The 127,528-nt window shown below is 51.9% G+C and overlaps 5 protein-coding genes, 1 non-coding gene and 1 pseudogene across 7 annotated transcripts; 6 read left to right on the top strand and 1 right to left on the bottom strand.

Annotated features, from left to right (window-relative positions):
• The first annotated feature begins 11,819 nt into the window (after positions 1-11,819).
• PRG2 (proteoglycan 2, pro eosinophil major basic protein) lies at positions 11,820-14,112 on the top strand. Its single transcript, XM_057727102.1, is given in 6 exon segments — positions 11,820-11,877; positions 12,508-12,571; positions 12,573-12,807; positions 13,120-13,500; positions 13,774-13,885; positions 14,054-14,112. Coding segments are annotated over 6 exon segments (909 nt in total).
• Positions 14,113-21,362: 7,250 nt separating this feature from the next.
• Positions 21,363-25,692, top strand: LOC130849473 (proteoglycan 3-like). The gene is made up of 5 exons (XM_057728390.1): positions 21,363-21,423; positions 21,880-22,193; positions 23,298-23,429; positions 24,608-24,719; positions 25,555-25,692. Exons 1-5 carry the CDS (start codon positions 21,363-21,365, stop codon positions 25,611-25,613), a joined length of 678 nt encoding a protein of 225 aa, XP_057584373.1. The 3' UTR covers positions 25,614-25,692.
• On the top strand, positions 22,735-23,094 carry LOC130849474 (60S ribosomal protein L34-like; annotated as a pseudogene).
• Positions 25,693-30,558: 4,866 nt separating the features above from the next.
• Positions 30,559-59,501, bottom strand: P2RX3 (purinergic receptor P2X 3). The gene is made up of 12 exons (XM_057728873.1): positions 59,383-59,501; positions 51,573-51,708; positions 51,038-51,109; positions 50,796-50,859; positions 49,997-50,090; positions 49,611-49,688; positions 48,833-48,974; positions 48,140-48,276; positions 32,058-32,151; positions 31,726-31,791; positions 31,077-31,154; positions 30,559-30,672 (listed from the first exon to the last, which is right to left on the bottom strand). Exons 1-12 carry the CDS (start codon positions 59,499-59,501, stop codon positions 30,559-30,561), a joined length of 1,194 nt encoding a protein of 397 aa, XP_057584856.1.
• Positions 59,502-61,459: 1,958 nt separating this feature from the next.
• On the top strand, positions 61,460-70,682 carry SSRP1 (structure specific recognition protein 1). The gene is made up of 17 exons (XM_057729797.1): positions 61,460-61,610; positions 62,111-62,246; positions 62,660-62,845; positions 63,462-63,567; positions 63,853-64,043; positions 64,148-64,378; positions 64,520-64,623; positions 64,707-64,835; positions 65,058-65,279; positions 66,037-66,109; positions 66,523-66,661; positions 66,779-66,824; positions 68,266-68,395; positions 68,797-68,967; positions 69,127-69,215; positions 69,757-69,943; positions 70,189-70,682. Exons 2-17 carry the CDS (start codon positions 62,193-62,195, stop codon positions 70,258-70,260), a joined length of 2,130 nt encoding a protein of 709 aa, XP_057585780.1. The 5' UTR covers positions 61,460-61,610; positions 62,111-62,192; the 3' UTR covers positions 70,261-70,682.
• A 414-nt stretch (positions 70,683-71,096) lies between these two features.
• Positions 71,097-96,592, top strand: TNKS1BP1 (tankyrase 1 binding protein 1). Of its 2 annotated transcripts, none has more exons than XM_057729795.1 (12): positions 71,097-71,831; positions 75,046-75,153; positions 76,211-76,844; positions 78,367-78,436; positions 82,436-83,803; positions 85,761-87,883; positions 93,626-93,992; positions 94,189-94,339; positions 94,450-94,568; positions 95,236-95,393; positions 95,628-95,700; positions 96,161-96,592. In XM_057729795.1, exons 1-11 carry the CDS (start codon positions 71,654-71,656, stop codon positions 95,686-95,688), a joined length of 5,337 nt encoding a protein of 1,778 aa, XP_057585778.1. In that variant the 5' UTR covers positions 71,097-71,653; the 3' UTR covers positions 95,689-95,700; positions 96,161-96,592. The 2 variants fall into 2 exon arrangements, with proteins under 2 accessions (XP_057585778.1, XP_057585779.1); XM_057729796.1 differs by lacking the exon at positions 71,097-71,831 and adding an exon at positions 74,563-74,713.
• Positions 88,723-88,795, top strand: TRNAE-UUC (transfer RNA glutamic acid (anticodon UUC)). The gene has a single exon. It is a non-coding gene; the product is annotated as a tRNA-Glu (tRNA).
• Positions 96,593-127,528: the final 30,936 nt, after the last annotated feature.

The raw sequence follows: 127,528 nt of genomic DNA, 5'->3' as shown, positions 1-127,528 counted from the left end.
ATTCCTTAGGAGATAACTTTCCATCTTATTCTTTTTTTTTTTTTCTTATTCTTGTCAGGGGTCACAATGACCCCTGACTCACTACTCACTGTGCATGTAGATCTGGATTGTGTAAACTGTCAGTAATACATCATTTGACATATAACCTTTTGTCTCAAAAACTGATGTCATTGCTTTGACCCCTAACAGGTGGAACAGCCCTCAGAACTTTCTGAAAGACTCTCTCCTGGGCTATAATCCTCAGGTTGGCTTGAAAAAAATTTTCTATTTCTGGGACTTCTCTGCTGGTCCGGTGGCTAAGACTCTGTGCTACCAGTGCAAGGGGCCTGGGTTCCATCCCTGGTCAGGGAACTAGATCCCACATGCCGCAACTAAGAGTTCACGTGCCGCAACTAAAACAAAAGATCCCGCATGCCACAACTAAAAAGATCCCCCATGCTGAAACTAAGACCTAATGCAGCCAAATAAATAAATAAATACATATTTAAAAAAATAATAAAAATTTCCATTTCTTTCTCAGATTGACTATTGATTAATTTCTTTTTGTCAACAAGGGGATGGGAAGGATGCATCCATCCTTAGCATCAGAATGCTGTCCTTTCACAGCTGGTCAAGAGAGGACGCCTATCTGGGCAGGGAAGACCCTGAGGTATGCAGGCCCCCTCCCATCTCAGGACAACTTAGTCATCTCCTGGAGTCTTTCTGGAGGCCTAACAGAAGCTGCTGCTGGGTTGTTATGTGTATTCAGCCTGGTGCTAGACCAGCAAAACTGAAAGCCTAATACACCAATTGCCACGATCAGCTGCCTTTCCCACTTGTTACCAAATCAGGGAGTCAGCTTACGTCCATAGGCCTTCACTGCTCAGGCACACACCTCCCCTGCTGTGTCTGGGAGACCCTGGTCCTGGACTCTTCCCACCGACTGAACCTCCCCTCATAGCTCTGAGCTTCCAGCTAGGAGAGCAGAGCTATAATTCTAGCTGCTCAGGACCTGGCTCCTCTTGGTGGGGGCTGTGACTGGTCCCATCCAGTGAGGAGGACATAGAAGATGCTCAGAAAAATCTCTGCTCAGTGGAGTTCTTTTTCAAGTTCCACCATTTGCTAGTGTGTGAAATTTGGATCACCACTTAACCTTTCTGAGACTCGCTTTCTCTGTCCCTAAAATGGGGAGAATATCTAGGATTGTTTGTTAAGGACTTACCATGTGTCAGGTTAGATGATTGTACCACCAGCTTCTCAGTGAGTCCTCCCCAAACCCCACGAAGTTCTCATCCTTAACTTGCAGGTGGGCAGACGGAGACTGGGAGATGAGGCAACTGCCAAGATGAACCAGCGCATAAATGACAGAGCCAGGAATGGTCCCAGGATCCTTTGAATCCCAAGGAACACATTCTTCATATTTCCTATATCATCACCTGCTTCAGTAACTTACAGGGTTGCTTGAGCGCCACTCATATTTCTTTGCACTAATTATTTGCCACCTCGGGGGAATGAGGTGTGGAGGGTAAGAACTCGGGCTCTCCATTCAAACCTTGGGTTTGATGTATACCTGGCAAACAACTTTGCTATCCTGAGCCTCAGTCTTTTTGTCTATAATTTACAGATGACAGTGGTACTTGTCCCAGAGAGTTGTTTAGAAGATTAAATGATATGGAGCATTTAAAACACTCAACACATAGAAAGTGCTTCCTAAATGTTAGATGCTGCTCTTGTTATTGTTATGAAAATTCCTGCTTAAGATTTCATTTCAGGGAGCATCTGCGCAATGCAGCTTAAACAAAATTTCTTTTCATCATTCATTCACGTATTCAACAAACATGAATTGAGCCCCTGGCATGTTTCCAGGATTGTGCAGGCACCAGAGATACAGAGGTGAGAAAGGCGAGGCTGACAGTCTGGGGAGAGAGCAAGAAGACAGATGCAATGCAGTGGCATGGGATGGGGCTAGAGTTAAGTCCCATGAAGTCCCTTTTTATTTCTCTCTGGGAGAATCAGGGCATGCTTTCTGGAAGAGTTGATCTTTGGCCAAGACTTAGAGGAAGAAGAGGGTAAGCACAGTGGTTAGAGAGGAAAGGGCATTTGGGGCAGATGACATGGTATCTGAGAGCTCACAGCACATTAGGGGAATAACAGGGTGTTCAGTATGATTGGAGCAGCGTGTGTGTGTGTGTGTGTGTGTGTGTGTGTGTGTGTGTGTTTGGGGAGTTGAGGTTGTAGACCAGTGGCTCTCAACTAGGGGGTGATTCTGCCCCTGAAGGGACCTTTGGCACTGTCTGGAGACATTTTTGATTGTCACAACTTGGGAGGAAGGTTCTACTGGCCTCTAGAGGGTAAGGACATTGCTGCTAAACACCCAACACTGAGCAGGACAGCCCCCCACAACAAAGAAGTATCCAGTCCTAAATGTCAATAGTGTCAAAAGGAGGGGCCAGATCATGAAGAGAGCATTTGCCCAAGAGCAAGGAGTAATTGAAAAGCGTCTGTGTGATGAGCTCCGGGCTTTAGGAGCTCATTTTGGCAGCATACAATGTATCAGAGATGAGGGGAGCTTACAGTAAGAGGAGCAAGGGAAAGTGATTTGAAGGCCATTGAAGAGATCCAGGTGAAACATGGTCAGCGGTTGGTTAGGAGAGCAACAGAGGAAATGGAGTGGGCAGACTAGATGTGAAGAAGGAGCACTATGACTGTGGATGTGTGGGTGATGGAGAGGATGGTGGAGGACGGCCCCAGAGTCCTGGCTTGGGGGTTTGGGTGCAAGGTGATGATTCCTCCTGAGAAAGGGACCACAAGAAGAGGAACAGGTTTGTGTAGGTGTGTGCGTATGTGTGTGAGATGTCAATCTGACATGTGTTAAATTCATAATGTGCATGGGACATCCAAGTTGGGAAGCTTATGGGGTGGCCATAAATATGAGTCTGCAGTTGTGGACCAAACCTGGTGAGAAGCAGGTCTGGGGCTGGAGATGAAGATTTGGGAGTGATCAGTGTATATTTCATAGCTTGAGACATCGGGCTGGATGAGATAACCCATGGAACGTGTGCAGAGCCTGGAAAGGGTACCAAGAAACCAGTTTGATGGCCAATATTTAACATTCTGGAAGAGGAAGAGGAGCCCACCAGCAGAAACTGGGAAGGAATGGCTACAAAGGTTGTTAAGAAAAGAGGCTGTTTTTAAGAAGGAGGAAGTAAAGAGGTATCAGGCACTACAGAGGTCAAGTAAGACAAAAACTGAAGAGTGTCTGTTAGGTTTGGCAATTAGGTGGTCAGTGGGAACCTTGACAAGAGTAGTTTCCATGAAGCAAAGCCGGGTGGGCAGAAACCAGATGACTATGATGTAAGGAGTCAGAGGAGGTTGAGGAACTGGCCAGAAAGTCTACACTGCTCATTGGAGGAGCTTGGCTTCGGTGCAAAGAAGAGAAGCTGCCTCATTCTTTGACTTAACCTCCAGGAAACACCAAATCATCCATATTCCAGTTCAATTTCCAGCAGTTCTGGGCCATGGTTTGGCTCCTAGAAGTTCCTCCTACTTCTCTTCTGCCTCTGCTAGCCTGTCTGTCAATCATTCAGAGTCCAGAGCCTTTTCAAGGAAGCTCTCTCTGTCTGCCCTTGCCCTTAATGTGACTTTGGTAGCACAGAAAATTGGTAACTTCCCGCATGTGCAAGCTTTATCCTTCTATGTGTCCACTCAATACAGTGCCTTGTTTTACTAAGAGGTTCACTTTGTTTGTCTTGCTTTATCAGCTACACTACACCTCCCTGAGATTAGAGACTATCTCTGAGTATCTCCTGAATGAATGAATGTATGATTCAGTCCACAGAGCCTGGCCCACCATTGTGTCCATGGCAGGTGGGGCTTAGAAAGACACCGTAGGATTGAAATGAATGGGCTTATACTCTAACATTAACTCAGCTAGCCTTCCTCCAGGAAGTAAATTTCAAGTTGATTGATCAACTAATTGAAAAACTCCTTCTATGACCTGGGTAGAGTTCTAGACAGTGAGCAAGAAAGATGAGGTCCCTGTTTTCTTGGAGCTTGCTTCCTACTGGGAGAGACAGACAATAAAAAAGAAACCAGTAAAGGAGCAAGACTTTGGCAAATGTTCCGATGGAAATAAATGAATGATGTGTGTCAGAGAAACTAGATATGAGAATGGGTGGGTGGGCTTCTTTAGAAAGAGTTCTCAGAGAAGACTTCTCTGAGGAGGTGACCTGTGAGCTGAGACCCACTAGATGAGAAGGAGCCAGTACCAAAGATTTAGCTTGGCCAATGGAACAGAAACCAGTATGACAAGGGTCTTAGACCAGTGAGATTGGATAAGTAGACAAGAGCCAGACCATGGAGGGCCTTGCAGGGAGTGGTAATGAGTTTGGGTTAATTGCTAGTGCAGAGGGAAGACATTGAATGGAAAGCATAGGGATGCTGGGCTCAGATGTGCATTTTCAAACATGGTGACTTGGGCTAAAGAGGTGGCAGCAGAAATGGAAAGATATAGATGGCCTGGGGGGTTGGGTGTGGGGTGGTGGTGTTGAAGGTGGAAGGTAGGGTAGGGGCGTGGGCCCTGGCTGCAAAGACATATTTCTTCTAACCTTGTTGTGTGTACACAGTCCCTGGGAGAGGAGATGCCTGGAGGGGAAGGGGGGTTATCTCACTAAGGGAGCAGAAAGAGCACTGAACTGGGAATCAGGACATCTGAGTCCAGTCCAGGATACTTTCCATATCTTAGGAGTAGAGACTGGACTGGGTCATCTCTAAAGGCCCTTCCAACCCTAACATTCTTGGTCTATGTCTCTATTGGGGCATCCAAATGGGGAAGTGTCAAAGGAGCTGTGAATCAAGGTTGATTTCACAGAGCAACGGCCCAGGTCCCCATCTCCTGGGCTGTTCACCCCTGGGATGATGTTAGTCCTTTCACCACCTCTTATCTGCCCCAGGGGGATGTTGGCTAAGCCCAGGCAGCAGGCAGTTGACCAGCCCTGAAGTTCTGGCTCCTACAGTTCATTGCTTCTCAGAGGGCAGAACTTGAAGCTAGAAGGGGCTAACCAGCCTCTTATGGTCTGGTGGTGGGAACTCTGGCCAGAATCAAACCTCTCTTTCTCCCTGTCCATATTTCCTGACCTTCTGTCCTTGGGTTCTTTAGAAGGTCCTCCAGCCCATTCCTTTGGGACACTCCCCCGTGCTGATCAATCCTCCACCATCAATTGCACCAACAGTAAATTTCATCCTGGAAAGGAAATGGGCCTCGAGGGTTGGATTCATCTTCTATGTCACATAAATTGGCACAGGTTTAGTGATTTCAAACAACACACATTTATTCGCTCACAGTTCTGTAGGTCAGAAGTGTGGGCATGGCATGGCTGGATTTTCTGCTCAGGGTCTCCCGAGGGTAAAATCAAGGTGTTGGCTGAGCTGTGCTCTCATCTAGAGTTCAGGGTCCTCTTCCAAGATCATGTGGTTGTGGCAAAATTCTGTTCCTTCTGCTGTTGCTGGCTGGCTGTCAGATGGGGGCCGCTCCACATTCCTTGCCCTCCGTCCTCAAAGCCAGCAATGGAGGCCCTCCCTTGGGTCCACGTTCATGTCTGTAATCTCTGACTTCAGAAAGAACCCAGTCCCTTTAAAGGGCTTGCCTGATTAGATCAGACTCATCCAGGATATTCTCCCTTCGCTAAGGTCGGCTGTGGCATATAATAAAACACAACCATAGGAGTAAAGTCCCTTATGTGTACAGTTCCAGGGATTAAGCAGCATGTGTGCATGGGGGTGGGAGAAGGATCTTGGGGGACGTTTTAGAATTCCACTGATCACAACAGCCAAGAAGGACATTTTTGGTGGAGAAGGTTGGAGATCATTCCTGGCAAGTTGAGAACAAATCATCCAATACAGTTAGAAGTTCCTTTGCCTCTTGGGAGGACATAAAACAATCTCATGGATGGTTTGGATCCTCACCCTAGGAACATCACACCATATGTTGTCAATGATGGCAGAGTTCACGGCCCCTTGAATCCATTCATTGTTTCTAGGTTGATACACCCTCGGCAGGGTGTGGGCAGGGTGCAGGTAGAGATGAGGGCTGAACAGTGTGGGCTGGGTATTTGGAGCTGCAGAGCCTTCTGCCTTCAAGCTGCTCTGTGTGGGTCATGGGAGGGACGTAAAGCAGTGCTGCCCTTGGTATTGGCCATCAAGGCCAAGGTGACCTCTGCTTGGTGCCCTGTAGACACATGTGCACATTTGTGGCAAGGCAGACCCCTCAGTGCCGGGTTTGCCCCTGGACTGGCTGTACCGGGGCTACAACAAGCTTCCCCATGAGCCTAGAGTTGGGGTGAGTCCCTGAGAATGAGATCAGGAAAGATGAAATGCAGGGGTGGGATCCCCTACGGGAGTGCTGATAGGGAAATGGATGACTGAGTTTGTTTAGGGTCATCCAAGCTCTGTGGAAACTTTGAGGCGAAAGAGGGGGATTCCTAAGACTCAGAATCTTGCAATGTTGATCCAGAACTTCTTGGGGGAAGAAGGAAGCCCTGAGGCTCAAAGGCACTGGGTCCCAAGACCTCTGCCTCTCTGCTTCCATTCAAAATCAAGGTATACTGAGCACACTGTAGCTTGGGATGCAGGGAGAGAACATACTGATCAAAGGGCCCTAAGGGGGCTCCTTGTGGATGTAGGTCAACCTAAATTATGTCATTGGTACCAAATGTAGACATCGGTCTCTTGAGTACTTGGTTAATGTGGGTCAGCCCCAAAGACCTCAGTCACTTGTATGAGTAGCTGTCATTTGTTGAGCAATAACTGAACACGTTTCTGTGCTCACTGCTGTATCGGTCAGGACTCTCAGCGTCAGGCCAAAGAAACTCTCCCTGGCTGATCTGAGAGAAAAATGAATTCGTTAAAAGGAAATGGGGTAGATCATACATTTGCAGGAAGGGCTTAAAGGAGCAGACATGGGGCCAAAATCAGGCCACGGAGACGGTCTGGGGAAGACCCCACTGCTGCTGCTGAGATTCAGACCCTGTGGCTGGCACCCAGGATGCTATAGGGCTTGGACCGTAGGGCCATCCTCTAGCCCTATGGCCACTGCAGCCCCAGAAACTCAATCTCATCATTATTACCACCGGAGAGAGGGCTTCGTGGCCCCCACGTTTTGGGGGTCTAGCTCTATTCGAAGTCTTGAATGGATGCTTCTATTTGATGGAAACTAGTCTCATGCCTTAGCTATGAAGGAGGCTGGGAATCTATTTGTCACATTTGTCTTCAATAATAAGATGCCTGCCCTCAACCAAGATCCGTAGGAAGTGGAATCCCAGAAACCAGAAGGCAGGGAAGGGACGGGGCAGCTTACCGTGTGTCTGCTACACGTGCACAATCTCATTTATTTCCAGCGAGGCAGATGTTCTTATCCCCATTTTCTGAACAACGATAATGAGGTACAGAGAGTTTAGGAAACTTCTCCAGGATCACACAGCTATTAAGTGGTAGAGTCTCACTTCAAACTTGGACTGTCTGACTCCAGAACCGACACTCAGCCACTGCTCTTTACCTCCACTGGATGTTGAGGAAATAGAATTTCCATGGTCACTAAGCTATGGATTTCAGACTGTGGGTTGTGTGACCTAAAGGAGAACTTCCTGGCACTTCCCTGGTGGTCTAGTGGTTAAGAATCTGTGCTTCCACTGCAGGGGGTGTGGGTTTGATCCCTGGTTGGGGAACTAAGATCCTGCAAGCCACGTGATGCGGCCAGAAAAAGCGGGTGCCAAGCCACCAACTGGGCTCTACAAGTCAGCTCCATCCTGTTCTTGTTTGACTGTAATAGCTCTCTCCATATGCATGCAAAGTGGCCTGGCCAGAAGGGAAGGGACATAGCTCAGAACTCCTCTCTTGGCTCTGGTTGAGTCATCCCGTTATTCCTACGTCTGTCTTCTTAAGTCAGTGGGTACAGGAGAAGGATATCTCCATCCTTGGCTCAAGATGGGACGTCTTGGTCCCTGTTTTTCCCACCCTCTTCCAATGTGTGCAATATTGACTTTTTGAAGGAAAGGGCCCTGTCCTGCACATGTGCCAAGGTGACCCCACCTGCACACCTTGTTCATGCCCTTCTTTCTACCTGGACCACCTGTTTCCTTCCCTTCTACCTGCCACCAATCCATCCAGATGAGACTCACCTCCTTGTTTTCCTGGAGACTTCCCCACCCTCTTCCACTGTGGAATTTCTTCTGAATCAGCAGACAATGCCTCTTAGCTTGGGTCTTAACCCATCTGCTCTTGCTTTACCAGAATATATCTTCTGTTACCAGTTAGGTTGTAAGCAAATTGAGGGCAAGGATTATTACTTTGCTCTGATTTTGTCTCCACCTAGACGGCCTAGTTTTTGACACACAACAGGCAGGTGGAAGGGAGGAGAAATTTGGTGCCAGAGAGAATTGGATTTGAATCCCAACCCTGTTGTTTACCTGAGAAGTTTGCTTAACCACTCATTGAACAATGTTTATTGAGGACCTACTATGTGCAGGCACTGTACGGGGCACCAAAGCTGCAAAGGTGAGTAAACGGACATGGTCTCTGCTATCCTGGAGCTTGTAGTCTAGGGAGGGAGATAGATGCTGACCCATTAATAAGATAATCTCATAAAAAAGAGAAAATGACTGACTCCAGCAAGCACTCTGAAGGACAAACCTTCATGGAGTTACAAGAGGGTGTATAGGGGAAGTTGATCCACTGTGGGGAGGGGGTACAGGTGGTGGGTCAGGAGCCACACCGAGCCTTGGTTGCCTCACCTGGACAACGGAGATGTCACCCACCGAGCACACTAAGTTGTTGTACATGAGGTAATAGATGCGATGCACAGCTGTTTAAAATGTGCAGTAAATGTCACCGTAATGAAGGCTCGTACACTGGCCAACTGAGTGGTTAAGTTTTGAAGGAAAGTGGGGTTAGGCAGATGTGAGCTTTTCCTGTGCTCAGACATCTGCAGGACAATGATTCTCAGATACATTTTCCATCAGAGTCAGCTGGGAAGCTTTTTAAAGAGGCATACATCTGCCCTCTAGATCTATTAGCCAATCAAAATTTGCTAAGGTGGGGTTTGTATATTTTTACTTTTTATTTATTTGGTCGCGCCAGGTCTTAGTTGCAGCAGGCGGGCTCCTTACTTGCAGGAGGCAGGCTTCTCAGCTAGGCTCACCAGCTCCCTAGTTGTGGCATGTGAACTCTTAGTTGCAGCATGCATGTGGGATCTAGTTCCCTGACCAGGGATCGAAACTGGGCCCCCTGCATTGGGAGTGCGGAGTCTCAACCACTGCACCAACAGGGAAGTCTTAGGGGTTTGTGTATTTTTAAAATCTTTAATAAGCCCTATTGCAAAATTTCAGAGTGAATACACACTTATCATAACCACTGAAGCATGCACAGCTATAAAAAGAAGGAAAACAACCATCTCCCTTCCCTTTCTTCCCTCTCTTCCCTCTGCTTTTGGAGGTCACCAAGTTCAACAGGCTGATGTGAATCCTGTTTAACACACCAGCTCTACGGTCTGTGGTTGCATAAAGGAAACTCACAGATAGGTACTTGCGTACGGTTTTTTTCGTTGTAAAAGTATTCTCAAACTACATGTTTTTCTCTGCATTTTTCTTTTCTTTTCTCTTTTCACTTCACAATACAGCATACACATCTCTTCAGGTTTACAAATAGAGGTCCAAATCTTCTTTTAAGAGTCACATGATATTCTGGGGGATTCCCTGGAGGTTCAGTGGTTAGGACTCGGTGTTTCCACTGCTGGGGTCTGGGTTCGATCCCTGGTCAGGAAACTAAGATCCTGCAAGCTGCGCAGCATGGCCAAAAAACAAACAAACAAGGACTTCCCTGGTGGCACAGTGGTTAAGAATCTGCCTTCCAATGCAGGGGACACAGGTTCGATCCCTGGTCCGGGAAGATCCCACATGTTGCAGAGCAATGAAGCCCGTGTGCCACAACTACTGAGCCCACGTGCCGCAACTACTGAAGCTTGTGCACTCTAGGGCCTGTGCTCCACAACAAGAGAAGCCACTTCACTGAGAAGCCCGCGCACTTCAACGAAGAGTGGCCCCCACTGGCCACAACTAGAGAAAGCCCATGCACAGCAATGAAGACCCAATGTAGCCAATAAATAAATAAATACATGTAAAAAAATACAAAAATAAATTTAAACAAACAAATAAGTCACATTATATTCTGTAGAATCGATGAGACACATTTTACTCAATGCTCCATTGGTGGATATGGGTTGCTTTGATTTCTGTAAACGGTAAAGCAATACACAGCTTTGTAAAAGTGTTCTTTTTTTGTGTGTGGCTGTGTTGGGTTTTTGTTACTGCACATAGGCTTTCTCTAGTTGTGTCAAGTGGGGGCTACTTTTCATTGCAGTGTATGGGCTTTTCAGTGCAGCGGCTTCTCTTGTTGTGGAGCATAAGCTCTAGGCATGTGGGCTTCAGTAGTTGCAGTGTGCAGGCTCAGTAGTTGTGACGCATGGGCTTAGTTGCTCCATGGCATGTGGGATCTTCCCAGACCAGGGCTCATACATGTGTGCCCTGCATTGGCAGGCAGATTCTTAACCACTGCACCATCAGGGAAGTCCTGTAAAAGTGTTCTTATCTATAGGTGCTTTTACTTCCAAAGGGTAATGTCCAAAAACGCAAATGGATCAAATGATCTGTGTACTTTTTTTTTTTTTTTGGCTGCACCCTGCGGCATGTGGACTCTTAGTTCCCCAAACAGGGATGGAGCCCTCACCCCCTGCAGTGGAAGCCTGGAGTCTTAACCACTGGACTGCCAGGGAAGTCCTGATCTGTGCACTTTTAATTTTAATTGATATTGACAGATGTGTTTCCAAAATATCTGTGGTGGTCACATCCCCACCAGTAAAGCAGGAGAGCTATGTATTTTGGAAAAGCTCCCTAGAAGATTCTGAAGTGCAGCCCAGGATGAGAAACACTGGCCCAGAACAAGCCCAGAGTGGCCCCTAGATCACTGAAAGGGGTGTCAGGAGAGAATGAGTGGGCTCCTCAGGGATGAAGAAAGTGTTCTTATCAGACCTCCCATCTCCCTCAGGCTGGGGGTCCAACACTCCTTCCTCTGGGGAACTTTCTCCAAGGCTTGTATATAAAACACTGTGAAACGGAGTGAAGGAGGAAGAAGCTTGGTGTGTGCCTCAGGACCCAGGAAGACCTCTGGGCTGGTGAGTGCCTTCCCTGTTGCAGTGGAGCTGGTCCCAAGTAAATGTTCAGTCTCCTGGGAGGTGCCTGACTCAGGCTGAGAGGTTCTGGAGGGCTAGCTGGAACTCTGTGTGGCTCTCAGTTGTCAGCAGGGGCAGGACTTCTCAACCTCAGCCTGTCCCATTCCTTTTGAGGTCTGTGAAAGCTCTCCTTGGCTGGGGAAAACAGAGGGTGGAGGATGTGAGTGTGTGTGTGGCTTTTTGAGCTGTGAAGAGGGGACATGCTTTCCAAGGGCTGAGTGTTTCTAAGAAGGCCAACAAGCACTTTGTCTTGATCCTCTTTTGTTTCATAGGCTCTAAGGAGCCCATTAAGTACAAAGAAGAAAAAGTAATCCTCCCTTCTTCCCGTCCAAGCCCACAGGAAAGTCAGCTTTGGCTACCCATCAGGGTCTGCTTCACTCTGTCCAGAAAGAGGTCCTAGTGTCCTGGGGCATCAGGGGTTGGGCTGGGCACTAGCTTTTCTGTCCCATCTTGACTTCTATTCATGCTTTCACTTTCTCCACCTTCCTCTCAAGTTCCCCTCATTGTGTGGCTCGTGTGTGTGTGTTTCCAAATGTGTTCTCCATTGCAGGACAAAGCCAAGATGAAATTTCCCCTACTTCTGGCTCTTCTATTTGGGATGGTTTCAGCTTTTCATCTGAGTAAGTCTCCTTGGCCTTCAGCCTTTCTTTCTCTACTTGACTCCTTTCTATAATTTGTGGAATCAGAGTCACATAGCCACCTTCCTCCGCGGCCATCCCCTCTTTCAGGGCCTCTGCATGTAAAGGAGCAGCGACTCTAGAGCTGGAGTTGAAGGGACTCCTCAGAGCATCTGCATGTCTGCAGTCTTGGTTCTACTGGGCCATTCTCAATGTTGTCTTTCTGCAAGATGCAGATGATGGTCACAATGGTCACTTCCTTTACTTTGAGCTCACTGAGTGAGCCGTGCTAAGCGTTTTCTATGCATTCTCTCTTTTAATCCTCATAACATCCCCATGAGGAATGTGCTGTGATATACCCATATCGCAAACGAAGAAGTAAAGCTGGTAGATGATGGAACCGGTACAAACCCACAAGTGCCTGACTCTAAGTTCATGCCCTTAACCACCAGGACCTCATCTGGGAGATTGGGTTCTTGAGTCTGGGGGTGGGGTGGGTGGACTCCTTTCCAGGTTCCTCTGTTTCCCTGGCTCAGCTCCCGAATGCCTGGGGCCAGGTGGGAATTGTCCGTGGTGCTGGGGAGGAACAGGGGAAGATGTGAAGGAGGGGCATTTGGCCTTTCTTCTTGCCAGGGACTGAAATGGCCAACACTGAGAGCCCCTTGGGAGCTGACACCCTGCCTCAGGTTGGCGTGATGTCAGAAAGTGGAGGAGCAGGTGCTGCTAGAGAAAGAGGAAAAGGGGGGCTGTGAAAGTGAAGATGCCCCCAGGGAAGAGGGGGCTGTTGAGTCCATCTCCACCTTGCATGAGGTGGACAAGGAGAACCTTCAGTGTCCTAAGGATGAGGACACAGTAAAACTGGAGGGCATCCCTGGATGCAAGACCTGCCGCTTCCTCCTGGTGAGGAGCCTCACGACTTTCATTCATGCTCAGGTGAGTGGCCAGTGGCTGAGGCTGAGGCCCGGGGTGGGGATGGGGAGCAGGTGTCTCCAGCCTCAGGGTCACTGATCATTTTCCTTACTGAGGACCCTGGGGGTGTTAGCAGAGGCTGAGGCCCACAGAGATGTTGGGGGTAAGAGGTGAGGGTCGTGCAGACACAGAATTTGCATCTTAATCTCCAGCCTTCAAGTGTCTGTGGGGGTGGAGGGTGGGGGGTGAGTTTGGAGACTTAGACAGCCAGGACTAAGGGGATGTGAGTTCTGTAGGATGGGCACTCCATTCTTCCTCTTTCATTCTGCTCTGCAGTATACTTGCCAGGTGTGCTACCGGGGCAGATTCATCTCCATCCACAACTTTGGCCTGAATTACCAGATCCCGTGCTTAGTCAGAGGGATCAACCAGGGCCAAGTCTGGATCAGAGGCCAGGTCACCGGCTGGCTAAGAGGGGTCCCAGCTCTCGGTGGGGAGTGCCTCCTGATCCCAGCCCGTGCTCAACCTGCTACAGATTTGTCTGTGTTTCTCCTCTACAATCCCCTGAAGAATTGGGGACAGATGGACACCTGGGCAAGACACCAAGGGGGCTGCCTCAGCATCGGGAACAGCCAAGCATTTAGAACCAGGATGTTTGGGTACAAGTTCCGCTCAGTCCGTGGCTGTCTATGTGACTCGGACAAGACCATGATGCAGGTTTCTCATCTGTAGGATGGGGTTGCAGCTCCATTCCTACCACTTGTTAGAGCCAGAAGGATGAGTGTGTCCCTGGGATGCATAGAATGCAATGGTTACAATCACTGTGGGTCTACATTTCGGGTGACCAGGGCAGTGTTCATCCTGGCCCAGCAGTCCTTTAAGGGCCAATGCCTGGCAGGCAGCAGGAGGCAGGGATGAACCCAGGTGTGCCTAGCTGCCTTCTCTTTGTCCCATGGCCCAGCCCACCTCTTTCCCTCCAGCGTCCTCTAGGGTCACTGCACATGCTTTCACTGGCTTGACCACACTCCCTGGAATTTTGCCTACTGGGCTGCCAGCCAGCCCTGGTGCAGAGCTGGTGGATGTGTGACTCTGTGCACTCGAGGTGAGGTGGTGGGCGTGGGGGTGAATGATGGCAAGGCCTGGGAGGGAGGAGGGGCTAGGAGGAGCCAGACCTTCCAAAGGAGGTGTGTGGTGGGGAGAGGGGAAGGCCCTCCTGGGGCTGAGTCAGGGGAACGAAAGGCTGAGACCCCAATGGGTTGTGTCTTCACAGGAGGCCACTGGCGTTGAGCTCACTGGGGCCTGAGCCTCCCGTTCGTCTGTTCCTACTGAGCTGGATCCTCCTGGGCAGCCCCCTCCCCTCAGGCCCCCAGCAATAAAATGGTTTTCCTCAAACTGATCTCTTTTTCCTCCAATCATTCATCTACTCTGCTTAGCCCCACCATGAGCTTTCTGCTGTATAAGAACCACCCCTCCCCACCCTACTGTCTTTCGTAAACAGAGCCAGAAGTTATCACTCTCAGGGAGGATGGAGCATGGGGTGGGGTCTGTGGGGCCTTGTGGGAGAAGCAACGGGCTCAGGTGGCTCTTTTTATAGGACATCCAATTACTGGGCTCATGAATTGCAGTGCTGCCAGGACACCAGCCATCTCTCTCCAGTCTTTCAAGGTGGGCTGTCGATGTACCGTATTTGCACCTCCATGTCTGAGGGCCTTTTCTCCCCCTCCCAGAAACTGTGGTTGCCTTAATGTGCCAGGATATTAACATGTCCCTGGGAAGAGTCCACAACTCTCAGGAGTGGGCGTATGAGGACCCCAGGTGTTTGCTCCTCAAGTGGAATCATTCTGGGGCAGGTATTGGGCACTGCTGCCCAGGGTTTCCTAGTGGGATCAGCTTCCATTTATTCACCCAGGTAGCTGGCTTTATAATACCCATTGTATTGTCTGCCTTCTCTTCCCCCGTATGAACTCTCCTCTTCCCTACTAGTGTCCTAGGACCACCCAAATAAACTACTTGTCCTGCAATGCTTGTCTCAGGGTCTGTTTCTGGGGAATCTCAATATAAGACAGAATGCGATATGTCCAACTCTATGTAAGGTCTGGGAATACGACAAGACACAGCTCCCTACTGTTTGGGAGCACACAGATGTTTGTAATGTAAGCACAAAAGCACCCCCTAATTGTTACTGCTTATTGAGCACCCACGACACCCCCCCCCCCCCGCTGTGGCAGGCCCCTCACAAAGATGGCCTTGTGTGATCAGCAGTTATTATGGCATTGTACAGAACCAGGTTCAGAGAAGTTATGACCTGCTTTTGGTCCAAGGCTGAACATCTACAGGTGACCCGTGCTGTGATGCAAGGGTTGCCGCAGCATGTTCTGTCAACCATGAGGATTTTGTGGCTGGAAGTGCTGGCTGCTTCCAGGACGTGATCGTAAGGGGACAGAGACTAGGGGGGAGGCAGGAGAGATTCCTCTACCCTTGGGTTCATCTTGGGGCATAGGACCCCAACCCAGCTGCAGACGAGGGAGTCCCCATCGGAGGCGGGAAGGGAGGCATTCTGAACCCTCTCTCTGCAAGGAGGCCAGCAGAAAGTAAGGTGCCAATGCTCTGAAGCCCCTTTCCTCCCAGACATCTGAAAGTCATGAAAGTACAGATGGCCTCAGTGTCTTAGAGGCATATGAAGAACCTTGACTTTTTGAATGTGGCCCAGATAGGAAAGCCTACTTGCTCAAGGTTGCAGAGTGAGTTGAAAGAAGATAGAAATCAAACTGAGGTCCGTTGTAAGTGCTGTTCTCTTGATTTCAATGATGGTGGAACTCTGACCCCCTCTTATGGGCTCAGTCCTGTGCTGGGTGCTGTGGAGAGCACAGCTGGAGGAGAACTTTCACTTCTTGCCCTCATGGGCTTTGTATTCTCGGCAGGGAGGCATTGCTTCTCTTTATTCCAGTATTAATAATAAAGAGAAACAAACCTATTATTTATTATTTATTTATTTATCTATTTGTCTTAGAGTATAGTTGCTTTACAGTGTTGCGTTAGTTGTTGCTGTACAGCAAAGTAAGTCACTATACGTACACCTGTATCCCCTCTTTTGAAAAATCACTCATTTACTAAGCATTGAATAGGTGCCAGGCTGTGTCTCAAGAGACTTCGTGCTTGTTCCTCAAAAATCTCTTCTATTGGTGATGCGTTTCTGGCAATAGTGTGACTTCCAGTCCACAAGCTGAGGGATCCCCTCTGAGGGATGAATGTCTAGAAGGAGGCATGGAGGAAGAGTTTGGGGTCCTGGTAACATTCTGCATCTTGACCTTGGGCTTGGTTATGTGGCTGCATTCCTTCTGTGACAATTCCCTGAGCAATCCACGCTACAGTGCATGTTACAAGATGCACATTAAATATTCTCAAGAAAAACTTCAAATAAAATAAGAGGATTGGCCTTATATCACAAAATATGGGCTTGAGTGTAATTTTTCCTGTCCAATATGATGCTAATTAAGCTCTGGAAAATGCCGCTCATGTCTTTACAATGGAACCCCTACAGTTCCTTATGTCATCGTGCATTACAGAGCGAGGGAGATCAACCCACTCTCAGTTCTTATGTGCTGAGGAGGGTCACAGTTCAGTCCCAGGTTCCTGACAAGGGCTACCCCCAACCCCACGAGCCAGTACTGTTCTGAGAGCTTTACTGGAGCTGGTCGCATTAGAGGTAGGTCCTGTCATTAGCCTCAGTTTACAGATGGGAAAACTGAGACCCAGAGGGGCTGATGCTGGAGTAGTGATTCCATTCTGTCAATGCACCACACTACACTGCCCTCTGCACAACGTGGGGCTGCAGGGAAACTTGAGACAAGAGGCAGACTTTGAAACCCCTGTGAATATAGATGCAAACAGTCAGCCCGAGAGCTGGAGATTCATGGCTGCTGAAAAGGTGGGCACCACTGGCGAGGCAAGGAGGAACACATTTAGATGAATCACAGAAAGCAAGACTGTGGGAGTCAGACAGACTAGGGTCCCACATGCCGCTTCTAACTAGCTGTATGAAGCTGGGCAAGTGATTTCGCCTCTCTGAGCTTTTGTGGTACACCTGCAGACTAGGGTGGCAGTGTCTAATTTGTCGGATGATTGTAAAGATTAAGTAAGAGGATGATGGATGTCAAAGCCTTGATGAAGCCGTGTTTGGACGGTGGTGGACCCTCAGAATTGTTGTTTCCGGACTTCCTCGGCAGTTTCGTGGTTAAGACTTCGTGCTTCCACTGCAGAGGGTGCAGGTTTGATCCTGGTCAGGGAACTAAGATTTCACATGCTGCGTGGGGTGGCACCCTCATCCCCCTGCCAAAGTTCTTTCCAGTTTTAAATCAAACAGGCACCACGTGGTGATGGAGGAGGGCCCTGAAGTCACTGGGATGTCTTTGCCCAGGGGCGAGACGGGGGAGAGGCAGACCCGATAGGTGGGAGGCCAGTGAGGGTCGGCAGAGGGAAGGCAGGTGTGGGGTGGGTAAGCAGCCGGGAGATCTGGGGTTAGGCTTGTCAGTGACGTGCTGTGTGATCTTGGGCAACTTCTTGAAGGTCTCTGAGATGCCGATTTCTAATGTGTAAAACAGGGACGTTGGAGTGAAACAATGCTTGTAAAGCTTATCGTGGTGCTGGGTCACGAGATGAGCCAACGATGTTGGTCATCCCAACCAGTAAGTGAATTGACGCCCCGGCCTGGTCCCCAGGACTGGAGAGAATAACAGAGAGGGGGCTAGCCCTCCCCCCCTCCCCCACTAAGGAAATCTGCAGCTTGAAATCTGGGGGCCAGGTTTTGGGGCTCTGGAATTGGCCAACCCCCGACCCCGACGTCAGGTAGATAAGCTGAGGATTGGGTCCGTTGGGCCAGGGAGATAATGGCCAAGACCGTTACTCTGCAATCAGGCCCAGAAGTGACCTCTCAGTTATTTCTCCATTTGTCGGTCCCCTGGGAGAGCAGAGAAGGGGAAGGAAGCCTGGCCTTTTCACCCTCTGGGTGAGCTGTCCCTGATGCCCTGAGCATGGAGGGCTGGGTTGTACTCCAAGGACCAAATATGCACTGCCCAGCTAGGCTATCACAGAGTGGAGTGACCCTCGCTGACAGGGCCACCAGCTCTTGGCAGTGAAGTCTGGCAAAATGAAGGCTCAGCACTTGCTGGCCTCTCCTTGGATTTCACTGAATGTGGCTGGAACTTGACTGCTTAATATTCTGACTATGTGCTCATTACAGTACTAAGTTTTAAGAAAGATTGCATTCAATATGTATTTATCTTGACTATGGAATTCTTTTTTTTTAAAGAACTTTTATTGAGATACAGTTAGCAGACAATAAACTGCATATATTTAGAGTCTACTATTTGGTATCCCAATCTCCCAATTCATTGCCCTCCAACCCTCCCCACTTTCCCCACTTGGTGTCCATATGTTTGTTCTCTACACCTGTGTCTCTGTTTCTGCCTTGCAAAGCGGTTGATTTGTACCATTTTTCTATAGTCTGCATAGATGTGTTAATATACGATATTTGTCTTTCTCTTTCTGACTCACTTCACACTGTATGACAGTCTCTAGGTCCTTCCATGTCTTTACAAATGTCCCAGTTTCATTCCTTTTTATAGCTGAGTAATATTCCAGTGTATATATGTACCACATCTTCTTTATCCATTCATCTGTTGATGGACATTTAGGTTGCTTCCATGTCCTGGCTATTGTAAACAGTGCTGCAATGAACATTGGAGTGCATGTGTCTATTTGAATTATGATGTTCTCTGGCTATATGCCCAGCAGTGGGATTGCCGGGTCATATGGTAACTCTATATTTAGATTTGCAAGGAACTGCCATACTGTTCTCCACAGTGGCTGTATCCACTAACATTCCCACCAACAGTATAAGAGCGTTCCCTTTTCTCCACACCCTCTCCAGCATTTACTGTTTGTAGATTTTCTAATGATGCCCATTCTAACTGGTGTGAGGTGATACCTCATTGTCCTTTTGATTTGCATTTCTCTAATAATTAGTGATGTTGAGCAGCTTTTCAAGTTCCTCTTGGCCATCCATATGTCTTCTTTGGAGAAATGCCTATTTAGGTCTTCTGCCCATTTTGTGATTGGGTTGTTTGTGTTTTCGATATTGAGCTGGATGACTGTTTATATATTTTGGAGATTAATCCTTTGTCTGTTGATTCATTTGCAAATATTTTCTCCCATTCTGAGGGTTGTCTTTTCGTCTTACTTATAGTTTCCTTTGCTGTGCAGAAGCTTTGAAGTTTCATTAGGTCCCACTTTTTATTTTTGTTGTTATTTCCATTACTCTAGGGGATAGATCAAAAAAGATCTTGCTGTTATTTACGTTGAAGAGTGTTCTTCCTACGTTAGCCTCTAGGAGTTTTATAGTGTCTGGCCTTACATTTAGGTCTTTAATCCATTTGGAGTTTTTTTTTTTTGTGTATGGTGTTAAAGAGTATTCTAATTTCATTCTTTTCCATATAGCTGTCCAGTTTTCCCAGCACCACTTATTGAAGAGGCTGCCTTTTCTCCATTGTATATCCTTGCCTCCTTTGTCATAGATTAATTGCCCATAGGACTAAATTTTAAGAAAGATTGCATTCAACATGTATTTATCTTGACTACTGAATTCTTTAGTGTCCCCTTACATGTTGCAAGTGAGGTGAGTGCCTTACTCGCTTTCCCTTAGTCCCGACCTTGGTGGTGACAGAGAGCTGGTGGGAGATGGGGAGTCGGGGTGGGGGAGAAGGTGGCCCACAGAGCGTCTGAATGATTCTGGGTAAAGGTTTCCATTCAAGCTGCTGCCTTCTTACCAGAAGATATGCTGCAAGACTGGACAGAATGGCATGTGCTAGATCAGTGATCCTCAACAGGGGCGATTTGGCTTTCCAGAGGACATTTGAAAATGTGTGGAGATATTTCTGAGTGACATGATGGGAGGAGGCATGATTGACATCTAGTGGGTAGAGACCCAGAGATGCCCCTGAAGCGTCTACAAGGCACAGGACAGCCCCCTCCCCCAACCCCCAACAAAGAATGATTTGACTCCAAATAGTAAGAGTGCAAAGGTTGAGCAACTAGATCTAGGGCCAGAGCATAAAGGAAAGAGCATACATTTTTCAAATATTAAAGGTGAGAATGAGATAGAGAGGGAGAAGAGGAGTGGGAGGGAAGAGGAGTGTGAAGGAGGGAGGGTAGCGGCGAGAGAGAGGGTGTTTTGGAACCCCAAAGACTTAGAAATTCCAGTTCCCCCACTTCCTGGATAACCTTGGCAAGTCACTTTCCTTCCCTGAATGTCTCTCTTCTTAAAAAAGATTTTATTTATTTATTTATTTACTTAGGCTGTCTCAGGCCTTAGTTGCAGCATGTGAGATCTTTATTGCGGCATATGGGATCTTTAGCTGTGGCATATGGGCCTTTTAGATGTGGCATGCATACCTCTTTAGTGGTGGCATGCATGCGGGATGTAGTTCCCCGACCAGGGATTGAACCCGGGCCCCCTGCACTAGGAACACGGACTCTTACCCACTGGACCACCAGGGAAGTCTCATGGATCTCACTGTTTACATGTCTGAAGCAGGGCTAGTCATACATTCTCATGGGACTCAGGTTAGGCAAGTGAGGATCCAGGGATGGGATGCATGTAAAGTATCTGATCTAGATAAGAGCCCAGGAGGGCTGAGGCTCCCCTTCATCTCCCACCTCCTCCCCTGTGGTCTCCCAGCTCCCTGGGATCCTCCACTTCATTTGCTGGAATATTGGCCAGAGGAAGGCTGCTCCTGGGCTAAAGAGTGTTGTTCACGCTTGGACCCTTTAGTGGCACTAATACCAAATATGCCTGGAGAGGAGTCATCTGGGGCTTTCTCAGGCATACTAGGGTGTTCGGGCACCTACCTACGGCAGGAGGCAGGTCCCTGAAGTCCCAGCAGAGAGTGGGGCCTAGGGGTGGGGTATTAAGTAAACTTCTTATCAGCTCCACTGTCCACCCCCCACCACTCCCCCAAGCTTGGGGCAATCATCCTGGCTTCTTCCCACTTCCCCAAAAGCCCACTATAAGGGCTGCCTCTGTGGCTCAACTGCCAGAAGTACTGAGAGTGGAGGCTTCAGACTCCCGGGAGGTAAGTGCTTCCTCCACTGCCCGGGGAGGAGAGGTCCAGGACTGGGAGGAAGCTAAAACATACATGGGAAGCACCCAGGAGGCCTGCCCTTAGGACCACAACAGCTGCTATCCTTCCCCCTTCTTCCCCCTTGTGAGTGAAATTGGCCGTGAACGTGAGCACACCTGTTCCCCTCGGGAAGGGACTGAGATAAGTGCTGTCCCTAGGAGCAGGTACCCAGCTCTCAGGTAAAAGGGACTTTTGTACTTGAGCTGACACCCCCTTGTGCTTTTCCTGATTCTTCAGTTCAGGGTCTGTTTCCTGGGGGAAAAGGAAGCTCACGCGTTTGCCCTTGAATCACCAGTTAAGCAAACACTGCATCTCCACTGTGTGCCAGGGGCCGAGCGGATACCCGGGACATCCCTGAAGAGGGAAGGTGCAGCTGTGTCCCTCTGACAAGACTGAGGAGATATGAAACACCTCCTGCTCCTGCCCCTTCTCCTGCTGGGGACAGTTTCTGCTCTTTCCCTGGGTAAGGCCTCCCCTTCCCTTCTCATCCATCTTTCTCTTTTCTCTTCTTTCCTGCATCATGTTTTTGCTCTTAAGAGGTGAGGGCTACCATTTCCCCTCTTCAGGTAGCCTAGCCCATCTCTGCTTAGAGTTCTCCTGGACTCAGAACCGTGACCTGAACTCTTCATCAGGGCTCCTTTGCAAGGAAAAACACCCACCTCTGAAGATGAGGGCTTCCCACAGGTGCTTCCTCCCACCCCCAAAATACCCACAGGTGGTGTCAGCCAGCATCAGGTTCTCATGCATTCGTGTGTGTGAAGCAAGGATTCTGGTCTGCCCAACCCCCAAGGGATCCTTGTAGACTTGGTTCCAGATGGCATCCCTAGGAAGGCAGAATGGACCGCCTCTGAGAAGAGCTGTCTGTGGTCCTGGAAGAAGGGAGAGCCCAACCTGATGGCTGGTTACCTCTTCTTCCCAGAGAATGGTGGCCCCCATCTGGGCAGCAGAGAGCCACAGGCAGACCTGAGCCAGGATGTGGAAGGCTCAGGGGAACAGGAGGGAGGGTTGGCCCTGAATGATGAGGTGCTTGAGTCAGAGGAAGACGAGGCCGAGACTTGCAGCTCTCAAGATGACTGTGAGGATGAGAAGGCCATGGAGTCAGACCCAGCTGCCCCACACAAGGACTTGCCGTGCCCTAAGGAAGAGGACACCATTCAGCTTCCTGGCAGTCCTGGATGCAAGAGTTGCCACTACGTGTTGGTGCTGACCCCGAGGAAGTTTTGGAACGGTCAGGTAAGTGGCAGGGAGGTCACACTGGGTGACCAAGGGAGGAGAGAAGAGTGGAGTCACCCTTCTGTTCCCACTTTAGACGAGCGGTTCCCCAAGCCTAGTATGCATCAGAATGTCCTAGAAGTCTTGTTAAAACACAGATGTCTGGGCCCCATCCCCTCCATTTCTGATATAGCAAGTCTGGGGCTTCAGAATTTGCATTTATAGCAAATGCATAGGTGGTAACATTGTTGGTCTGGAGACTGCACTTTGAGAACCACTGGTTTAGATGAAAAGCTTTGGTATCAGATATAGCTGGGCTAAGTCCTGACTTTGCCTGTCACCAGCCCTTTTCTTTGGGCAAGTCGCTTCACCTTTTAGGGCTCCTCTGTCTTCATGTGTAAAATGGAGATGAATGGTTCCACCTCGTAGAGTTGTGGTGAGGATGAAAAAATACACGGGAAATATTTAGAACATTCCCTGGGTCATGGTAAACTCTCAGTAAATGGTGGCGGTACGTATTCTGAGTATTATTATTTTTTTCTGCAAGAAGTTCCTGCTTTTCCGGGGACGGTATCTAGAGGCATTCAGCATGGTTCAGCACTTGACATATCGTTGTGGGATGTCCTACAATACAGCCTCTACCAAAGCCAAGTTGTCCTGAAGCCCTGGTAATAGAGTTGTTTACCTTTGTACAACAAAGCTGGGAAAGCACCAAAACCCGCACGTGGCGTGTGCCCAGGCTGACGTCGAGAAGTTCGTGCTGTGAGACCTAAAGTTCGTAGGAGCTCGTGTACATGAAAAGACATGTCAGCCAGGCCGTACATGTGTCTGTGAGATGACCAAGCGCTCTTTCCTTATTGAGGAGCAGAAAATTTTTGTGAAAGTGTTGAAAGCACAAGTGCAGAGTCAGAAAGCTAAATAAAAGAATGAAGCTTTTTTAAGCCAAAAAAAAAAAACAACGAAAAAGTTCCTGACACCCAATAAAGGAGGAAGAGACGGGATTCAGGGGGGCAGAAATCTATTATCCCCTATTTGTGACTTGGAAAGCGATGTGGGTTCTCTCCTGGACACGCAGGGACTTGGGAGAAAACAGTGAATTTTCTACCCCTCCTCTTCTCCCTGCAGAATATCTGCAGGAGGTGCTACCGAGGCAACCTCGTCTCCATCCACAACTTCAGCTTCAACTCTCAAGTCCGGCACTTGGCCAATAGGGTCAATGAAGCACAGGTCTGGATCGGAGGCTACATTAGGGGCTGGGTAAGTGAGGGGCCAACTCCCAGGTACAGGAAATTCTTTTTTAAAAAATTCATTATTTTATTTTCATTTTTAAAAAAGATTTATTATTGATTTGTTTTTTGACTCTGTGGTCTTTGTTACTGTGCGTGTGCTTTCTCTAGTTGTGGACAGCAGGAGCTACTCTTTGTTGCAGTGCGAGGGCTTGTCATTGAAGTGGCTTCTCTTGTTGAGGAGCATGGGCTCTAGGCTCATGGGCTTCAGGAGTTGTGGCACATGGGCTCAGTAGTTGTGGCTTGCGGGCTCTAGAGCACAGGCTCAGTGTTTGTGGCACACGAGCTTAGTTGCTCCGAGGCATGTGGGATCTTCCCAGCCCAGGGATCGAACCCATGTCCCATGCATTGGCAGGCAGATTCTTAACCAGTGCTCCACCAGGGAAGTCCCAGGAAGGCCTTTGTGATTGCCTCAAGGCACCACCTGCTGGCATGAAGCCTCATTGCAGCAGCTGGAGCTGGCTGGTACCGGCTTAGGAGGACTGATGATTGAATGCTTCTCTTCCGAACTCCGTGTTCAGTTACTTCATGCTTGCACCTTGAAATCTGCCATGGTGGATGTATTTACAACAAAGAAATTGATGATCATTTACACATCAGATTCCTTTCTCCCCTTTGCCACGCACCTTCCCCCAAGGCTGGTTGTTAACATTTACCAGCACACCCCAGGAGTCAGGAGATAGATTCCATACCCAACTTGGTCCCTTCCTAGCTGAATGCCTGCTTCCAAATTTCCATTTCCTGATCTCGAAAGTGGGGTCCTTCCCTTGGAGTGGCCTTGGGATTGTGGACCAATAAGTGCCATTGTATTTGCTACTCAAGTGTGGTCCATGGACCGGCAGTATCAACATCACCTGGTAGCTTGTGAGAAATGCACGGTCTTGGGCCCTACAAGATCCCTAGGAGATCTGTATGCACAGTGAATTTGAGAAGCCTATGCTGTATGACAGCTGGAAGTGATGTTTGCTCTTCCACTGTCATTGCGTGGGAACTGTCAGGGTTGGGTCTCTGAGGTATCCTAGCCAGGTGGGCAGTGAGAGATTATACATCCAGTGTCCAGGAAGGGATGCTCAGTGGGCTTTCTGGAGCCCCGGAAGTTGTCTGTGTTCCTGGATCTCTGCCCTCTAAGCCAGCCTCTCTCTTCTCTAGTTGCTGTGCAGGAGATTTCGTTGGGCAGATGGCAGTCGCTGGGATTTTGGATATTGGGCCCGAGGGCAGCCCGGGAATGGGAGAGGCCACTGTGTAGCCCTGTGCAGTAAAGGTGAGAGGGGCTGGGCACCAGGACAAGGGGAAGAAGTGGCAAGATGGACTCCCACACATGTCCCTTTGAGCTGCCTGAACGCATGTCCCGAACCCACACCCTCCCCCCAACTGGAGAACCAACGTTCTGTATGTGAGGAAGGCTGAGAGGTAGGGATTCCTCAGAGCGAAAGCAGGTGATGGGGTGTCCTGTAGAGGCGCTAGATGGGGGCTCTGTCTTCCCAGACAAAGCTAGGCTCAGGGTCTGGGGACTCCTTTCCTTCCTCTGATATGATGGTGACAAGGAGTGAGTAGGGGATAGATGGGAGTAACAGATGTGAATGTAAGGTGTGGATGAGGGACGAGTGGAAGATGTGTGAATTGGGGGAGGCTGAGAGATAATTCGCCAGTTTGAAAGAGCAGGGCTGCCAGATGTGAGGGGATGTAGTACAGTGGCTGAGACCATAGGGGCTGGAGTACGACCTCCGAGAGCCACATCCCGGCTCTGCCCCTTGCCAGCTGAGATACAGGCAAGGTATCACTGCCACAAAGCCTCAGTGTCTTCATCTGTGAAATGGGAGTGATGACAGCACCGACCTCTTGGGAGTCATTGTGAGGGTGAAAGGCATTGTCCACATAAAGCACTTAGCACATTGCCTCTGCAAGAGAAGAGGTCAATCCACGTTGGCGAGTAGGGGTGTGTGGGAAACCTATGGCCATCGTACCACATGCCCCCCCCCCGCCCCCAGACCCCCTGAATCCAGCAAAGGTGACCTACGAGGTGCCTGAGGAGGGAACGAGGGGGCACAGGCCACGCTCAGGTGGGCAGCTGACATGACTGTACTCTCTACCTCCAGGGGGTCACTGGCGACGAGCTTCATGTAAAAGGCGGCTGCCCTTCGTCTGCTTGTTCTAAGCCAGAGGCACGGAGACCCTGCCTTGGAGCCCCTCCCTTCTCGCCCTCCTGGCCGCCCCAGCCCCACCCTTGGCACTTTGGTCCCCAGCCTCTCCGGGTCATAAAGCCAGGCTTCCCACAGCATCTCCTGACTCTTGTTTCTTCATCGCGCACTTCGGGGGACTCCTCTGGGTTGGAAATCCTGGAAGCCCTGACGCCGGCTTCGTGGGGAGCGGGGTGGGACTCTGAGGAAAGTAAAAGGTGCTGGAGGAGGGCTCTGGGTAGCTGGGGGTGGGACGGGGTGGGGCACTGGGGTGCTGGGCGGCAGCGCCCCCTGGGGGCGGAGCGTGCAGCCGGCGGCCGTCCTTCCTGGGTCTGGCCCCGAGGATTCCACCCCGGCGCCCACCCCAACGCCAGGCTCTGTGGGGAAGGCGGTGGGGAACTGACTCTCTTGCTTGTTTGCATTCAGTTCCTCGGCCGGGGGGTGGGCGGTGAGAGGTGAACGGGGGTTGGGGGGGTGGGACTAGGGGGGAGTGGGGGTGGGCGTGGCGTGGGGTGGGGGCCTTTCCACGTTGCAGGCGATGTGGCTGATTCAAGAATTGGATGGAGCAGTGAGGTCCCACCTGGGGTAACCACGTGGGGGGAGGAGAAACAGTCTCTCGGGGCAGCCGGCTCCTGCAGCCCTGTGTCTTCTTCACCTCTGAGAGCCGCCCCTATTTTCCATTCTCCCATGCACCTGGGGGGGAGTTCAAAGGCCCCAACTTCTTCAGAGATGGCCATGAGGGTGGTTGTCCTCCTCACTGCCTCCCGAATCCTTCCTCCCCTCCCAGGTTCGCAGCCTACCTGCCCTGCCTAGAGGGGCCACATTCTCAGGAGGGAGTTGCCTCTCACCCCAGGGCCTTGGGGCCAAAGGGCGGGCAACTGTAGCCATGTGGCTCCAATGCTGCTTCTACAGCCCCAGGTCTCCTCTGCTTCCCTCCTCTTCTCAGGTGCTGGAGACACTGAGAGTGAACATTGGTGCTGCTCTTAACTGTGTTTCAGGCTGGGCTCCGGGAAGGGTCTGGGCTTGATGCAGCCAGAAACTCAGACTGGAGCCTGAGTGTTCAGAGGGCAGAGCGCCCTGGGCTGTGGGGGAGAGAGAGGGGAAGAAAGAGAGCCTTGTAGGGGGTGTCATTCTACATGGGGCCCAGAGAGACCATGCAGGGATTTCTGGGGGCGCATGGGGACGCGTGTGTCTATGCATCTCGGTATGTACACGAGTCAGTGTTTGGATCCCTGTGTATATCTGTGTATGTGTGAATCTTTCTTTGTGACTCTGCACACATCTGTGTGTGAGTTGGCATGTATCCACGTGTTGTTGGTGTGTACCTTGTATACATCTCTATTTACAGATACGCCTGTGTGTCTGTGTCTGTCTTTGAGTGTGTGTATTTATGTAGCTTTGTACACAGATTGGGTCAGGAAGGTCGAATGGAGATGGGGTCAGGAAGCTCCTAATCACAGCATGTCAGTCTCCCCAAGGACATGGAAGGGTAGCTCCCTTGGGGTCAGGCCCCCACCCAGGCCCCTGCATTGTGTACTGCAGCAAGCTAATCTTCAGGTTGTACTTCTAAAAGAAGCAGAAGCAATGGGAGTGGGAAGGATGAGCTCTGCACAGGTAGCTCTGGAACTTGCTGAATGGTAAGCTCCCTCTTATCTGCCTCCACTTACTTCCTTGATGGGCAATGGGCTGTAGCTAACCCCAGTACCCAGTATACTGCCAGCCAGGCCAGAGATAGAGGGAGGGAGGCAAAGGGGTTGGGGGGAGGGCTCAGCCCCTTCCAGACTGCAGCTTGCATGAGCCAGGCCAGGGTAGATAAGCTGTCCTTCAAATATCCAGTACTGTCCATTATTGGGCTTTAACGTCAACCATTATATATTCATTCCTTTGGCTGCTCAAGGCCTTTCAGTCTTGAAGCCCTCGATTAAAAAGGATATATTCTAAGGAGAAAAAACTCTTGAATGTGTTATCTATTAATACCTCTGGAAGACTGATTGGTAACTTGCTGAGAACAAGGTTTTGTGAGAAGGAACACAGAAGGGAAAAATGTAACTGTTAGTGTGCATGGGTGGAGGGTTGTGGAGAAGAAAAGTTATTACAAAGGAGAGAATGAAGCAGAGAGTGCTATGGTCACCATTTTCTCTTCCTGGGGACCTAGGAAGACTAGATTCCCCAGTGTTCCTTGCAATAATGCTGGGCTCTGCAGCATGAGACTGAGTCTACCAGTGCAAGGTGGTTGGAAGTGACATAAAGGCATGGCCTGGCCTTTAAATGATGCCCTATGATCACCCATGATCCTCTAGCTCTCAGTTTCCTTGACACAGTGATCTGAAGGTCCATGTGTCTCAGATGGCATAACTATCAGGTGGAAGTGGCTGTCTGACCGACTTCATTGTATTAAATCATGAGATTCACCATTAACCTGTTACTGCAGCAAAATCTGGTTATAGCCTAACACACACAGAAAAGAAGATGCGAACAGATTTCTTCGTTTTTCCTAGGCAAATGTGGCACAGAAGTCAGGATCCCAGACTCTGGAGTCCTAAAGATCTGGGTTTGCATCCCAGCTCTCCTAGTTCAGTTTAAAAACCTACTCAGCCTGAGTTTCTTCTGTAAAGTGAGGGTTGAATTAGATGATGCCTGTCACACGTTTAACCCATCACTTGGTAATGGCTAGTTATCAGTGCGTGTTAGTTTGATGCTGAACTGTTAGGAATGAGTGTGGGTTTCAGTTTAAATTTCCATGTGTTACAAATTTGTTTTTCTTTCAGGATTAATGACAAAACATAGCAAGCTTAGTAGGGTTGGGGTGAGGGGGTCACGTGATTATGTGGTGCTTGTGCTGAGGTCACGTGATGCAGCGGAGGTGAGTTCTTTACTGGTATTACTACTGATATCAGCCCTAAGTCTTGCACAGGGAACCATAACCTAGTTCAGCCACGGGGAAGACAACGTCCGGCTCACACACATACGTGTTCAGGCTCAGGATGGGCTGATACACCCGTAGGAGGACCACCCCAGTCTGGAGGGAATGTAGGGGCTGGGGGAGAGGCTCCCTCCAGGACAGAGCTGCCTCCGGCTCCTCCTTAGAGAACATCCCTGTGACCCCAGCCTCAGCCCAGCCTCCTGAGAGCTGGATTCTCCAGGGACACCTGTGGGGCTCCTGGTTGGAGAGCTCAGTGCTGTCTTCACTGATGTCTCTTCTGGTCCGATCTCCGGATGTTGCCTGATTCCCTAGGCCACCGCTGGGGAGGTGCTACCCCATCATCTTGATGGCGCTGGGGGTGAAGGCAGAACAGGCAAAGGGGAACCTCACCCCTTCTCCTCTGGGGTGGGGGACCACAGAGGTTGGGCCTTCCCAAACTCCTCCCCAAGCTGCTCTCACCCCACTCCCCTGCACTGTCTGTAGAGGACCCAGCCCTCCAAGTACAGTTAAGCTCATCTCTGCTAAGACCTCATGATCAGGCCTGTGCACCAGCCTTTCCAGGGGATTTACCGCAAAGCTAGGGAAACACACTCCAAGTCCCCTCACCTGCATGAACCCTTCTAATATCTAATTTTGTAGTATTTTCAAAAGATGACCCACATTGCATATGCTTCAGGCTTCATAAAACCTGAATCTGCTCCTGAGCTCTGCTCTGTTGAGATTGCTGGGCCTGTACTGTGGCAGAGCCCAGCAGGGCAGGGGGTGTCAGGACAAAGGGAGGTGTGGTGGGCTTGGCACGCTCTCAGCAGCCTCCCCAGCTGCCCGTTCCTGCCTCCTTCCCTGAGCGGCAGGACACCTGGCTCTCTTCGGGCCGCTAACTGTGTGACACTGGACGTGTCATTTTCCCTTTCTGGCCTCAGTTTGCATCTGTAAACAAGAGAATCAGACGAGATGGTCCCAAAGCCCCTTTAGTTTCTGACATGAGAAGATAGACCACCTCATTAGGGCCCCAGGGGGTCAGGCCTGCTGACCAGCTGCTTGCAGGGCGTTGAGTCTCAGCGGAGCTTTTTCTCGATGTATTGACGGAGGCCTGCTGACCTCCTGCAACAGGGCACCAGGTCGAGGAATCCCGTTCTGCCCTTGGTGGCGGGGTGCTACCTGGGGCTCCTGAAGTGAGGTGCCTGGATGTGGATGAGCAGGTGGGGGTCCCAGAGGAAATGAGAATGGCCTCTTCTCTGGCTTGGGGTGAGGGAAGGAAAAATTCACGGACAGTTATGCCGCCTATTTCCTTCTGAAATTGGGACCTACCCAAGTCAAAGAGACCCCGCACCCCGGTCTGACTGACCCCCCCTCAAATGGGGCCTGCCTGCATTCCTGGGGGAGAGCCTGGGCCTTACTCTCGACTGAGCTGAAACTAATCACGGTTAAGGCGGAGGAGGCTGAAGCAGCAGGGCAGGCATCCTCCAGGGGTTCATTCTCTCCTTGTGGGGTGTGGGCGATGGAGCTGGTCAGATCTGGGCTCAAACCCCAGCTCTCTCACTTCCTGGCTGTGTGGCCTGGGGCAAACGACTCAGTCTCTCTGAGCCTCAGTTTATCTTCAAAGTAGGGAAGCTAGTCTCTACTCACAGGATTATTCTAAGGATTAAATGAGATAATGTGCGTGAAAGTGCCTGGCACTTGGTAGGACTTTGTGGCCACTAGTTATTCCTATTATTATCTCTACTCTTTGGAAGGGGGATGACCAGGTACCACTGCCCTGGGGGTCCTGGGAAGCATACAGGGGTGAGGCAAGGGGTAAAGGTGAGACTGAGGTCTTAGCGGGAGCAGGGCTTGTCTGGAGAGCAGTGGGAGGGCTAGACACCTGGTCCGGGCTGTGGCCTCATGGGGTGAGCAGCAAAAAACGAGGGCCTCTGCCCTCTCCCATCCCCCCTTGCTCAGGTGGGGCCCCCTGCTGGGAGGCCTGGAGCCCAAGGGTGAGAGTGCGGCCCACGGCAGAGGCCCTAGTGGCCAATGGAGTAGGCGCCCGAGTCCGTGGACTGCTTCTCCTCCGTGGTCTGGTCGCTGGGGTACACCGGGTTGGCTGAGGCCGTGACCTTCAGCGTGGTCTCGTTCACCTGCAGGCAGAGGGGCTGGCGTGACTGTGCTCTGACTGTGGGCAGGGTCCTCCTGGGGCCCCCCATTTGACAGACTCAGCGGTTGTGGCTCACGGCCCTGTCAGAGGGGAGCTGGAGCAAGTCTGTGACCCCAAGACTCTTCCCCTGCACCTCAAGGGCAAACGGAAACCCAAGCCAACCCATAGGATCTGTCCCACCCGAGGGACAGTGAGTGGATGGGGACACCAACAGCCATGACCACAGAGCCCACTCTTGGCCAAACTATCTCTTGTTGGCATCCCCGATATGTATGGAGGCTCCCATGAACTCCCCTTCAGAAGCCCCCAAAAGGTGGGCTCCTGAGAGTCCGGGGCTCCCCTCCCTGCCCTGTCCCTCTACCTCTTGGGGGGCCCCCCCCAGCGCACCTCCTCAAACTTCTTGGCTTTGTACTGGTCGGCCCCCTTGAGGAAGTTGAGCAGGATGATGTCACAGAGGACGGTGCCCTGGAGGAGAGCAGGGTGGCTCAGAGGGGCTGCTGGGCCGGAGTCGGGTGTCAGGGAGCAGGGGCAGGGCTGCCCTCGGGGTCAGGGTGAGTCCTCCAGAGATGCCTGACTGATGCTTCCTCTTCAGGAAACATCCAGGGGCTTTGCAGACCGTCTCCAGGGCCTGCCTCCCCAGCTCCCGGGGTGAACCCAGACTGGAAGGCAGAGGGAAGGTTTAGTGGGAGAGGCGGAGGGGCTGCGCGGGTTCACATCCCTGGGAGCAGGGCTCTGTGCCCGCCTTGCCAGCCGGGCTCTGTTCCTTGTCCAGGCTGTCAGGTCCGGGAGCCCTGGAGTCTCCTCCCCCACCTTCATGGGGAGGAATGGGGACTTTGTAACAGGTGGGGGGCTGCCGCGGAGGCAGTGAGCTCTCCTGGACTGGAGGTATTCAAGGGAGGGCTGGCTCCGCGGGGAGGCAATGGCAAGAGGTTGGGCTCACATTCTGGGCAGAAGAGGGTCACTCCCCACCCACTCCTGCCACCCCAGGCCCCACCCAGGGTGGCCTCCTGACTGAGCCCAGAGGGGCTGCACTCACCACGCCCACAGAAGTGAAGGCTGCCACGGAACTGATGATGGTGGGGATGATGTTGAACTTGCCAGCCTGTGTGCACAAACACCAAGGTGAGTAGGCAGAGGGTCCAGCAGGACCGGAGTGAGGCCTGGGGCTGGACTTGGACTCCCAGCCAGGGAGACCGTGGAGCCAGAGGGGTTCTTGGTAGATCAGCAGGCCCCACGTGCTGTGGACATGCGAGGGTCTCAGAGCTGGGCAGTGGCAGGACCCTGCCCCCAGAGGAGCCTCTTTAGGGCCCAGGATTGGTCTAGGTCTCCCCCCCTGTTCCCCCGCATCTGCCCAGCCCAAGGACTCACATTCCCGTACACCAGCACATCGAAACGGATGCCAAAAGCCTTCAGGAGCGTGCGGTACTCACTGCCGTTCTCCATCTTGTAGTACTTGGCAAACCTGGAGGCCAGAGGGGAAGGTGGGTCCCACTGTGGGCTCCTGTCTCTCCTGCTTGAAACTTCAGGGTCCTCTAGAACCCTACGACCCTCACCTACCGAGCAACCTTTATTGACGGTTTGGTGGGACACCTGCCGTGGTCCTCCCCATGTGGTGATCTGACCCCCTGCGCGGGCATCATCTTGAGGGTTTGTTAAAAAGGCAGATTTCCAGGCCCCACCCTGAACCCATAGAATCAGCATCTCTGCAGGTGGAGTCCAGGACTCTGCCTTTTAAATAATTTCCCGAAATGATTCTGATGTGTATGAAAGTTTGAGCCCTGCTGGACTCCAGGCTTCTTCAGTTCTCTTTGTTTGGGTATTCCAGGGCTTGGCAGGGGCTCCCTTCTCCACAGGCTTCTCAGCCTACTTGGGTTCAAAGCCTGGTCCTGCCACTTGTCAGCTGTGCAACTAGGGCCAGTCACTTAACCTCTCTGACACGCGATTTCCTCATTTGTGACTGGGAATAACACAGAAGTCCTGCTTCAAAGGGTGGCCATGAAAATTGAATGAAACCACATGTGTCAGGAGTTTAGAACAGTGTCTGGAACAAAGCAAGCGCCCAGGAGATGCTCACTGGCGTTGTTATTGAAGAAGTTTCTAGATTTCTAGAGTGGTTTACAGAGCAGTTCAAAAAACTGCTTTCAGATACCTCACCTCACAAACCTGTGGGATAGGGATGTGATGGTCTATTTTTCAAATGAAGCTCGAGGGGTTAAGTGACTGGTCCAGGGTTACCCAACTGGCTGAGACCTAGGGCTGGATTTGCCCCAGTTCAGGAATTTGTCCTCTATACCTTCTCTGTCTGGGATGCTGGGTGCCAGGAACGGTGCTGCACACAGATAAGAATGATGGCATTTAATTCTCATCCAACAATGAGATGGGTGTTCATACCCCCATTTGGGGATGCCTGTGGGGTGAAGGGACCTGCCTGTAGTCTCAGAGTCAGGAAGGATTCAAATTGCATTTGTCTTTGGGCTTCTAAAGCCAGTGCATTTTCCCCTACAGGGCTGTGCCCATCTCACATTAGCAAAGTGCAACCTCTTTGGGCTACTGTCCCAAAGCTCCCGATGCCAGCATCCCAGGAAAATGGTGAGGATTAAGCTAGAGGATGGTCGAGAAAGGACTCAGAAAGCTCTGTAACTGTGTGGGGTCGACATCGGTCTTGTTCAGTGCCTCCCTTTTGGTGTTTCCACTCCCCACAGATTTCCAGGCCAACCTCAGCCCTCTCCCAGCACAAAGAGAGCATCTGAGAAACTCATTCCCTGGATGTGTTCTGTGATTGACGCGATGCCCCTCCCAGGGATGTTTGCCTTTGAAACTATCCAGCGGGGAGAATGAAGTGCTGAGCCCGAGGGGATAAATGATGGGGGGATCACAGGCAGGGGAGGAAGGTCATTTGTGGTGGGGAAGAGCCTCCTTAAATCCTAAATGTTGGCCACTGTCTGCTCTGGCTGGCTGCCGGGGAATTTTGGGGTCAGGCAGTTTAAATCCCGGCTCCGCCACTTGCTGGCTGTGTGGGGCCTTTCATGTGACTTAGCCCTCAGGGTTTGACTTCCCATGTCTATAAAATGGGGGTTCTCAGGCCCCCTTTGCAGGCCTGTTAGTGAGAGGGGTGACTGAGACCAGCCCTTCAAGGCAGGCGCTATCCTGATCATCTGTTGGACATCCTGTCTGCCCCTCCACACCTGGTCTCTGCCTTTCTCTACGGGGCCTGGGAGCCTGGTCTGCAGAGACTGCTTCCGCCAAGCCCCCTGCCCTCTGGTTCCAGCTGGGTTCGGCCCGTGGGAGGTACCCACAGGCGACCAGAGGGTGGAAGGGAAGAAGGGTGAAGGTGTTTAGTCTCCCGGCTCCTCTGCTGGGCCTCCTGGCTCCTCAACTGAGGCCCAGAGCCTGTAGGTTGGCCTGTCCTATGGTTGCATCCCTCTCCAGGTTCTGTGACTGCTCCTTCTTCTTGCCCTGCCAGCCTAGCTGGTAGCAGCTCCCCCTGGCCATTCTGGTCCTTCCCCAGGCTTCTAGTTTCCTTTAAATTGCCTGCACCTTTGTGAATAGTCCCTTTATTCAATTGCCCCTTTTGAGACTTCAGACTGTTTCCTCCCAGGACACCGACTCTCACCATCCCCACTGTACAGAGCAGGAAGCTCAGGCCTGGAGAGGTTTATCTAGGTCCAGAAGGAGTGCAGGAGGAGGGCTGCCTGTCTTCTGTCTCTGCCCGTGCCTGGGCACGGCTGGAGCCATGTGCCTGAGTACAGCACCTGTTACTCAGCTAAGGCCATAAAAGGGCCTCTAAAGTATTTGGTGAGAAAACAGTTTCTGGGGAGCCTGACCTGGGACTGTGTTTCTTGTGGGCTTTGCAGATGGAGGGAGAGGCAGGGTGATCTTCCCGAAGGTGAGACTCAGAGGAAAAACGAGAGCAGCCCTGGGAAGTGGGCTGGAAGGAGGGCAACTATTTAACTCTAAGAACAAAGGCTTGGTTGGAGACTGCCCTGGTGGTCTAGTGGCTAGGAGGCAGCGCTTTCACTGCTGTGGCCTGGGTTCAATCCCTGGTCTAAGAACTAAGATCCCACATGGCTTTGCAGCGTGGCCAAAACCAAAAACAAAACAAACACAAAAAACCCCAAAGGCTTGGAGGACAAAGAGAGAGGGGAGTGGCTATACCATCCTTAAAAATATGGTATGTATGATCTGGGTGGAGGTGGCAGAGAGCTTCACAAACCTAGGCAAAATGCAATGAACTCAGGTTGCACCAGCAGAATAGGACAGACACCAGAAAGGAAATCATTTCTACAAAGATGAAGAGGCCCCAGAATACAATTCTCCCAGGAGGCCTCTTGGGAGATTTTAAAGAAGTTTGCAAAAGAAGTGTCTTGGATGGGCAGAAAGCTCCAGGAAGTCTTCACTGTGGCTTTTTCAGGTTGGCCTGAGGCTAAGTATGAACCACCACCATTTCCACACTCACTTTTACACCAGAAAAGCAACAGAAAAATACTCACGTCTCTTAAGATAATCCTCTCAGCTAGCCTCATGAAGAAGGCACCACTGGCCCGTTTTGTAGATGGAGGGATGGATGAGAAGGTCACTGGCCTGAGCTGGAATTTTGATCCACACTTACAACTCCAAAATCTGTGCTCTTAAGCCAGAACCATCCTGCCACTGAGTTCTAAGTGGCCGTTAAGGACACAGGCAGCCCTTGTGCCAGATCTCAGAGCCCTTCTCTATTCTGTGTTCTGTCTCACATCACTGGGCCCTCGTCTGAGAGATGTGGCAACTGAGAGATGGGGACCAGGCAAGGGTGGGAGGTGGGTCATAGATGTTTAGGGCTGGGCAGAGCCTGGAACTGTGGTCCTGAGGTCTACATCCCTGGCCTTAGGCTGCAGCATGGAAAATGCTCTGAAACAGACTCAGAGAACAATAAGTCGGCATCCTGAGCACTGCCGTTCAAAGCAGGGCTGGCTAAATTTATCTTGGGAAGGAATGTGAAGGGAACAGGAAGAAAAACCAAAGCGGACTTGGTTTTCCTCCAGCACCTGCCTTCCAAGAGGCAATAAACATGATAAGATCATATCTCACCACCCACCCACCCTTGGAGGAGGCTTGCCAGGGACTGGTTCTCTTCCCAGGCGGGCGGGAGGAGGAACAGCTTTCGGGGTGGGGTGGGGGAGGCCCTGGCTGCAGACAGAGGAAGGACCCAGGCGTCCTGACATCTGCATTCAGTGTGGCCAGTGGGGGTCATGGAATCTGGCCCAACCCTGTGGCAGAGACAGGCTCGGTGCTCACCAGGTTATCTTCTCTCCTGGCACCTGGCTGGACCACATTTCCCAGCCCCCTCACATCTAGCTGGGGCCTTATGACTAGTGCTCGTTAATGGACTATGAATGGAAGTGAGGTCTGTTACCTCTGGGCTGAGGTGTGTTAGAGCTGTGTGCCTCCCTCATGCTCCCCTTCCTCGTGGCCAGTTCTTGGGAGCCAGAGAAGAACTCAGGCCCTAGAGGAGATTGATCCATAGGTGGCAGGAGCCCAGATCCCCGAATGACTGCGTGGAGCTGCCCACTCACCCTGACTCACAGGCCCTGTGCCATAAGCAAGACACAGACCTCTGTGCTGAGCCACTGAGATGTGGAGACTGTTTGTTACAGCAGTTAGCAATATTTACGCTGACTGTTACAAACTCCTATAATGTTATAACTGAGAAGACTGAGGCTCTGGGAGAAGAAGTATTTGTGAAAGGACAAAGAATGAATTAAAAGTGGGGAGTAATTCAAGATTAGACAGAGAGGGCAAATTCCAAGGATACCACATTCCTAGGAATAAAGCGTCTAAGAAAGTCAAGGAGATCTACGTGTGGTTCTATGACTGTCTTTAGCTAGCTTTTTGACCCCTGTCAACTTACTCAACCTCTCTGAGCTGTGTACCTTGATTAATAAGTGAGAGTAAAAAGAGCTTAAGTGAGAGCAAAAAGAGCTAAAGTAAGGATGACATGAGATGGTGCCCACATATAGTGAGTGCTTAAGGCATGTCCCTTTCCTTTCTTAGCCTGAGATCAAGGTAAAGTGAAATAAGAGAATCTAGATGGGTCTGAACCGTTACACTCTTCCTGCTTCCTAACATTAGCAACAAAAGCAGCCAGCACACATCGAGTGCTTACTGTGTGCACCGCACTGTGCTGAGGGCTCCACACCCAACTTGTTTAATACTCAGCCACCTCAAGAAATTCAGTACTGCTGCGATTCTCATTTTACAGATGAGGAATCAGGATCAGAGGAGTTAAGCCACCTGTCTAAGGCCACACCACCAACAGTGAGTAAAGATGGAATTCAAAGCCGGGCAGTCCAGCTCTGGAGCCCACACTCTTAGCCAGTACTGTAGACTGTTCTTTTTGTTGCCTGATTTCTGTTAGGTCCTGGCTAATTTCTTTGGGTTCCCCAGCTTGGAGCCCCTTTTGCATTTGCAAAATGACCCAGAGTCATCAGGTGGGAGTAGAACAGAAAGCATAGGAGAGCCATGAAGTGTCCAAAGAAGGACTCCAGCCTCTTCATCTAAAAAGGGGAAGGGCTTGGAATTCCCTGGTGGTCCAGTGGCTAAGACTCGGTGCTTTCACTGCCGTGGGTCTGGGGTTGACCCCTGGTTGGGGAACTAAGATCCCACAAGCCATGCAGCCAACAGATAGATAGGTAGATAGATAGATAGGTAAAAGAGAAAGGCTGAGTTACCCCACGCCCGGGCCCCGATTTCTCCCAAGTCCTCTGATTCCTACCTCTCTGGCACTGGTCTTCTCAGCTGGGAAGTGGGGTTGGTGAGAATGACACCTCCATTCAACACCTTGGCCTGAATACCAGACCCCTCCCCCCAACCTGGCCGGGTCCACCTTCCCAGCCTCATCTGCAGACCCCCTCTCACTGCACGCACACCACTCTACCTGGTTCCTGTGTTCCCTGAATAGACTCCATAGACACAGACTTCTGTGCCTTTGCCCATGCTGTTCCCCTCTTCTCCCCCTTTCCACCGTGCAAACTCCTATTCATCCATTAAGGCCCAGCTCAGTGGCCTCTCATTTTCCCCTACATTCAGCAGATCTTTAGAGCACCCTACTCTATGCCAGGTGTGGTGCTAGGCCCTGTTGATCCACTGGCAAGCTCTGCTCTCAGGCAAGGAAGAGAAATATGAACGAACCACACAATCCCATAAATAGGTAAAATCAGACTTAAGCACTGGGAAGGAGAAGAGCACCACCCTAGAACACAGGTACTCAAGACACTGGATGGAGGCTGGTGGGTCAAGGAAGGCTTTGTGTGAAAGTGACACGAAAGCTGAGACTTGAAGGATGGAGAGTTGAAGGTAAGAAGGCCGGAGCTGGGGCAGCTTTCCTGGCTGAGGGATCTGCAAGCCCTGTCAAGGGAAAGGATGTGGTGTTTTCAAGAAACTCAGAGAGAGCCCTGGTGGGTGGAGGACAGAGCCGGATGGAAGTGGCCATGGCTGGTCCACCTGGCCCTGGCTGCCAGAGCCATTGTGTATCTCTCTTCCCACTTCCAAGTTCAGGGACTTGATGGTTTAGCTTGAACTTGACCATGGTGGAGTATTTACACCACGGAAATTGGCAAGTGCTATACATTAGCGCTGTTTTCTTTTTCTCTGGAAAGCGAGCTTACCAGTGTAGCACTGAGGCTGTAAAATCCCCCCTGGGCTCCCCTTCCTGTCTCTGCTGGGATCCAGGCCTCTACTTCAGTATCTGCCATGCCAGACTGTAGTTAATAATTGGGACTATTGACTACGAACTAGGTCTTACTGTCTCTCTTTGTCCAAGGGCCCACCCAGTGCAGCAAGTAGTGGGGTAAATGCTTGCCGGGGGGATACATGGATTTCTGAGATTCTCAACATCTCGCAGATGGAGCTTAGCAATCCTGGCCTCCAGGTTTCTTCCTACTGACTCGGGCTTCTGCATTTCTCCCGGTTCCTCAGGGGGAGCTAGTACGAGGTGGTAACAAAGGCTGTTTCTCTCCCCAACTGAAACGTTTAGATCTGGCAGCTGGCAGGGTGGGAAAGTAGGTGCTATTGGTGGGAAGATCCCCTGTGGAGGGGAAATGGGGAAAAGGGTAGGGATATAATATAAGTGCAGCGCTTACTCCTACTGAGTGCTAGGCTGGAGGCTTCTCCACCCATTATTTCATTGAGGCCTCATGACAACAGCTCCACGGTGTAGCTGCTGCCGCAGGGGCTCTGAAATGAGACAGTCCTGGGCTGGAATCCCGGCTTTGCCACTTGAATGAGCTACATAACCTGGGGCACAGTGCTTCCCCTCTCTGACTCTCAGTTTCCCCAGATGTGAAACCGAAATATAGCAACAGCTGAAGGCTTGTTGGAGAGCATTCTGTGAGCTGCTGCAGGCAAGGCTAAGCCCAGGCCCTGGCGTGCAGCTTTCAATGAATGTTATCTATCGACCATCAGGCAACCCTGTCCCGAACCTCCAGGCCAGAGGGAAGCATCCCAGCTCCCCTCAGGCTACTAGGCCTGCAAGGGGCACAGCTGGGATCTGAACGGGGCTGCCTGAATCCAAAGCTTCCTGCCCATCCCCTGCTGCTTTCCTGCGAGAAGAGCCAGAAAGGAGAGTTCACTGCAGCCTCGGTGGCGGGCAGGGAGCTTGTTCAGCTGGTGCCTGTGAAAACACCTCAGCTGTGGAGGAAAGCACAGCGTGGGTCTGACTGTGATGATGCCAGAACTATCCGGGGAGAGGACAGAGCCCAGACACCTGCCCGTGCTGAGCTGGGAAGGGGAGGAAGCCTGGGAGGGGCAAGGGCAGCGGTGGCCGTCGCGGGGTCTCCCTGAACCAGGAGTTTGAAGGAAGGGGGCACAGTCACCTGGTGTGTTGACTACTAGCCACAGTCCCAACAGCAGCCCCCCCCGCCCCCGCCTTTGTCTGCGCTGTGCAGCATGCAGGATCTTAGTTCCCCGACCAGGGATGGAACCCCTGCCCTCTGCAGCGGGAGTCTCAACCACAGGACCGCCAGGGATGTCCTCCAACACCCAGTCTCTGGTCGTGTGCCCCTGCAGGCCACATTCCTGCCCCCCTTCCGCTCTGGTTTCTGGGGGGTTTGCTTGATGGGAGACACCGGCTGGGGACCAGAGGGTGGGAAGAAGAGAGGGGGGCTATTTACTCCACCCGCTACTCCCCGCTCTGCTGTAGTTCTGCCTGATGCTGTGTCGCGCTGTAGCTGCTGCTCCTGCCAGGGACCCCTGCTCTCGGCCAGGCTCGCATCCTTTCCACTGGCTGTGGGACTAGGGGTGGGGACAGCTTCCACGTTGTTAAGCCCTGTGTGTGAGTTTCTTCACAAACCCCAGCTGGGCTTGCTTTCTCGCTGGGCCCCTCACTGAGACCTGTTCTGTGACCGGCCAGGACATCCCCAATACAGGACTTACTCGAACACTTCCGAGGCCTGACACTACTGAAGACCGTGTGTGTGTGGTGTGTGCGCGCGCGCGTGCGTGCATGCTACCTCTCGCCTTGCGCAAGAGGCAAGATAAAGAATAAGTTACAAACGTCAATTACCATAATAAATCACTTGTCAGAGGTGCTGCTGCAGGGCGGGTGGAAGCTCCATTCCAGTGTGATATATATCACAGGTCTATAAATAAGAGTGCATGCTTCAGCAGCCCGAGTTTCCAAAGCTCTTCCCCCGACGCCCACGTGCGCAGATTCAGAATTTTAGAGCTTGAAGGGGCCTTAGAGATGAGCACCTTTAACCAACCCATTTTACAGCGGAGGAAGCTGAGGCCCATGCAGGGAATGAGACTTGTCAAAAAAATCACACTGAGGTTTTGTGGCAAAACCTGAACCATAGCCTGGGCCCTCCCTCTGCTTCACCTCTGCCTCATCTTAATTCTTCTTGGCTCGCCCCAGCACCAAATGTTTTCTGTATAAACGTTTTTGTTACTTGGGTTCAGGTTTATCATTTCCACTGGATTAAAAATTCCTTAATCATAGAACTGGTCCTGTTCCTCTCTGGGTCAGCCACAAAGCCTAGCACATGATATAATTGGATGTTAAAAGAAATCCTCAGGCTTCCTTGGTGGCACAGTGGTTAAGAATCCGCCTACTATGCAGGGGACACGGGTTTGATCCCTGGGCTGGGAAGCATGCCTCCGAGCAACTAAGCCTGTGTGCCACAACTAGAGCCCACGTGCTGCAACTACTGAAGCCCGAGTGCCTAGAGCCTTGTGCTCTGCAACAAGAGAAGCCACTACAATGAGAAGCCCCCGCACTGCAACGAAGAGCAGCCCCCGCTTGCCACAACTAGAGAAAGCCCATGTGCAGCAACGAAGACGTAACACAGCCAAAAATAAACTAGCTAAATAAATAATAAAATAAATCTTTAAAAAAAATAAAAAGAAAGAAATCCTCAAAGTCCTCCCCACTTCAGCCATGAGAGGTTTCCTGCTGCTGCCCGGCTACCTCCAGTGCGAGGGAAGCACTGCCTGTGGGAGCAGCCCCATTCAGCTTTGGACAGCTCCAACCCGTAGCTGCACTTCCCCACGCTGAGCTGACATTTGCAGTCGTTGGCAGTCAATAAACAGAATGGAGAAGGGTTTTTATCACCACGTTCAAATCCCTTGGAAGCTCTCAGACATCTGTTTAGAAACGATCCATCTCCCAAGGAGTGGTGGAAATTCCTTCCCAGAGCAGGGACACGTAACTGCTACAACAGCAGGAAAAAAAGCAACGAACTTGCGGGATCCGGGTTGGACTTGCGAGGGAAAACTTGGGCCTGGAATTTGTGTGTCTAAGTGAGGGAGGTGGTGTTCTCAGCAAAGCTTTTGGCTGGTGGGAAGTAATTTTGCGAGCTGAAATATACTTTTACAGTTGATTTTATACTGATGGGAAAATGTCTCCTGGCAGACTTGCTGCATGGGGGTGAGGCAACATCCTTCCAGCAGGCTGGGACTCCTCCCCTAAAGGAAGGGTCCCAAGCTGTATTGATTTACTCACGTTTTAGGAACCTAATTGACCTCAAAGGCACACATCTAAAATATGGCTTGTTTGATCTTTTTAAAAATTTAACATATTACTATTAATTAATCTTTAATGAAGCAGTGAAAGATCAATGGATACAGAGTTAGAAGATGTACCTGAAAGCCAGGCTATGAGCTGTCTAGTCCTGGGAGTGATCTTTCTCAGCCTCAGTTTCCTCATCTGTAAAATGGGGGTAACCATACCAGTTCTACCAGGATGCATGTGGCTGTGAGCACAGGTTCTGGAGTCAGCCTGCCAGGGTTCGGATTCCAGCTCCAGCACTATTTGCTGTGTGGTTTTGGGCACGCAGATAAAGGCAACCTCTGAGCCTCAGATTTCCAGCTATAAAATTCTCCCTCTTCAGAGTAGATGGAGTAATCCACAAAGGAGACTTGTGAAGTCCCAGGCTCACAGGTAAGTGCTCAGTGAGTGTTGGCCAATATTGTCTACTCATAAGGTTGGTTGTTGTGAAGATAGGATAGACATGGAAATTACAGAGGGTTGAGTAAATTCAGGGTCATTCCAATCACCTCGCCTCTCACTGTCAGCTAAAGAAAGTGAAGAGGAAGACAGATCAGAGAGAATTCAAGCAAGTGCGCCCCATCCGAGAGGGCCTTCACGCGTTTTTGTGGAAATGATGGAAATGGCGGCTTGGAACACATATTCTATGGCTTTTGGAAGGAGAGAAATCCAGATTGCAGAAAGAACGTTTGAAGCCAAGGGTGCAGTTCGATGCTGTCTCTGTCAGTTGGCCTAAGATCTTGCTGATCTGCATGTTGCAACATGGAAGCAGAACATGCGCCAAATTTCAGAGCTTCATGAAAGCTGCTGTGGGTACAATTCCAACACAAAACCATCACTAGAAACACCTACAGCACGAGGAACATCTAGCAGCTGAACGAGTGTTTCTTGTCCCAGACACTGAGAGAGGAAATCCAAAACTGCGTTGCCTTTTAGTAGCAAAGCTGTCTTAGGAGCTCTCAGGGGAGGAACAAGACAACAGACATTGCTAAATGCACCGTTTTGCTTCTCTCCCATCATTCCAGCAATCAAGATGGGGGCGGGGAGGGGGTGGTGGGAGGGTGGTATATCTCTTATAGCTGCTTTGTTTGTTTGTTTGTTTGTTTTTGCAAGCAATGTGATGGTGGAAGGTGTGCTAGAAGCAATGGTGATAGATCAGGTCTGGGTTTGAGGATCAATGTTCCTCTTCATTAGGCTGTGTAACTTTGGGCAAGTCCCAAAACGTTTCTGAGCCTACCTTGGGGGTGAGGGGTGGGCAATAAGCCGTAAATCCTGTCAGAAATAGGTGTGAAGGGACTTCCCTGGTGGTGCAGTGGTTAAGAATCCACCTGCCAATGCAGGGGACATGGGTTCAATGCCTGCTCCGTGAAGATCCCATATGCTGTGGAGCAACTAAGCCCGTGTACTGCAACTACAGAGCCTGTACTCTAGAGCCCACGTGCTACAACTACTGAGCCCATGTGCCACAACTACTGAAGTCAGCATGCTTAGAGCCCATGCTCTGTAACAAGAAAAGCCACTGCACTGAGAAGCATGCACACTGCGACAAAGAGTAGCCCCCCACTGCTCACCGCAACTAGAGAAAGCCCGCGTGCAGCACCGAAGACCCAATGCAGCCAAAAATAAAAATAAATAAATAATCTCAAAAAAAAAAAGCACGTGTGAAAGGGCTTTGCAAACTTAACTCTAGGGGGCTCTTAATCTGAGGTCCAGGGATAAGCTTTTACAGGTCTTCAAAGTCCTGGAATTTTATGCTGCATGAACATAAATGCAGAGAAAAAAAGATAGACAAACTGCCCAAGAGGGTAACTTCCTGCAGGAGGAGTAGGACTGGGGGAGGGAGGGGAGTTTCCATGTCATTACTCTGTTTGGCTTGGATTTATTATTCAGGGTATGGATTTCATCTAATTTGTAGAAGTAAAGTATCCTTTATAAAAGAGAGATTGCCTGCGAAATTGCTCATGTGTATGAAACGTGCATTTTTCTTGGGCAATCAATGCTTTCACCAGGGGGCACGGAAGGCTCAGAGACCTCCAATAGTTAAGGCAGAGCTGCGATTTCACAAAGGAAAGCTGTCAGGACTTGTGCTGGGTTTCTCCGCCGACCACGCTCCTCCGGACCCCACCCCGCCCTGGGCTCCCTAGACTCTCTGTCCAGGTGCTGGTAACTGCGTCCTGCCCTCGTCCCTTCGGACCTGGACAGTCACCAGCGTCCTGTTACTGCCCCCAGACACTGTGCTGTCCTTAGTGGTTTCCCTGCACCCTTTGAAACAGTCCCTTTATTCAACTCTCTTCAAATTACCCAGTTTACATGTGCCATCTGTTCCCTGCTGGGACCCTGACTGATAACAGGTTTTGTTTTTTTTTTTTTTTGGCCACGAGGCATGTGGGATCTTAGTTCCCCGACCAGGGATCGAACCTGTGTCCCCTGCATTGGAAGTGCAGAGCCCTAACCACTGGACCGCCAGGGAAGTCCCCCAATACAGTATTTTAAATTTATCTTTGCACCGTCTCTGTCTAGCCACTCACACAGACTCACGTGTTTTCACCGACACACTCGCACACACACTCACTGACTCACACAATTGACGCACACACTTACTCACATACACTCATTCACAAACACACACACACCTGCTCACAGGCAAATGCACACTCATTACTCCTGCCACAACACTGCCTGCTCCCGGCACTTTGGGGAGGGCAGTGCCCTGGTTAACATCCTGCTCTAGTGAGCTGAAGCCGCACCTGCCACCCAGGAACCCTGCCCCCATCACCCTGCGCACCATGGAATGGGCGGCTCTCGTCAGTTTCTATTTTCAGAAATTCTGCAGTTTGTTTGGGACTAAGATGAATGAACCCACCAGCTGAACACCCTCAAGGTATTTGGAAAGAGACTTCCTAAAAATACCAAGTGAGGGACTTCCCTGGTGGCGCAGTGGTTAAGTCTCTGAGCTCCCAATGCAGGGGGCCTGGGTTTGATCTCTGGTCAGGGAACTAGATCCCACATGCATGCCGCAACTAAGAGGTCACATGCCGCAACTGAGAGGTCACATGCCACAACTAAGGAGCTGCACAAGCTGCAACTAGGACCTGGCGCAACTGAATAAAAAGTTAATAATAATAAAAAAAAAAAGTTAAAGTGGCCCATGGAATCTTGAGCCACGTGAGGAGTAAAAATAAAATCTTTCCACCAAATTTCAGGTAGGGACAGATGGAAACCTTCCGGAGATCACACAAATAAAGATTAATTCAGCTGGATGCCACCAGGTGCTTTGGATGGGCATAAAAGGGAGACACGTTTTAGCTCCATATGAGGTCAGCTTTCCAATAACTGCAGCCATCAATGATGGACAGACCTTGTCTGGGGCTGCATCACACAGACTGATGTAGGGAGAAAATGACCTCTGAGGCTACTCTAAGATGCCCCCGTGACCTTGGGCTCATCATTTCCCCCCTGTGGAGGGTCTGCTTCCTTATCTGTTAAATGACCGCCTTAGTCTAGGTGTCTTCTGGGGGTCTTCAACAGCTATAAATTCTCTAAGTCCCTGATTCTGCAGGCAAAGATCCTCAAGACTGTCAAGGGGGGAGGGTGCCGTGTGGCAAGGAGCTGCCGAAGTAATTAGTGATGGAAATGCGAATCTCTAGCTGCCTCTGGGTGTCTGAGTTTGCAGATTACAACAAGGCGGAATCTTGGCTGAATGATTCTGTTCCCTCCAGAGCACACGGCAATAGCAGGATGTTGGGAAAAAAAAAAATCTGGCCTCTGTTGGAGAGGGAGAAGCAGATGAATTTCTTAGGGAGACAAAAGGGCGGGCTAGGAATGGTGCCTCCAGTAGCTGCTACTCTTTTAGCCTCCCTGGGCCTCAGATTCTCCATCTTTAAGAGGGGATGAACGTATCAACCACATCGAATGTGTTTTTCTGAGGATTAACAAAAGCGAATGACCCCAGCCTTCCTGGATGGGGTGGAAAACAGCCGAGAAAATAGGCGCCCTTGCTTACTGGCTCTGGGACCTTGAGAGAACTGCTTAACTCCCCAGCCTCTGCGTTCTCATCTGTGAAGTGGGGGCACGGAAGCACCTCCCTGGCAGGGGGTGAGAAACCTTGAGCTAAAGCACACAGGACACTTTGCACACGGGGCGGCCAGTGTCGGGCCTCCAGCAAGGAGCCTCTTGGGATTCTACAGAGCAGGCCCATTTTACCGCACCATAGGGACCGCACCGCGGCTGTGCAGAACCTGGCCGTGACCCTTTTTCTCTTATCTGAGTATTCGGACTGGCGGCCTGGAGCCTCCCCAACAGGGGATCTTAGCTTAGCCTTGGGTGTCCGTGTGGTGCCAGTAGCTTGAAGGCAGTATGGTGGCAGTGGGTGGGCACCCAGGGGAGGGATTTGAGAGAGCTTGGGCAGAGCGCCTTGCTTGCCATGGCCACAGAGATTCCCTCACACTCGGGCTACCCCTTTGGCCCTTAAATCACTCTTCAATTACAAGGGTCGGATCAAGCAGCTTTGCCTCTTCATCCTCTGGCCTGGAGGTCCTTGATGAGGGGGGAGTCAGTCATCTGGGGCCCACACCTCTCAGATGGTTTCCCTTAGACCCCTGGGGAATTGAGCTTGCAGGGTCCTTAGGGACCCTCTGACCTGTCTCCCCAAATTCCCTCTCTCTCTCTTTTTTGGCTGTACAGCATGCTGAATCTTAATTCCCTGACCAGGGATCAAACCCACGCCCCCTGCAGTGGAAGCACAGATTCCTAACCACTGGACCACCAGGGAAGTCCCTGTCTCCCCAAATTTAACCCAAGCTTATTTAGGACCAAATCTATCTCATGCTCTCCTGTGGTGCCTAGGGGGTGATAAAGGGTAGAGGGTGGGGGCTCTGTGTGTGTGTGTGTGTGTCTGTGTGTCTGTGTGTGAGCCCAGCCACTACCAACTGGAGATAAGGAACTCCAGACCAGTTATTCTTTAAATGAAAGACTTTGTTCTAAAGCTGTATGAGAACAAGAGTTAGGGTCTTTCTACTAGCTATAGTCTTCAAAAACTCTCCTGCCAGATGAGTTATTTGGAGGACTGAAGAATTCCCAATGGCCAGAGGGAAGTGATGAAGAGGAAAAGTTGCATTTGAGACCACGAGGATTTTATTAATATGTTACTATTTTAAGCCACCGTACAAATATCCTTTGTATTGATTTCACTGTGATGTACTGACTGAGTAAATATGCCAATTTCTGCCAGAGAGCCGAACAGTATTTTTAACCTACTTTAAAATATGTGTTGTTTCCTATGGTTTTTTTAAAGTTTAAAGTTGATTATGAAGGCACTTTCAATTTTAAGAAATTCTTTCCAGAGAATACACACAGATTTTAAACTATTAAATATAAAGCTTAATGGGGTGGATAATTATTTTTTAAACTACAAATAAAGGTGGGGGAACAAAGGTGAAATGATTTTTTTTTTTTTTTTTTGCTTAAGGATGCCATTCTATTGGATAATACCACTATAACAAAGGGGATTTGAATATATAACTGAAATATATTCTTATATGTATTTTTTTCCTGATTTCTGCCTATTTATCTAATTTAGCCTGTTTACTGTATGTAACACTGTGTACTTAATCAGGGCTCTGCCAGAAAGTTCAGGATCTTAAAAAATTAAGGAAAAAAGAAACCACCCGGAGAGCTGAAGCTTTTCACACACTGGCTGATAGCTCCTCAAGATAATGAGTATCATTGCCATTTCATAGATAAGGAAGTGAGGATGGGAGGAGGTCAAGGGCTTTTCAAGGGCTTTCCGCTGGTTCCCAATAGTTTATCCCAAGTTCTTCTCTTTCCCTTTCTTCAAAATGGGGAGGGGGATCCCTTATGTCTCAAGGCCATTGGGAATATAAATGAGATGATATTTAAAGACTGACATGAGTTCTTGTTTGGAAAGGCACTGAAAAACTAATGGCCATTGTAATCGTTATTTGTGACTTAGATGAAATCTCCTGGTTGTGGACAGAAATGCACACTTTTCACACTGTAAAATGATACCAGCTCTCCCTCTAGCTTTGTGAAGAGAGAAACCTCAGAAAATTCAGAGACGGGAGGAATGGGGCTACCTAGCAGGTTGCAGCTTTAGAGCCGGGGCTAAGAATGGGCTCAGAATCACAGAACCCAACATTTCAGGAGACCCTGGTCTTGTGGTCTAACTGCCGGCTGGGAGCCTGAATCCTCCACATGGTCCCTCCCAGTGATGGGGAACTCACAGCATGGCCTGTCTGCCTCCAACTGGCCGACTGCTGGAACGTCCTTCTTAATTTTGAACTGAAACCTGGGGCGGGGGGGGGGGGGGGGATGTGGGATCTTTTCTTCCCAGGACACAATGCTGCCTGAAGTGTCATTCTCTAGAAAAGCCCTGCCTTCTTCTCCTGAACTCCCAGGGGACAGGGGTTACCTGAAGTTGTAGCCTGGGGAGACGCTGCTCTTCTCAGAAACACTGTCGAGCCGGGTGAAGGAATATTTGGGGATGCACTGGTCCCAAGCCTTGTCCAGGTCGCACACCCAGCCGATTTTAATGCCCAGAACTCCGCCCTGGATGGAGAGAGGGGGCAGATGTGAGCCCTCCCCACAGCTCCTGACTCCCTGTCCTCGGCTGGAGTGGAGTGGGTCCAGTTGGGGGAGGGGTGGGTGCCACGACAAATGGACAAGTGATTTCTTTTCATTCTCTAGGTGGAGGACAGAGGTCGGGAGAAAGAAGAGCGATGTGTCACACGTTGCTAAGTAAAGAAGTTCGGTAGCTAAGGGTGACAGCCTTTGAGCATCTAAATCCTGTTTTTGGGTATCTTTAGATCCTTAGCTACAACCCAGGAAAGTGGCCACAGATCCGGTTTCCCACGGTGAGGACCTTCTTGGAGATCTGAGGCCTTTGCCTGCAGGGGAAGCATGAAGAGAGGAATGGGAAACTGAGGCTGGGGGTGGGCTGCGGAGAGTAAGGGAGGCAACTCCGGGCAGATGCGGGTAGAACAGGCACAAAGCCGGTAGCCGGCCTGCCTGGGGTGCCCCCAGCAGGTGGCGCTGCCGCACTGCAGCGCCTCTTCCCCAGGAGACCCTCCACCTGCCGGGAAGACAAGAGCGGCTCGGTCCTCACCGTGCTGGCCAGTTTGGCAAAATCCTGCCCTGCGAACTTGACCACATCCCCCACCCGCAAGATGGGGCAGAAGGGGGCCTTGTCCGGGTGGAAGCGGCATGTCTTCATGTCGGCGGCGGTCAGGTTGGGAAGGAGGTTTCCCCTGGCGAGGACAGGGCAGGGTGCAGGGTTAACGTGAGGACGGCATCTCAGGCCCCCCCCCCCCCCCCGCCCCCGCTCTCCTGGACACTCGCGTTCTCCCTTCCCTCCGCTCCTACATCTTTCTGGTGATTCACCCTCTCTCCCATATGAGGTTCTGTGTGCTGGGGCTCCCAGAGGGCAGGAGTCTTTAGCCTTGGCTCCTCTGTCCTGGCAGCCTTGTGCTTTGCAAGCGGCCGACACCCACCCAGGAATCGCTGAATGGGGGAGTCACTGAAGAGGGGATGAACTAAGAGAAAAGGGACACCCACACGTGGTCTTGAGGTGGGGAGAAAAGAGATGGGAGGAGCCCCTCAGGCCTCCCCTTTGGAGGCATCTGAGTTCCAGGTTCAGGTTCAACTTGTCCCTCCCCTGCCCTGAGCGAAAGCCCCTGTGGGTCCTGAGCCCCAGGGCAGGAAGCAGCAGAGAAATGGGCCCCAGAATCCACCCAACGTGGTGGGGGCTGGTGGGGAGGTTAGGAATAGGAGCCCCGGGGAGCTGGGGGATGGGGAGGAAGGGGTCTCTCCCTTCCTGGGAAAGCGATCGCAAGGGTGGGGTGGCTGCACTGCTTCTAGGCTTTAGAGAGGGAGGTAGGACTCACTTCTCAAAGTTGAAGAGGGGGAAACGGATGCTGTTCTTGATGAAAATAGTGAAGTTCTCGGCTTCTGTCATGACAGGCCTGTGGGCGAGAGCAGGAGGCTTTAGCTTCTTGGGAAAAAGAAGGGGAAACGGGGAGCTTTCACCTGAGGGACCACCTTCCTGGGAGTATCGCCCAGTGGGCACATGGTCATGGCCTCTCTGGGTCTGAGGGTTAGAGGGACTGGAGGGCGGCAGGTGCGGTGGGCGGGAGAAGATGCCACCTGAGGCTACTTCCCCTCCCCGGGAGAGAACAGTGCTGGGGGTGCCCAGAGATGCAGAGCCCCCCCTGCTGGCAAAGCAGAGCTGGGGCGGGTCCTCTCCTCGCTGGTCCTTCTCTCGGGGACTTACATGTCCACTGTGTCCACCTCCGCGGGGCACCAGCCCTGGATCTCACAGGTCCGAAGCACAGAGCTGTAGTTCACGCAGCGGCCCGTGAGGATCCCTGTGAGGGTGGAGCCAGAACCACGGGGTGCACACCTGGACTTTCACCCCTTCCTCCCCTCCCCACCCCTCCATCAGGGACGCCCCCCCCAACACAGGTGGAGGGAAAGGACAGGCAGGGCCAGGGAGGTTGACTGGAGGCCCGTTAGCCCTGCAGGGCTCTCCCCTCCCCACCTCCCAAGCCCTAGACCAAGCCAGAGGGAGGTGACAGCCTTCCCCTCACATGCTCCAGCCCCAGTCACCCAGAAGACCCCTTCACCATGTGCTCTTTCTTGCCTCTGAGCCTTTGCTCCTTCTGTTCCTTCTGCCTAGAATGCCCTTTTCGAAGCCTCTCCCTCCTACCAAGTCCTACCCATCCTTCAGGGCCCATCTCGAATGTCCCTGACTCTAGGAAGCCATTTGGGGTCACCCACCAGGAAGCGATCTCTCTCCCTTCGGACCTCCAGGGTCCCCCTGCACCGCCGTGGCAGCACTTGCCACCTTATGGTGCACCTGTCTGCACCGCCATCCCTGGACTGGGAACTCCTCTGGGGGCAACCCCACTGGGCTGGCGCACCACGGACACCCAGCAGTGCTGGCAGCGTTACACGAACAGGCCGATTCCTGCCCCCTCCCCGGGGGGGCTCTCCCCTGGGGGGAGTGTGCTGCCCTCCGGGTCCCACGGACACGGAGAGGTAGGGAGGGGTGGGGAAGGGGCTGCACTCACCCCCACCTGGGAAGCGCTCAGGCCCGCACTGGCTGTCGGACACACAGCGGAACTTCTCCTCGCTCTGTGGGGAGACAGGTGCAGTGCAGGTCCCGCACCGGCCCCAGGGGAGCCTGCCCACCACCGGCGGCCTCTGGAGGGTGGAGGTCCTGGGACACAGCCCCAAGGCTGGATCCTGGGCCTCTGCTTACACCCTCATCCGGCCCCCCCCCCCCCCCCCGCCCATGCTGTCCTTCCCTCACCTCTGGGCAGAATCCTTGCATCTGGTTTTCGGTTACAATCATCTTGGTGATGATGACAAAGACAGAGGTGCCCTTGGGAGGAGGAGAAGGGAGAGGAAACATGCAATAGTGCCAATTCCATGAGGTGGGGACGACTGTTATCCCCACTGTACAGACGAGGGAACAGAGGCTCGGACTAAGAGATCTGGCCAAGCTCATGAGGCTAATAAAAGGCAGAGGTGGGGTCCAGGCCAGGCTCTTTCCAACCATCCAGCTGGCCCTTCTTGCTCCCTCTGTGTGTTGTCCTGGATTTCAGGACAGGCTGTGGCAGAGCCAGAGAGAAACCCAGCTTCCCTGATACCTAGTGCTGCCTAGTGGGAAGGCAGGCCCAAGCCCCAACACTTCCCAGCTGCTGGGCAAAGGGTTCTCTGGATCACTGATGCCATAGAATCTGGTTTGGGAATCCCATCGGCACTCTCCTTGCCTTGCCCCTCCCCTCCAACGTGCCCAGTGTCTGGGCACCCACAGTGCCTTGGGGTAGGTAGGGGGACCCTACCTGGGGTGGGGTCACATAATCAGAGACGTCCATGACTCGGTTGGCATAGTGTCCAAAGCCCTTCACCTTGGTCACCACTGAGGACTCGATGGCCGTGTCCCGCACCTGGTACGCCTTCTCGTGCAAGAAAACCCACCTGGGCAGGAGAGCAACAGAGGAGGGGTAGACCCAACAGACAGAGGCTGGGAGAGGTCCCCTTCCTTCAACATCAAGAGGACATGGGGTGGGACTTCTCTAGTGGTGCAGTGGTTAAGAATCCATCTGCCAATGCAGGGGACAAGGGTTCGATCCCTGGTTTGGGAAGATCCCACATGCTGTGGAGCAACTAAGCCTGCGAGCCATGACTACTGAAGCCCGTGCGCCTAGAGCCTGTGCTCCGCAACAAGAGAAGCCGCCACAATAAGCCCGCGCACCACAACGAAGAGTAGCCCCCACTCACCACAATGAGAGAAAGCCTGTGCGCAGCAACGAAGATCCAACACAGCCAAAAAACAAGGACATGGGGTGCCTAGCAGTGGGAGGTCTGTGCTGGGCAGAGGTGAGCCCATGTTTCTTCACCTCTCCCCTCACCTCCTCTTTGAAGAGCCTTTTTAGACTTCTTTTTTCCTAATTGTACTCACCTTGGAATTTTAATACCATAGATACCATTTATGTACTGTTTGTGTTTTTGTGCTTTATACATAAAAAACGTGAGATTTTTTTTCTTCCCCAAGAACCAATTTTCACCCCTGTTGAGAACACACCACGTCTCTCCCTCTTTGGCCAACATCTGGCATCCGGACAGAGAAGGGAGGGGACCCTAGGTCTCTGACACTGCATCCCAGGCTTTGTTCATGTCTGTATCCTAGGTGCTGGCCCATAGTAGGTGTTCAGCAAGCAAGTCGGTGAAGGTCCTGGGAGCTGGACATTTGGCAGAGTCTTGGTCTGTGCAAGTGTTGGGTGAGAAGGGGCAGAGGAGGAAGGGATGGGCCTTGCTCAGCCTTCACCTGGCAGGTAAAGGGAATCGTGTGGGAAAGCAGGAGGGGGCCTCTAATCTTATTCATTGGATTCTGCTGCCACCCAGTGGACATTTACCTGTATTGCTTCTCCCTGCAGCTTCAAGCCAGCGCAGGGCCACGTGGATCAGGCAGGGCCCCGTGGATCAGGCAGGGCCCCTTCCCTTCTTCCTTCCCTGCCTCCCCTGCAGACTCTCCCAGCCTCCCCAGCTGCAAGAAGGGCCTGCCGACAGGTCACTTGCTTTCCTCTGCGTTTCTGCGAGGGGCCCGCCCTTCCGTGTGAAATCACCCATCACAGCCCTTGAGGCTTAAGCCACTCTTGGCCTCCATACCACACGGGGCCTCAATACTTGCTCCTGACAGCACACGGGGAGGCCTATTCACCATCCCCACTGTGCAGACAAGAAATCCTCCTCAAATATGCTTGGGAAATGCTGTGTCTGCTCGGCTTTGGAGAAACGCTGGGGACGTCTCAGGGAATCTAGGAGCACACTTTTGGAAATGCGGGGTTAGGGTCATTTTCTGATGCTAACCAGGGTGGTATCTGGCTGGAGAACTCCATCAGATGAAAGATGAGGGGCAGCAATGGAGACTGTGGTGCAGAGGAGACAAAGTTGGGGGTGTGTGTCCCAGGCTGGGAGGTGGCGAGGGCAGCTCGCAGGCTGACCAAGGAGTTTATAAGGCTGGGTTGGGACTTCAAGCCCAGGAGTTTTCTAACCTCTGGGGTCCCCCAATGTTGGGAGATGCAGAAGGGAGCAGCTCCCGGGTCTTGCCGGGGTCATGGTCACTTGTGGGGTCCTATTTACGGGAACACAGGCTACGTCTGCAAGCGGCTCCTCATTCAGTTTTCAGTGAGAGGGTTCGGAGTCATTCCCCTGCTGGGGCTTCCCTCAGGCCCCTGAATTCTGAATGTTGTCTTGAGTGGGACAGAAACGGTGGTCACAGCCAGCCTGGCAGAGGCCCCTAACCTGTCACCTGTTTTATAGTTGCTGCCTCATTCCTGGCAGCATCCTGAGTAATGCACCATTAAGAGTTATTCGCATGCTGGACTTTCCTGGTGGCACAGTGGTTAAGAATCAGCCTGCCGGGACTTTCCTGATGGCGCAGTGGTTGGGAATCTGCCAGCCAGTGCAGGGGACACAGGTTCGACCCCTGGTCCGGGAAGATCCCACATGCCACAGAGCATCTAAGGCTGTGCACCACAACTACTGAGCCCACGTGCCACAACTACTGAAGCCCGTGCACCTAGTGCTCATGCTCCACGACAAGAGAAGCCACGGCACTGAGAAGAGTAGCCCCCATGCGCCACAACTAGAGAAATCCCCGCGCAGCAACGAGGACCCAATACAGCCAGTAAATAAATAAATAAAATTTAAAAAAAAAAAAGGAAAGAATCCACCTGCAATGCTGGGCATGCAGGTTTGATTCCCGATCCGGGAAGATCCCATATGCTGTGGAGCAACTAAGCCCGTGCACCACTGAGCCCGTGGGCCACAACTACTGAAGCCCGCTCGCCTAGAGCCCGTGCTGCACAACAAGAGAAGCACCACCATGAGAAGCCTGTGCACCACGAGGAAAAGTAGCCCCTGCTCTCTACGACTAGAGCAAAGCCTGCACACAGCAACGAAGACCCATAGCCAATAAATAAATAAACAAATACATTTATTTTTTTAAAAAAGTTATTCGCATGCTTGGAAGATGCTCCCGGGAACGCCACACCCCTGTGGGAGTCTCCCGTGCTTTACTTCCCTAGCACTTTTCTTCTGTTTTTTGAACTGGGTGGGGTTTCATCAAGGTCTCCGAAGGGAGTGTGGCTCACGTAGACACCCCACTGCCATCTAACGTCCTGGCAGAAGAGGAGGGAGCGTCGCTATTAAGGAAAATGGTGAAGTCACCCAAGAGAGCATCATGAGCTCCTGGGCTGGGGCCCTCAGAGTGAAGGGAGGGAGGTCCCAGGTAGAGCACCGTTGCCGCTGCGGGGCCCTCACCCGAGTGGGAGCCACAGTGGCCACACACCCTTCCAGAACCTCTGTGTGCCTGGCCACGGAACGGACACACCTCTGGGTGTCGATCAGGGAAATGATCTCCTGAGGCCCCTCCCCTGTCCCTAAAGTCTGGAAACATTCAGATGAGAGGCAAGTTCAGACGGTTGTTATCACCATATAATCAACACAGCACGTGGAGTGTTGTATGTGCTGAGGATTCACTGAATCCGGCTCACAGCCGAATCAGACAGCTGTGTTATTATCCTCATGTTACACATGAAGGAACCAAGGCACAGGGCGGTGTGCTAAGTCACCCAGCTGGTGTGTGGGTTCCAACCCCGGAAGAGGGCGGCAGAGGGCTCGCGGCCACCCTGTGGGGTCCCCAGCTGTGTCCCACTCAGGGCCTGGCCACAGCTGGCCGCCTGGACTGGACCCTGGTCCTTGTCCTGCTGGCCCAGCCCCATCAGCAGGGACAGAATCTCCTGGCTCAGGAAAGTCTCAGGAGGAAGAGCCCAGGGCTAGAGGGACAATTAACCAGCCTCTTTCCTTCTCCTCCTCCTCCTCCCTCACGGCTCCTTCTTGTGCCCAGTCGGGAGGTGAGGCCACATCAGAGTTCTCTCTCCGAGTTAAATAACAAACGGGAGAGTTTCAGTGGCCCCGTGGGCCCTGAGAACGTCATTTGGGCCACTCAAGATAAGGGGATGCTTCATTTCCAGAACGGAGGGGCTGAGTCTGTCTCCAGAGGCCAGGGCTGAGGAGATGGGGCAGGACTGAGCCTTGGGTTCTTGGCATTTACTCCGCTTCTCTGACTTATTTTTTTTCTCGCGTTCCTGGTTCATTATTTATAGAGCGGAAGGCGGCTGGCAGCTCCTTGGCAGGTGGGATGTGCAGGAAGGAGGCCAGAGCAGTGTCCCAGCACCCTCCTGTCCACTCCGCAGGGAGTCAGGGAGGAGGCCTGGGCGGGGGTGTGAGGGTGTGTGTTGTGTGCATGGGAGCAGAGGGGTCTCTTAGGAAGGTGTGAGCTGGGCCGAAAGGGCCGACATGCTGGGGAGTCTGAGGAAGAACCACGGTCACCATCTTCCTGTGTCACACATCCCAGGCAGGCGCTGGCACAGGTCACCTCCCCTGCCAGAACTCTCGGAGGAGGCATTTCTACACCCGTTCTCCAGACATGGGGACTGAGATATAGAGACATAAAGTGACCTGTCCAAGCTCCACTCCCGTTGGTGTCAGAGCCAGGCTTCTAACCAGGTCTCCCCGTCCCAGGGCTGTGGTGAGGGGAAGGGGAGTTGAGAGTGGAAACCACTCCTCTCTCCTGACCTGCAAGATGGGGCTTTCAATACTTCTTCCCACTGTATGCCACCTGGTGTGCTGACCAGTGGCTCAGGGGCTGCCTTGGCCTGAGAGGATGGGTGGGACCCAAGAAGGCAGGATTCCACGCCTCTCTCTTTAAACTAGAGCGACTCCACCTTCTAACTGCTTTCCACATTGAGCTACGTCAGATTTTACACGAGGCTGAATATCATGAACCACAGTGGGTGGCTTTGCAGACCGCCCTGTAGGGGGAGGAACAGGGCGGGAAGCGAAGGGTTGCGATGGGTCAGGGGCACCAGCAACCCCCAGGCCCTTCCCGTGGATGGAGCAGCAAAGGGCTGGGAACGCCCTCCCTGCTGGTTTCCAGGAACGTGGCCTCCTCCAGGGAGGCCCTGGAAACAAATCTCAGGTCAAGCACTGGCCGGCGCTTCTGGGGACTCAGGCCCCAGGGATCTTCTTCTTCTTCCTCAGGGGTCCACCGGATCCAGAAAGGGGGTTGGCTCTTAGGAAGTCCCACCCCCAGATGAGACTGGGTATTAACACCTGGACCCAGAAAAGAGGACATGAGAAACATCCCTAAGTCCTGGCCTCTTGGTGCACCTGGCGTGGGTCAGGAAACCAGTGATGAAGTGGTGTCGACCACAGACCAGCAGCTAAGGCTAGAGGGATGTGTGTGTGTGTGTGTGGAGTCGAGTAGGTGGTGTGCTGCTGTATGAAACAGCTGGCTCACATCACACACGTCCTGGGTAAAGCTGTGCATCTGGTCTACCTGGCAGGCCTAAGCCGGAAGAGACTCAAGTTAAGCATTAACATCAAAGCACTAAAAATCCTCTCAAATTCTCCTGAGTCTAAGCCATGGTCATCTCTCTTCACATGACTGCATAGCCTCTTAACAGGTTTTCCTGCATCCCTTTCTACCCACTCCAATCCTTGGTGTATCAGCCAGAGTGACCTTCCGATCTTCCCACCTGTCCCTCTCTCTCTCTCTCTCTCTCTCTCTCTCTCTCTCTCTCTCTCTCTCACACACACACACACACACACACACACACACAGGTTAAAACGCATCAGCAGCTTCCCATCCACACCCATTACCCTTCTGTAAAAACGAAAGACCTGAGGGTGCCTGAGGTCTGGCCTCTGCCTGTGACCGCACCCCCATTTTACACCACTCTTGCCTTTGCTCCCTCTGCTCCGGCCACTAAGACCTTTTCTTCCCCCCCCGCCCCATTTGCCAGGCTCTTTCCTTTTGCAGAGCCGGGTTTCTCTGCCTTGAACCCCCTTCCTTCCCTTCCTTCACCTGGGTTGCTTCCACTCATCCTTCAGCTCTCAGCTTCAATGTTCCGTCTCCAGAAAGCCTTCCCTTACTTGCCCGACCAGGTCAAATTCAAACGCCTCTGCACGCGTGGCCCTCCTAGCTCTGTGCACCCCTTCTTCAACCCTAAGCCACAGTTGGAATTTTGCATTAGTTTGTGGAGACAATTTGATTAACATACATCTCTGGCACTGTAAGCTCCATAAGGGCGCGGGCTCTTCTTGTGTGCACCCCACCCCCCATGAAGAGATGCTCGATACACTGTTGCTACATTAATGACAATGGATTCCTGCAGTCTTCAGGGTGCATGGGCTCCTGTGAACAAAGATGGGGCTCAGGCCAGGGGCTGGGCCAACAGCTCACTGATGTAACTGCCAGGCGCTGCTCCATGGGGAGCTGTCAGGCTACGAGATGGATGGGGTTGGGTATCAAGACGCCGAAGAGCCTGTCACGCCCGCCCCAGCAGGCTGGGCTCCAGCCCTGAGGATGGAGCAGCAGACTGGATCAGGATGAGGGAGAGACAAAGGCAGTTGGTGGGGGGGGGGGGGGGGGGCTGAGGAGGGGGAGCTGGAGCCTGCTGTGTCTACCCTCCATCCATCTCCCGCCTGGAGCCCACGGAGCCAGGCCAGGCAGGAATGTGCTGAGGCAGCTTTTGCACTCACCTGGACCAACAGACCACTCTGCAGCTATAAACAACCGCAGCCTCACATATACACGCGAACGCGGAGCCTTTGAGAACCAGCTTTGAGCCAGGCGCTGGAGATGCAGGCAGGGACCATTTGCGAACATCACATCTTGTGAAACCACAAAGTTGGAAGGGAACTTCATTTAACGCCAGTTAATGCTACCCCGAAGCTTGAATCCCTCCTCTAATGTCTCTGAGAGGAGCACTGGATGTGCAGCCTTGCTGCAATACCCACATGAATGGAGCCCTCTGCTCTCACCAAGCCTGTGGAGCAGAAAATCCCTTCATCCACGTCTACCCACCTTTCCACACACACCTCACATGCTACTCCGGCCCCGCAGGCCAGTAGGCCCGCTCAGCCCGCATGGACGCAGGTCTCCTTTGATTTCCTTGTATTAACTCCTGACAGTCATCAGTGGCTTCCTGTCTCGCACACGTAGACGTGGTGTTTCAGGGAACAGCATGAGGCTAGAGACCCACACACCAGGAAAGAAAACCCCCGAGGTTTCTGCCCATCTTTCCGGATGCGAATGACCACAAGAAGCACAGGATCTGTGTTTTTCCCCAGCCATTGTCTGCTGAATGAGCTTTTGTGCATGTATGTCTCTGTGTGTGTGTGTGTGTGTGTGTGTGTGTGTGTGTGGTGCCTCTAAGAGGTGGGGGCCAAGTGGGGGTGTTCGGAAATTCCTGGCTCTTAAGCAATTCCCAGGATGGGTTCTAGGGTACAAAGTCATGTAGATATAGGGAATTTATGCTTTCTGACAAATGGGAGTGTTTCTGGATTCTTGAGGGGGGCTCCCTACATCATGTTCAGAAGAGCCACTTCTCTCTGCCGTAACTCTCCCCTTGAGTGGTATTTGCACCTCTGTTTCTCCCCACCCCTCCATGGGGACAGATGCCCTCAACGTCCCCTCTCTGTCCTGCCCGCCAAGAGCAAGGGCTTCTCCCCTTCCACATTCTCTCAGCATCTCCCCCTGCCAGACGCGAGTTCCTCATTCCACAGTGGGTCTCTTCTCTCTTCCCCCTCTGCCATCCACCTGATCAACCTGTCACCATCTCCCTTGTCTCAGTGCCTTCCCTTCCCCTTCTCTGCCTCCCCTTTCTTCCCCAGACCCCCAAAGAGTTGACTGAGGGGAATGGGAAGATGTGTGTGTGGAGGGGTCTGTCTGTTCTCTGGCTGGGGGCGGGGGGCTGGGGGAGATGAGAGAGGGGAGGGGAGCTGGTCACCTGGGACCTCTCCTGGTGGAGGGTGGTGCAGGGGCAAGGGCTCCCCTCCTCCCGGTGTGTGCGGAGAGGCCACTGTCCAACTCCGGAGGATTTACTGGGAAAAAGAACGCGTCTGGAAACCAGATCCCCGATGGCGGCAGCAGAAGCCAGTCCTTGGGACGTGGCCCCACAGAAGAGACTGTTGCCCCCAAGAGGGGAGAGGCTCAGGCAGTGGGGCAGCAACACCGAGGGGAGGGGGGGGAACGGGACCCCGGGAAGCCCTCTCCTTAGGACTAGAGGGCCACAGACTCACCCCACGAAGTAGGAGATGATCAGAAGCTGAACCGCCCGGTTGATGATCCCAATGGTCCAGCTCTTTACAACCACCGACTTGGTGGTCTCGTAGGTGAAGAAATCTGAGATGCAGTTCATGCTGAGAGAAGCACCCCTCAAAGAGACCCGATGGCAGCCTCAGGAGGGAGAGGTCATCGGGATGGGGACTGAGACCGGGGCCTGGAAGGGACAGCTTAGAGGGGCTTGAGGAGCGGGGAGCCTGTTCCTTTAAGTCAGGCAACCCTAGCCCAGTGCTCAGCCTCTCTCAGCTCTTGACACTCTGGGCTGCCAAGAGTCCAAGGCCAGGGTGGGGGACCCCCTTTTTGTTCGTCTCCACCCCACTCCCCCGTGATGTCATGGCAGGGGTGGGGTCTCCAAGCTGAGGCTCCTGATTGCCTGGGATGCATCTGGCTAGGGCCCTCTGGGACTCATGTTTTATCTGCACTCTGTCTACCCTTTCTGTTCCGTTCTCTTATGCTGCATCTTCGGCCCGGCTCACCCGCTGCTTCACACTCTCCTTAAAGCCCCCTGCAATGCCCCCTCTGCCCCAGCCACCTAATAGCCTGCTTGAGCTGAGTATCCGCTTCATTCCTGAGTGTCTTCTCAAAGCTGCTCAATTCTACAGCCATCCCTTCCTCTCCCGAGTTGTCACCAACAGCGTGGGTCAGGGGGACGGGGTCTCTTGAACCCTTCTCTCGGTCTCCTGGGAAGGGGTGGTTAAAGAGTCACCTAGCTCCTATTTCTTACTCGCGTTGGCAGTGGCTGAAGCGCTGTCTCTAGCACTGCACTATCACACTGGGCTTTTTTGGGGGTTTTGTTTTACTGTCAGTTTACTTATCTGAATCATACGTCAGAGTACATGCTCCCGGAAGGCCGGGCTGTTTCCATCTTGTTTCACTAGCTTCCTCACATCTTATCACTGTGTCAGAGCTCAACATGTATTTATTGAACCTAGTTGAATTTATGCTGCTGGAAAGTGTGGGAATAGCCATTACCCAGAGGTTAAAGCCATGAGTTCAGGGAGCAACAGTGCTTCCTGTTGTCTCTTGTCCCAGGATTGAGCTAGCAAGCTGGTGTAACGGTAGGTCACACTGTCGGAGACATCTTGAGTTTAAATCCTCTGTCCTAAGGCCTTCAGACACGACACATACTATCGGTCATCCTGAATGTAGAGTCACAGTGAAGATGACAGAGGAGAACTAGACTGGGGGTAACTAGGTTTGGGTTCTTCGTCTTCAGCTTTGTTGCCATGGGAGACCCTGGGCCACATCTCTTTAGGGCCTCAGCTTTCCCATCTGCAAAAGGAGGTTGGAGCAGACGAACCCAAACATCTCTTCTAGGTCTGGCCTCCTCTGATTTTGCACCCTAGGACTATCTAAGGGGGTGGGGTGGGGGTCGGGGCGGGGTGGGGGGGGGGGGGGGCTGGCTTCTGCAATTCCAGGCTGATAGTGATTTCAGATCAGTTTTGGCTCCATGGTGAATCTGACACCAGGCCCTGAAGTTGATCCTGCCGCTGGCCAGTCCCTTCCGGGTGACTCACAACTTGGAGTTAATGATGTGAAGTTTTTGGATGCAGCGAACTCATTTCAAAAATGATCCAATCCCATGGGACAGGGGAGGGCCGTATAGTCACGGCGACACCAACACCCGCATACTTGTCGAAGCCAGTGGGAGGGCTCATTTCTCTCCACAACTCTTTAAATATTTTCCTTCTTGTCTCACAGACTGCTTTCTACTCCACAGAAACCACTACTGTGCAGGGGAGAGAGGACATGCATCATTCCAACACGTACACGGATCTGTGGAAAGTTTGATAAAATACAACCGCACGGTTTCTCTTTAAAACCGAGTCGTCCCCTGAAAAAGTGCCTGACGTTTTTAAAGAGCCCAACGCGCTCCCATTTTCTAGTCGGGGGCCACGCGGGTGGGACTTCAGCGGACCCCTGCCTCCCTCAGGTCCTCCAGCGCCGCCGACGCTCTATGTGACCGCCTCTAAGGCGGGCAGAGCTCGCGTCTCTCTAGCCAGCTCTTCCTCTCTATGGTCTGTGCAGCGCTTCCGGTGGCGGGACGCGGGGCCGCGCACGCGGGAAAAGCCTCCCCAGCGTCCCCCCCCAATCTCCCGCGTCCCCACCCCCCACCCCCCTCCGGGTCCCCCTCAGCGCGCCCACTGCTAGCACTTGGGCCGTCGCGAGGCGGCAGCTTGAGAAGGTGGGTGGTCGCCGTCCCTGTGTCCCAGGAGGGCGCGGGCCTCGCTCCCCCGAGGGATGCGCGGGATGGACCGTTCCGCGTTGGAATCCACGGGCAGCGGGCGAATCCATTTTAGGGAGAGGGGAGACCTGTGGGTCTGGGGCCGCATCTCAGTGGGGGCGCTGGGAGGGAAACCCTGCACTCTGAGCTGGGTTGGGGCGCGGGCGAGGTGCGGGGTCCCGGGCAGGCCGTGGGGCTCCGCTGCTCGTTGCCATGGCGCCTGGTGGAGTGCCCAGAGCGGGTGTCTGGTTGGGGGGTAAGCGCTCCTTCAGGCAGGCCTGGTTCTTCAGCCCGGGCTGGGCCTGGCCCCTGGAGTTCGGCAGAGTCAGCCCGGGGGGTCCCGGGCAGAGGAGATTTTGAGACATCCCGGGCACAGCACGGGTTGCCACTTGGCTCCATCCGTGGGCAGAATGAGGTGCTGTGTTGTCTTTCGTACTTATTTATCTCCCTCTGGAATTCAGATTCCCAACCTGCTGTGTACCTGCACCCCTACCCAGGAGTTGGGGCCCAGCTCGCAGTTGAGGCCAACAGAGGCAGGTCAGCATGGCAGAAACCCTGGAGTTCAACGACGTGTATCAGGAGGTGAAAGGCTCCATGGTAAGAAGGGTTGGGAGGGAGGGAGGGAGGCAGAGTAGACTTTTTGTCCACTAACAGAGCTTGTCTTGATGATGTAGCAACATCATCAAAGTAGCAACTTTGGAAAAGGAGTCAGAGTATGGTGTGTACTTGGTGTTTCCCCAACAAGAAGCAATACTGAGAGCGCGTACAGAAACTATAAGAGGTCAGAGTTTGAAGGGACCGCACGTGCTGCTCAGCCCTTAATCCTGAAACTGAGGACCTGCAGGGGTTCTGGATGCCAGAGCCAGGGTTGGAATCCACATCATCTGGTTGCTTGTCCCTCACCACTTCAGCTGTTGCTCCTGCGTTGATATCTGGCCAGCCCAGAAGAGGTGCTGGGCGCGACTGTCCCTGGTCTGCACCCTGTGCATTTGGGCCTGTTTTTCCAACAGAATGATGGTCGGCTGAGGTTGAGCCGCCAGGGCATCATCTTCAAGAACAGTAAGACAGGCAAAGTGGACAACATCCAGGCTGGGGAGTTGACAGAAGGTATCTGGCGCCGAGTAGCTCTGGGTCACGGACTTAAACTGCTCACGAAGAATGGCCACGTCTACAAGTATGATGGCTTCCGAGAATCGGTGAGATGTCCTGTTGCCATGGCCCTCTTTTTATTGTGCCATCTTCTTTATCTTTAACCTTCTGGAGAGAAGTGGGGCTTCTGATATAAACATGTAATCGCTAGTTTGGGCTCCTTAGAGCAGGACCGTTGAAGCCATTAGCACTCAGCGTTCAGCTTTGGGTGTCAGAGTCTCGGGAGTTTTTTTGTGCCTTGACTCCAGAAGTTTTTTTGCTGTTTTGATTTTTTGGTGGTTTTATCCAGGTTCAGGGGCTTACCTACCTGATCCTTTAGTTTGGGTTTTGTTTTTCCATTTTGAACTGCTTGAGTTAAAGCCTTTACCTCATGTTCATCTCCACTTTCACTAAAGGAATACCTGTACGAAGTCAGAAAAACATTGTGAGACCATAACAGGAATGTCAGTCCCTTGCTTTATTCCTCCCCCAGCCTGAGAGCCAGTCCCCAGAAACAACCTTTTTCAAAAGCCTTTTAAACAACTTCATAGCTGAGACTTTAAGTCAGCGTGGATTTCTGATAAAAGGTATATTGGGGCAGTTTCTCAGAAATAGATAATCCCAGAATGTTCAAGCTTGTGTTAAGGCCACTACGGTTTCTGGGCTTCTTCCCTCTCCCCACAGGAGTTTGAGAAACTCTCTGATTTCTTCAAAACTCACTATCGCTTGGAGCTAATGGAGAAGGACCTCTGTGTGAAGGGTTGGAACTGGGGAACAGTGAAGTTTGGTGGTGAGTCTTGGAGAAGATTGAGGTTTGCGGAGAGACGGAAGGATGAAGGGTTTCAGCCTTTAACTTGTTTTGCTATCTTCCTGCCACTGTTTTTGATTTCCTGTCAGTTTGTATTGATCACGTACTTAACAAGGACCAACGGTGTATCAGGCACTGTGCTCAGTCCCTGGGGGTACAGTGTTAACACAATAGCACCAATGCCCTGTCCTTAGGGAACCTATAGTCTGATGGGAACGTAGTTTATGCAAAGCCAGGAGAAGAGCTTGTGGCTTGATATACCCACAGGGCAGCTGCTTTCCTTCGACATTGGTGACCAGCCAGTCTTTGAGATACCTCTCAGCAACGTGTCCCAGTGCACCACAGGCAAGAATGAGGTGACACTGGAATTCCACCAGAACGACGACGCAGAGGTCTCTCTCATGGAGGTGCGCTTCTACGTGCCTCCCACCCAGGAGGATGGCGTGGACCCCGTTGAGGTGAGGCCTTCCCAGTCACCTTGGGAGCAGGTGGTGCTAAGGAGGCCCTGGATAGCCTGGGCGTTGGGTCTCTGCTGCTTGATTACCAGCGTGTGCTTTTGCAGGCCTTTGCCCAGAATGTGTTGTCGAAGGCAGATGTGATCCAGGCCACTGGAGACGCCATCTGCATCTTCCGGGAGCTTCAGTGTCTGACTCCCCGAGGCCGCTACGACATTCGCATCTACCCCACCTTCCTGCACCTACACGGCAAGACCTTTGACTACAAGATCCCCTACACCACCGTGCTGCGCCTCTTTTTGTTGCCCCACAAGGACCAGCGCCAGATGTTCTTTGTGGTAAGCAGAAACCATCAGGAGTGCATCGCCCTGGGTTTTGCATGCGTCTTCAAGTAGACGTATCTCACCAGCGTTTAGTTCATCAGCACGTTCTTGTGGAACACTGACTGGTGCTGAACTTGGTCGGCTTTGCTTTCCCAGATCAGCCTGGATCCCCCCATCAAGCAGGGCCAGACCCGCTACCACTTCCTGATCCTCCTCTTCTCCAAGGACGAGGACATCTCCTTGACTCTCAACATGAATGAGTGAGTGTGTCCCTGGCCCAGGCAGGGGGCAGGTATGCCAGCAGAAGGCAGCGGTGCTCGTGACCATGTCTTCCTGTTTGCAGGGAAGAGGTGGAGAAGCGCTTTGAGGGGCGGCTCACTAAGAACATGTCGGGATCCCTCTACGAGATGGTCAGCCGAGTCATGAAAGCACTGGTGAACCGCAAGATCACAGTCCCAGGCAACTTCCAAGGGTGAGAGTTCAGGCCTGGGCCCCTGGCCTGCTTGGGGATGGGCTAGGCCGTGTCTCCGTGGTAAACCCGTCCTGGGATGGGAATGCAGCCCCTTGGAGGCCTGGTTGGGCTGTAGCTTGCTGGTGACGGCTTAGTGAGGTTTATTACTTAAGGGCCTGAGCACACACTGTGCCGCCTGCTGCTGAGGCGGGCAATGACTGGGCTCCTCGCACCTTCCCCCAGGCACTCGGGGGCCCAGTGCATCACCTGCTCCTACAAGGCCAGCTCAGGACTGCTGTACCCACTGGAGCGGGGCTTCATCTACGTCCACAAGCCACCTGTGCACATCCGCTTCGATGAGATCTCCTTCGTCAACTTCGCCCGTGGTACCACCACCACTCGTTCCTTTGACTTTGAAATTGAGACCAAGCAGGGCACTCAGTATACCTTCAGTAGCATTGAGAGGTGAGAGTCTCTGCCAGACACTTTCTGGGCATCCTGGTCCTGACCCAGTCTTGACCGGAAAGCCTGGCATGGCCTGGGGTGCTCTCCAAGTTTGGGACTCTTCTCTGACTCTTCAAGCCTTGAGCAGAGTTTTTCTTTTGCGTCCTGGAATTTGGTCCCCCTCCTCGGAGTGCTCAGCCTCTGGCAGCCTCTCCATTGCTTTCTCTCTGTACTTTAAAAAAAATCGTTTTCTTTATCACGGAAGCTCTGTGTGTTTGGTACTAGCCCTTCTGCTCCACTCCCCGCCCCCCCCGTGATGGAAATGCTATCTCCCTCTTTCCTGGAATGAGCTTTGCGCCTGAGGACACAGCAGCTAATGTTTATTGAGTGCTCGCTGTGGGCTAAACATTTTACAAACATCTTCACACTGAATCCTCATAACAACCCTGAGACGTATGAGATACAGACCAGTAAAAAGATGAACACATCCCCTCCCCCTGCATCCTCCCCCTGCTCTGTGTTTGTTGGTAAATAGGCGCACATCCCTCCCTGCCTTTTCTTTCCAGAACTCTTGAGACCATGTCGGTTTCCTTCAAGACTAGCGTCTGACTCTTTCTTCTTGTCATCGTCCGGGGGTCTCGGAGCTGTTGGGTTGGGTAGTGTGGTCAAGAGCTCCAGGCCCCATAGTCTGTCCCGGCCCGTGGGTGTCAGGACAGCACGTGGTCCACCCCCATGCTAGCCCTGCCTGCCTGGTAACGTGATGCATCTCTCCTCACAGGGAGGAGTATGGAAAGTTGTTTGATTTTGTCAACGCAAAAAAACTCAACATCAAAAACCGAGGATTGAAAGAGGTACCTATGTGTGTGGAAAGGATGCGCCTCTCTCCTGTTTTTTCTGTGGGGGGACAGGGCAGGGGTTTGTTCGGCTTCTTTTTCACTCTCTTTTCTCTTCTTACTCTTGTAGAAAAAAGAGGTGCGCGTGACCCTTCCCCCTCCTGGTGCAGGTTTCCTCCGCATGACCTTAGAGCAGTCTCTGCAGCCCCTCAGGAGCCCCCGGTGGGGCTGGGAGAGGGAGGGGCTTGGACTAACCCCGTCAGCAGGAAGTCCGGGCAGAGGCCCTGCACACTGGCTGCGTGTGGACAGTCCAGCCCCAGGGCCTTCTGGGTGCTGCTGCTCTCATCTACTCACAGGCATGGGGAGCGCTTCTGCGTGCGCAGGTGCTGGGGTGGGGGGTTGGCCCTCAGTGTCACCTCTGCCCTGGCTAGGGCATGAACCCCAGCTACGATGAGTATGCAGACTCCGACGAAGACCAGCACGATGCCTACTTGGAACGCATGAAGGAGGAGGGCAAGATCCGGGAGGAGAATGCCAATGACAGTAGCGATGACTCAGGAGAGGAAACCGGTGGGCTCACCTGGGGAGTGCCGGGCACGGGGGTGGGTCGGCTCTTCCCTGGGGCCGGGGCTTGGCGTCTGGGGTTTCCTTGGGGGCAGAGCTGATGCATCCTGTGCTCTTCTTCAGATGAGTCATTCAACCCAGGGGAAGAGGAGGAAGATGTGGCCGAGGAGTGAGTTTTGGGTCCGCCTCGTGGGGGTGAGGTGGTGGGCTGTAAACTTAAAAGACCAGGATATTTCTGGGTATGCCTATGTCCCAGCATTACCTACTGACCAAAGGTGGAAAAGTGACCTCCTGTGATGATACCTGAGAAATGTTTTAAAAGTCATCAAGATGCTTTGTAATTATAAAGCACATTATGAAGCCAGAAACCGACAGTGGAGAGAGGATGGGAGTAAGGTCCAGTGCTTGCCTGCTCCCCACCCAGGGGTCCTTGGGTCAGGGGTTGCATCTCGGTGCCTCACCTGTGAGCTGGCAGTACTCCCCCCATGCCGTATCCATCAAGACTCTCAATTGCCGTTGTCAGAAATACCACTCAAACTGATTTAGCATAAGAGGGAATTTTTTAAGCTCATGTAACTGGAGAGTCTGGTGATAGAATTGGCTTTAGGTACCTGTATTCAGGTGTTTATAAGTTGTGGGGAATCTGTTTTTATTTCTTCTGATTTCCTTGTTTTTAGATAGGTTTGCTCCATGTGGTGTTAAGTGACCCTGAGCTTTGGGCAGGCTTAATCCTACTGGTTTAACACCAAGAAGTGCCACTTCTCACAGAGCAGCAGTTAAACTGTGGTGTCTGCCCCTTCCTGTGTCTGAGTTATTAGGATGTGCTCTGATGGGCCAGAACTAAGCCAGGTACCTGCCCTTAGAGCCTGGGGTTGGGGTGAGCCCATCCTGAGGAGGGCAAGGTGGTTCCCAACAGGAAATTGGGACTCCTTTATCCAGAAGAATTGGGAATGAATGTTGGGCAGTAAAAAGAAAAAAAAAAAGTCTGCGAGAGTTCACTAGTTCTGCTTGCCACGTATTCATGAAGGTCAGTGAGCAAATGCTTGTGAAAATGCCTTGAAAACAGCTCAGCACTGTTTAGGTGTAAGGTAGCTCCATCTTCTGAGGAGTTCGAAGTCTAAGGGATAGGATCGTTTGTTGTATGGGTAGGTACTGGGTTGGATTGAAGTTGGTTTCCCCCACTTTTTATATAGTAACTAATTATCTTTTTTATCAGAAAAGACTATAGGGTAAATTAAAACGATTAGCTCAAAGGAAGTGGTGAAGTGGACTTGGGGCATGATCTGGGCAAGATGGGGTAGTGGTTTTGTCCTCAGGAGTGTGGGGATGGTGTAGGACCTGGGTTAGGCCATGACCAAGGAGAGTCACTGAAGCCCATTGGTTCATTTGTTTTTCACTGATTGATTGAACAAATAACCCATTGCTGTGGCTGGGTCAGGAGAGGATGTGGTTGAAGCCACCTCAGCAAAGGGAAGGAAGCAGCGTTGGGGCCTGGTGGTGGGGGCCATGGTCTTCCTGCCTCTCTCCTTTCTGGGCTCATTTTCCTCCTGTCCTGAGGTTGCGGGGTGCTGTCCTCTCTCCCTGAGTCTAAGTGCCAGTCTCCATGACAGGTTTGACAGCAATGCCTCTGCCAGCTCCTCCAGTAACGAGGGTGACAGTGACCGGGAAGAGAAGAAACGGAAGCAGCTTAAAAAGGCCAAGATGGCCAAGGATCGCAAGAGCCGCAAGAAGCCCATGGAGGTGCAGACTCCGCTAAGTGGGAGGCTATTGGGGAAGCCAGTCTCTTCACCTTTGCCTGGCCTTCACCAGTAGGGTCTGCTGACTGGTCCTCCTGGGCTGATTTTTGTAGCCAGTGATGATGGCCTTGAGGAAGGAATATCTTGGAAATTTTTCACTGTGCCCTTGAGATAATTAGTTTCTGGGAGATCTGAATTGGGAGCAGGCTTCTTCTGTACTAGGAGCCCAAGGAAAGGGGCCCCTAGTGAGCTTGACCCTGGCGTGCAGAGGGGAGGAAGACATGGTCTTTGCCCTTGGGGAGCTCTTAGTCTAGCCTGATGCTACTTAGTCTTTACTCCATTTTTTTGGGAGAATGCGGGGGTTTATGGAAATAGATGGCTGAAGGCATTTGGGTTCTTATGTAGGTAAAGAAGGGCAAAGACCCCAATGCCCCCAAGAGGCCCATGTCTGCCTACATGCTGTGGCTCAACGCCAGCCGAGAGAAGATCAAGTCAGACCATCCTGGCATCAGTATCACGGATCTTTCCAAGAAGGCAGGAGAGATCTGGAAGGGAATGTCCAAAGAGAAGAAAGAGGCAAGTAGCGGCAGACAACGAGGGTCACAAAACTGTAGCTGATGGAAGGGGCAGAAACTGGTGGAACGTTTCTGTATTGGTTTTGCTTGCATCGGGGAATAGGTCTCATTTTTCTTTCTGTTTTTCCTCTCCGTGTGTGTGTGTGTGTGTGTGAGATAGGAGTGGGATCGCAAGGCTGAGGATGCCAGGAGGGAATATGAAAAAGCCATGAAAGAATATGAAGGGGGCCGGGGTGAGTCTTCTAAGAGGTGAGTATTGGGAACAAAATGGCCTGGTAACTGTTTTTTGGCAGATATTTTTGCAATTCCAGGTTGAGAATTGGGGTGTTAAAGATAGTAGATACACTCCTGACTGTAATAGGGCAGTGCTTCTCAGATCTGGGTAGGCAGTTGCCCAAGTATGGGTAGTGTGCTAGAGAATTTCTGAAGTCGCTAGGAAAAACATGGCTTATTTTCCTAAGAGGGTCGATTGTATTTTAAGGTGTGGGGAAGCTAAAATGATTATTATGGAGCATAATTCACATAGATTTTTAAAGAGAAAGCAGGAGATTTTTAAGTAAGTTTTGCATGTAGGGCTGCTTCATGCTGTAGCCCCTGATTCTTCAGGTTATTCATTTATGATGTGCTCCCTTGGGGCTCTTGGGGCGGATGTGGCTGGCTGTGTACGTTTAGAGTGAGCTGGGCAGTGTGGCTGGGATTGGGAGAGGCCCTGTTAAAGCTGGGAGAGGTTTGGCGTTGACCATGGGTGGAAACCTGAGGGCCCAGCCCCTTTTCCCTCTTGCTAATCTAGGGACAAGTCAAAGAAGAAGAAGAAAGTAAAGGTAAAGATGGAGAAGAAATCAACACCCTCTAGGGGCTCATCATCCAAGTCTTCGTCAAGGCAGCTGAGTGAGAGCTTCAAGAGTAAAGAATTTGTGTCCAGCGATGAGAGCTCTTCAGGCGAGAACAAGAGCAAAAAGAAGAGAAGGCGGAGTGAGGTGCGGCAGGAGTTTGGGGGCTGTGGGGCCTGGAAGGGTGAGGGGCGTCTGAGTTGGTGGTGGGATAGGTGTTTCTGGACCAAGGGTTGTGGTTGGCCTGTAAGAGTAATGAGAGGGAGTGGATAGGTGGAATTCTGTGGTTCTGAAGGCTAGTGCTGGAGTTCAGGGAGAGGGTAGGGAATTGGGGGCTCGGGGGGTGCACCTGGACTCTACACCTTTCCCTTTAAGAGACCTTTGGTTTTCAGGACTCTGAAGAAGAGGAACTAGCCAGCACTCCCCCCAGCTCAGAAGACTCAGCTTCAGGATCTGATGAGTAGAGAGGAAGAAAATTTTCTCTTCATGGGCTTGCCCTGTTACACCCCCAGCCTCCCCACCCGTATTTTGGTACCAGTTTCTCCTCGTATGAACTGTAGTCCTTGGATCTTGTGCCATCTGAACAAGCTTTCCTGCTAGTATGCACTTCCCTGGGGCAGCAGGGGAGGCATCTTACTCTGCTGTTTCACAAGGATGGCTTTATAATTTGGGGAGAGATTGGGTGGGAGGCAGGGCAGTGCAGGATCCAAATCCTTGTCCTGCTTTCCCGATCTTTGGAATATAGCTGCTGCTTGTCCTGGTCAAGTTGCTGCAAGCAGGGGTCATGTAAGGTCTGTAGCTCCTAACTGGGGCCTATTTCTACTTTTATTTTGTATTTCTGGTCTGTGAAAAATCAACATTTAATAAAGGGAACTGACTTTGGAAACCATGTCCTTATGCCTTCTCTCTAGCCCTGTTGTATTGCTCCCACTTTTCTTGGTGTTTACTGCACTCTTCTGACCCTTTAGCTGGGAAGCAAGTCTCCAGGTACGTCCTGTTCTGTTCCGGGCGGGACAAGCATTGGTTTTCACTCTCTTCTGCTGGGATGGCCCACCTGAGAGTCTAGAAATGAGAGCTGATCTGATTAGGAAGTCTCTCTCACAGTTGCACTCCATTAGCCAAGCTGAGGGGGCAGCTCCGGCTCCAGCCTTAACCACCTATGAGTCAAGGGTCTTCCAAGCCTTTAGATAATGGAATCAGGATTGACCAGCTTCCCTGCAGCCAGGGGAATGGAAACCTGAGCCCGGAGAATTGGGGAGGATGAGTGGTGTGTGTGCTAGGGGGGATGGGGGGAGGTTGGTGTAGTTTGATGGGGGTGCAAGGAAGGGTGTGGAGTATGTGTAAAGCTTTTCTGATGGGAGGAAAGGGGTATGCTGCATTTTTACGTTGGGAGGAATTTGTATCTGGGAAGGGGGCATAACAGGAGATAAATGAGGATTAGTGAGGAAAACAGCTTCCAGTCATCCCTGCCATGGCTCTAAACCTGAATTTATACACGTGCAGTGGCCACGTTGCGGAGGCTCTTAGGTGTGTGCCACAAGAAGCCTCTCTAGTCGGCCAACGGTTACCTTCTCTCTAGCCGTGACTCTATGGTGCTGCAGTCAGTACCGTCGGCTGGGCATAAGGATTGGGCCGTCCTAAAGCCATCTCTCTAGGCAGTCGTTTCGGTGGCCATTTTGCCCAAGCGCTCTTCAGCCGCTGAATTGCATCAGTTTCGCCGGGATCTGAGCCTGGGGCGGGGCCCTCATTTGCAATGCTCATGAATAATTGAGTAGCTGGGCTGTGCCTATTTGCATACGACCCGGCGAATTCGGCACTGTCCATCCACTCCCAGTTTTCACGGGCTCATAGATATTCATGAGGTGCTTTGGGGGCGTGGCGCTGGGCGGAGCTAGGGGCGGGGCCCCGCTAGGGCTCGACTGGCTTGGTCCCGCGGTGACGGCGGCGGCGGCGGCGGCGGCGGCGGCAGCGGCGGTGAAGACTGGCATCGGGGTGCCGAGCCCGAGCCGAGCGGAGCCGGATCCCGGGGGAACGCGTAAGTGCGCGGGGGCTGGCGGCAGGGCCAAGGAGGGGGCGGGGTCCGGGATTGGGGGCGGGGGAGATGCGTGGAAGCACTGGGCGCTTTCCAGTCGGGACCTCGGTTGAGATTGGAGGGGGAGGGTCACCAGGAAAGTTTGCAGGGGCCGGGGGCGCGGGGGATACAGGGGACCTGGCGCGTGTGCGCGGGGGCGGAGGGTGCATGTTCTGGAGCTCGTGCTGGCCGAGCCAGAAGAAAGGGGGGAGGGGGCGAGGGCTTGAGGCGGAGCCGGGGGTGGGCGGAGCTGCTGGAGGGACCCCAGCCTTTCCCTTCCCCCGGGCCTGCGCGAGCCCCCTCCCCCGGCTCCCTCGGCACGCCCCCAGCCACCCTAGTCCGCCCCCACCCACCCTAGTCCGCCCCCACCCGGTCAGCGTCCCCCCGGGCCCTCGTCTGTTCGCCGGCTGCCTCTCATCCTGCTCACAGGTTCTCCGCTTTTGCCGCCGCCGGCCCTCCTCCTCCTCCTCCTCCTCCTCCTCCTCCTCCTCCTCCTCCTCCTCCTCCTCCACCACCACCATCCTGTTCTCCTCTTCCTCTCCGGCTGCTGCCGTCCCCTCTGTGTCCAGAGCTCCCCACTGGGCCCCTCCAGACGGCCCCTCGCCCCGGGCTGTTCCGTCTTCCCGTTGGCCCTCCCTCCTCCAGCAGTTTACAGGCTGTCTCTTCCGACCTCTCTGGCCCCAGATCCGGCCGGAGATCCCAGGGTCCGTAGGGGCGACCCCGCCTGCGGCGAGGCTTCTCTGGGCCTCTGTCCCCGGGCCGGAGCTGCCTGGCCTCTCCCCTGCCCTTCTGGCGGCCTGTGTTCCCAGGGGTCAGCTAGTCTCCTCCTGAGTCTTACGGATGGGGAATGCTCAAAGCCGCTGAGATTTTACAGCTCTTGGCTATGGCCTTGGTCACCCGGGTTTCCTTGGCTGGGGCGTCTGAACTGCTGCGACCTCCTCCTCATTTGGGGAAGGCGAGTTCCCACTGTTTTGCTGCAGCTCCTCACACCACTGAGGTGCCCATCAGGCCCCCAGGTGAAAAGGTTTTTTGGTTCCATTTCCTCTCCATTTCTAACCACCCACACCGTGTCCCTGGTTATACTGTTCAAGGACAAGGAAACAATCTTGTGTGTTTTTAATTTTTTTTCCGGTCATGTGCCCCTCCTCCGTGCACACTGGGACCGTCTGTGCATGGTTACTCACCCACACAGTGAGCATCCTGTGTGGTAGTTGTCTGACCAAGGGATCGACAGTCATAGCTCTCTCTCTTCGTTCCTCATAGTCCCTCCCATCTTTGAAACAAGCTGAGGCAGGAGCAAAAGTGAGAGGTGGGTAGGTTTTGCAAAGGTTGGGCACCTGAGGTCCCTTCTTTGGATTTGGTGCTGTCTTGCCAGACCAGCTAGAGTGGGCAGCTTTGAGGAAGGCAGTACCCCTTGCAGGTTGTTGAGGGTTGGGTTGTCCTCACTGACTGCGTGCACACCAGGTGATAGGAAACATCCCTCTTCCTTTGGAACAAGAGGGGCAGGGCTCTGTCAACCCGGGGCAGTCTTGAGGTTGGGAAGGTGCTTCAGGAGCCAGGCTGGGAACTGAGGATGTGGTGGGGTACCTGAAGAGCAGGTGACATGACTGGGGCCTTCGGGAGAGAAGGAATGGTCTGGAATGCTGGCAACCTGTGGTTTGGGGCAAGGAGGAGGTGGTTATCAAGGTGTTAGCTCATTGGTGACACTGAATGGAATCATACTAGTAATGGCCAACATTTATTGGGCACTTACTGGGTGCTAGGCCTGGTGCTCAGTAGTTGCATGCATCATCTCATGTAAGCCTCTTTTTTGTTTCTGTTTTTTGGCGACACCCACGGCATGTGGGATCTTAGTTCCCTGACCAGGGATCAAACCTGTGCCCCTTGCAGTGTGCAGTGGAAGCTGGGAGTCTTACCACTAGACCACCAGGAAAGTCCCTCATGCAAGCCTCTTAACAGTCTCAGTAACTGTGTTTTTCATATAGGGAAACTGAGGCTTGGAGAAGTAAGCAACGTGCCTAAGGTCACAGAGCTAGAAAGTGGTGGATCCACCCAGCATTTGAATGCTGGTGTAGCTGACCCGAAGCTCCTGTTATAGGCTTAGAGGAGGGCCACCCGTTTGGCTTCTACCATAGGGTTGTGTCACTTGGTTTAAAATTTCTTCTTTGGCTCACCCCTCGAAACCCCGCAGGTCAAGTCTAGGCTGGTGAGTGATGCCCACGTACCACCTTTTCATAGGCTGTGACTGTCCCACCATGACTGTCCAAGAAGGGGAACCCTAGGGAGTTTTTCCCCAAGCCACTCCACCCCCCGGATGTTCTCAAGCCCTGTCCCATTCTCCCAGCCCAGGCCTGGGCCGGCTCCTCCTTCCTCTTGGCGAGGCTCTGGAAATCCAGTGGGAGGCCATTGCTATGGCAACAGGACTAGGCCCTGACTTTACCTCATCAAATTCCAAGCTGAAGCCAGAGCGATTGAGAAATTAAAGAAAAAAATGTATTCCAGATGTTTACTTTTTATTCCTTATTTTTCCGTGTTTGGATGAGACAGCTCTGAAGGAGGCGGGAGTGGGGCAGGGATGTGGAAGGAGGAGGGGGAAGGGGGTGGAGAGGGAACCACTCCCAGCTGCAGGAGGGAGGGAGAGAAGGAGGGTGAGCGGGAAGGGGGAGGCGGGCAGGCAGGCAGGCAGGCAGGCAGTGGGGCGGAGCCCCAGGTTGGGGAGGAGCGGGTTTTTCCCGTCTCCCATGAGGTGATTCACAGAGAGACTTCAGACTTTGCAGACCTCTTGCTCTGCTCTGGGTAGATACCTTGAGTGGGGCTGCCGGACCAAAGGGGGTGCCCTGGGAGCGGTAAGTGGAGAGCTGGCCACAGGAGGGTGCAGTGGGCGGCTCCCTGAATCTCCAGGACTTTAGGGTTAGGAGACAAGAGTTGGAGAGTGATCTGGGAAGAGTGGAGGATGTGGCTGCTGGGGACCTCCCTTGACCTCCCCCCCCCCCCCGCCCCCCAGCCCGCCTCCTGAAGTTCCCTCTTCCTGTCCCACACTCTGCCTCTGCCAGAAGTCGAAAAGGTCCCTCGCCACCCAGCCTACTGCCAACGCCCAATCCCTTTGCTTTCTCTCTCTCCTTTCCTGGGTCTTCAGCCGCCCCAGCTCACACCCCTCTGCTTCCCACTTCTCATGCAGGTCCACCGCATGTGATGAAAGTGTCTGCTCTCAGGGAAGGCACAGCCATGGCTTCCCCACCGCCCCGGGAGCCGGAGGAGGAGCCGGTCTCTGCTGGCTCTGAGCCAGGTACCTATGGGTGCAGGGTGGAGCAGTGGGGTGGCTGGGAGGAGGATGGGAGGGGCGGAGGCTCGAACCCCCGTTCTGTCTTGGAGCGCTTGGGTGAACGATATGGTGGGAGTGAGGGAGGGAGGAGTACTAAGGACAAGCGGGTTGAGTCGGAAAGGTTCTCAGCTCCTGTTGAGACCCTTCAGAACCATTTGAGATCACAGCTCTCCCGCAGAGGAGAGCAGAGTAACCTTTGAGATGATGTGGATCAAACACGTGTTTGACAGAGGAGGAAACTGAGGCCTGGGTTGGGGGGGGAATGCTATGCACCTATGGGTTTGAACCCAGGCCTCCTGGCTCCCTGTCTAGACGCCTTGCTTGTGCTGAGCCGAGTGAGTGGGCGATAAAGGATTCTATTAAAAGGGCCGTGGCCATGAGTAATTCAAGGTCTTTTATTTGGCATTGAAATGCCTTATATAGAAGGTAGGTTTCTGGTCTTTTTTTTTTTTTCCTTGTACCAGATTTACTTCTGTTTGGCTTAGGTCAATAGTAAGTTTGCATTCCTGATCACACACCGGATGACAGTGGGGAGGTGGCCTGGGTGTGCACTGGGGGAGGGGGCAGCAGGGTGGCAGAGTAGGGAAGCTGAGCTAAGTTTACTGTGGATGGTAGTGTAGCAGAGTGTCACGTAAGAGGAAAGGACTAGACTGGGGAGATGGCGGGCTGACTGCTTGATATGGGCAGGCAGGTACTCATTTATTAGCTCATTTGCTCGTTTGTTCATTCCTTTGATAAGAACGTGTACTAGGTGCAGAGTGGGTACAGGGAGAAATAGCTGCCAGCTGGACCCTTAAATAGCTTTAGCTTATAAGGGGGATTGGCTAGACATTTGGGGAATTTGGAGATGGAAGAAGATGTCTCTGGCGTATGTATGAAAAATCAAGGAAGTCTTCTTGGAAGAGGTGACGTTTGACTTCTACCTAGAAGGATGTGAACATTCTGAGTTTGTAGGATGGGAGATGAAGTTCTGCTTCCTATCCTTCTGACATCCTCCCAACCGACCCTTTCCTTTCGGTAGGTGACCCTCGGGCCAAACCCCCTGTCAAGCCCAAACCTCGAGCCCTGCCTGCCAAGCCAGCTCTGCCTGCCAAGCCCAGCCTGCTGGTGCCTGTTGGGCCTCGGCCTCCCCGGGGTCCTCTGGCTGAGCTGCCTTCCGCCCGGAAGATGAACATGCTGGCGGGACCCCAGCCCTACGGAGGCAGCAAGCGTCCCCTTCCCTTTGCACCAAGGCCTGCAGCTGAGGCCCCTACTGGAGGAGAAGCCACCCGAGAGACTGGGAAAGTGGAGCCCGGGAAAGAAGAGGTACCCCCCTTGACACCTCCGGCTCGATGTGCCGCCCCGACAGGTGTGCGGAAGGCACCTGCCCCCTTCCGTCCAGCCTCGGAGCGCTTTGCAGCCACCACGGTGGAAGAGATCCTGGCCAAGATGGAACAGCCGAGGAAGGAGGTCCCGGCCAGCCCTGACCGCCTCTGGGGCTCTCGCCTCACCTTTAACCATGATGGCAGCTCAAGATATGGCCCCAGGACCTATGGTGTGGCCACAGGTCCCAGGGATGAGACTCGTGGGACCCTGTCCAGGGAATGGTCCCAGGAGAGGCCAGCAAAGTCTCCCGCAGAGTGCCCTGAAGAGCCCAGCAAGACCCCCGAGGAGAGGTGAGGGTTGGGAGGCTGTATGTTTGGTTGCAGCCTAGAGGACAAAGTGGGTGGCCCCATCTGGGATTGTGATCTTCGCTTTTAGGTTAGTTTTGCTGGGAGTGCGGGCCAACCCTGGTCTGAGTCACAAAGCATTCCCCCGGCAGACAGTGCTGCTGTGTTCTTTTTGCAGTGATAGTTCTCTGTACAGAGTTGATGTGTGATGTCTGTAGTAGAGTTCAAATGTACAGTATGGAAGTGTGTTTTCTGTTTTTTTATACTGAGAGCCAAACTCTGCCTCACTTAATCCATAGCATGGCCATGCTGTTTAGCAAAGGGAATGTTAGACCCATTTTAGAGATGAGGAAACTGAGGCTCAAAAGTGACTTCCTGTGGTCCCTTAACAAGTGAGAGACAGCGCTGGGGTTTGAATTTGGGTCTGTTTGATTCCAGTGTGTGCTCTTAACTTTAACTGCTAGCTTGTGCTGTGGGTGCAGCCATGTGCCAGGTGCTGGGGGGGGTGGGATGTGTGTGTGTGTGTGATTGTGTCAGTTTGAAGAGGGCATGGTCTGACTGTGAGGAGGAGTCTGATAGGGAGGAAAGACATGAACACACCTTGATGCCAGGCCAGCTAGTGTCAAAGCACAGGAAGTACAGCTAGGTTGGAGATTGTTGCGTAAGATATACTTTCCTAGAGTTGGTGCCAGTATGTAAAGGAAGGCTGACCAGGAGGTGCCCCTGGGGCATTGGGGGAAGAGGCTGAGGGGTCTCAGCTGCATGGAGGCCATCCTCAGGGCAGGGAGAGACGCTTGAGGCCCTTGGCAGCTCTGCTGGGCCTACAGGCCCCTGCCCACTCCTGCAGCTGTGAAGGGTAGGGCCGCTGTGGTTTGAGCTGAGCTGGAAGCTAAGACGCTTGCCCCCCTGAGTGCTGCCCTGCCCTCTAGGCTTTCCCCTCTCTCACCTGAAAGTGCCTGGAGGACAGGGCCTCCTACAACTCTTTTGTCCCAGGCCTGGGCTCCCAGGAGGTCACACCCTGTCCAGGCTGGGTTCCGCCCTTCATCTTCCCCTCCTTTGCTCCAAGCGGGCTTCAAAGAAACAACTTCAGCCTCGGAGGAAAATCACTCTTCCCCCTTCCCCCTTTCCCTCCCCCTGCAGTTCCTCAAGAAGTATTGGCAGGGTGGTGGCTGGACCAGCTGCACTGTCCCTGGTGGCAGGAGAACATTAACCCCTTAAGGGCTAAGGGAAGGGGGGTGAGGTTACCATTTGGGGAGCCATGGAGGGCCAGCTGCTTTTCCCAAAGGAGCTGGGGGAACTTAACCCTTGATGTGCAGGTGGAGAACAGGCACTGTCTCAGGCCCGTTCTCTGTGGAAACTCCATAGCATCTCTGTCCCCCAGTAGGAAATGCCTGTTGGGAGTAGGGGGAGGTTAATGTCGGATGCTGTTGTAGCCACTTAGGCAGACCCTTGGTTGGCTCTCCTCTTATCCACCCTGTGATGGGCTTCTCCTTTCTGGGCCTCCATTTTCCCTCTTTCTCCCTCACAGGAACCCTGCTTCGGACCTGGCCTTCAACGGGGACCTGGCTCAGCTGGCCAGCTCTGAGCCACCTACTGACGTGAGTTATCCTCCGGTTGCGCAGTGGTATTTTAGAGCTGGAAGGGTCATCTGAGATCATCTCTTCCACCGCTTTGTAGTTTAGATGGGGAAACGGAGGCCGTAGAGGAGGTGACTGGCCCAAGGGCTGACTCTGGGACTCTGATTTCTCAACTTCCAAGCCACCCTGGCTAAGCGTGGCTCAGGCCCTGAGGCTCTCCCAGGGTGCAGAACAACTGCCCTGATTACCTACTGTGTGCCGGGCAGGTGCATCACTGGAATGTTGGCTTAATCCTTGTGATAACTCTAGCAGATCCATCCCACGTGAGAGTGAGGACGCCAGGGCTCCAGAGGTTAAGTAACTTACCCAGGGGCTGAGGCAGGATCTGAAAGGTCTGAGTGCAGGGCTCTCCCTGGCAGGGCTGCCTTCTCAGGCTTCAGAAGAGAGGAGGGGTCTTTTCTTGGGGGTTTCCCATTGTATCCCCTCTCCTCACAGTGCGCTTGCATTCCTGAGTAAATGATGTAAAGGGTGGTCTGTCTCACTCATAGAGCCCTTGCTAGCCAGAGGCTGTCACATCTGCCCCATGAGGGGCATCTGACTCCGTTCATTTGTCGGACCAAAAATATTTACTGAGCACCTGCTGTGATCTGGGTGCTGGGGAAACAGCCTAGGACAAAACACAGACCGCCCCTGCTCTCAGGGGGCTCAGCTTCTCAAGCCAGGAGGCAGATGCCCACACAGACATCCCTAAGAACCAGCAGATGTGTAGTGCGTCAGACAGGCGCTGGGGGCACCTGGAAAGGTTCTGGGATGAGGGTAATTGGGGAAGGCGTTGCTGCAAGGAGGGGGACGGAGTGAGCTACGTGGATGTTTGCGGAACAGCATTTTTGGCAGAGGGAACTGCAACTGTGACGGACTTAGTACCTTCCTGGCAAGGAAACCTGGATTCTGGATCTCAGTGAGAGAGGAGGAGTTGGGCGATAGTGAGGACCCAGAGGTGATAGCCTTGTAGGCCACTAGGAGGACCTTGGCTTATGTGAGAGGGAGAAGCCACTGAGGGGTTGGAGGAGAGGAGTGACCTCTGCTGGTTTAGTTGTAAAGAGTCACCCTGCCCTCTTGGTTGCAGCGAGACCAGGGCAGCAGCAGGGACCATTTAGGGGGCTGTTGGGATTACCCAGGTGAGAGATGATGGTGACGTGGGCCCTGGAGGTAGCCTGTGGTGGAGATGGTGAGCAGTGGTGGCCTCTGGCTAGAATTTGCAGGTGGAGTGAACAGGATCTGCAGGTAGACTGATGTGAGGGGAAAGAGTGCAGAATCAAGCATGACTCCAGGGCTTCTGGCCTGAAGGTTACCCTTTCGTGAGGAGGGGACTTCTTAGGGTGAAGCAGGATCGAGGGAGATGGGATGCTTGTGGACTTGCTGAGTTGGAGATGCCTCGTGGACATCCAAGTGGAAATGTCAAGGGGGCAGTGGGATATTTGAGTTTGGAGTTGCAGGGCCTCGTGGGTGTACAGATGGCAGTAAAGATGGCTGAGATCCCTCAAGGGAGTAGGTGAGATGGAGGAGGGAAGAGGACCGAGGCCTAGCAGAGGAGCCGGAAGAGGTGGGAAGGAGCAGTGGTGAGGTAGGAGGAAGTCCAGCCAGCGTGGAGTGCTGGAGGCCAACCAAAGCGAGTAGCTCCCAGGACCTGGAGAGGGACTGGAGGAGGGCGGGTCAGTGGGCAGATGCTGCCCACGGGGCAAAGAAGGTGAGCACTGAGAATGGGAGTTAGCTGCAGGTCTCAGGTGACCTTGACCACAGCAGTGGGGTGGTGAGGTGAAGAGAGAAGCCCTTTTGGAGGGGGTTCGGCAGAGGATGGGCCAGAGGGACTGTGGTGATGGATACTGAACGCAGAGCCCTGTGTTTAAGAAAAGGGGTGTAGCTGGAGAGAGAGGAGGAGTCAATAGCATTGGGTTTTTTTTTTTTTTTTTTTAAGCCAGAAGAAATGAGAGCAGTTTGTGTGCTGATGGAAATGATCCAGTAGAGAAGGAAAAATCAATGATGCAGGACAGAGAGAGGAGGGGTTGGCCTTGGCTCTGAGCAAGGACAGTTCATGATCACGGCAGGGAGCAGGGTGCTTGGGCTCCTGTGCAGGCGGCCGGGCTGTGGGTGTCCTCCGCCTATGGCCTCTGCGTTCTCAGGGAAGTGAAGCGGGGCAAAGCCATCAGCTGAGAGAGGCTGGGAGGAGGTGTGGTGTTTTAAGGAGACCAGATGGGCAAACGTTGCCTGGGAGGTGCAGGGGAGGGGGAGGTGTGTAGTGGGATTGCCCTTGCCGGGTCGGCCACCGTGGGGCCTGTCTGAGGACAGGGGTGGGGCGCAGCTGCAGGCGGCCCAGCCATCCTGGTTGGGTGCTGTTCTCCAGCCGGGTCTAGCTGCCCCGGTGCAGCCTTGAGGCGGGGAAGAGCTGTGTGTAAACAGGTTAACCAGTAGGGTGAGGGAGGGAGCTGTGTAAAAAGTGGCATCAGTGGCGGTAAAGAGAGAAGGGGGGGAGGGGATGGGACGGGAAGTGGGTGACGGGATGGTGAGAAGGAAGGAGGGTTAGTGGCTGTGCTTCTCAGAGTGGCTGAGGGATTACGCGGGGTGGGGATGGAAAGAGGGAGGCGGACAGGTGGGGGTGGGAATGGGCGAGTGGGACACCTGAAAGTGAGGTTATGGAGGGGCAGCTGTTATGGGTGAGGACCAGGGTCTAGAGTAGGACCTGGGAGAGGTGGGTCAGAGAGTAATCAGAGAGGAGGAGGCCAAGGAACAGATCCCGGATGCTGGACGGGTCAACTGTGCGGCTGTCGGAATCACTACGCATTACAACAGGGGCAGCGCTGAGAAGGGTGGCAGTGGTCCAGGAGCTTTGCTTTTGAGGGAAGGAGGGGTCTGTAGGGGGCTCTAACAGGAGGGGTTCCGGGTGGTGTAGTTTAAGGGCATGAGCTTTAAATTAACCAGAGATTTGTGAAGGGGTCGGAGGGTGGAGGGAATGGAAATTGGCCTTGGGAAGGAAGCAGGACACTTCCCCCTGCCCATACCTGGTAGGTGATGATGTGGCAGAAACAGCCCCACTGCGGGGAGGGCGGCAGGGGAAGCGAGACTTCTGGGGAGGGCAGAGGGCAGATAGAGCAAGACTCCCTTCGCCGTCTGGGGACAGGCCGAGTAGAGGGGTGAAGGAGTGCCGTCTGCTTGGTGGCCCCCGTGTCCACGGCATCCGTTCTTTCTCTGAGTCCTGTCCCGAGAGGCCACGTGTGCAAATCTTACTTAATCCTCACCTAACTGTGAGATGGCTGTTGTTGCCACCAGCCCCAGGGGACCGATGGGGAAGCTGAGGCTTAGCGTCACTCCCCCGTATGGGAGAGTATACACCTTACAAGAGGCGGTGTTGGGGTGGCTCCAGGCCAGGTGCTTTCACATCCTTTGAAGCCTTTCAGCTGAATGCTGAGGCTGGCCTGCCTCCTCGGGTACTGTTGGGACTTTGATGCAGAGTAGGATGGAGAGCTCCTGAGAGGTAGCAGCTGCTTCTGGGAGCTGGTCTGGAGCTGCACGGGGCCTGGATGGAGTCCCGCTCTGAGGCCGGACCTCTGCACACCCAGACGCCCAAATTCCCAGAATTCCTTTTCTCCTTATAAAGCCAGTGTTCTTGAGCCATGAACCGTGGACCCCTTTGGAGATCCTCAGATGAGCTTTGGGGTGGGTGGGTGTGGGTGGGAGGATCTGAACCACCTGAAGTGGTGTGAGTGATACCGTGTGAATAAGGCGATGTGCATTTTGTGGGGAGAGGGCCAAAATGAGGCGTCTGTGGACCCTAAGCAGTTTAAGACACTCGACGTCATTTGGGAACCTCTTGCAGCCGTCCTGAGGGCCTGTCCCTCTGAGCCCAGGTTCCGCTGTGCAGTGAGAATGCGAGGCAGCCGTTGACCTGGGGTCTCTGTGGGGTTGGCGGGGCGCCCCCCAACCCAGCAGAGCGGTGAGTGTTAGCTCTTCGCCTTTCTCCTGCAGGTTTCCAAGCCCCAGGTCCCCTCCAGTCCAGGCCTCACCTTGGAGAATGGAGGCTCCAGCCCAGGCCTCCCCGCTGAAGCCCCAGGCTCGGCCCCCGAGTCTCCCCGTCCTTCCTCATTCGATGATGAGAGCTCTCCCCGTCCCTCACAGCTTCCAGAGGCCCAGAGCCCGCCAGCTCCTGGGGCTTCTCCCTGCCTCCCTGAGACTCCGGTATCCTCAGTCACGGCCCCCCCTGAGGAGGGCTGCTGCCGCCCCCCTAGTCCCGGGCTCCACGCTGTGGGAGCCCCGGAGGCCCCCAGACCTGGCAGCCCTCCCCTCCAGGAGCTCCTGGGGCACCACAGCCCGGAGCAGCCCCCAGCGGCCTCACCCCAGCCCCTGGCGGAGGGGGCTGTGTTGCCGGACCTCCCTCGGACGTTTCCACCTGGGGAGGTGGCATCCGCAGGTGGTGAGGCCCTCCGTCCCGTCAGCCTGGCTCAACGCCGATTTTCTGAAGGTGTGCTCCGGCCGCCCGGCCAAGACCAGGAGAAACTGGGGGGCTCGCTGGCTGCCCTGCCCCAAACCCAGGGGAACCAGTCAGCCCTGGATCATTCCTTTGGGAGTGGGACAGAGTCCAGCTGGAGCTTGTCACAGTCCTTTGAATGGACCTTCCCCACGCGGCCTTTGGGTCTAGGGGTGTGGCGGTTGGACTCCCCGCCTCCCTCCCCCATCACGGAAGCCACTGAGGCCGCTGAGGCTGCGGAAGCTGGAGACTGGGCTGCATCCAGCAGGGAGGAAGGAGCGTCCCCGCAGGCGCGAGGGGCCCCGCCAGCTCCAGAGGGGCCAGGAAGGCCTGGATCCCAGGTGCAGGTGGATGGCCCGGACATCTCCCCAACCCAAAAGGGCGGTGGGGAGAGCCAACCTCAGTCCCCCGCTGTCCCCCTCGAGCCCCTGCCAGCGGCAGGGGACCCACCTGGACCAGCCTTGCTGCAGGCAGAGGAGAGGTACGAGGAACAGCAGCCCCTGCCTGGACAGGAATCCCCGCTCCCTCTGCCCTCCAGGGAGGCCGCCCTGCCCAGCCTGGAGCCGGTCCTGGGGCAGCAGCAGCCAGCACCCCCTGACCAGCCCTGTGTCCTCTTTGCTGACATCCCCGATCCCGGGCAGGCGCTTCCCGCCAAGGAGGAGGCCGTGGCCCTGGCCCGAGCTGAGACCACCCAACCCAGGACAAAGGTTCAAGACCCCTGTCAGGCGTCCCCGGAGCCGGCAGGCCCTGAGAGCAGCTCCCACTGGCTGGATGACCTCCTGGCTTCACCACCACCCAGTGCTGGAGGTGCACGGCGGGGAGCTGGCTCCGAGCTGAAGGATGCACAGACCCCGAGTGCCTGCTCCGAGGTGAGGACAGGGCACGGGGCTGGGCTCGGGATGGAAGCCAGGGCTTCGGAGAGCCTTGTTCTTTCCACATGGATTTTATGTGTCAGGCGCTTAGGATCCAGCCGTGAGCAAGGCACCTGTGGACGTGCCCCTCAGGGCTGAACCGCCTGGCAGAGCCGGCAGAGCAGAGGGTACGGGATGGGGCTCAGGGTTTAGTGTGAGTTCCTATGCGACTCCAGCATTCACCAGCTGAGTGGTCTTGGGAATGTACCCTAACCTCTAAGCTTCACAGTCTTTTCACGATAATAACATTTGCCTTATAGGCTCATATAGTGGGTAAAACAGACACAGAAAGTGCTGGGTGCAATGCTTGGCAAACACTCAGTGTTTAGTGCATTATTACGGTGGTATTACAAGGGACATGAGCATAGCCAGTGAGAGCCTGGGCTGTGGACCCAGACTGCCTGGGTTTATGTCTTGGCTCTGCTGTTTGCCCACCTGTGACCTTGAGCAAGTGACTTTTCCACCTGCGCCTCGGTTTCTGCATCTGTAAAATGGGGAGAACAGTGATGAGCTCTACCTGGTAGTGTGATGTCTACACTACCTGTAAAGTGCTTAGAATAGCTCCTGGTTCATCACGAGTGCTTGGTGAGTGTTGCCTTTTAGAACGTTACTACTGTTGAGCTCAGACTTGCCTTTGTAGACAGGCAGCTGAGGCCCAGAGGAGGCAGAGCCGTGTGCAGAGGTTACCCAGCAAGTTGGTGGCTGGGCCAGGGCCAGTGCCCTTTCTCCTACCAGGCTGCCCCAGAATCTCAGGGCTGGGGTCCAGGTGGCTTTTGAAATGTATTTTTCAAGCCCAGCCTGGGCTGGTAGGGGCGGGGCTGGCAGGAGGGAGGAACCAGGGGGCCTCTGGGGGCAGAGGGGGAGGAGGAGGAGGAGGAGCAGGAAGGAGTTAAGACCGAGCTGGCTCCTGCAGTAGGTGTGTCTGTCCCGGGATGTGGGTGACTCAACTGGCTTCTGGGCGGGGCTGCCTGAGCTGCAGCTGCTCTGGAAGCAGGGCCAGGGCGAGAGGGAACCAGAGCCAGAGCCGTCGGACAGGTCCGGGCGAGGGGAGCGGCCCAGCCCAGTCCCGGCACCCGCCGCACCCAGTAGCCTGGGGCGGGCAGGGGGCAGGAGGCAGGGACCATGGCCCGACTTGGGGACAGGGAGCCCAGCATGTCTGTCTTGGAGAGGCTGCTGGCCAACGCGGCGCTGCGGGATGAGGCTGGCCGGCTGCGCAGCCCTGTGCCCAGGGCTCCCCCGCCCGCACGAGTGAGTCAGGGAGTGTGGGGTGGGGTGTCGGGAGCCCGGCTGGGTCTTTCCCTTGGGCCGTGGGAGGCTGTCCCTTCTGCCTCCCAGGCGGGTGAGGACGGAGAGGTCTTCCTGGGGAGGCCTAGGCAGGAGGGTGCTTTCCTTAGGGAGGAAGGGGCTGGGAACCCTCGGAGGCTAGAAGGGTGAGGGGTGGTGTTGGGATTTTGCCTTGGAAAGGAGGTCGTGGAGGGGCTTAGAGTCTTGATCTCTCCTAGCTGAAACTGTACCCCCACACGCATGTGAGGACCACTCCGCCAGGCAGCCTTTCTCTTGGCAGTTCACCAGGTGTTGCCCAAGGGCTGTAAACATGACCATGGGGTCATTGATTGAGTGTCCATGGCTGGCCAGGCACTATGCTGAGTACTTGGCTTAAATGATTTTGTTTAATCCTCTTGTACCAGCCCATGCAGTAGGAATTATCCCCATTTAAGGAGGAGGACCCTGAGGCCCAGAGTGCTTAAGTGATTTGCCCAAGGTCACACAGCTGAGACCCAAACCCATGTTTTCTGTAGCCAAAGTAGAGCTTTTGGGCACTAGGCAGTGCCGACTCTCTTTCTGGACTGATTTCCACTCTGATTGACTCTAAGCATCGTTTCTTTGTCCCTCTCTTTTTTTTTCTGATTCCCAGGGACTCCTTGGCTGGTCCCAGAAAGATCTGCAGAGTGAATTTGGGATTGCAGCAGACCCACATCTCAGCAGTTTTAGTCCTTCCAGCTGGTCCCAAGATACTTCTCGGGACTATGGCCTTGGGGGTGTGAGCCCTAGAGGGGACCCAGGCCTTGGAGAGAGGGACTGGACCAACAAGTGTGGGCAAGGAGTGGGGGAGGGGAGCTCCAGGGAGTGGGCTGACAGGTGTGGCATCGGCCAGGAGGGCATGGAGGTCTGCGGCCAGGATGGGAGTGGAGTATCGGCCCCAGGGGGCTTCTCGGCCCAGGACCGGGTGGTTGGAAAGCCAACCCAACTTGGCACACCACAGAGCCAAGAGGTGGATGTGCAGGACTGGGAGTTCAGAAAGAGGGATTCCCAGGGCTCTTACTCCAGCCGGGATGCGGAACTCCAGGACCAGGAATTCGGGAAGAGAGATTCTCTGGACACTTATAGCAGTCGGGATGTGAGCCTTCAGGACTGGGAATTTGGGAAGAGAGATTCTCTGGGTGCTTATGCCAGCCTGCATGGACATGAGCAGAGCCAGGAACTGGGGAAGAAGGACCAGCTTGGCAGCTACAGCAGCCAGGACGCAGATGAGCAGGACGAGGAGTTTGGGAAGAACGATTCTTCACTGAGCGCTTACAGCAGCCGGGGCGCAGAGCAGCCAGACCAGGATTTCGGGAAGAGTGCCTGGATGAGGGACTACAGCAGTAGCGGCCGCTCCACGGCCCTTGGCTCCCAGGACAGAAGCTTTGGAATGAGAGCCCTGAGTGCCGGGTTCAGTCCTGAGGAAGCCCAACAACAGGACGAGGAGTTTGAGAAGAAGATTCTGAGTGGCAGAGAGAGCCTGGGTGAGGCCAGCAGGGATGCAAGCTGGCCTGAAAAGACCGAGTCTGGGGGCTTGTTCAGTCCCAGCAGCCCCCAGTCTCAGGATGGGGCACTGGGACAGAGAGACCAGAGCAGTTGGCAAGGCGGTGGTGCCAACCAGGAGGTTGGAGGGCTGCAGGGAAGACAGCAGGCAGGGGGCCAGAGCCCTGGTGATGCTGATCGGGAGGACAGGGAGGTGGGGCCGCGAGGCTGGGCCAGGGACTTCAGCCTCGGCGTCGTCCCCCAACCGGAGGCGGCCTTCAGCCCAGGGCAGCGGGACTGGAGCGGTGACTTCTGCGTGGAGGCTGCCGAGAGGAGCCATCAGTTTGGCATCATTGGCAACGACAGAGCGAGCGGTGCTGGTCTGAGCCCTTCCGGCAAGATGGGAGGTGGCCACTTTGCACCTCCCGGAGAGACCTTGGCTGGGACCGTGGACTGGAGTGACCAGCTGGGCCTCAGGAACTTGGAAGTGTCCAGCTGTGTGCGTTCTGGGGGCTCGAGCGAAGCCAGGGAGGATGCCATGGGACAGATGGGCTGGGCAGACAACCTGGGCTTGAGAGATGTGGAGCTGGCAGGCCGTCTGGAGACTGGAGGGTCTGAGGAGCCCAGGGGGATCGGGGTCGGGGAGAAGGACTGGACTTCTGAGGTCAGCGCAAGGGGCAGAGATTTGGCTGTGGTGGGGGAGGTGGGAGGCCACAGCCAGGCCAGAGAGAGCGGCGTGGGCCAGACTGACTGGTCAGGCGTGGAGGCAGGAGAGTTCTTTAAATCAAGGGAGCGAGGAGTGGGTCAGGCAGACTGGACACCTGACCTGGGGCTGAGAAGCAGGGAGCTTGGGGCGGGCCAGGTGGACTGGGCTGACAATCTGGGCCTGAGGAATTTGGAGGTGTCCTGTGACCTGGAGTCTGAGAGTTCCCGGGGGCCGCGGGGATGTGGAGTGGGGCAGATGGACTGGATCCAGGACTCGGAACCCCAGGATGTGGAGGTCTCAGGGGCTCTGAGTGAAGCCAGGGAGCATGGGGTCGGGGAGGTCAGCCAGTCCCCAGAACCAGGCCTGGGGAATGACGGCATCTTGTCCCCTGGCCTGGGGGCCAGAGAACCCTCGGAGGCCAGGGAGCTGGGCGTTGGCGAGACAAGTGGGCCAGAGACCCAGGGGGAAGGTGATTCCCCGCCTTCCGCAGCGGTCTGCCCTGAGGAATACAGAGTGGAGGCAGAGGAATCCCCCGCCTTTGGAGCCAGGTAAGGGAGCGCCACCCCAGGGTGGGGTGGGAAGGTGTGATGTGATGGCTGTCCGAAAATTGCACCCTTTCCAAGGGGGATAGAAACTGCTCTCCCCTCAAGAACTTCTAGGTGTTTGGACAATTGAGATGGTTTGGACTGTGAATTTTTACTTTTATGTATTCATTTTTTATTTTATTTTATTTTTTTATTTTTTTGGCACACGGGCTTAGTTGCTCCGTGGCATGTGGGATCTTCCTGGAGCTGGGATCGAACCTGTGACCTCTGCATTTGTCAGGCGTATTCTTAACCACTGCGCCACCTAGGAAGCCCAATATATTCTTTTATTTATTTTTGTTTGTTTAGTACACAGGCTTAGTTGCTCCGTGGCATGTGGGATCTTCCTGGAGCAGGGATCGAACCTGTGTCCCCTGCATTGGCAGGCGGATTTTTAACCACTGCGCCACCTAGGAAGCCCTTCATTTTTAAATTGAACTCTGACACACATACAGAGGAGTTCCTTTTTTGAACGATGAATGTGATGGTTGAGGTGTGTCTTTTGCAACCTGTGCTTTAGGCTTCCTTGGCGATTGTGATTATGTCCTGTCTTTGGATGGTTTTTGGTGGCTGTGCCCCAGGCCTCTCGGTCCTGAAGGCGCAGGTGCTCCAGGACCAGGGAACATGAATGCATTCATAGGCTTGGGGAGGAGGACTTCGCATCATCCTGGCTTGAGCCAGGTCAGGGTGGAGTGGGCAGTGGCACTTGTTTTTTCTTGCAGAGGGTAGGACCTCAGTGCTTCTTGCCTGCCCTCTATTAAGGCCCAGAAGAGCATTAGCTTAAGAACCTGAAGGGCGGGACTTCCCTGGTGGTCCAGTGGTCAGGACTTTGCATTTTCACTGCTGTGGACCCAGGTTCAATCCCTGGTCAGGGAACTAAGACCCGAAAACTGTAGCATGGCCAATAAATAAATAAAATAAAATAAAAAATACGGCAACACCAGAGAATAAACCCTGATTTCAAAAAAAAAAAAAAAGGAACCTGAAGGGCATTGGGACCCGGCTCCTGGCCCCTTGACCTTGGCCTCCATGCACAGAGTTACTGAAAAAGAACTTTCCGAAAAAACAAACCGATACTTTTACGAGCCACCGTGTCTCTGAGATATTTTGTTCTAAAACCAGCTGAGGTGATGTCGCACCTGGTAAGGGTGCTAAAAAGGCATCACGTCTCTTTTGCTAACGTTTTCATCCACTGAGGCTGAGTTTAATTCTCTTGACTGAGTAGCGGGCTTGACCTTTTCCAGTGCTGGAGCGTCTCATCGGCTTGAAGGGAGGAAGGGAGGGGGAGTTGGGTGGGAGCCGTGTTAGAAGTGGAAGGGGCTGATGGTAGTGGGAGCAGGGCAGGAGGGACCAGGAAGGGTCTAGAGGGAATCCGGGGGGTGTTGGAGGGGTCGAGGTGTTGGAGGGGTCGAGAGAGGCTTTTGAGGTTGAGGGGGAGGGAAAGGGGAAGATGGGCGGAGCCTGGGAGCACGGTGATGCCCCTGGGGGAGCATTCTGGGGCCTCAGGATGCTGGGGGGCGGGGATGGAGGCGTGCGCACAGAGGTGAAGCCTGCAGGAAGCGTGTGAGTGCCCAGGACCAGGCGTCCACAGGCTCCTGGGATCCTGCACCAGTTGCTGGGCCTCTCTGAGCTGTAACATTCCTGGTGGGAGGAGCGGGTGGGCTCCCTGTGGTTGCCAGGATGCCCCTTCCTGGGACTCTCAGAGCTCCGCAGTGACCCACGCTCAGCCACACACCTCATCTCATTGATCTTCACACCTGCCTTGTGAAGCAGGAAAGGGGATGTTATCATCTCCAGTTTGCCCGAGGAGTGGTGTGACCCGCTTAAGGTCACCGAGTCAGCAGTGCCTCTTTCTGACTTCTGTGTCTTTACCGCGTTCAAGGCTCTTAGACTACCAAGCAGTGGGACCCACAGCACTCCACCTTTCACTGACGATTGGGGTGGCCCTTGGGAGGGGGAAAGTGAGACTATCTCCCCTTGTTTAGGATGGTGGTAGAGGCTGGCTGGGGGACTTGGTTGGAGAAGGGGAAGGGTATTGGCAGAGAAGTCGGGAGTCCTCAGTGCTCAGCTGTCTGGGCTCTGGTCTCCATCGCACCTTGGAAACGCTCGGGTTTTTCTGGCCGTGTTATATGTTTGGAAAATGCTGTGTACTCAGTGTGCATACAGGAGACTTAGGGAATGTGGATATTAGCACTGAGAGCACAGGAGTAAGAAAACCTGTTTACCTTTCTCTAATGCGATGTTTCTCAAGCTTATTTGACTAATATCCAAAGGGCTGGTGTTCTGAGCATCTGACTTAGGGAGATTCTACCCTCTGGAAAGTTGTTCTTTAGAGGAAATTTTGGAGGTTCTCCTGGTAGCAGGAAGTCCTTGGGGACAGCTCAGAGTTAGCTGGCTTTGGGCACGTCTGCCAGGTTTAGGTCCTGATTCTGCCACCACCCCTGTGACCTTGGGCAAGTCCTGTCTCTGCTCAGGCCTCCTGTGTCTTGTCTGTAATTGAAAGTAATTGACTCCTGACACCCACAGGGTTGTTGGACTAGGAATTCATACACAGGAAGTAATAGAAACCTGCCTGGCACCTGGTCATCACTGACCAAATGCTCACCACCAGTATTTGTATCTGTTTTGCAAATGTGGATGGATGTGAGCTGTCCAGAAAGTGAGGCCCTGGGAGACATTTTGGTCATCCTGTGTGCTGGTCATTGGCTGAACCGCTGTCCATACAGCTGGGACAAGAGCAGCGTGGGGGAGAACATGGGGAGAACTCAGGCCTTTCCCCTCTATGTCTAGGCCACCTTGTCCTGGTGGGAGTGGTGCTCCTGGGTCCCCCAAGAGCGAGTGCACTGCCCTCTCCTCTCTCTTGTCTCCTGGTCATCTGCTGCCCCTGCCCCCAGGCCCCAGCGATGCAGAAGCCTCCTAGCCATTTGGCGGGGGGGTCTTCAGGGAATGTGAGAGGATCCTCAGAGATACTGAGGTCAGCTCCCTCATTCCGTGGGTGGGGAAACAGGCCCAGAGAGGCAGTATGACTTTCTCAAGGCCCCACAGCTTGTGAATGTGGGCTCCTTCATGTTGCCTTGGGCCCCAGCCCTGTGGCCATCTCTCTGGGTGCTCTTCCTGTCTTTCTGGGGTCAAGATCAGCTGCTTCCCCTATAGATACCTCACTCCAGCTTCAGTCCTGACCTCTCTCATTTTGGGTCTTGGAGCCTTGAACACAAGGAAACTGATTTTTTGTGGATCTGCTACATACCGGTCCCCGTGTTTGCACCAGGAGGGGCCATGGCAGGGGGCAGTTGGATAGAGTCTCGGCCCTCAGGCTCCTCAGAGTCCAGATGGGCGAGGGGTAGAGATGGTGTAAGATGAGACAAGTCCTCGGGCTGGGAACCTGTGTTGAGAATGACAATGATTTTCCTAAAAATTCATCAAGGGCGAACTACGCGCTGGGTGCGTATTTCTGCCAACAAACCCAGCCGAGTATAGGTACTTACATTAGCCCTGTTTTACAGATGAAGAAACTGAGGCTCGCAGTGGATAAGTAACTTTGCCAAGGCCACAGGCAAGGGGTGTAGTCCACATCTGTGCTGGAGTGGGCAGTGCTCAGGACAGGTTCCTGACCTGCTCCCCCTGCCGGGGAGAGGCTCAGGTTATAGAGGTTCAGGGTTCTCCAAGGTAGGAAAGCTTCTCCCAGGATGGGGAGAAGAATGAGTGGGGTTTATACATTTATTTATTTATTGGATTTATTTTTTTATTGGCTGTGTTGGATCTTCGTTGCTGCACATGGGCTGTCTCTAGTTGTAGAGAGCAGGGGCTGCTTTTCATTGTGGTGCGTGGGCTCCTCATTGCCGTGGCTTCTTTTGTTGTGGAGCATGGGCTCTAGGCGTGTGGGCTTCAGTAGTTGTGGCACATGGGCTCAATAGTTGTGACGCACGGGCTTAGTTGCTCCACAGCATGTGGGATCTTCCTGGGGCAGGGCTCGAACCCGTGTCCCCTGCATTGGCAGGTGGATTCTTAACCACTGCGCCACCTAGGAAGTCCATGAATGGGGTTTAGACAGGTCGGCAGGCAGGGATGCTTCCCTCCCCCACCCCATGGTCACCCCCAGAGCCTACCGAGTTCCTCCACTGCCCTCCGCCCACATGGCTCTGGGCCAGGTCTCGCTCTGAAAGTGGATCTTTCCATCCACCCATCCGCTCTTTCACAGCCCCTTGGCTCTCGGGCCCTGCCCCCGGCCTCCTCTATGCCTTGCGCCTGGGAGAGGCTTTGGGCAGGGCCTCCCTGGGCTGGGTGGGGTGGCAGCCGCCGCCCCCTCCCTCTCCGGCCTCCCTGATTTTAAGCAGCAGGGTGAGCTGGCTTTGGCCCCCCTCCAGGGCTTCTCCTGAATCCAATGCCTTGCTGCACTTCTGCTGCTGCCTCCACTGCCTCCTCCCTCCCTCCCCCCCTCCACCCGCTCCTGCCCCAAGAGACCGCTTTAATTTCCATCTGTCAGCAGCTTGTGGAAGGACAGACTGACACACGGTCTCTCCCTGGCCCTCCCAGCTTCTGGCCTGGTCCTGACTCACCTACCTCATGCTCTTCCCCTCCAATCTGGCCTGGCTTCCAGGCACTGTCCTGCCCGCCTGTCCCACGCCCGTGTGCATGGGGGTGTGTGTGTGTGTGTGTGGCTCTGTTGTGCTTGTGGTGGGGTGGGTGCTCGGTGTGTGTGGAAGGAGTGACCGATGAACAGGGCACGCTTCCCTGCAGGAGATGGGCCGCGAGCGTGTGCAGGTGTGTCTGTGTGTTTTCAGGGGGGCAGCTGGGCCACACACAGGCTCCTTGTATGAGGACCGTGGGATAGTGAGAGTGTGGTGTGCTGTGCCTGGTGTGTTCGTGGGGTGTTTCGAGGGAGCGGTGGGCAGAAGACGCAGACACCGCGTCAAGGTGCGAGGTGACCCGGCCTCTCATTCCCTCGGCAAACATTTGCTCATTCCCGCTCCTGGCCAGGCCCTGGGCCAAGGGCTGGGGGCACAGGGGCAGCAGGGGCTTTGCCCTCGAGTTGCTCACAGACGGGCAGTGGGGACAGAGAACCATGGACTCTGAGGCTGGGGGGGGCGCTGGCTTGGGGAGGGGAGCCGGCGAGCTTCAGAGGAGGAGTTGAACTGCAGGGAGAGTGGGCAGGGAAGCGGTGCCAGAGCCTTGCAGGCGGGAACAGCTTGTCCAGATACACAGTGGGATACACAGCCGTCTGTGAAGGCTGGCTGCTCAGTGAGACTGGGGAACAGGGAGGGATGACCTGGAGGGTGGGGGCTGAGGAGTCTGGATGGGCAGATGGACCGGTACCTGGCTTATCTCAAGCAGGTGCCCCTGGGAGGGACGCACGGACGGCATCAACCACAGCGACGGCAGTGGTGATAGGAACTGTTATTTATAGGGCACTGTGCTGGGTGCTTCAGAGTCTCCCTTCAGTCCCGCAGTGATTCTGTAGTTAGGCGAGCCTGAGGCTTTTATAGGTGCAGGGACTCATCCAAAGTCTCAGTACGTGGTGGACCTGGGATTTGAACCCTCCAGGCTGGTGCAGGTGGTGCCCTCTGTGCTGTGTTGTACGAGGCCCTGTCTGGAAAAGCACGGACAGGACGGAGAGGGAGAGGTTGGGGGAAGTGCTCTGTGAAAGGGGCTTCGGGGAGGGAGGTGCAGCCCCACACGACCTTGGCCTTTGGTCTGTCTCCTCTGCAGCCCCGGTGGGTTCCCGGCCCGCTCCCTGCCCTCCGGCTCCCAGGACCTGCTGGAGCAGATGCTGGCTTCCAGCAGCTCCAAGGCAGCGGCCTGTAGGGAGTCGGCAGCCTCGGGTCTCAGGGGCCCTTCGGAGGAGGAAAGGGCTACAGCAGGTGCTGACCAAGGGGAGCCCCTGGAACCTGGTCGGGACCCTCTGTCCTCCTGGAGGCCCCAGCCTGATGGTGAAGCCAGCTGGACAGAAGAGGTGGATGGGACCTGGGGGCCTGCAGGGGCCAGGCAGAGCGAGCAGGGCCAGACGCCCAGCCCTCAGCAGCCCCCCCAGGGCCCTCCCGTCAGCTCCCCCAGTCAGGATTTCTCCTTCATGGAGGTCAGTGGAAGGGAGCCCAGGGCAGTGGGTGGGCTTTCATGGGGAGGTGGGTGGGGGTCCATGTCGCTGGGGCCTCCCTCAGGGTCTGGGTGGCCCTGAGCTGTCTCAGTCCGGGAGGCAGGTGCTGTTAGGGGCTTCCCTGGGACGGGGCAAGACATGAAAGCGATGGCAGAGGTGTTGCCGTTGTCCTGAGCAGGACACCGAGATCCTCGACAGTGCCATGTATCGGAGCCGTGCCAACCTGGGGCGCAAGCGTGGGCACCGGGCCCCGGCCATCCGGCCCGGGGGGACCCTGGGCCTGTCGGAGGCGGCGGAGTCGGATGCAAGGCTGTTCCGGGACTCTACGGGTAGGGCCGGAGCATCAAGTGATGACATCTGTGTTGCTGTCTGGGGGTGGTGCAGGGCGGGGAGGTCTGGGGCTGCTGCCCGTGCTGAGCCCCTCTCTGGGCCTTTGCAGAGCCACGGGTGCCATCTTCAGACGAAGAGATAGTGGAGGAGCCTCAGAACCGCCGGACACGGGTGACCAAGGGGCTGAAAGTCAACCTCTTTCCTGGCCTGAGCCCATCCGCCCTGAAGGTACCATCTGATCATGCAGCCACGTGGCTGCCTTGCGTCCAGCCTGTCTTCTCTCCATCCATCTACTCATTCCCAATCCCCTTCTTCCTGCTTTCCTCTCCCTCTGGTCTCCCTGTGCTGGCCGCTAAGTGGGATGGAAGGAGGAGCAAGACATGTTTATGTCCCAGAACCTCACAGGGTAGTAGGGGACGTGAGCCCTGCCATCCTTAGCCCTGGTGAGGGGAGACGTTTAGGTGTCAGTGGGAAGTACCGGTAGGAGGTGGGCCTGCTCAGAGAGAGACAGAGACAGTGGTTGCAGGCTGGGAGGGTAGACTGAGGAAGGCCTCATGTGAACATTTGATTGTAGCTTCAGGGTGCACGGAGGAGCTGACTGGAGGGTGCATGATGGGGAGACATTCCAGGCAGAGAGAACAGAACAAGCAGAGGCACAGGGATGGGAGGTCACCGCTAGCTTTGTCCAGCCCAGCTAGTCTGGATTCATTTCAGCAGTGTCTCTTTGAGGCCTGCTGTGTGCCAGGTGTGGCTCAGCTCGACGTGACTTCCCGTCCACTGGGGGAAAGGTACGGGGGTCTGAGCCTGATTCTGGGGACAGCATGCTCTGGGGAGAAGGCCTAGCCTTCTGCAGATGCCCCTCTGACATCTGTCTGCACCTGTGCTCGTCTCCCAGGCCAAGCTACGCTCCCGGAACCGCTCGGCTGATGAGGGGGAGCCGGCAGAGAGCAAATCGAGCCAGAAGGAGTCCGTGATCCATCGCTCCAAGTCCTGCAAGGTTCCGGGGCTGGGGAAGCCCCTCGCGTTACCTCCCAAGCCAGAGAAATCCTCAGGGTAGGTGACCTAAGTGCCAGGCATTAACTGGCCACTTGTGTTGGCCTTAAAAGAAAAACCCAGCTTTACCGGAGCGGAAAACTGAGGCTTTGAGGTGGTGGACATGCTCCAAGTCTACTCTCTTCAGTTGGTCCCAGAGTGCTGGTCTCTAACCAAGCCCGAGGCCATCTCTCCTGGTGGGAGAGGTATTTCTGTCCCTACCGCTCCTTTCTGATCATTGCCTCTGCCTTCTAGGTCAGAAGGATCATCGCCCAACTGGCTGCAAGCCCTGAAGTTGAAGAAGAAGAAGGTCTGAGAGGTCGCTGAGGTGAGGGTGGGAGCCGGGCTTGGGCCTGCCTGGGGTTGGGAGCAGGTTCGGGGCTGAGGAGGGCCTGCCCTGGAGGACTCAGGAGGCGCCACACCCTCTTCTAGACCTGAGCTCTCCACCCACCTCTCTCTGCGAGGCTGGGAGCAGGCAGCTGAGGCCATGCTGCAGAGACTTGGTGGGTCCCTGGGCTTGGGGACATCCATCTCCGCCTTACTTCCTGGGCTCAAGGATGGTCCCCTGGGCCCTGTAGGTGGCCTGAGTGTGGTCCGCCTGCCCTTCTGGTCTGGGACCCCTAGGGGCACTCACTCGGCTCAAGGTCCCCAGAAGAGTCTTCCTCACACCAGGCTCTGCCTGGGGAGCCAGGCTGGGGTGGAGGCAGCTTGCAGGGGAGCGGTGGGGGAGAGGAGTCTCCTCTACCCGCACATCTCCGCCTGACCTCTTTGCTTCTCTCCCGTTGCAGGTTCTTCCCATCTGGCCGTCTCAGGCAGTGCCCGTCCCTGTGGGGTCCCCGACCAGGAGTTGGCTGAGATCCACCACGCCCCAGGCTGCAGCCTCTGCCCCTCTGCCTCTGGGGGGGCGTCTGGGGAGGCACCGTTATGCACTTTGTATTACCGTCCCAACTCCCACACCTCCCCTCCCAGCCAGTCGTTAGTGGTAAAAGGTTTTGGTCCCTCCCTCCCTCGCTCTCTTCCCGCCTCCCTCTCTGCTTCCTCCTCTAGCCTCCCTTGGGTTTTCTTTTGATACCAATTTATAGCATTTTTTATAAAAGCCTTTGATTTTTGTAATGGGCGGAGCTCAGCCCCACCCCAGGTCTCCCTCCGCCCTGTCAGGTGCCCCACAGAAACTGATAACATTTTGCCACTTGAAACAATAAAGTTTTTTGGGAATTGGTGCTGCCCAGGTTGTGGTGTGTGGTCATGGTGCCGCCTCCCCTGTCCGAGGCTGTACCTGGGGACGTGCTAGTTCTAGCCCCGGCCTGCCAGGAGCTTGCTCTGACATTGAACGTGTCCCTTCCCTAGCGCTCCCTGGGCTTAGTGACCCTGGGGAGGGTGTATTGATTAAGTAGGCTAATTGCCGATTCAAACAACCCCCAAATCTCCATAGCTTAACACACAAAGGTTTATTTTCCATTCATTGCCCTGTTTGGGGTGGGTTAGTGGTGGGTACACTCTGCACCTCACAGTCATTCAGAACCCAGGTTCCTTCCCTGTTGCGGCTCAGCTACCTGCAGGGGCCCTGGGGTCTCTGCTGCATCCAATGGAGAGAGGGTAGGATCCTTTGGCAGACCTATAGGCCATTGGCCAAAATTCAACTCATGACCCCTGCTAACTGCAAGGGAGACTGGGAAATGTAGTTTAGATGTGTGGCCAGGGAGAGGGAGAGAGAGGACCAGATACTGGTAAAAATTCACCCTTCTTATGGGGGTGGGGATGAGGTTGGTTTCTGTGATTCTTAAGGGTGCTTTGAACCCATGCATTCTACAATGTCACCTGAGCCCTGGCCTTTCCCACCTAAATCCCTGACCATTGGCATCCCACTGTCAATCAGTCTAGTTCTCTGTCATCCTGGGTTTCCCAGACTTGACGGCCTCTTTCAGGACTGGCATCATCTTTCCCTAAGGTTCATGAAAAGGAAAGACTCCTGTGCCCTCACCGTGATGGGGCCTGAACAGAGTTGCTCAAATTGTGGCTATAGCTTAATTTAGAAATCATCCCATTCACTGGAGCTTCTTAGCTTTTTATTTATTTTTTTATTTTTAAATTAAAAAATTTTTTTTTTAGGGAGTATGGGGGCTGTTGACCTAATTTGAGAATTTTTAAACCTGTGGACTCTTTAGAAAAATGCCCAGAATTCCCATCATTGACTTCTTCTTAGAGTGGTGGTTGTTAGCCTTCCTGTGTATCATAATCTGGAGTGTTTATTGAAAATGCACATTCCTGGGCCCATCCCCACAATTCCAATCTATTTGGGTTGGCCAAAAATTCATTTCGGTTTTTCTGTAAGATGTGATGGATTTTTTGGCCAACCCCGATAGTAGGTGTGCCCAGGAATCTGCATTTTGGGAAGCCCCTGAAGTAGAGGGGAAAGACAGGGGCCCTCAAGTAGGTGCCTGGCTGTGCCCCTGGGTGGGTCTGTGCCACGCAGTCCCTGAGCCAGCCCTTCTGGGAGCCAGCAGAGCCCAGCTGACATGAGCTTGGTCCTTTTCCTTCTCTCCCACCCCGCCTCCCTTCTCCCCGCAGGAGTAGGACTGGCAGGAGCCCAAGCTAAACACTTAAGACTCATTAGTGGGGAAAATGGAGCCTGGGCCAGTCCCAGTGCCCGGGCCCTGCTGGGAGGGGGAAGAGATGGGGCCCTGCTTCCGGAGACGGCAGAGCCAGGTCTGGCGGGTGGGGGCGGCCCACCCTCTGCCTGAGGACCAGTTCGGGGCCCTTGTGGGGAGTCAGGGAGAGAAGGGAGCAGCATACATGAGCTTTGACCTGACTGTAAAGTGTCTGACAACACCTGGGAAAGTATATTCTTACCATGCGGCCATTTCTCAGACTGTGCCTGGGTGGGTTCTTGGGAGTGGCCTCAGAGGGGCAGGTCTTGGTCTTTGGAACCCGGCTTTGAATTTTGGAAACAGCTGAAAGTGACTTGGATGCCCATATTGGGGAATTCTTTGGGCAGTCAAGCGGGCTAATCAATTTTGGTCAAAGGTGGCTCTGAAGGCAATTACTGGAGAGTTGGAATGAGTTCTACAATAAGTGTGCAGTCTTTGAGGGCACCGCTTAAAGGCAACAAGTCCATGCGTTTATAAAGGAATCAAACTCTTTCCTACATGTTAGAAGGCTGAGCTGGCCCTTCCTGGGAATTTAGTTGATAACTCTCAGAGAGTTTGGTCCCAATCCCGTTATAATGAAAAATATCTCAACACTGTCTCTCCCCGATTCCTTGCTTCTGAGGCCCTCACCGAGAGCCTGTCCACATGTGAACTGGGTACCAGATAACAGAGGAAGCCTTTGGGAATTGAACAGGAGTGGTGCCCAGGGGGTAGTCCCACATTCCCTACCACCCAAGGCCGGGATTTGTGTTTGGGTTGGGGTTGAGCCTGAGAACACGCTAGTCGTTGCCCACAGTGCCCTTGGTATTTGGGTGGTAGTGGCAGGTGTTGTGGGAAGTCTTCTCCCCACTGTTGCTGCCTGCTGTCCTTCCTCCATCCTGTCCCCCAGATGTGGTCCAGCCATCTGCCACGGACACAGCCCATCCCCAAGAGTCTTGGAGACAGGTGGTTCCGGTGGAGGAGTGAGCAGGTCAGAGTTTATCTTCTGCTTCTGATCCTTGGGGACCCTCTCTGAGCCTCAGCTTTATTTTTTTATTTTATTTTATTTATTTTTTTAATACATCTTTATTAGAGTATAATTGTTTTACAATGTTATATTAGCTTCTACTGTACAACAAAGCGAATCAACTATATTTATACATATATCCCTATATCCCCTCCCTCTTGAGCCTCCCTCCCACCCTCCCCATCCCACTCCTCTAGGTCTTCACAAAGCACCAAGCCAACCTCCCCGTGCTATGCCTCAACTTTAAAAGAGGTGTGAAATAGAGGATCTGCTCTACAGAACCATTTGAGGACTAAATGGTGGCAGATGAACATACCTGGGACAGAGCAAGCAGTCCTGGCTAGTTTTGTCTTCCTTCTTTTGTTTATTTATATGATGGGAACAGAGGACCTTTTCTGGATCTCTCGATTTCTAGGCCCAGAGCCGGCTGACACTTGGCCTGGAAGCTGCTGGACAGGATTTTCTTGGGGCTGATTTGCCTCTGGGGGCTCTCTGAGCCAGAAGTGTAGGTTCACCTGGGACAAGCCTTTGGCCGCTGAGCAGCTGCCCTGACTCCCTGCCTCTCCCCTGCCAGAGAGAGCCCATCACAGACAGGAAACATGTTGGCAGGTTTAGGAGGCACACCACTCTACCCTGGGGAGAGTGCCAGGCCCTCATGGCTGGAGCCTCCTGGGTGCAGAATGATAAAGTGGGTTTTAATCACTGCCCAAGGAACGACTCTAATTATACTTTTATTTATATAGCACTCTGTCTCCAAAGGGCCAAGCACCCATTCATTCATTTTTTTAAAGACAAAGTTTATTGAATTTTTCTTTGATGACAAAAGCAAAACATATTCCTCGTAGACTACTTAGAAAATACAGAGAAGTACAATTAAGAAAAGATATTGCCTATTAAGTTCACCACCCAGATATACCATTTTTTAAGTTTACTTTTTATTTTAGAATAGATTTAAGTTAACAGAAAAATTGCAAAAATAGTACAGAGTGCTCCCCTCAACCCACACCCAGTTTTCCTTGATGTTAATATCTTACATTAGTGTGGTATATTGGTCACAAGAAATGAAAACAGTGCTGACATATTATTATTTTAATTGAAGTCCAGACGTTATCCACATTCCTTAGTTTTTACTTAATATCACTTTTCTGTTCCAGGGACCCACATTACATTTAGTTGTTGTTTCTTTAGGCTTTGTTCAGCTGTTACAGTTTCTGAGACTTTCCTTATTTTGGATGACTCCGACAGTTTTGAGGAGTACTTGTAGAATGTCCTTTAATTTGAGTTTGTCTGATGTTTTTCTCCTGATTAGACAGTGGATATAGGTTTTTGGGAGGTGGATGTAAAGCACCATTCTCATTATATCATATCAAAGGTACATGTTATCCATATGATTTCTCACTCTTTTTTTTTTATACATTTATATATTTATTTATTGGCTGTGTTGGGTTTTCGTTGCTGCACACGGACTTTCTCTAGTTGCTGAGAGCAGGGGCTACTCTTCATTGTGGTGCACAGGCTCCTCATTGTAGCATCTTCTCTTGTTGCAGAGCACGGGCTCTAGGCGCATGGGCTTCAATAGTTGTGGCACACGGGCTCTAGAGCACAGGCTCAACAGTTGTGGTGCAAGGACTTAGTTGCTCCGCGGCACGTGGAATCTTTCCAGAGCAGGGCTCGAACCCGTGTCCTCTGCACTGGCAGGCGGATTCTTAACCACTGTGCCATCTAGGAAGTCTGACTTCTCACTCTTAATTGTAACTTTGATTAGCTGACCGAGGCAGTGTTTGTCAGATTTCTCCACTGTGATGTTACTCTTTCCCCACTTTCCATCCTGTACTCTTTGTTTTGTTTTTTTAAATAAATTTATTTATTTATTTTATTTTTGGCTGTGTTGGGTCTTTGTTGATGCATGCAGCCTTTCTTTGGTTGTCATGAGTGTTGCGGTGCGTGGGCTTCTCATTACTGTGGTTTCTTTTGTTGTGGAGCTCGTGCTCTAGGCGTGCAGGCTTCAGTAGTTGTGGCACGTGGCCTCAATAGCTGTGGCTCGTGGGCTCTAGAGCTCAGGCTCAGCAGTTGTGGCGCACGGAGTTAGTTGTTCCACGGCATGTGGGATCTTCCTGGACCTGTGTCCCCTGCATTGGCAGGCGGATTCTTAACCACTGCACCACCAGGGAAGCCCCCATACTGTACTCTTTGGAAGGAGGTACTAACTCTTGCGTTTTTATATATTTGCTTCCAATCTCAGCCATTTCCCCCTCATCCCTAAAATGAAAGCAAAATTCCAGTGGGCACTTGTTAATTTCTGACCTACCAGTCTTACCAGGAGCTGGGATCTGGGTTCTAGCCTAGATAATTTTTATTTTCTTATTTTCTGGAGATCTTAGCATATAGGCACATATTACCATTGAAAATGAGTCTGTGCTTTGGTTTCATCAATTAAAACTCAGTTTTTGAGCATTTACAATGTGCTAGGCACTGTGCTAAGTGTTTTCCATGCCTCATTAATCCATATACCACCCTGTGGTGGAGACACTGCTGCTCTCTTCATGTTGCGGGTGAGAAAACTGGGACTTGTGGAAGTGAAGTAAGTTGCCCTGAGTCACACAGCTGCCAAGTGACAGAGTTGGGATCCAAATCTTGGTCTGTGATCCCAGAGCTCAGCCCTAAACAATGCTCAACTGGACTGGTGAAGAGCAGTCGTAGGGAAGGTAGGTCAGAGTACAGGCTCAGGGGTTTGGATCATAGTTCTTCCATTTACTAGCTGTGTGGCCTTGTGGTAAGTCACTTCACGTCTTTGTGCATCAGTTATCTTACCTGTTCACTGGGAGAGTAACGTTATCTTCCTCATAGGATTAAATTACTCAATAAAGATTAAATTACTTAAAAAATGCTTGGCTCAGGGTAGGAAGTTAACAAGGGTTATTATTGTTATTACTATGCTGTTTTTTCATTTTCACATCCATCCATCCACCCATCCATCCATCCATCCATCCCTCCATCCACCCATCTAATCCATCCACCCATCCATCCACCCATCCAATCCATCCATCCACCCATCCATCCACCCATCCATCTAATCCATCCACCCACACATCCATCCATCTAATCCATCCATCCATCCACCCATCCATCTAATCCATCCATCCACCCATCCATCCATCTAATCCATCCATCCACCCATCCATCCATCTAATCCATCCATCCATCCACCCATCTATCTAATCCATCCATCCACCCATCCATCCATCTAATCCATCCATCCACCCATCCACCCATCCATCCATCTAATCCATCCATCCACCCATCCATCTAATCCATCTATTCATCCATCCATCCATCCATCTAATCCATCCATCCATGCATCCACCCATACATCTAATCCATGCCTCTAATCCATCCATCCATCCACCCATCCATCTAATCCATCCATCTAATCTATCCATCCATCCATCCATCCATCCATCCATCCATCCAATCCATCCATCCATCCATCCACCCATCCATCCATCCATCCATCTACCCATCCATCTAATCCATCCATCCATCCATCCACCCACCCATCCATCTAATCCATCCAATTCATCCATCCATCCATCCATCCATCCATCCATCCATCCATCCATCCAATCCATCCATCCATCCATCCACCCATCCATCCATCCATCCATCTACCCATCCATCTAATCCATCCATCCATCCATCCACCCACCCATCCATCTAATCCATCCAATTCATCCATCCATCCATCCATCCATCCATCCATCCATCCATCCACCCATCCATCCATCTAATCCATCCATCCATCCATCCATCCATCCATCCATCCATCCATCCAATCCATCCATCCATCCACCCATCCATCCATCCATCCATCCATCCATCCATCCATCCATCTAATCCACCCATCCATCTAATCCATCCATCCATCCATCTAATCCATTCATCCATCCATCCATCCATCCATCCATCCACCCATCCATGAAAAACACTGCTTGCTCTTGGCCTCAGTTTCCCCAATTTCTGTAGGTGTTGAACAAGAGTGGGAGTTTTTAACCTCTTTTTGTGCCACTGGACCCTTTTGGTTGGGGTAGTAAAGTTAAAGACATAGGATGACAAAGGAAACTAATTATACTGACATACAGTTACCAAAATATTGAAAAACGGATTCGTGCCATGTTCATACATAGGTTTATTTATTAATCATTAAACAAGATCTAGTGGTAGGTCCGGTCACTACTACAATTTTGAGGTAGTTGTATGAATAACGTTTTGAGAATTCTGCCATGACTGTAATGAGCTTTATCATTATTCTTAGTGACAAAGCCTTAGGTCCTTCTCATTCTGCTGAGGTTTGATGCCTGTGTTCATAATAGAAATGCTGAATTTCAGTTAGCATTACTGAACATTTTTTTCCCTCACTCCAAATTCACATCTGGCTGAGTTCTTAACACGGACCCCAGGTTAAGAAGGGAGTTGATGGATGCCCAGGGTCCTTTCCAGCTCTTACAACGTGTGTTTCAAGTCTGATCCCGAGGGGTCCTAGGGGTGGAGAGAGAGGAGCCCTGTGTTCTGAGGATATCGACCCCAGGACGGACATACCTCGGGGCCTTTCGAGCCTCAACCTGGCTTTCCCGGATCGCTCTGTGCTAGACGTTTCAGAGAAACCGGCTGGCAGCTCCCCATGGAGACTATGCCCTAGCTGATGAATGGCTGCCGTTACACATCTATTGACCAGGCCCTTTGTTTTCGAGAAGCAACCTGCCTTTCTCTGGTTAACCCCTGCCAGCCTGGCCCCAAACAGGATGTCTTCTGTGCTCCAGGCTCAGTACTAGTGCAGGACAGACATCAGGAGAAGGGTACCATCCGGGATGCAGGGCACCCGCCAAAGGCCAGGAGATTTGTTGGGCGCTGAGTGTTCGGCTCATTAAATCTACTGGCAGCACAGGCACTAGACTTCAAACCCCAGGTCTGTCTGAACTTCAAACGCTGTGCTCTCTCCGGGGTTCCAGAGCCTCTTTCCCTGCTTCCCTACACAGGTGAGTTTGGGGTCTTTTCCACCCCAAGATTCACACATAACCACCTCCTTTTCCATCACACACACACACACACACACACACACACACACACACACACACTCCCTGAGATTCACAGACACATCAGGGTTGGTTTCACCCAGCATGAGAAGGAGCTACTGACTCAAGCTTTGGGGTGCTGGGAAGATAGGAAAGTGCCCCCCCCACCCCCAAATATGCTAGTTTTCAGCCTCTGACAGCCAGCACTGTCATCACTAGCAACGTATACCTTCAGGTTAAGCATTGCCCTCCCTGGGGCTTTTGGTTTAGAATATACGCTCTCTAAGGCAATGATAATTCTTCCGATCCTAAAGTCTTTGTTCGGGATTGTGCAGAGAGCAGGGCAGAGGCATGGAAGGGGAAGCCATGGGGTCTGAAGCGCCGGGATCCAGCAGGGGCTATGCTGAGATACTCAGCAAACTTCTCCATGCAATGCCATCCAGCAGACATTTTATCAAGCCATCTGTTACTCATGCTGGGGATGTGGAGATGAGTCAGGTGCAGCCCTCATCTCAGGGTCAAAGTCTGGCAGGGAAGATGACGACAGGAGATAAACCAAAATATGGTGTCATAGAGATAATAATGGTGACATATGTACAGTGCGAGACAGTGCAGAGCAATTTGCTGACTCAGGGGAGCTTGGAGGGAAATACCACTGAACAGTTAGCAAAGCCTGGAAGGTGGAGCTTGTCAGGGGGTGGGGGGAAGAGGGAGGGAACAGCACCCCAGGTGGGTGGGGGGGGTGGGTGGGGGGTCAGCTTGGGCAAAGGCAGTGTGAAAATGTGTGACACTGATGATGGGAGTTGTCCTAGTCTGCTCTGGCTGCTGTAACAAAATACCACAGGCTGGGCAGCTTAAGCAAATAGGAATTTATCTTTTCACTGTTCTGGAACCTTGAAGTCCAAGGCTGCTGGCAGGGTTCGTTCCCTCTGAGGTCTCTCTCCTTGGCTTGTAGATGGCTGGCATCTCCCTGCGTCTTCACATGGGCTTCCTTCTGCGTGTGTCTGTGTCCTAGTCTCCTCTTCTTTATAAAGACACCAACCATATTGGATTAGGGCACATCCACATGACCTCATTTTCTCTTAATGACTTTTAAAAAAAATATATATGAGATCATTTCTTTTTTTTTTTTAATTATTATTTATTTTTTGGCTGCATTGGGTCTTCATTGCCACCCACGGGCTTTCTCTAGTTGTGGCTAGTGGGGGCTTCCCTTGCTGCGGAGCTCTGGCTCTAGAGTGGGCTTCAGTAGTTGTGGTGCACAGGCTCAGTAGTTGTGGCACAGGGGCTTAGTTTCTCTGTGACAGGTGGGGTCCTCCGGGACCAGGAATGGAACTCGTGTCCCCTGCACTGGCAGGCAGATTCTTAACCACTGTGCCACCAAGGAAGTCCACTTAATGACCTCTTTAAAAGACCCTATCTCCAAATGCAGTCACAGTCTGAGGTGCTGAAGGACTTCAACATGTGACTTTGAGGGTGGGTACAATTCCGGCTGTGAGAACAGGAGTTGCCTGTGGAACAGCGGAGCTATGGGGCTGATGGGGGTGCGGGTGGACAGAGCTGGATCAGGAGAGGCCTTAACTGTCAGAGTTAAGCTTCGCATAGGACTTAAAGGTGCTGGCACCTGGTCTGTAGTTGGAAAGTGAAAGCATCTCATCTTCCTGTTCCCAAAGCTCTGGAAGTTCTGGGAGGGGCGCGCTCTCTCAAGCCTACAGCCCTCAGGGCTGGTCACTGGGGCCACGCCCCAAGGAGGGGCCGGCATTAACCCCCCGCCCAGGCACGGGGTGGGGGTGGGGGTGGGGATGGGGATGGGGGTCCCGCCCAGCTGGGTGGGGCCCAGAAACTCGTCATGAAGGAAATCTTCCTGCTTTCCGGAAACTCCCATCTGAATGGGCTTGGCTGTGCAAAAACCTCACTAAGCAGAGTCTGAGGGGCTGACCAAGAGATCAGGCCAAGCACTCAACCGAGAGGAAAAGGGGCGGAGTTCTGCCTTTCGGGCTTTCAAGATCCCGGGGGCGTGGTTGATGGAGGAGGTGAAGTCCTACAGCTGCCACATTCAAATCCCTCCCCATCTCTGCTTCCTGCTTCCTCCTCCATAAAAGAGGGCCTGGCCCTTCTGACACTAACTTTAGGATCCTGAAACTGAGAAGGAAATGGGGGCTGAAGGGCCAGGTGGGGGCGTGGAACAGGTCCCTGCCTCTGGGGAGAGCCTTTCTGCTCCATCCACCAACCAGGATGAGGAGGCATGGAAAGCTGACTGGGGCAGGGATGGAGGGTGAGGTACTTCCGCTGGTAGTAATTAAAAAAAAATCATTTTTTGACTGAGTGTGTCCAGTTCGTGAATTTTAAGCATAGAGCTCTGATGAATTTTACATGTGAATACGTTTGTGTGGCCACCACGCAGATCAAGATATAGAACACACAGAGCCCAAAAGCCTCCTTCCTTTGTATCCTTTGCACTCTGCCCCCAGGAACCACTATTCTGACCATAGATTAGTCTTGTCCTTGAATGTCACATACATGGAGTCACACAGGAGGCGGTCTTTTGGGGGTGGCTTCTTTCGACACTGGTTATTACTGCCTGAGAGGTTCTTGCACTGGATTCTGCAGGAAACAGGGCAGAGCCCCCAAGGTAGTCGCTTCCACATAATGCCCCTGAGCTTGGCGCCCAGATTCCTTGACATTTCTCCTGGCAAGATGTCCCTGCCCTTGAATCTGAGTGGGTTTGTGACAGCTGTGACCAATGGAATGTGGAGAAGGATGCTGGACTTCCTAGGCTGAGGTGTGAAAGGTGGTGCTGCCTCTGCCTCATTTGTTGGAATATTGGTGGTTGCAGTGCTGGGTTGTTGCAGAAAACCCATCCCACGAGAAACCAAGCACCACACTCGGAGAGTTGGAGAACTCGGGTTTATTGAGCCGGCGGATCCAGACGAGGTAATGCTCCAAAATTCTGGGCCCCGGTTTCAGGGGAGTCTTCTCCTTATATAGGTTAAAGCATACAGCTATAATTGGTACAAACTGATTGGCTACAAATTACTATAGGTCATGGGCAGTCACAGAGTGTGGGAGTTGCCATGGGTTACACACATGGTAGGGGGTCCTAACAGGAACTTGTAGGAGCAGGACATTCCATTCTTATCAGGACTAAGGTCACAATTGGCATTCTCATATTGGTTGCAGGTTGAACTTAACAAGTCTATGTGCAAAGGGTCTCAAACAAAGGCTTGGGGTGGGTGCCTGAGAGCAAGACATTCTTCCCTTATCTGATCACTCTTAGTATTCATTTTACTGTTTAACTGAGAGTGGTGAGCAGGCCTTTGCAAGATAGAGGAGAGTAAGCATTTACACGTATGGAAGTTTCAATCTCCTCATCAGGCTGACCAGGTAAGAAGTCTCATTGCCTGAGGCTGCTATGTTGTGAGGATGCCACGCCCCATGGGGAGGCCACGTGCATAGGTGCTCTGTCTGTCTGGGCGTCTACCCAGCCCACGCACCCAGCATGTGAGAGAATGGGCCCCAGGGGATTCCAGCCCCCAGGGGCCTATCATCCCCTGTCTTCCCAGATGAGGTCCCAGACATCATGGAATAGAGACATCAACCTCCCCCCCCCACCCCCTCCCCCCACTGACCCATGTACCGAAGCCTGGACCCACAGAATACAAACACCTAAGAAAATGACTGTTTTAAGCTGCCAGGTTTTGGAGTAATTTGCTACCCCAATAATAAGTGGAACACAGAGGGAGAAGTGGCTGGATTCCGCTGAGCTCAGCCTTCTTTTTGGGTAGGAAATGGCAAGAAAGCTGCTTTCCTGAGTCTACTGGCTGCTTCACAGCCCTGCCTTGACCTCGTCTTCTGGTCCATTCTCTAGACCTGCTCTTCTGTTTTAGGCCACTTGTCTCTGCCTCCCCCACTCCAGATGCCCAAGGCTTCTCCTGGTAAAGGTGTGATTCCTCCCACACATCTTTGCCTCCCTATCAAAAAGCGAGTGCATGGAATATTGGGGGAGTCCAGACAGTCTCTGGCCTGTTCAAGGAAATTACATAACAAGTCCCAGGCACATCATGCTCAAGAGATGTGTGTATCCAAAGCATTATCCTTCCTCTTCTACCCCCAGGGGTCCTCTCCGTGGCCTCTGGTTGGAGACACCGCTCAGGGAGCAGGGCTTTGGCACCCTGGCTCTTCCTTTTTTCTGAGGGTGCAGCTCTGGGTTCTGCTCTTTACAATGTCATCCTTACAGTGGGGATGGAGTAGAGTGTGGTACTTAAAGTGATAGATTTGTGATAGTGGCTCTGGCCACTATCTGTCCAACCTCTCTGAACCACAGTCCCCAGTTTTGTAAAAAAGGCATGATAATAAATAGCCCTGGCTTTGTCCAGGGCTGCGGTGAAGACTAAAAGAGAGAATAGTGCATGGACAGCATTTGCTTGGTACCTAGTAAGCCTTCCATAAATGTCAGCCCAACAAAGCAAAACAAAAAGAAATGGGGGGAGGGGAGCTTATGTGATGGGCATTGTTATTGAATTTTTTCAGATGAAGAAAAGGCCTGAGGTCATGGAGCTAATAGGTGGAAGAGACGTGGTACCAGGTCGGGTCTGTGTGTTGCCAAAGCTCATGTTCCTTTCGCTCTGTCTCTTTGTCTTCAGAGCAGGTGCCGGTAGGTCTGGAGCTCATGTGTGACCTTGCAGAGCTTCATGACCCATCCAGGCTCATGGCCATGTCCAAGGCTAGTAGAACGGAGTTGCTCTCCTGAGGTGTGGTGGCAGTCCACTGCAGTGTGCCCTCCAGCCCCAGTGAGCCTGGCTGTGCCAGGCTGCAGCCACTGAAGGGTCCAGAAGGTTGTACTGCAGTTGCCCTGCCTTCCAGAAGGCCCTGTTTTTTTTTTTTTTTTCCCCCTGTGACCTACACTGTATGCAGGTGCTTGGAAACTGCCTTTGCTTCAAGTAGGTGTACAAGGACGATTCTGAGAGGTATTATTTTTTTTAACAGCTTTGTCGAGATAGAATTCATCTTTCCTACAAATCACCCATTTAAAGTGTACAGTTCAATGGAGTTTAGGATATTCACAGAGTTGTGCAACCGTCAATCAATTTTAGAACATTTTTGCCACCCCATAAAGACACACTGCACCCCTTAGCCATAAGCTTCTACTGTCCCCTGACCCCAGCCCTAGGCAACCACTAATCTACTTTCTGCCTCTATAGATGTGCCTATTCTAGACATTTCATATAAACCGAAGCATACAACATGTGGTCTTTTGTACCTGGCTCTTTTTACTTAGCATGTTTTCAAGGTTCATCCATGTTGTAGCAGGTACCTTTCCTTTTTATTGCCAAATAATATTCCCTGTATGGCTATACTCCATTTTATTTGATAGACTTGGATTGCTTTCACTTTTTGGTTGTTTTGAATGTTGATTTTATAAACATTCGTGTACATGCTTCTGGGTGGATGTATGTTTTCATTTCTCTTGGGTACATCCTGAGGAGTGGAGTGGCTGGTTACATGGTAACTCTGTGTTTAACCTTTTGGGGAACTGCCAGCCAGACTGTTTTCCAAGCAGTTGCATCATTTTACATTCCCACCAGCAGGGTAGGAAGGCTCTGATTTCTCCACATCCTCCCCAATATCTGTCTCTTTGATGCTAGCCATCCTCCTGGGTGTGAAGTGGGGTATCTTTGTGGTTTTGTTTGGCATTTCCTGGATGGTTAATGATGCTTGTCACCTTTTCATTTGCATATTGGTCTTTTGCATATTTTCTTTGGAGAAGTGTGTATTCAGACCCTTTTCCAGTTTGTCTTTTTTTTTTTAAATTATTTATTTATTTATTGGCTGTGTTGGGTCTTCGATGCTGCACACGGGCTTTCTCTAGTTGCGGTGAGCGGGGGCTACTCTTCATTTTGGTGTGCAGGCTCCTCATTGCATGGCTTCTCTTGTTGCGGAGCATGGGCTTTAGGCGCATGGGCTTCAGTAGTTGCGGCACACAGGCTCAATAGTTGTGGCTCACGGGCTCAGCTGCTCCGTGGCATGTGAGATCTTCCCGGACCAGGGATCGAACCCGTGTCCCCCGCATTGGCAGGCAGATTCTTAACCACTGTGCTACCTAGGAAATCCTCCAATTTGGATTTTTGTTATTGAGTTATAAGAGTTCTCGGACTTCCCTGGTGGCGCAGTGGTTACGAATCCGCCTGCCAATGCAGGGGACACAGGTTCAATCCCTGGTCCGGGAAGATCCCATATTCCCCAGAGCAACTAAGCCCATGTGCCACAACTACTGAGCCTGCATGCTAGAGCCCATGGTCTGAAACAAGAAAAGCCACCACAATGAGAAGTCTGTGCACTGCAGCAAAGAGTAGCTACTGCTCACAGCAAGTAGAGAAAGCCCGTGCACAGCAACAAAGACACAACACAGCCGAAAGTGAATTAAAAAATTAAAGAAAAAAAAAAAAAGAGTTCTCTGTATGCTCTCCATGCAAATCCTTTATCCTGATTGACTTTTTTTTTTTTTTATAAATTTATTTATTTATTGGCTGCGTTGGGTCTTTGTTGCTGCACATGGGCTTTCTCTAGTTGCTGCGAGTGGGGGCTACTCTTCATTGTGGTGCACAGGCTCCTCATTGTCGTGGTTTCTCTTGTTGTGGAGCACAGGCTCTAGGCGCATGGGCTTCAATAGTTGTGGCACATGGGCTCAGTAGTTGCGGCTCATGGGCTCTAGAGCACAGGCTCAATAGTTGTGGCGCTCGGGCTTAGTTGCTCCATGGCATGTGGAATCTTCCCAGGGCAGGGCTTGAACCCGTGTCCCCTGCATTGGCAGGCGGATTCTTTACCACTGCGCCACCTAGGAAGTCCCTGATTGACTTTTAAGACTCTTTAGGAAGGGTCATTTCATAACTTCCCCAATCCTGTGTTTCCTGGCTGGAGAATGGCGTCAGAAAGAGAACATTGCCTCATTCCTGAGGCAGAGCTGACGCCTCTTGGAAGCAGCATACATTCCTGGTGCTGGTGAAAACAGACGGGAATCTCCTGTGGTTCCCTTTCCCCCTCATTTCTCTTCTCTTGAGCTCTGCCTAAATTAGTGGGTCTCAAATGGTGTAGAGAGGAGGTAGGTATCAGAAGCACCTGTGGGATTCTTTTAACCCTCACGAGCCTCCCCTCACCCCCCAAAAGATAGATGTGCTTTCCTCTTTCCTCCATTCCCCACTGTCTTTTTGAGAACTGCTCTCCTAAAAGCAATGCCTTGAAAGTAACCCCGGTGTGGCATGAGATGGCCCCTGGGTGGCAGCAAAACTGAGATGAAGACCCAGGGATTGGTGGCAATGGCCAGCGTGGATCCTGAGACAAAGAAAACAGTATGGAGCTTCCTCCAAAAATTAAAAATAGAACTACTCTATGATTCAGCAGTCCCACCTCTGGGTATACTGTACAGCCAAAGGAACTGAAATCAGGATCTCAAAGAGCTGTCTGCACTCCTATGTTCATTGCAGCCATGTTCACAACAGCCAAGACACAGAAGCAACTTGAATGTCCATCGATGGGTGAATGGATAAAGAAAACATGTCATATGCATACAATGGAATATTATTCAGCTGTGAAAAAGAAGGAATTCCTGCCATATGCAATCACATGGAAGAATCTAGAGGACATTATGCTCAGTGAAATATGCCAGTCACAGAAGGACAATACTATGTGGTATCACTTATATAAAGAATCTAAAATAGTCAAACTCATAGCAGCAGAGAGTAGAATAGTGGTTGACAGGAGCTGGTGGGGAGGGAGAAAAGAGGAGGTGTTAAGGGATAGAGAGTTTTGCTTATACAAGATTAATAAATAATAAAGAACTACTGTATAGCATTGTGTCTATAGTTAATAATACTGTATTGCATACTTAGGACGGTAGATCTTGCTAAGAGGGTAGATCTTGTGTTCTTACCACACACACAGTAATGAGGACAGGGGGAAACTTTTGGAGGTGACAGATATATATTGATGGCATAGCACAGTTTATGGTGATGGTTTCATGGGTGTATACTTACCTCCAAACTCATATTTATACATTAAATATGTACAACATTTTGTGCACCAATTATACCTCAATAAAGTGGTGTAAACAAAAACAAAATAAAAAGGAAAAAGAACATTCTCTTCTTGCAGACAGCTGTCTATAAGGCTGGTTAGGGGTCAGACTGTTCTCTGGCTGAAGCCAAGAATGTAATGTAGTGAGGTACCATCATGCCCTGCGGAGGAAAGAAGGGATACAGCCATCGTTTTGTTTCCAAGAAGGATCATCCAATATTTATTAAGCACTCACGTTGAGCCAGGCATTGTGCTGAGCATTTTATATTTGTTATCTCATTAAGTCCCCACCATAACCTTATGGGTTCGGTACAGTTCATCCTTGTTTTCCAAATGAGGGAAGTGAGCCCAGATAGATGAACTTACCAACCCTCACCCAGATCTCAGGTGGCAGAGCTGGGATTCAAACCCAGGCTGTCTGCCTTCAGCACCTGCACGTTTAAATCCCTCCTTCTCAAATAGCCAGAGTGTCCAGGCTCTTGAATACAAATCCTTCTGATGTTCATTTTCACGTTGGTAATTTCCACAGAAATTTGCATGGGAGGCAGCTGAGCTGCAGAAGCGTCTCTGAACATGGGTTCAGAAAACTGGCACTGAGAACTACTCTAGCACGCTCAGGTTTTGTGTGATTTTGGTCCATTACATCACCTTTCTCTAAATTTCCTTACAGTACAATGGAGATAACACACCTACGTTGTAAGGTTATTGTGAGGGTCAAATGAAGTTATGGCTGCGAGAATTTGTAAACTCTAAAGTCTGAAAAGTCAAGAATTGTTATTCTTATTACATTGTTTCCTTAACTCAGGTCAAATCCTGTAATTAGCAGCCCCAAACCTAGATAACGAGAGTTCCGAGTCTCCGCCAAGAAGTTCAGCGCTGGCTCACTCCTTCGGAGAAATATTAAGACAATAGAAACAGGGTACCGCCCCAGCACTGGAGTGTGGAGCTTGTGGTACTTGGTTAATCCCTGAGTCCCACCCATTGCTCCCCACTTCCCAGCCACCAGCCCGGATCTTGGTCCTTTGGCCTTCATCCCCCTCCTCCCATCTGCACTGGTTGGCTGAGCTAGGTGAGACGTTACCTTTTTTTTTTTTTTTTTTTTTTTGCTTGCCCCTTGGCAGGAGCTGTGTGGTTCTTTGTGGCAGAGACAGGGTGTGTGCAAGAAATGTTCACATACTCATTGTTTGGGGCCAATGGAAGGTAAGCAGTAATGACATGTGTTCCTTCTAGGCTGAGGCTGTTAAAAGCCCATGTTCCCCTTCCATCTCTTTTTTTCCCCTGCTGTTGGAAGCCATCGATAAGAAATAAATCTTTGTTGTGATAAACCACTGAGACAAGGGCTAATTTGTTAAGGGATGTAGCCTAGCATGGCCCCGACAAATATATTTCCTGCTATCAGTGTACATAGAGGGGAGGAGGGAAGACCCTACTCCAGGCAAAGCAGCACGGTAAGACATGCCATGTTAAAGGGAGAATAAAAAAAATTGGTGAGGATGGAGCTGAGCTTCCTTGCACACAGGGCCTTACAACATAGCTAAAGTCACGTGCATTGAGTCTTGCTCTGACACTGACTGGCTGTGTGCCTTGGACAAATTACTACTAAGTCTTGGTTTCCTTAACTGTAAATTTCAGACAATAACAGCGCCTAGACCAGCCCCTGGCGATGTGGTGAAGATTGAATGAGTGCTTAACTCAGTGCCTGATGAAAATTAGCCATGGTAAATATCAGTCATTGTTATGACAAGGGAGGAATGTGAACTGATTTCAGGACAAAGAAAAATGCATTCTATGCTTCCAGGAATCTGGAGCCTAAGATGGTAAATAGGAGAAGACATGGAGAGAGGGTACTCTAAAGGCACCGAAAATTGATTCATCCAGCCTGCATTCCACCCACCCATCTATCCATTCATGCAACAATCTAAACAAAATAAAACAAAATCATTCTCTGGATCTTGCGAGGGTGTCTCAAACTAACAGGGAGATAAAGCCTGAAATACTGGGGTTATTGGAGAAACCCTTTTACAGTTCTGCTGCCTCCTTAATGGGAGCTAGAAAAAATAGAAATGTCGGGAAGTGAGCCAAGGCCAATGACTTCTTGGTAGGAAGGGCAGCAACAGGAAACCAGCATCAAGGCTAAATGCCTCTCCTTGGGGCGAGTCCTCCCCTGTGTGAAGCGCTTGGTGGGGAGGGCTGGGGGGACTCTCCATCCCAGGGCACCATAGTCCAGGGGTCTCTGGCTTGCAGTCCACCAGGTTTCTGGGCTGCTGTGGGGAGAGCAGGATGGTGGGAAGTTACATCACAGAACCAAGGAGAATGGGCGGTGCCACCATCTGCAGCAGCATTGCCGGCAGCCTCATAGGAGTGTTAGGAGCACAGGTGAACTGAGTTGTAAACACTGGTCAGAGTGAATACGGTGGGTCTTTTCTGCCCAGCATCTATTGCCCTGTCTTCTGGTTACTTAGCCAGCTCAAAACCCATAGATTCAGCAATGCTGACTCCATCTCCAGCTCCAGAACTGGGCAAGTGACCTGGGCCTGATCAATCACAGCATCAGTTCTTCCAGGCCACTGTGGTTGGTTCAAGGGTAGATCTGTGACCCATTTGGTCGAGTGGGATTTGATTTCTGAACTTTTGTTTGAACTGTTGGGGAATAGAATCTCTCTTTTCACTGGACTCCCAGCTGGGAGGATATGGGCCTGGAACTTTTGGAAGCTAGTAAGTACAGGAAGGAAGTCTCCCTAAGGCTAACCTAGCAAAACATAGTGTTGAGAGAAGGACAGAGGCCATATTCTGATGCCATTTTGTGTGAGCCCCTGGATCCAACCATACCTGAAAGCTGCTGAATTTTTCAGTGATTTGAGGGTCCCAATTGATACATTGGTTCTCCAAAAACTATATCTGGCTCTCTGAACACTATTAGATGGGGGAACTCTCACTACTAGGATGCATTTCCACTATCCCCCTTTCCTCTCAATTTGCAATGGATTAGTTACTCTGCAGCAGCTTACGAGCTGGGCCTGGCATCAAAAAGGAATAGGACCTGGGTCTCATCTTCAAAGAGTCATGGTCTAGTGAGACTGACAGACATAACTAGAATAGCTCAGTGTAAGATATGCTGAGATTAAATAAGAACTAACTGTCATAGGAACTAATTGGAGAAAGGAAGCCTGGATCTCAAAGGAACAGGAGTGTTAATTAAGACTGTTGAGAGGAGGTTCTATTCATTCATTTAATAGGTATTGATTGAGCATCTGCTATGTGTCATTTACTGTGCTAGGTGCTGGGAAAATATAAACAGATATTTACAAACAGGTATGGTCCCTGACCTCAAGAAGCTGAAAGACTGGTGGAAACAGGGGCATCAGACTTCTCAGAATAACCTATAAGGGCAGGAGGACCATGGTGCTATGAGAACAAATAACCAAAGAACTTTGGGATCTAGGGGAGGCTTCTCAGAAGAGAAAATGCTTGAGCTAATAGTTGAAGGAGGAACAGGAATTAACTGAGACAAATGGACTGAGAACATGGGGAAGCATCCTTGGCAGAAAGGAACACATCTGTGAAGGTTCTATGGTGGGAAGCATCAAAGCAACCAAACAAATAGAACAAATTATTTGGCTGTTTTACTGAGAAGTTAGGACTGTGATTCTTAACTCCATGTCTTTCTCACCCACGATGTTTTTTTAGATCACCCCGAGTATCATTTTCATCAAAATGGGATAATGGGACTTCCCTGGTGGTCCAGTGGTTAAGACTCCGTGCTCCCAATGGAGGGGGCAGGGGTTCAATCCCTGGTCATGGAACTAGAGCCCGCATGCCTCAACTAAAAGATCCCGCATGCCGCAACGAAGATCCTGCACAAGGCAATGAAGATCCCATGTGCCACAACCAAGACCCAGAGCAGCCAAAAAAAAAAAAAAAAAAAGAAAAAAAAGACAAAAAGACCAAAAAACAGCAAAAAAAATGGGATAACAATATTTGCTTTGCAGGCTTGTTGAGGGGATTGAAGGAGATGATGTGTTAAAGGGTCTGGCAGAGAGAAGGTAGTAAGTAAAAAATGTTTTCCTCCCCCTGGGGACCTATCCCAATCATTCCCATGGAAGTGTGGCTGTCATTTGGTTTCCAGAATTTTCTCTTTCCTTCTGTGACCCCTCCTTCTCCTCTCCCCACAGCTCTGTCCCCAGAACCCTGCTCTCATTGGCTCCTCCAGGTGGCCAAGACCTGGGTAGGCAGCGTGGACAGAGATAGGGCATGTTGTGGGCTGAACTGTGTCCCCTCACTCCTGAATTCATATGTTAAAGTCCTAACCCCCAGGACCTCAGAATGTGATGGTATTTGGAGACAGTGTCTTTAAGGAGGTAATTAAGTTAAAATGAGGTCATTAAGATGAACCCTAATCCAATATGCCTGGTGTCCCAATAAAAAGAGGGGATTAGGGTATTGATACATGCAGAGGGAAGGCTGTGTGAAGACAGAGGAAGAAGATGGGCTACAAGCCAAGGAGAGAGGCCTGAAATATGTTCTTCTCTCACAGCGCGAAGAAGGAACTAACCTTGCGGACACTTTGATCTTGGAATTTTAGCCTCCCAAACTGAGAAAATACATTTCTTTTTTTTTTTCTTTAAGAACTTTTATTGAGATACAATGGACATACAATAAACTGCATATATTTAAAGCGTATAATTTGATATATTTTTTCTTATTAGTAATGTATGTATGGCAATCCCAATCTCCCAATTCATCCCATCCCAACACCCCCCTCTTTCCCCACTTGGTGTCCATATGTTTGTTCTCTACATCTGTGTCTCTATTTCTGCCTTGCAAACCGGTTGATTTGCACCATTTTTCTATATTCCACATATACGTGTTAATATACGATATTTGTTTGAGAAAATACATTTCTATAGTTTAAGCCACCCCGTCTGTGGAACTGGTTACAGCCACCTGAGCAGACTAATAGAGGGTGACAGTGACAGGCACAGAAGGGCACATGGGCCATGGGTCATTGCCACACACCCAAGAGAGGGCTCCTAGCTGCCTCACCTCCCACGTCCCTCCTGCAGCTCCCTGAGGCCGGCAGAGGCGCCTGCACTCTCCTTTCCTTGGACACAGGCAACAGAGGAGAGCAGGAGAGAAAGACAGAGGCCCTGGGAAAAGAGGGGCATTGTCTTCCTCCAGCTGCTCTCACCTGTACTGGGATGCGGGTGAGTGAAGTGTAAGATCTCTAACCGGGCTGGAGTCAGACCGCTTGTGTTTTCATATCCTGACTCCACCACTTCCTGGCTCTGTGACTTTGTGAAAGTTAATCACCCTCTCTGTGCTTCACCTTCCTCATTACTAAAATGAGAATACTCAGTGTCCATACTCCACTCGGTTGTTGTGGAGATTAGATTTGTGTTTAGGTCAGGCCTGGCACAGAGTAAAGGCTGTGTGTGTGCCAGTGAACAATAGGACTGCTCCCTTCTTAGAGCCTCACTTTTTAAAAAAAAATTAATTAACTTGTTGGCTGCATTGGGTCTTCGTTGCTGCGTGCAGGCTTTCTCTAGTTTCAGAGAGTGGGGGCTACTCTTCGTTGCAGTGCATGGGTTTTTATTGTGGTGGCTTCTCTTGTTCTGGAGCACGAGCTTCAGTAGTTGTGGCACGTGGGCTCAATAGTTGTGGCTCACGGGCTCTAGAGCACAGGCTCAGTAGTTGTGGCACACAGGCTTAGTCGCTCTGCAGCATGTGGGTTCTTCCTGGACCAGGGATTGAACCCGTGTCCCCTGCGTTGGCAGGAGAATTCTTAACCACTGCACCACCAGGGAAGCCCTAGAGACTCACTCTTAAAATGGGAGGAATGTTCTTGACTTCACGTGTTTAGGCTAAGGCTGAAATAGGACATTTCATGATGTTTCGGGATATCGGATGTGAAAGAATCCACAGATGTTAGTTGTTGAGTTACTAACTTAAGGTACAAGTCAGCCATTCGAGAGGTCAGGTAACCTCAGGGTCTCGGTTTGCCTCTCTGTAAAATGGTTTAGCTGGCTCTTCACGCCCCTGCCGGCCTCATAGAACCATTGTGAAATGCCAATCAGAGAACAGTCGTGAAATTGCTTTGTAAAATGAACGCCTCACATCAGTGGGAACATACACCCCCAAAGACATAAAAGGAGCTAATATTTAAGTGCTTACCATTATTTGGCATTTTCCTAAGTGTCTTCCATATATTTCTCATTTAGTCTTTACAACAGCTCTGTGAACTGGGCCCTACAATTTCCCATTTTATAGGCGAGAAAATTGAGGATGAAGATTAACTTGCCCAAGATTACCAGATAAGTGGTGGTGCTGAGATTTGCATTCATGGGTCAAACGTGGGTGTTTGTACTTTTCATCAGAGGGCAGTGCTGTCCCGTAGAACTTTCTGTGATGATGGCGATGCCTGACAGCTGCCCCGTCCACCACAGTGGCCCTACTGAGCCCTTAAATGTGGCTAGTGTGACGGAGGAACTGAATGTTCAGTCTAATTTAATTTTAATTAATTAAAGTTAAGGTTCACATAGCTACATGCGGCTCATGGCTACTGTACTGCATGGGCACAGCACTAGGCTACACTGCCTCCTGATTTATGTGCTAAAACTAAATTGCAGACAGCATTGCAGATGAGAAAACGGGGACTCTCCAAATTCTCACAGCTACTAAGCTAAGTTGCTGGGATTCCAACTCACTGCTGCTGGCTTTCACCCTGGACGTCAAGCCAGTTCTGACTCTTCCGTGCTGGACCTACAGAGGACAGGCGGTCCACTCCTGAGAGATGACAAAGGTCAGGAGATTTTCGGCAGCAGACCTCCTGTTTCCCTGATGGGAGGTACCTGAGGAGGTTGAGGGCCCTTTCCTGCTCCCTGGACCCCCTGGTCCCTACAAGCCACCAGCTATGAACTCTGCTTCCCCCCACCCCACCCCCCGCAAGAGAAAAGCTGGAGGGGAATCTGAGATCAGGCTCCTGAATTCCCTCTTTGAGCTGGAAGCCGAGCTGGCTGGCGCTCAAGGCTTAATTAGCTGAAATAACTGTGAGTAATAATAATGATAGTGGTTAAAGCTCAGGCCGCGCGGCAAGAGCATCACGTTGGCAGCTCAGCTGTGCCAAGTCCGCCAAGCTGAGTGGGATGACTGGTGTGCCCCGTGGAAGAAGCCCTCTGCCCGCCCTTCCCTGAGTGATGGGAGAGGCGAGGCTCAAGGTCGTGGGGGGCCTGGCTCTGCATCAGCGAGATGGGGACTATACCCACCAAGAGGGATGGTAGTGAGGGGTCGGCGAGATGGCTGCAACCCAGGAAATAGTCCTGGAGAACGCCTGTTAGATAGGCTGCATGGATGTCATGGACAAGTGGAGACTAGCGCTTGCTGATGAGTGATCTTGAGCTTGGCTCTTCTAGTCTGAGCATGTTTCCTTCTCTGGAAAACCGAGGACGCTCACCTCGGAGGAGTAAATACGCGTGTGTACACACAATGCTGGCACAGAGCAGATACTCAGGATATTTTACTTTTCCTCTTTTTTGGTTTTCTTTGGTCTTTCTGCTGGATCTTTGGAAATATTCCTAGTGCAGGATAAGAGGGAAAGACTTGGTCAGGAGGTTGAAAGAAGCTGATGTTCCAAAGACAATCCTCTCCCCTAATACCTACCAACACTCTCTGAGGGAGGTGGATGTCACCGTGTGCTGGGGGTTTCAGACCCGAGCAGAAGGGGCAGCGGGCAGGACCCTTGTGTGGACAGGTCGTGGGTGTTCTTCCTCAAAGATCTTCAGAGCCAACAGATCACTTTTCATAGTAGAGTCGTTAGGGGAAACCATAGGAAATTGCCATTTTTCTAGGTTGACATTGGTTGAACGTAAGTCTTGTAAGATAACTGAGGTTTGACTTTGAGTCTGCCTCATGCAAGGTGCTGCTTTTATGTGCCTATCTAAGGATGTAAGACAAAAAGCATAAATCTTTTAATAATGAGATTTAAATAGCTCTTCTGAACACAACAGGAGAGAGGTCCTCAGGCAGGATGTAATTAATTGCCAAGTAATTTGTGAGAACGTGTCTGGTGTAGGATTTGAGAGGAGGGGCAGAGCACTGCAAAGTAAGGGGGGTGATGGGCAGGTTAGCAGAAGGAGGTGGGGTTTAAGTTGTGTCTGGAAGAATGGCTAGCAGCTTAAATAAGCAGACAGGGGTGGAAATGATGCTCCTGGCAGAGAGAAATGGCATGACCAAGGTCTGGGGACTCTGAGAATCACCAGGGCAGGGACACCATGTCTGGCAAACATTTCTACACTCAGTACAATCCCCAGGAAAGAGTAGGTACCAATATATATTGGATAAAATAATGAATGAATGAATGAATGAAAAAATGAGAAGTGTGTGGAGATGGGTAAGCAAATCAGTGGTTTGAGGGGTAGTAGGAGATAAAGCTGTAAAGATTGAAAAATGGAGTGTTCTGAATACAGACAAAGGAGTGTGAATATTACTCGGAGGAAACAGGAGTCCCCGACCGTGATTTCAGCAAGTACATATGTGTCAGGTTGGGTTCTAGAGGTTGGAGAAAAGACCTGTAGGATCTCATAATTTGCTGATTTTAAGTTGATGTGGTCCTGGAAAACGAAAATGTGGGGCCTCTTGTTCAACAACAATTGTTAAGAATTTCAAATACTCTGTAATGGCCTATATGAGAAAAGAATGTAAACAAGAGTGGATATACGTACATGTTTAAGAGATTCACTTTGCCGTACGCCTGAAACTAACACAACGTTGTAAATCAACTATACTCCAATAATAATAATAAAAAAAAACAAAGCAACAATAACCAACCCCCCCCCCCAAATTATTAAGAATTTCAAAACAGGGACAGTAAAGCATTAAACCAAGCACAGAACTACTTTCAGTGTGGGTGTTGTGCAACTGTCCAAGGTGCGCACCCGGGAAGCTGGTCCTGTGTGTGGGCGACCCCTGGTTCAGAAAAGTCCAGGCTGGCTAGCGCTTCCCTCCCCTCTGCCTTTCACTCTGTCTCCTTCCCCATCATTGCTTCCCAGATCTGAATTAACTTGTCCATTTCTTACTGGCCTGAAAACCATTCCCCTCCTTCCCCTAATAAATGCGTATGCTTGAGAAGCCCTTCACGAATTGCGTGAGGACCACAGGAAAAAGCAAGGAAGGGGCAAGTGTGATCAGGGTCAGGCCACAGCATTCCCAGCAATCCTCATCTTACTGTCCACACAGCCACTTTATACCCTGTCCGTTTGCTTCAAACCTCTGTCTTACAGGTCATCCGTCACATGAGAACAGCCATCTTCTCAAACCCAAATCTGACCTCCCAACATCTGCATCCACCCCAGCCCTCTGAGGAAGCAGTTTCTAACCTTCCACCTCTGCTTTGGACCCCTCCCTCCCTTTTTTATGCCTTTTTGCCCTCATCTGTTTTACTTTCTTTCAACAGGATCCTTTCCGTTAAATTTTATTTTTAAAATAACAGCTTTTTTGAGACATAATTGACATGCAATTCACCTCTTTGTACTATTCGATGGTTCTCAGTGTATTCAGAGTTATGCAACCGTCACTACAATCCATTTTAGAACACTTCATCACCCTGAAAAAACTCTCATACCCATTAGCGGTAACTCCCCTCTTAGACAGCCCTAGGCAACCACTAATATATTTTGTCTCTGTAGATTTGCCTGTTCTGCACATTTTAAGTAAATGGACTCATACATCTTGTCATTCTTTGTTACTGACTTCTTTCACTTAGCTTTCATCCTTTTAAAATTTTCTTTGAAAATCTTGTTGTGATTTATTTATTTAGTATTTATTTATTTATTTGTTTATTTATGGCGGCGTTGGGTCTTTGTTGCTGCACGCGGGCTCAGTAGTTGTGGCACACAGGCTTAGTTGTTCCGCGGCATGTGGGATCTTCCTGGAGCAGGGCTCGAACCCACCTCCCCTGCATTGGCAGGCAGATTCTTAACCACTGGGCCACCAGGGAAGTCTGCATTTGCCTTTTTGATTGCAGCCCTCCTTGCGTGTGTGAAATACCATCTCAAGTGTGGTTTTGCTTTGCATTTCCTTCATAGATAATGATGTTGATCATCTCTTCACATGCCTATTGGCCATTTGTGTGTCTTCTTTGGAAAAATGCCTGTGAAGATCCTTTGCCAATTTTTAATTGGGTTGTTTATATTTTCATTATTGAGTTGTAATAGTTCTTTATTATATTCTAGATACAAGTCTCTTATCAGATATATGATTGCAAACATTTTTCTCCTATTCTGTGGGTTGTCTTTTCACTTTTAAAAAAATGTTATTTATTTATTATTTATTTATTTATTGGCTGCGTTGGGTCTTCGTTGCTGCATGTGGGTGTTCTCTAGTTGTGGTGAGTAGGGGCTACTCTTCGTTGCGATGCACAGGCTTCTCATTGAGGTGGCTTCTCTTGCGGAGCACGGGCTCTAGGTGCGTGGGCTTCAGTAGTTGTGGCACGCGGGCTTAGTTGCTCCATGGACCAGGGATTGAACCCACATCCCCTGCACTGGCAGGTGGATTCTCAACCACTGTGCCACCAGGGATGTCCCTCACTTTCTTGATGGTATTTTTTTTTCTGCAGCACGGAAGTTTTTAATTTTGATGAAGCCACTTTATCCATTTTTTGGTTGCAGCTTGTGCCTTTGGTGTCATATTAAGAAACTGTTGCCTAATCCAAGGTCATGAGAGTTACGCCTATGTTTTCTATGAAAAGTGTTAGAATTCTAGCTGTTAGATTTAGGTTTTGGTTCATTATGAGTTAATTTCTCTGTATAGCTTATGATACGGATTCAACATCATTCTTTTGCATATAGATATCCAGTTGTCCTAGCACCATATTGAAAAGATTTTTCTTTCTCCATTGAATTGTCTTGGCATGCTTGCCAGAAATCAATTGACCATAAATGTGAGGGTTTATTCATGGAGGCTGTATTCAAATCCACTGATATATTTGTCAATCCTGTCTGTCTTTATGAAGCTCTCCAGAATTACTAACTGCCTTTCCTCGTGTGAAATCTCTGAACCCTTTCTCCAGAGCTGGAGGCAGAGAAAATGGCCCATTTTCTCAGAGTGACACCCCTGATTTATGAGCAGGGCGCTGCGTGAAGAGGGTAGCCTCAAGTCTTCTCAGCTTGCCTGTCTTGACGTGAACTTGAGTGAGGGCAATCAGGGTCCCATATTCTTGGCCTACGGTGTCTGGGGTTGAGCCTCTGATCTATGAGTGTGGATCAGCTGGAGGAAGTGAACCCTGATATCTCGGTCACCTTTGCCAGGAGTTTAGCCTCTGCAACTTGGAGTTTGTGGAAATGAGAAGCAACAGTGGTTTGCCTTTCCCAGTGAAATAATTTACCCCTTGACTGGAAACTTAGGGATAGGAAGGCCGATTTTTTTTTAACCACACCTGCTCAGATTAGAGCTTCCCTTGTCTTGTTGAGATGTGGAGGGAGGGAGGGAAGGAGTGTGTTATGGTTCAAGTTTCACAGACTCTTGCTGTTCTTACTGAGATTTAGTTCTTGCATAATTGTTTCTTCATTGGTTCTCCTCCCTTAGGACAATTTCCAGAGACTTAAAATGGTTGGGTTTAATAATTTTCATTTGTTATGCTTGTTTGCGGGGGGAGTAGGTGGAATTCTTCAACCTGCCATGCGGGAAGTCCCCACTGGCTTTTAAACAAGCTCAAGTTTTTGCCACTAAAGAAGAAAAAAATTCTATCCTGCTCCAATTGCTGCTCTATTTCTTTTTGCTCTCACTGTCAAAGTTCTAGTAAAAGTTCTGTATTTCCTCCTTTCCAGCTTTGTCCTCAATGAGCTTAAACAGCTTTTCCAGGCACATCTGTCCTGAAAGCACAGTTTATATCCTACGGTCAGCAGTGATTTCCACATCTCAACGTGCTTCAGGTATTTTTCTCTCCTCTTATATGATCCGTCAGCAGCATCCCGCCAGCGTTGGCTCTTCCTCCCTCCTTAAGCCGTCCTCTGCTCCTGGATGCTGTGATTGGACACTCACATGGACTGCCACCTTTGCAGGCTTGTTCCCCTCTGCCAGCCATTAAAGGAGAGGGATCCTCAAGGCTCTGGCATGGGCTCCACCTTAGTTATCCATTGCTGAGAATCAAATGAGCCTCAAACTTAACAGCTGAGAACTACAAGCCTTTATTATCTGTTTCTCTGGGTCAGGAATCTGGCTCTCTTGCATAGCTAGGTGTCTCTGAGTTTGAGTCTCATAAGCCTGTAGTTAAGGTGTTGGCTGGGGCTGAATCCTCACCTGAAAGCTCGACCAAGACTGTAGCATCTGCTTTCAATCTCCTCTGTGTGGTGATTGGGAGGATTCCTTTCCTCACAGGATGCTGGACTTAGGGCTTCATTCTCTTACTGGTTATTGGTCCAAGGCCTCCTTGGGTCCTGCCACATGGGTGTATCCATGGTGGACATCCCTCAGAGCAAGCGATTGAGTGAAAAGGCACCCAAGACAGAAGCCAGTTTTTGTAATCTAACCTTGGAGGTGACATCTCATCACTTTTATCATACTCTATTTTTTAGAAGCAAGGCAGCAGGTCCAGCTCACGTTCAAGAGGTATTGCCCAGGGTATAAATACCAGGAGGTGGGGATTATACTTGGGACCATCTTAGAAGCTGCCTGCCACAGGCTTCCTTCTCTTCTCACTACACCTTGGACACATTTAGACTTTAATTACCAGCCACCCATGAGAGGGAGATGACTTACAAACTTACATTTGCAGTCCAGATCTCCCCTCTCAGTTCCAGACTCACATCCAACTGAGAATTTTCCATTTCACTTGTATTTCTCAAAGGCTACTCAAATATAGAATGCCTAAAACTGGACTCCTGGGTTTCCCCCACCTGGTCATCTTCCACAATTCCCTATATGTGGGTTACGGTGCAGGCTAAGATGTGTGATGGAGAGGCAGATGCGTGGTCCAGGGATCTTCCACGAGGTCTCCATTTGCTTGGCCACTCCTTCAGATGTTGTCTTCATCCACATGGTCAAAGCTGGCTCACGTGCCCGAAGCCAAAGGAGGGGGAAAACAAGGAAAGTGAAGAGTAAGCAATTTCCTTTGTAAAGAATGTGACCCAGAAAGAGCGCATCACGTCTACTCACACCCTGTGGACTCACCACAAGGCTGCAGTTAGGGAGTGAGCTGCAGTGGGGGAGGCTGGGCACCCCATGTCTAGTTGTGGAGCTGTGTCCCCAGTTACACTGTGGGGAGTTATACTACTGCCTAGACTGGGTTCCCCTAGGAGAAGGGTCTGAGGCAGGGGACCTATGTGCTCTTATTTTATTAGGGAATAAAATCCCAGGGAATAGGAGTTAAGTAGCAAGAGGAGTGAGGCAGGAAGGAGGATGTACATTATGAATTGGCCTATCTGTAGGACGACTACTTCAAGTTATGTAAACTTCCCCCAGGACCAGCCCCCTGGGAGAGAATGCAGGAAGAATTTTTCCACCGGCTTCTGTCTCCCAGTGGTCAAAAATTTGTCCCCTGGGGTGATAACACTTTTGTTTTTCTGACTCTGCATTCAAGGACAAGGGCCCCCACCACACAGCCGTATCAACAGGAAGCCCCAGCCTGGGAGGCAAGGAGGCGTGGTCTGGGTCAGTGGGGAGGAGCCATCTGTCTGCTGTGCTTGCAGGCCCAGGAGAGCCCTTGCAGAGCTAGAGCAAAAGGGAGAGGAGCCTGAGGAGATCCGAATTGGCCCATACAAGGACTTGATGCAATCGCTAAAGGAAGAAGGAGAAAATAGACACTGGAGTTCACTTACCACTTTCTGCCACACCCTGTATCCGTGAAAGACACCCCTATTCATTGAGTTCCAGTAAGTGAGAAACCCAAGAGGCACCCTGACATCTCCTTTGTCCTTAGACCAGTATCTGATCCCCAATATCTCCCTAATCTATTTGCTTCTCTCCATTCAGACCACCACTCTCTTAATCAAAGGTCCCATCATCTTCTGTGGGGACAAACGTCTCCTAATTGAACTCTTGTTCTCCTTGATATCCATTTTCCACACACAGCCTGAGTGGCTTTTCTGTAACACCGACTGGATCTTGTCACCATGCCCTGCTAATTTAAAACCTTCAACAGCTTTCCATTGCTTGGAGGATAGAGACAAAACACCTCAAGGTGGCCCACAAAGCCAGTGTGGCCTGGCCCCTAGCATCCTCTCAGAACACCGTTCCCATTGTCCTCTGTTCCAGCCTCACCCGCCTACTTTTGGCTTCAGCTTTCCAAAGCTCCAGGTTGCCACAGGACCTTTGCACATGCTTTGCCCAGTGCTTGCCATCCTTTTCTCCTACCTGCATGCTCATCTTGAAGCTCGTAGAGAAGTTTCTCTTTTCTCAGGGAAGGCTTTCTTGATTTTCCTGACTAGGATAAATTCCTATTATATATGTATCCAGTCCTGGATTCTCCAAGATGTATTTTGTATTTCAGGCATTAGTGAAATACAGTTACTCCTAATTTTTCATTGCATGCTAATTTCAAAGAAGTCATCATGGAAAAGACAAGACTTTCTGAAATTTCACTACACTTATGTGTTTTTTTTTTTTTTTTTGGCTATCTGCGATGCTTACGGAAACTTTGTTCTCCTACCAGGGGTTGAACCCTCGCCCCTGGCAGTGAAAGTGCAGAATCCTAACCACTGGACCTCCAGGGAATTCCCTTACACTTATCTTTTGATTCTGTTTGTTTTTATTCTAAATTGATTATGGAAGAGGTCATAATCTTTTCAGTACTTAAAGCCTCTAAGAGGCAGACTCTAAAACTCTGGCTGTGGAAATAACTCTCCTTGTAAGACTTTCCACAGTTGCAGCTTTGCTTTTTTATGTCATTAGTTAGTAGATGTCTGTCTCCTCCACCAGGCTCTCAGTCTTTTGAAGGTAGAGGCGTAGGCAGGCTTTTGACTCACCGGTGAGCTTAGCACAGGGTCTCCCATGGAGGAGAAACTCAGTAAACCTTCGTTAAGTGAGTGAGTCACAGCAGCCTAGAGGTCCAGCCTGGCTCAGCCACTTACTGGCTCTGTCTGCACACCTGTCTGTGTTGAAGATCACCTCTTATCTGAGTGGCTGGTGCCTGAGAAATAGGAAAATGTATTTCCAGAGAGAGAAAGAGGAGAAGAGAAAAAGGCCTGCAGGTATTTTAAGAGATGTGATTAATTACATATCTATGTGGCTAAGACTGGAGTAGTTAAGAGCGATTATGAGTGAAGAATATTTCTAGATTCACACTTCTTACATGGGCCCATTCAATTGCATTTCCACTTTTTTATGCTAAAATTAGAGGATGTAATAGAAGTGGTTTCAGTGCAAATTTGATGG

The sequence above is a fragment of the Hippopotamus amphibius genome, chromosome 3, assembly GCF_030028045.1.
Source record: "Hippopotamus amphibius kiboko isolate mHipAmp2 chromosome 3, mHipAmp2.hap2, whole genome shotgun sequence".
Classification (NCBI taxonomy): domain Eukaryota; kingdom Metazoa; phylum Chordata; class Mammalia; order Artiodactyla; family Hippopotamidae; genus Hippopotamus; species Hippopotamus amphibius.
Note: the sequence above shows the minus strand (reverse complement) of the source record. Positions and strands in the feature narration are given on the sequence as shown.

Coding starts and splice junctions, on each gene's coding strand:
- LOC130849473 (XM_057728390.1), top strand. CDS start 21,363: ATGAAACACCTCCTGCTCCTGCCCCTTCTCCTGCTGGGGACAGTTTCT. Junction 23,430..24,607: donor GAGGCTACATTAGGGGCTGG/GTAAGTGAGGGG, acceptor TCTCTTCTCTAG/TTGCTGTGCAGGAGATTTCG. Junction 24,720..25,554: donor TGTAGCCCTGTGCAGTAAAG/GTGAGAGGGGCT, acceptor CTCTACCTCCAG/GGGGTCACTGGCGACGAGCT.
- P2RX3 (XM_057728873.1), bottom strand. CDS start 59,501: ATGAACTGCATCTCAGATTTCTTCACCTACGAGACCACCAAGTCGGTG. Junction 51,110..51,572: donor ATTATGTGACCCCACCCCAG/GTAGGGTCCCCC, acceptor CCTCCTCCCAAG/GGCACCTCTGTCTTTGTCAT. Junction 50,860..51,037: donor TGCAAGGATTCTGCCCAGAG/GTGAGGGAAGGA, acceptor GTCTCCCCACAG/AGCGAGGAGAAGTTCCGCTG.
- SSRP1 (XM_057729797.1), top strand. CDS start 62,193: ATGGCAGAAACCCTGGAGTTCAACGACGTGTATCAGGAGGTGAAAGGC. Junction 63,568..63,852: donor GGGAACAGTGAAGTTTGGTG/GTGAGTCTTGGA, acceptor ATATACCCACAG/GGCAGCTGCTTTCCTTCGAC. Junction 68,396..68,796: donor GCCGCAAGAAGCCCATGGAG/GTGCAGACTCCG, acceptor GTTCTTATGTAG/GTAAAGAAGGGCAAAGACCC.
- TNKS1BP1 (XM_057729795.1), top strand. CDS start 71,654: ATGAGGTGCTTTGGGGGCGTGGCGCTGGGCGGAGCTAGGGGCGGGGCC. Junction 83,804..85,760: donor CCCCGAGTGCCTGCTCCGAG/GTGAGGACAGGG, acceptor TCTGATTCCCAG/GGACTCCTTGGCTGGTCCCA. Junction 95,394..95,627: donor AAGCCAGAGAAATCCTCAGG/GTAGGTGACCTA, acceptor TCTGCCTTCTAG/GTCAGAAGGATCATCGCCCA.